Here is a 144,179-nt window from a genome sequence, read left to right as displayed (position 1 = left end):
GCGAGTCAAAAGGAATTTACTGAGTAATAAAGGCTTTTCCCCCCACTCTGAGTTAAAATAATGTTGTTCTGGCTATAATTATCCAATTAAAGTGAGAGGCTGCTCTTGGAAAGGCTGAGAATCGCATTTCAAAGGGTGCTCTCTGGCAGCTTCTACACTGATCGTAAGATAGCCAATCGTGTGGCGACTGGGTCCTGTGTGTGTGTGTGTGGAGAAGGAAGCATTCCTGTATGCCTGTGTAGGGTTGCGTGAGACTGTGTCTCAGTTGCTCCACAAATAGTATGGAGGCTATCGTGCATGCCTAGCCCTTATCAATAGTTCATCTTAAACATTTCTGCCTTATTTCTCTTCATGCTAGTTTCAGCTTCTCTTCAAACCTTAGGCATAGCACTTTGGCATGGCCTTACCAGATGAGGGAACACCATTGGCTCAGCATGCTTAGATGCTATGATTAGTCCGGTTCATTTTGCAGGCCGTTCCGATTTGGGTATTGATGGGGTCACTGAGGTTTGCCTAGGATGCATGGAAACCTTCAAAAGAATGGTGACCTGTCATGGAGTTTATGTGGCAAGGAGATGGGGTTGAGTCAGGTTTCTTGTTTATGAATTACACACAAACCTTCCTTCAAGACTGTCAGCAGTAACACCCTGCCACTGGGAACTTTAGAAGCTGAGAGAAAAAGAGGGAGGGAGGGAAGGATAGAGTGTGAGGAGGAACCTGAGTTGGGTGGAAAGAGACTGGGAAAGAGCTATAAAGAGAGAGAGAGTGAAAGGGGAGAGGGACTACCTGAGGTAAGTAGGTGAATTGGGAGAAAATCTATAGGAAAATGGGAGAAAATATGAGGTGCCTGGAAAGAGCAAAGTTGAGTGAGAGAGAGAATGAGAGCTTTGCATGGCAAACAGGGTGGGGCCTGGTCCCTGAGCTTTATTCTGGATAATTACAGACTCCTGTCTGGATATTACTAAGGTCCCAGCCTAGCGGAGGCAATGCATGGCCACTTTTCCACTGCATTTAAGGAGAAAATACAGAGAAGATGAAAAATCAGTATAGGTAAACAGAGAAGAAAAGCACAATAGAGAGACGTTTTTTAATCGAACAATTCCAGCTTTGCATATCTAATGTGTTCAGCTTACAAATGCATTTTCCTACATAGACCCTGTTTTATTATCCATTAGGGTTTTAAAAATCAGGTAGGTTCCATTTATTATGAAAGGTCTCTTCATTTCAGGTCTTTTTGAGAGGGGGGGTGAAGAAGCTCACTGATGTGGACCAGCTCTCATGACTGATCCTGGTGCAGGGTTACTGGAATGAGCTGCTTAAAGTTCTTTGTAGGAGATGTGAGTTATGATTGCAGTACTGTGATAATTAGCACTTTAAAGTGGTCAGCTATACCCTCCCTGGCCTTGACCCCTGTATCTTAACAGTCATAAAGAGGACTGGCATTAAGACGCAAACAGTTTTGAGCACATTTCTGCTTCTCCCATTTCTTTGTATATATTCATTAATTAGACAAACTATTGCACAAAAACTTGTCAATGAGTGGGGGCCAAATTGTGGGCCTGCAGGAAGTGACTAAACATACAGAGAGTCGTATGATTCCTGGTATATGGTATTGTATTAACTTTTCCAATACCATGTCCAGAGGCTTATTTGCATGATGTCACAGTGTTAACTGATAATTAGTGCAGTCTGTGAAATGGTATCATCTCAGATATCCACAGTTATAACCACTTACTATGCATCACAGCTTTCCCGTGTTAATGCAGGAGTATGTATAGAATTGCAGCTGAGGCTGTATTTTTAGTCTACTGAGCAGGTGCAATAAATCTTTCTCTCTTTTTTGTGGATATGCCAGCGGCAGAGGGAAGTAAGGATACATGTATGCGGAAGCTCTGTCACTTCAAAGTACTGACTGTTCCAGGCATAATGACTGACATCTTTATTTTCAGGCTGAGGGCTGCTTGTTTCAGCCCTACATACTCTGATCAGTGATCAAAAAAGGAAAACAGCATAGCAGCTTATGCTCATGCACAGTCAGGCTCACAAGCAATGGAGATTTCTTTCATCAAACTTTCTTTTGAGAAGTTTCCTTTGAGAAGTGTTTGTGTAACGCAAACATGATGTAAGTTCATTCTAAACTTCAAAGCTCTTGTAATACACAGACATTTTAAATGGTTAACGTGTTCTCATCACACTCATTAAAAAATACAACCAAAAACACAAATAAGTTAAATGAATCAAAACCTGATTATGCTCTGATCTGTACTGTATGTCCACAAACACTCAGTAATGTTGCCTGTGTGTCCTAGTACTTTTATAACTGATACTTCCTGATTATGAAGAGTAACAGAGACCATCTGAGGATTGCCTACTCGGGTTGGTTCATGCTGTTGTAAGAATTTGAGGCATGACTGCATTGAAACTGTCTCGTGTAATATTACATTGTGGTTACTTTCTAAATGTGGCGTTAGCTTTGAACTTCGTGTTCTTCTTTTCAATATTGTAAGACTGCAGAACCAAAACCAATGTCTGGTTTCCATTTCGGGTTTCAGAAAACAAATGCACTTCATTTCATCTCAGTAGAATGTCTGTCCACTGAAACAAACAAGGGTTAGGCAATTGTTTTCTGTACCTTTCTGTCTATTGTGGCTTTTGTATGAATGTTATACAGTAGAACCTGTACAGTAATGACCCATTAAAATTCAAATGCAAACATGTCTAACAATTCAAAACAACAACATTTTTTCCACCGAGCGGGATTGATCTACTTGGTATGGCTACCAAATCATAAACGTTTTTAATCTGTTTTTATGTCAAGAACAGTAAAAAAAAAAAAAGCATTTCACTGTATGATGTACTGTGCATGTTTGTGTATGAGATAAAACTTTACCTGTATATCTGTTGTACATAGTGAATATAATATTTCTTTCAATGAACAGAAGACAATTTCCTGCAATATACAATGCACAAGATTTAATTTTACATGCACATTAAAGTTGACATGTTTTTCTTAGCCTCCATATTCTGATTGAAATCTGAATTATTTTTAAAACAGATTCTATTCAAAAAAACTGTTTAGTTCACGATACAAATAGTGCAGCTCACATATACTTATATACATACACAGATTAAGTAACTGGTAATGTGGTTTATATGTGTTTTTTCAACCCATATACTCATATATGTGAGGAACGTGGTATTAATTAAAAAGAATGTTTCTTCATTTTTTAAAAACAATCCTTCATTGATTATATTGCCCAACAGCGTGCTTTATGAGTAGCTTGATGAATTGTTTGCTGTTGCCAAGGTAAACTCTGGCTTGGGTTGTTGGAGTCTGCCCCCCATCTGTGCCTCGAGTGTTTGGGTTGCAGCTCATCCCCGGAGGCGTCTGCCGCCCCTCAGTGCTTCCTTATCTTAATGACTAGTAACCATCCCTGCTTTATGTCAAAGAAGGGGAAGCCAAACTAAAAGGGAGAGAAAAAAGGGAGAGGGAGGGAGAGAAAAAAGAGAGAGGGGGGCCTCAGATAGAGAATTCCTGACAGCCGATAAGAGGAAGTAGGAGATGCAGTTTACTGCACAGATAGGGCAGGAATGCATAGCCAGATGATGACTCTGGCCATGACTACATCCTGACCCGTATCTGAGCCAGCTTGGACCCATCACTGTAATTCTCCCTCTCCTTTTCTTTCTCTCTCTCTCTAAAATGACTTCTTAGTTCTGCACATTTTTGCATTCTCAGCCTGCTCTGATGTATCGTAAAACCCATTCAGTTCATGATCTCAGACTCAATCCATCAGAGACCACAGGGTTGTACTTTTTCAGGAGCGCTGCTGTTTTTAGGACCATGGTCGATTTCATGCGCAGTGCAGGATATGAATTTGCAGCCTGTTAAATTGCGATGGAATCGCCAGCGACTGGGTGACCTGCCAACCGATCCCCTTTGTTGAGGCTGCATTAGCCGTGCACTGGCATGATTCATCTGTTAAGGGCACAATGGTCGTGTATGGGGAGAGAAACAGAATCCGTGAAAGACACTGTGGAAGAGAGCCAGCTAGACAGAGAGCATTTGAGCAGCACAGACTGCACCTCCAAGCATCTAAGCCTTCCAAAACTCACTATAAATCACAGTAGACTGAGGCATGGGGAGCAAGGAGCGGCACAGAAAGCATTGGGGGTGGTTACCTCCATACATGCTGTCTGGCCAAAGTTAGGCTCAGAGAAAGTCGAATTGTAGTGTGGAGCTGGCCTTAAGCTTTCTCTCTGATCCTCTACAGAGTAAGTCAAACAATTCGGGGCATTTCATTGTTGTTACTAAAGGGGGGAAGGATGTTGATGGCTACAATGCTACAATGCTTACCCTACCATCCATGTGTTTAGTTTTCCTGCTAAATAAAAATAATGAAATGATGAACTTTGTCCATCCTGCCCTCCCATCTATTAAAAATACATAAATATTTAAAAAAAAAAAAAATAAAACAATAATAATAATAATAATAATAATAATAATAATAATAATAATAATAATAATAATAGACAATAATGATTATTTTTAATAGTATTGCCATGTTTAATAAAAAGCTAGGTGCCAGTAGCATCTTGTACTAGCTCTAGGCTAAGAACAAAACACACATTCCTATCTCACACCACAGTATTTCTGCCTCAAGCCAAGTGTTCCTGGTTTGGGCTCTTGATCCCAAGCAACCCAGATCAAAGCAGCAATAAATGTGAGTAAGTGAACATAGTTAGCATCTCATTCAAAATCTTTTCCTTTTAATTTAATTTACGGTTTCAGATTCTCGGTTTCAGAATGTCTGTTTGTCAACCAGCATTGGCTGCTTTTCCTGCATTGTAAACTGTCCTGTTTGAAAACACAGCCAGTTTAAGTATTATGTAATACATCTATATTTATATGAAGCCTAAAGTCTTACCTCAGTTACCTTGAGTTCAGTTAAGGAATAATTGTATAATGGAGTGACTTCCCCTGTGGTGCTGTGAACGTGAGCTTGGTCACTGCTGTGGCAAGACGGGAAGGAGTCTGTGTGTGTGTGTGTGTGTGTGTGTGTAGTCTCAGTACAAAGCCCTCACTTCTGACCTGTAGACCTCCACTACCCCAGACAGCAACAGGAAACAGAAGTGCACACAACACCATGAGGACACCCACCTACTGAGCCACAGAACCTCAACAAGTCACACTTGGGAATACTTTTCTTATTCCATAGAATTCTTGTTTCATTAGCTAATATGTGATAGATTAGCAACTTTGCTACCAATGCTAGTGTCTGTTTGTGTGCGACTGAACAGACAAATGTAGTTGGTGTGATTAAATCTCAGTGTTTTGTTTTCCTCTGCTTGTTCATTTCTGACTATCTCCGAACAATTGTGCATCATTGCTGATCCCTCCCAACGCTATCTGCCTCATCGGCCAGTGATGATAGTGTGGAGACTGGCGTCTGAGCCAGTGATAACTGTTGGGGACAGTGGCTATCTTTCTATCTTTCTTTTATTCTCTCAGTCTTTCTCTGTGCACTAGAGCGTGCTATTACAGAGGCAGCCTGTCCGGGGGTGTAGGGTCAGCCGCTGTCGTGAGAAAAAGCAACCAGTCAGTCACCAGTCTGTGTGTGTGTGTGTTAGAGAGAGCGAGTGAAGACAGGATGGCACCAGTGTAGGCCAGTTTGTATCAGAAGCAGCCTGGAGCCACCAGGGAGAGGCTAGCACTATTATCGCAGTGCTCTGGGTGCCCTGGTGACGCGATGCCCCTCTTATCTTCACCGCCATCGGCATTTCTGCTGCTGAGTCATCCACTGTCTGTGCACTAGCGGGAATCTCCTGATTCTTCAGCTCTGCTGGGTAGAGATTGAAGGCACCTTATATGCACCTTTTTGATTAACCTTTTTTTAAACAGCAGAGTTTAAATGTCTGCAAGGGAGCTTTGATGGAATGGATCATCTTGGGCACAAAAAGCGCAGCACATTTTTCATGCTTTCCTTCTCTCTCCTTCTTCCTCACCTTTCCTGTCTTCTCTTTTTATCAGAGAGCTGATCTGTATCTTCTCACTTCCCATCTGAGTCTGCCCATCAGGTTGGAGAGCGTGGCAGGGCCATTAATGAGGAATGAGGAAGGTGTAAAGGTTTTCAGTCTGCTCCATCAAATTTTATCGTTTTGTTTGCTGTTAATCACGGTTAACAGATGTAGTCTCACATACTTGGCCTAGAGGGATTGCCTTTTTAAACACTTTTTCTACCTATTCTACTCATTCATTTTCTATATAAATAACTTTATATTATAAAAGTTATTTACATACCTCACAATATAGCATATGATAGATTTAAAACAAAATAATGCATAAAAAATAGAGGACATAACAGTTGTTTCTCCTTAATCGCAGAAGTGGCCAATGAACATAGATTTTGGTGGGGCAAGATGCCATTAAAACACATGAAAATGATAAGATAAAAGATTACTATCTGGTGAATGTTTAACATTCAGTCATTTAGTCAACAACTACTGTGGTTTGTAGACACAAACCTCTAATTCCGGATTTATAACTTCTTTTGCTAGTAACATAACTTTTACTCTTCAGTGAAGAGGAAAACAAATATTTCCTAGAACTAGAACTGTGTATTCTGAATTTAGTGGCAGCAGTTTGGGGAAGACCCACATATGGATATTATGTTTAGGTGTCCACATACTTTTTATTATTCAGGTACACTTTCAAGCTTTGGTCTAGCACATCCAAAAATTGTTCTACCAGATTCAGATCTGGTGAGTGGGATGGACACTGAAGAATATGAAGTTCATGAAACCAGTTTGAGACAACTTTTACTTTGTTCATGGTGCACATGGTGCATTATGATGCTGGAAGTAGCAATTAGAAGATTGTAAATTGTGAAAAGGAAGCACATGTTCAGCAGCAATACTCACTTGAATGTCTCAGCCATTCAAGTGATTATTGGTTAATGATTGGTATTAACGTACCAATGTGTGCCAAAAAGCATTCCCAACACAGTTACACCAACTCTAGCAGCCTGGATTGATGACACAAGGCAGGTTTGGGTCATGAATTAATGCTGTTGGCACCAAATTCAGACCCTACCATCTGTGTGCTTCAACAAAAATCAAGATTCATCACACCATGCTATGTATTCCAGTCTTCAGCAATCCAGTTTTGGTGAGTCTCTGCCAACTGCAGCCTTAGCTTTCTGTTTTTGGTTAACAAAATTGGAACCTGACATGGTCTTTTTCTGTTGTAGCTCAACCTCCTCACGTTTAGACCTGTTAGACCTCATCTATTCTGAGATGCATTTTGATTCAACATAGTTGTGCAGAGTGGTTATTGAGCTCTGTCGTCAACAAGGTGTTTCTCTGTGCAAGACTGCTGCTTGGTTTGTTTTTTTTTTTCTTTATTGCAACATTCTGAGTAAAGAGATTGTTGGTGTGTGGAAAGTCCCAGTAGATAAGCAGTTATAGAAATACTCAAACTAGCCTGTCTGGCACCAACAAAGCATCAGCATCCATTCTGATGGTTGATGTGAACATTTCCCAAAGATGTATCTGCATGATTTTGTGCATTGCATTACTGTTACACGATTGGCTGATTAGATAATTACATGAAAGTGTAGGTGTGCAGGCACATTCTCACTGAGTTTATCTTACAATTGAAATGTCTTTGTACATTATGGACACACAGCCTACACTTTGCCATTGTTTGCAGAAATCTATTATACATAACATCATTTTTTGCTATAAAACTAATTAAAATAACATCAGTTTATAGCTATCAAAGGTCTCTTAAAAAAGTGGGAATTAATATTTCACCAGAATTCTGAATATATGGGGTTGTGAATGAGGACTTTATGTAGATCAACATTTGATGAATGGCAGCTATATATGGTGCGGCTCTGTCTCATCTGGCCCTATGGACGTGCCACCACTACTCAATATCATCACAGATAGTTATCAGGTAAAAGTTTTTACAAAGAGTAAATATTTAAAGTTAATATGCAATTTAAAACAACAGCAAACTGCCTAGAAATAGTGCATAATGGATGTATGGATAACATGCAAAATTGATAAAACTAGTCGTAGCGGGTTGGTGTGCTGTTATTTTGCCAGATAAAGACAGTTTTGGAATTCCATAATAAAATTCCTTTTCCTCCTTCTAACACTCACTCACTCTCACTCATCTTCTACCGCTTATCCGAACTACCTCGTGTCACGGGGAGCCTGTGCCTATCTCAGGCGTCATTGGGCATCAAGGCAGGATACACCCTGGACGGGGTGCCAACCCATCGCAGGGCACACACACTCTCATTCACTCACGCAATCACACACTACACCCCCCGCAGCATGGGGAGAACATGCAAACTCCACACACACAAGGCGGTGGCGGGAATTGAACTCCCAACCCTGGAGGTGTGAGGCGAACGTGCTAACCACTAAGCCACCGTGCCCCCCTCCTTCTAACACAATAAAGTTTATCAACATGCCATCAAAGTACTGAATGTACTGTGCTTCCTCGCTTTCCTAAATTGTTTGGGTCATTGGTGTTTGGCAGATTTACTTGTATTTTACCATTAACAATAGCAGTTGCAACATCTTGACAGAAACAGTCACTTTAAATTGCATTCATTTTTGCTGGTTAAGCATTTGAATACATGTGGCAGACAAAATTATGTATGTCTCAATGCATTTTTTGATGACCAAGACAACCACGCATTTATTGTGTGGTGTCTTGGGTTTCAGCGGTAGTCATTTGAAAATGCTTCTTCTCCCTCTTCTGCTGTAGGCCACCCCTGAGAATAAAGAATAAACAATCTGTAACCTCTTTATATTAAATGCACCATTGGGTAGCTACTTCACAATGACCCCTTTCTGCATTTGACTGCTTGGTTTAGGGCCATCAATGTGGGAGAGAATTGGACTGAACAATGTGGAATGGATAAGAGATGAGTAAAGTAGGTTGCTTGACCAGCAGGTTTAAAACCACTAATGCCTGTTTCCCCATGGACCAATGCATGCATGTTTATACTGCAATCTTTCATAGATGGATTATACTGTATATAGATACTGAAAAATTAATAGTTGATCTATTTTTTTTTTTTCTTGACTGTATAAGCTTAAAGTTAGGAAATACAATTAGTATACACTGAAGCTAAGAGCATGTGCCGTTCAGTTCCCACTGCTATGTAAGTATCCAACTTAGTTTTTTGGAGAATATGACATGAAGTTAATCGGTGTGAGAGTAGAGGATGGTGAGGATAGAGTTAGGTGGAAACGGGAAAAGCAGAAAGTGGAACAAAAAGAAGAAGACCAACAAATGATGAAATGATAATGGTTGTAACACTTTATTTTGCTTGGGCAGTGCATGTATGCCCATCCTGTACCTTCTCAGCCCTGTAAAATAATAAGGCATAATCAGCATGGCCTATCACATAACTGAACTTTCTTGTCCTTCTCAGTTTGCTATTTGCTTGGGTCAGTGGTGGTTGGCAGATTTATTTATCTTGATCTGTACTGGGTCATGTTTCTTTGTTGAGTTCCTTCGTCTACCCTGAATGTACTTCCACTGTACCTGTGCTGTCTGGGTGGGTGACACCCGAGAGCCCTGATGGCATTACAGTGATCTGTATTTCAGGAGGTCCCCCCTGTTGACTGGATTCTTCTGCGTGTCCGTATGACTCTTCCAGCTTAGCAAACAATATGCAGAAGCACTGAAGGTCCTTAAGGATCATCATTTGTAATTTTACACTCTGAGTGGGACAGACATGTACTGTAAGTAAGTGTGTGTGTGTGTGTATGTGTGTGTGTGTGTGTGTGTGTGTGTCTGATGAGAGAGAGAGAGAGAGAGAGAGAGAGAGAGAGAGCCACAGGGAACCTACCATGCCTGGCAAGGATCACCCAATGTCATCTGTATCAGTGTCCAGTGCTTTGCCATGTAGTTAATGTTACCCTTCAGAATGCACACTCTCAAATCTCTTCCAAGAACTCATTTGGTTGTCACAGTTACCACTCCTGGATTTGACTTGGCTAACACAAAGTAAAGTTAGAACTTGAGTTTGACAACCTGGTTGAGAATCTAGTGATTTTAAAAGTCACACATCTCCCATTAATTGCTGGTTCACATTTGATTTAAACAAAATAAAATATTTCACTCATTTTCGTTTCCATGAATCCGAATATGTAAAAACTACCCACTATAGTACAGTACATTTCAGCATGAGCTAAGTTGACCTGGAAGTACAAGTTCTTTGGTTATAAGAAGTACTCTGGAAATTGTTCTCAAGCTAGATCCTTTTTGTTTGCATATAATTATTTCAAACTAAACCACAACAGACACGTACAGTGACGTCTTGTTTCTCATTCCACTAGTGGTGTGTTACAGGCATTAGTGTATCAGGCATTAGTGCGTAGGGGCGTTTGGGTCACTTGTATGTGATCGTGTATGTGTGCTGTCTGGAAGCAGGAATATTGGAAGCAGATGTGTGTATTCAGAACCAGGAGGAGAGGACCTGAGTAAACGTATTCCTCCAAGTTTATTGATTGCTGATCCTCTGGCAGGTTTGAGTCTGCAAGACTTTGACAGCATGATGATAAACCCAGGTAGAATTCAGCTTGAAAGAGGACTTGGCACATAATGCTTTGCTGGCTTATATACACAACAAGAGTGATGCCTTATTATTTAGCTTTAGGGGTGTAACAATTATTCCACTAACACAACGCTCATTCTGTAATCTGAGTGACATCTAGATATTTAAGTGGTTTATTCATCCTTTTTAATTATGACATTGGAATGTATACATCCGACGCCTATGTCAAAGCGAATCAACATTACTGCTGCTACATAATTAAAGTAATGCATAGTTGAATAAATACTAGTTTATCCACTATTATATATAATGACAGAAAAAGCTACAGTTTGTGGTCATCCACGACTTTAGTTTATATCTAAACCTGCTGAAAATGAGTTATTATTCCAACTACACATTTTGTCTCTTCTTGATTATAACCAGAATGAAGCCTTTGTCTCACTTAACTTTATCTCAGGCTGGTGCTGGGATTCTGCGGCAGAGGCAAATGTTATTAGTCACAGCAGGAATGTAAAGCATGTGTGTCAATGCCACACTAGTGTAATCACCCCTGCCTCCTGCACACCCCTGCACAATGAAGCCAAGCTGAGTGCTACCAGTGAAGGAGATAGCACACACTACTAACATCCTCCCATGCCTATATCTCATGCAACTTTTTTAAAAATACAAAATTATGTAAATCTGGATTACCCTTCCTTAGACAGATGTATGATATTAACCCTACAAATCTACAAATGTCGAATAAATTTGTCCTGTTAACAGGAATTATATAATGTGTGTTTTACTGGGGAGTTTGCATGTTCTCCCCGTGCCCCGGGGGTTTCCTCCGGGTACTCCGGTTTCCTCCCCCGGTCCAAAGACATGCATGGTAGGTTGATTGGCATCTCTGGAAAATTGTCCCTAGTGTGTGAGTGAATGAGAGTGTGTGTGTGTGCCCTGCGATGGGTTGGCACTCCGTCCAGGGTGTATCCTGCCTCGATGCCTGATGACGCCTGAGATAGGCACAGGCTCCCCGTGACCCGAGGTAGTTCGGATAAGCGGTAGCAAATGAGTGAATGAGTGAGATTACTGATTCTTCAGTGTTTTATTGATTGAAATATTGCCAGTATCACAAATTCTCACCAACATCAATAAGCAACCTGGCTAAAAAGGAAATAAATCAAGCAAACCGATCACCATTATGAAATCCAATCCTTTAATTGTTAGACCAAAAAGCTAATAAGGAAAATAGTTGAAATAATAGTATTTAAACTACTGGTATGGAACCCAGCAAAGGCCTACACCCTGGAGTCATCTAGTTTGAGTTGTGTATGTGTGTGTGTGTGTGTATGTGTGTGTGTGTGTGTGTGTGTGTGTGTGTGTGTGTGTGTGTGTGTGTGTGTGTGTTCTTTTACTGTATGTAACTGTATTCGTATATGTCTGTCCACTAACTTGTAATGCAGTGATGCATGTACCCACAGTCACCATATTGGTCTCTGTTCCCAGGTCTGACCCCACTGTGTGCGTCTGCATCCCTTCCCCTATGGCCTGCTGATAGTTTTCACTCTAGCCCCAGCAATTAGACGGCTCCGGCCTTTTCTGTGAAAAGAACGAAGGAGAGAAAAGGGGAGAGATTAGCAGGAGCCAAGAGAACAGTAGAGGCGGTCAGAAGAGGGAGGGGGAGCAGTGAGCAGCCAGAGAGTCTGCTTCCCCAGGCACCACTCCGCTCCTGTGGCTGACAAGGCCTGACGCCGCTGACTGCTGCGCTTATCAGCCAGCTCTGCTCCACTCCACTCAACTCACCACTCACTGGCTTAAACAAGAAGCTGTTTATCTGAGCGCAGCCCTGCACCCACACTCCGGCTCCACTCAAATCCGCCCCACCAGACCGATTCCCAACAACACAGTCTGCACAGACAGAGAGAGACAGAGAGATTATAGAAAGATAAATCAATAAAGAAGCACCCACTGTCTGACCTAAACTGTCCCACCCTCCACTGGACCCTCCATCTTCATCCTTTAACAGTCCACATTTCACTATTCACTCATTTTCTCTAGGACTGTTGATTTCTTGGAGTCTTTTTCAGTTTGGTCAAAGTTACTGTCCAAGATTTCACAATTTGCACCAAAGCGACTCAGACATTCACATGAGGTCCTCAGACATTCACATGAGGTCCTCAAACATGTTGCCTGTTCTTAAAATTACTTTTGAAAACATATCAATTTTGAGAATGTTCCCTTTCAAGAATATTTTGGTCTAATAAGGAAAAGACTCATTCTAATGATCTCTTTGGCTTATTAGTGATGCAGCAATCTAAGGCCTGAGTTATGATTCCTTTCAAACAGGCAGTTTGTTATTTATTTCTGGTGGATTTTAAACAGAGTAGACTATCCAAAGAGAATGAAACGATGACTGGTGTTTTTAACTTCTCCATGAAAGCCAATAAAAAAAGTCATGTAATTCTTGTCAGTTCGATGGAAACCTTTTTCTCTTTTTAGTCAATGCCTAAGAAGCTGCTTCTTATGGAAGTTGTGGTTAGGGACTTTTTCTAAAGCAAATTGTAGCGTAGCTAACTACCATTAACTTGACCATTCAGCTTTAATAAGACATAGGTTAGCCTCAAAATGATATAATAGCTTGTAATTTTTCATTAGACGGTGTGTCTAGTCACAGGAATCGAGAAGCAAATGTAAGATAAGTTGCTTTATTTGCTTACACACACAAATACCAGGCAGAGAAATTCTTGTAAGGAACATTCAGCTAAAAAGAATATAAGTGGGAAATAAAAAGCAACTAAATCCTAAAGCACATAATAAAACAATATAAAATATAAAGCACCATTGCCATAACATTTGCAAAAAGCACATATACTGTGGAACAGTATTTTCACAGTGTTGTTTGCAGTGTGAAGTGAAGCGGCCTGTTGTGTTTTAGAGTGAAGGACGACTTGGGATTTGTTATCCCTGTTTCTTTGGGGATTCTTCCCTCAAGGACAGAATGATGGCTGCTGCATTATCCACCTTTTTGGCTGTAAGCAAACTGCAAGGGGTTGGTTATAATTGACTGTGCACCCCATTATTATGTTAATGATGTATCTGAGCACTAGTGCAACACACTGCATGCCTCAACACGTGCCAACAGTAGTGGAACCTCCATCTGGAGGGTCAGCAAACATATACGCAGATACACACTTATGTGCTCTGGCACAGAAGAGGGCAGTAAGCATCTCCTCCACACACAAAGCTGCAATCTCACTTCATGATCAGCAGATCCAAATGATGGAGTGGCTTTCTTGACTTATCACAGAGGGAGAAAGTGTAGTCTTTAGACTCCAAACTGAGTAGCTGTCTTACAGGGGAACTAACTGGTGGATGGGAAATGAGAAAAATTGGGTTATAAAAAGAGATCTCTCTAGGTAATACAGTATTGCTATCCTGTGATGTCTGTCCAGAATCAAGCAGCCTCCAGGCTACAGGCTTTATCGTGAAGATCTAGACCTCATTCCTAAGTAGTCAAGTGAAAAAAAAAAATCTCCTTTTATCTCAGAGGATAGGCATCCTAATGAAAAAAATAGACATTGGACACATGGACTGAGCTGTTTCTACACTGCTACATTGCTCTTTGTACTTTTAAAAACCCAATTAAGGGAGAAGAACCAGAGAAAATGCAAAGGATGCTTGCCTGAAAAGCTTAAAACCAGGACAGATAGAACAGTTACTGACCCACTCTGAAAACAATATAAGCACCCTTGGCTTTAAGTATTAGACAAATCCTTCTTCTTCCTTAAAGCATGTTAAAGGCATGGACAATATCTTTGTTTTGGCTTATGCTCTCTTGGCTACAGGCCCAGCACATTTATTTAAGAGGCATGACAGGCAGTTGCTGTTCATTCATTCAGTTCCCTTAGCAGATTTGCTTGACTGCAGTGCCAATGCCCCTCTAGGTGTTAGGGATGAAAGTCTGCCTGGAATGTATCCATATCACACCCTCCAAATACCTTACAGTGGAAGTGAGATAATAGTAACGTTGTAGGCTACTTCAAGAATTTATAGTCAACACATTGTTGGCAGTTATGAACTCATTATATTTTAGGCACTTATTATTATCACATGGCCTACATGGCCTTCATGCCCAGTAAACATATGCTCCTATCATTTTAATAAATAAACTGTCTGTAAATTTGCTTCACTGTGTGTTTAAATATACAGTTTTACATAAATGAATTGATGCATTTATTTCTAGCAGAATGCGTTTGAGGGTGTTTGTACATATGCTAACTAAATGCGAAAATGTTCAGGGTATTAACTAAGGGTTTAGGGTGTATGGGGTATCTGCTGACCCCCTAACAGGAGTTTCCACTGCCATGTTATGTTGACTTTGCATTTCTGGGCTTCCACAAATCTGTTTCACACATAACTCAGCTCATCAAGACATTCTAGGCTCACATGACTCTAGCATTATCACAGTGTCTAAAAAACGTCAGCATGCATCCAACTGAAACTGAATATTAGCACTTTCCTGGATCAGTGCTGATAAGTTAAAGTGAAAATTGCAGCTTGGGGCATTTTAAAAAGCTCTTAAGTTTTCTCACTGTGCACCGGACCTTGACAGTGTTTACTGAGTAACGTCCAAGAGCTGCCTGCTTCTGTTAAAGACTGGACAGGATGAAGACGGGGTGATTGTCTCCCAGCTGAGGATCATGATAATAAGATGATTCAGTTTATGTTTATCAAGCCACCATAACAAGTCTGAGAGATTGGATGTATGATTGATGATTATATATATATATATATATATATATATATATATATATATATATATATATATATATATATATATATATATATATAAATGACGACTTTCTAGCAGTTAGATGAATACTAACAGTTTTCTTTTGTTATGGTGAATCATTTTGGTCTTCAAGCCAAATTGGAAGATTAACAATATAACATAATGTTATAATATTATATTATTATAACATTACCCAGATCCCTCATGTAAGAGGAGGGAAGCTGTATAATTGAAAACTGGGTCAAGATGCTGACCACAAAGAGGCTGACAAAGGTTTGTACTTATTCTTATTCAATTCATAGGGCAGAAAGGGAAAAAGGGAATGTATCAAAAATGGAAGGTGTTATACCTTGGGGTTATGTGGCAGCCAAGGTCACAGGATTACCCCGGGAAATAAAAGAATGGATTCCAGTAGATATCAGGAAATTCTGGAAGCAAGTGTAACAGTCAGTCATGAAACTGAAGCTGTAGAGGCTTCTACAACAGGAAGATGATCAAAAATATACAGTACTTCAAAAAACACCACAAACTAATTCATGAAATGCATGCTGAAGCTTTTGGAAATGCCCTTACTGCCCAATAATATCATGGGAAATATGTAGGTAGATATTACATACTGTATGCTGTGCATGCAAGAAGAACATCTCTGAGCTAGAAGCATTCTGCAAAGTGGTGTGGATGAAAATCAATTAAATAAGAAATTAAAATCTTCTAGCAGACTTCAAAATGCATTTGCAAGCTATGACATTTAGCAAAATGGGGTATAGCTAGGTACTTACTGACTATAGAGTATTTCCAAATGATTGCAAATGCTGCAGTTACTTTGTATGTTAATTCTGAAGTAAATGTGTATTATTATTATTATTATTATTATTATTATTATTATTATTATTATTATTATTATTATTATTATTATTATTATTATTATTATGCGGGCACGGTGGCTTAGTGGTTAGCACGTTCGCCTCACACCTCCAGGGTCGGGGTTCGATTCCCGCCTCCACCTTGTGTGTGTGGAGTTTGCATGTTCTCCCCGTGCCTCGGGGGTTTCCTCCGGGTACTCCGGTTTCCTCCCCCGGTCCAAAGACATGCATGGTAGGTTGATTGGCATCTCTGGAAAATTGTCCCTAGTGTGTGATTGTGTGAGTGAATGAGTGTGTGTGTGTGCCCTGCGATAGGTTGGCACTCCGTCCAGGGTGTATCCTGCCTTGATGCCCGATGACGCCTGAGATAGGCACAGGCTCCCTGTGACCTGAGGTAGTTTGGATAAGCAGTAGAAAATGAATGAATGAATATTATTATTATTATTATTATTATTATTATTATTATTGTTGTTGTTGTTGTTTTTGTTTTTGTTCGTTGCAATTTTTTTGCAGCCTGAGCATTAACATAAAGTGTAAAGTATCTGGGAAACAGGGTGTAAAAGAAGACTTCAGTCATCAGGTCTGAATAAGGGCGATGTTTTTAAGCTTTTATGTCCCAACTATTTAAGTTAAATTGATTATCAATATTCATAGCATGCTCATCTAACTGGGTTATAAGCATGAATTCAAGGAAAACTAAAGTATAAAGTCTACTTCTATGTTTTCCCAGAACGTCCCCATGCTCAGAAAAAGTTTAATCATGTTCTACAGTATTTTCTATACTGTAGAACCAGCCCAGAGGGTAGATCTGCCTCCAGCCCACCAGATTCAGCCTTATTTTTACCACCGGTTTGGGAAACGCAGGCCTGCAATCACAGAGATGAGAATGGCTGTAATTACAGTCCTTTAGACTAAAACCCTGCTGAAGTCATTCTCCTCATCTCTCTCTTTCTCCATATACACTACAGGATCTCTGTATTGTACAGCTGTCCCTCTTTCACATTCCTCTTTTTTTCTTCCATTTTCCTGTCACTTTTTCACTGGTTTCTTTAATGTCAGATGTTACCTGTTTGATTTCTTTTACGGTACATTCATCAATAGGCCCTTGTGGTTTCTCTCATAGCAGTAGCAGAGCTGTTGGATTAGATACAGCTGTGGTTTCCTTAGAACAGATAATGATGAAATACTGTAGGCAGAAATTGATACAGCTTTTGTACTTGGACAGAGATTTCCAACCACAATCACAAGCATCTCTCTTACCAGTTAATTGTGTTAAGGGCATCATTTAACATTAACACGAAAAACTATAGGAGCAAAGAAAATGGTCCTATAGAATTACTAGCTTGAATTTATGGACAGCATGAAAATCATGAATTGAATCATGTACACAGTTTACATGTGGGTTTATGTGCATTTTTATGTGTTTACACAGATTACACATAAAGAAGGCCTGTTTAAATTCATGTTCAGCCATCAGAGAGAGACAGAGGGTGGAAAAATAACACCCTGTGGACTGCTTTTATTAAAGTGTCTAAGAATCTACTGCATCCTTCAGCATGTGCCAAAACTCTCCCTTATCATCACCAGCCCGCTCTCTAAATCCCCCATGTTTTGCTGACTTCCATACAGTAATATTCTGTTTGTTGCTGTGTCTTTTGTGCTTACAAAGCCACACATTTTGGAGAAAAATATTTAACCGGGTTAACCAGAAGGTAATTTGGCAACAGTGATAGGATTTTATCCCATTTTAACTACTGACTGAGATCATACATTTTTTGGAGTGCTGCTTTCTTTTCCCCTCTGTGGTGGAGGATGGTTGGCAGAAACAATGACATTAATTCTGTGTACATGTGAAAAAGATAGAGATAGAAAGAGAGGTGGGACTCTAAGACGGTACAGAGATTGCTTTGTTGGTATTCCAGGCTCATGTTTCTTCCCTTTAAAAAATTTTACAGTCTGAATAATCAGCTTCTCTAACAAAACATTATAATACACTAGCGGACAAAAGTTTGTAAGCAAATTGAGTTTGAACAAATGTCAATGGTGTAGAACTGATTCTTACTTTGTTTTTGTATTTTGGCTGGAACCCTAATCATGCCCATCCTGATTCTTACATTCAGGTGTAAATGAGTGCTTGATTCAGTAAACCAGGGGTGTGTTAAGCAGAGGTCTGATAGGTATCTGTGGATGAGAGTATAAGAGAGCATAATCAGAGGCCGTGCTCTTTACATTACAGTCAGAGCTTTCAATCAGAGCTCATGAATGCTGAAGAGTTGTTTCCTCTGAGTGCGTTCAGCTGGCCTGGCTGTCATCTGAGCAATAGTTCAAATAGATGAAGCATTTGCTTGCCTTCACCATCCCTGGTTGGTAGCTATCATGTGATATGGTAGAGCTAGCTAGTGTGTGAATTATGACCAAATTGAGAGAAAATTGTTGGTAATAAAAACTTGATAGCAGACAGTTATAGTAATACCTTTTTTAATTATTATTAAAGAACATGAAAGTTTTTTCCATATAAAGCGTATATAGTCATATATCTCTTTAAACCAGTGGGATAGGTTCCAGAAAACTATATAAACATTCTGGCCACTTGCTGGATTCCAATATATAACTCTATTACTGCCATTATAATAATATATACTATGCAGTATTTATCATTAATATTACAAGTTAGCTTTCGAATGTGTAACACCATATCAGTCATATTTTCCCTCACTGACGTGTTTGTATCAGCTACATGATTCACATACTCAAATAACTAAATGCATTTATTTCTGGTCAATTAGCAGAAACCTGATCTCATGGGAACTGCATAAAAAACTTTACTTCCCTTTTAATCAGCAGGTAACATATGAATAACTGTAAATACATATAGTATACTATTTCTGTGTTTGTGTTTATCTGTCCAGCTTTGTTTCCACTATAGCAGTGGTTCAGTTTTAGGTTGTTTGACTAATCAAATGAACTCAATAAATATAATCCTCAAAAATTGAAAAATGAATCTAGGCCTATGAATAACAATGTCTATGGCCTAATGTGTGCTGTTGTTTAAAAAAAAAAGAAATTAATAGAGACAAATAACTAAGATATTATTGCATTCCTTTTAATACTAGGCCTAATATCTGTGCTGAAATATGGAAAGTATTTTTAAGTTAAAGTACAAAATGTTTGAAGATCTTTGTTGTATGGGAACATGTTTAGTTTAATACTTGCTCCTTGTCATGCAGTATCAGGTTTATGAGGACTAAAGTGGTCAGTGGTACCTGGTGACATGGTCTGCTAGGTTAGATGCCACTAAACAGGCCAGTATCCAGTCCAAACATTTTTTTTCTATAATTAAAAAATATATCACCAATGTTCGTATATGTGTGGGTGTTAGTGTTAGAGTGTGTGTGTGTGTGTGTGTGTGTGTGTGTGTGTGTGTGTGTGTGGAGCTAAACACTCAGAAACCTAGGGGCAAATATGTGTGTTGGATGGGGGTTAGAGGGCAGCAGGGGTCTAAGGTATTGGGTATGGGTGTGGTTTGGATCAGCAGACTGTGGTACAGGACCCAGTCTGGGTGGGAGACAGAGCTACTGCAGGGGCGCCTGTAGATGTGGGAGCCACTGAGTCCTGTGTTTGTGTATGGAGCACAGCCCTCTTATCTCCAGCCTGTACTGACGCCACACTCTTCCTGTTTCAAATCATTACTGCTGATTTTTCTCTTCAGTCCTGCCACAGTCGCCGCCTGGCTCGACAGATTTCTAGTCTTCTCTATTTTCTTTGAATAAGTTGTGTGCCTGTTTGTGCTCTTTTTGTATCTCTGTATGACATAAAATCAGCGATTCAGCTAAGAGCAAAATTTTAAACTTCACACAAGGATGTGTTTTCCACTACTAGGTGCTAAGAAGTTAACAGAAGTAATTAATTTACATGGTCATTTGCATAATTGACTGTGCTGAGATAACAAGAGTCTCTTGTTAGTCTGGCAGTCAGGAAATACACACTTTTAACTCACATAAACACGTTATTACACACTCCTCCAGTTCATAATTATACTCATGAGCACACAAGCAAAAAAACGTGCATTACATTAAATTTAGACTTAAATAGAGTTGAAAATTAAAAGTCAGATTTTCATTATTTGCTATATTTATTTCATACTGAGTTTTCAGTGTTGTGTGATTAAGTTGAATATTTATCATTTGTGTCACTAAATAAAGAGACTTGTATTGTAGTCACAATTTCAGTATTACATTGTGCTTCATTTAAAAATACTTTGGTGACACAATAACAGTGCATAAATATTCATGCAGTAATACCCACATTAATACTTGTACTAATTATGACCTAGTAAAGATCTAAAATTAACTATGACATGAATCTTATGAATTCATGCGTGAATAACAACCACTTTAAATACATGTTTGTTATTGGTATTAATAAATGTAACTCAAAATCAACCATGATCTAAAACAAAGAATATGAATTAAACATGCATCATTTCAGATTGTTTACAGAATTCGCCATACGCTTCTGTGTATACAAACATCGATGTTTGTCGCTGGATTACTTTCATAATTTATACTGATCCTTCCGATCAAACAGAGAGATGCACTAAAAATCCCACTGTAGTACTAATGCATGCTCTGGTGGCTCGAGCCGTATTTAAGTAGTTATTAGGTATTCTTACATGTATTAGGATTATACATGTTCTGTTGTTGTAAAGTGTTATAAATATAAATATCAATTCATCTATAAATCTATTAGTGTACATTTATACTGTGTTATTTCTTTAAAGCACTACATTGTTCACTGCTATACAGTTTGGAAAAACTATAGAATGCATCTAAATGGCTAAAACTACAATGCAATCTGCAAATACATCTGTTTTTCTACGCAATATACGTGCAGTTTACATTACAATACTGAAGCTATCTTTTAGTCAAGCAGTTTCAAAGTTTTATTATTATCAAGACCCTCTCCAGGGCTTCTTTGCCCTCAGGCTCAAAGCATGATCCCAGAGTGTTTACTTCAGTTTTTTATTAGAAAGGCACTCACAATGTATTAAAAACATGCTAGTGCACAGATAACCTGTAGCCTGAATCATAATCATAAGATACTGTGTCCTGATAAAGTGAGACAAAGTGAGAAGAAGAAAGGGAAAGATGGCTTGCAGGACAACATTGTTTATTAAAGGTACAGCACACACCTAGAGCACATTAAGCATAGATAGCTCACCTACTGGCATGTTTTATCGGGAGGTGACAGAAACCTCACATGGTTACTTGAAATTTAGATTTTTATCACTGTGTCGCAAAAACCTCACATGTTAGGAGTCTCTCTTAACCTACCTAATTTCATTCAGAATCTCTTTATGAATGCTAAATGTGTCATATAAGATTTTGGCTGTGTCATATAAGATTTTCACTTAATGTGCTGTGTTGTTGGAATCACTTTTATCAAAACTGTTTCAATCATTAGGGTAATTTTACCTTTCAAGGCAATAAATGTCATTTATGTTGAAAAAGTATATAAGATGCAATCAATTACATAATTGACCTATATGATGGCTTATCAAGCAAATGTGTGCATTAAGAGGCCACCAGTGAGCAGGCCATCAGTGATGAAAATAGGGACACACATGTAAATGCTGATATTTTAGCTAGAGTGGAACGAGTCATAAACTACTTCTTTACTGCTCATATGTGCAGATACATGATTTTTTTCAAGATAGCATTATTCCTACTGACTAAATTATCTGAAAGCCAGGTAGCCTATCTAGCTTTTGAGAACAGGCTTTGAGAATTTGGAATAATTTTGAATAAGGAATATGTAGGAATATGAACACAATCACACAACAGAATGGCAAAAGTCGCCATGACAGGGAACTTTTAAGAGCATGCTTTTGTTCATCTTTGAAATTACTTTTAGGCACAGCTTTTATTTTTCTAAGTGATGTATAATGGTCTTCACTGGATGTTTAAAAAGTGAACAGTGCCTGCTTATACTTCCATTACATTCATTGTAAATGTTTAAAAGTAGATCTACTCAGTTTTGTACTGTATTCTGTGTGACCCACAATACTGTAGTCATTCACATCATCGTATTTTTAAGTTGCATAATGTTTCTAGTGAGTTTTGGGAGGGGCTGCCTCTGTGTTTTTCTAACAGAATGCAAATCACCTCCATCTTAAATACATAAACATCATGTTGAGACTGCCTGACTGGCCCTTCCAGTTGGTATTTAGCAAACGTCACCCGCTTGTCTCTCTCCACCTGTCTGCCCCTAGCCGCCAGGACGGCCAGTTGTGATGGCGCCAAGTGCTGCTTTGCTCTCGCTGTAAGCAGAAACAGTGCAGGTTCAGTCTGCTATCGCTCATGGTTTCTTTCCCTTTCCTTTGTTTTCCACAAAATTTCCTTCCTTGGTTTCTTAGATACTCTCTTCCTACTGATGTAGGTCCAAACAGTGGTTTATTGAGAAAGTAAACAGCTGAATGGAGGGAGGAGCCATTCTGACTCTGGGGATTATAAAGATAACACAAAAGAGTGCAGACATTTCGCTTAGCCAAACCTACATTTGTACTACTTCAAATTGTACCACAGATATAGTGAATCATGGCCAGGGGATGAAGGTAGGTTCCTTGAATTCTTTGGATACAATGAGGTCACCACCGATAACTGGGCAGTGTGACATGTAGCTATGTAAAATATGGTTAGACGCCTGCTCATTTTTATAAGAGGCTCTGCATACTTTTGAACATTGTATCAGGAATAACAGTAGAATTCATAATGCCATCTATCATTTCTGTGGTCTATTCTTTCCCTGAGTCTCTCACATCCTATGTTATTATGCTAGGTTATTTATGCCAGTGTTCTGCTTTTCCACATCAGTGGGAGGCCACGTTTCCTTATTCTTCTAGCTTCTGCTGAGAGGAGCTTATAAAACACAGTAAGTAGGACCTTTATCACTGTTCTTCTGGTAGACCTGTTGGGCCTCATACAAGCAACACAATGGCCACAGCCTGCCCTCCAGCACACACTTTTTAAAGTGGTGATGTACACAGTGAGAGGCTGCATGTGGATAATTTAATCTTTGCTCCCCAGAGAGTGGTCTCACAAACAGGGGCTCTGGGACTTTTTACAACGCCCCATGCATCATATGTATCATCTTCAGAATTCTTGGTGCAGCTCTGAAATTGGGTTTTATCTATATAACTAGCACATTAACTTGCCCTAAACTCAAATCCAATGCCCAAGCACTCCCCACAAGACACCCACATTCTAGGTTATAGTACACCAGCATCAACCTCACTGTAAAATTTACAGCATTTGCTCACATCTTACATAATTTCATCAAGAATCAATAAGAATAAATAATAAATAATTAATAAATAATAAATAATAAATAATAAATAATAAATAATAAATAAATAATTAAATAATAATAAATAACAAGAATAAATTCAGAGATGCTCCATTCTATGAACAAATAATGTTTGACCAATCATTTTCAAAAATACAGTTTCTTACACTTTAGTGTTAGAAACTGACAATCTACAACATCTGGCAAATAAACCCTTTCTATGGTTATTAATAAACAACATCTGTCAAAAATGTAAATCCATTTGTCAGTGTGTAAACAATAAAAGTTATCATACAGTAGATTTACACTGTAATTTTTCTAAGGCAAGAGGAAGATATACTAAAAGCTAAAAAGAGGCAATTCACAGCTATGTCTCTGACCCAAGAAGGCTTTTCCGGGTACATTCCCTCCACAAGGATATCCTCCCTCTACCAGTGACTGCATGTTACCCATGAGGCTGTGGGAGCTGCTGTTGTTGGCTGCCTATTGTAAGCAAGCCTACGTGCTGAGGTCATGAAGGGAGCCAGACTGGCAGGCAGTATGCAGCTTCCTCTCAGATACCAGATCAAGTAAATCAGAATTAGAAGTCGTTAGTCCTCCAGGAGCCCTGATGACGGCGACTCCTTGACAAGCACTCTGTGTTGCCGAGATAGGCACCCGCTGTGCTATTTGGAGTCTCCTAAGGTCCAAGCATTTCTTTCATTTCTTACACGTGTCTTCCTCTGGTATGGTTAACCTGACTCTTGTAAAGAAAGTGTTTGTAGAACTGCCACAGCAAAGCTCTATTAGGTTTCTGGGATCCAACGTGCCATGTGCAGTTCTGTTACTCTATCACCCTATAAACAGATCCATTTTTCATAGGCTGCCTCAGGCTATAAAGATGAGAGACAAACTAATTGATTTTAACATGGCTGCCCTGTCAGGGGAGTACAAGAGAATGGACATATGGAGATTAATCACACTAGCACCAGTATTGATAACTTGTCTGATTCATGCCTTGATATGCTCAGAAAGACAGGTATGTGAAAGTCATTTATGTAATGCTCCTCCCTTTGCCTACTTTTTTCTGTTCTCTATTTTTTTCTGTTTCTAGTCATTTAAATAGCTACATATGAAGTCATAATCACCAACATTATTGACTTTATTTTTTTCATGTTTAAAAACCATGACTTTTTTTTTGCTATTGTCAGCTATGGCATTTAGCTGACTGTTTCTGCACATTGTCTTTAATTCTAATAAATGTGGACAATGATATTTCCAGGTTGTTAAGTTTTTATAGGCAGATGCTCTTGGATAAGTAAGTAACATAATAAATGTGAACTGAATAAATTACTTAGATGTAGATGTAGTTTACTGGATTTAGAAATACATTGACACTGATTGGTTGAGAACACATTAACGGCCTCAGAGGGGACAAGGCCCTAGTAGCCACTCATCTGTCCATTTTTTCAACTGCTCTCCCAGGCCCTATAGCCATCAGAGCTTTGCTAGGTCTCCCTTAGGCTTTCTGTGTTTTCCGGCTCATAAGCCAAAGCTTTCTGCTGGTCTTCCCTCTTTCCCAGCTCCAGTCTTGCTGTGTTATATTCCCACTACTTGGGGAAAAAAGGCTTTATACCAGCATTACCACCTATTATCTCTGTTCTACCAAACAAGTAGCTCTTCTGGGAAAACCAAGCCTGAGCAGAGTCAGAGGTCATAGTGGAAGTGTGCCCGCTGTGGTGGAGTAAATCATGTCCTGGGGACGAGTGGGTTACTTGTTTGACCCAAGCTGCTCAAGAAGGACTTAAATCACCAATGGTAGAGAGAGGAAGCCAAGGCTTCATAATGAAAATAACATGTTCCAGAGACCAGACACTTACTCAAGCAAAAGGTCAACTTTCTTTGATGGACTGTTGACAGTATCAAAAGCAAGAGGTGTATATTATTAGTAAAAAACGGACCTTGCTGTATTGGTCAGCTTGCAATTTTTAAAATTGTATGTTGCACTTATAGTGTGTGAACTGCTTATCCTGCAGTGAGATATTGAGTGTCTCTATCTCTATGACGTGACTAACTGACAGATTGGTGCATGATAGTGCAATTGACTATATTCTACTGGTCATTATAAGGGAGTGCATAACAACATCAACACTGCCTGTTGCAGACGTTTCTAATCTAAACATACCAGTAGTGTGACCAGATTCTACAGGCTTCTTGTGTAAATGAATAGGGTTGAAACAAGGTGAAAGGTTATGAAGAGCTGGTTAATGGTTATGTTTGTTGCCACCCTAGTAGCAGTGCTGTCTCCCATTAGAAGAAATGAACCTGATGACATGCTCTTCCTGTGTTGGCCCCAGCGTGGGTCCGTCTCCATTGGATGAGATGTTGGGAACCTTGTTCTTTGCAGGCCACTCTATTTTAGGAGGTCATGTAAAGCCGGACACCATGTCTCCCCTGTACAGACTGTCTCCTGATAGCCTATCAAACTGCCGGCTTTTAGAAGGGGAGCCACTGCTTACTTACCAGGCTGACGCCAGACTAACTGGTTATCACTATCAGTACCGCCAACATCCTAGTCACTGAGCTAATGAGCATCCGATGCATGACTGTCGGTGAGAAAATGCACACACGCACACACCCTTACACACACGCACACAGATACATTCCGAGAGTAGAACAGGACTGATATGATTTTTAGAAAACTTGAACATTATCTGCACATTCAAGGCAGCCAAGTTAAAATAAACAGGCTTGTAAACTTATAAATGTAGTGTCATTTGCTTTCTTTAAGGCTTCTTGAATGTAATGCTTCTTGAGTTTCTGCTGCTCTAGCTATCTCTGTCAGAAACACTGAATTCGTTAAAAAAAACAGGGCTAAAATCCATGCACATCCGGGCAAGAAATGGTGAATTAGGTTTCATCACATCACCATCCCAAACTTTCAGTTGACTACAATCTGACAGATGTTTTGTATTTGTACAATAAAGAGTGGAGCCAAATGGCTACCGATTCTTAGTTTTGTTGACTTTCTCTTTAGCAACATCTTCTAAAAGGACTCGATGGCTTAGTGCTGGCTTGTGTGGTGGTACACAGTAAGTGGATATATGCTATGTTTGGTGGCCACAGCAGCCCTTCAGCATTTTTCTAAAAAAGTAGTTTGTGAAAAATGAATGAAAAAAAAAATCCGTGCTGTAGATGATGTCATGCTTGGCATTAGGTTTCAGCATGGATTTTTTTTAAGAGAGCTAGATTTACTAGCATTCGGGAAACATTAAAAAAGTACAGCGGTTCACACTGGGAGTGTTTGTACTTTCTCCAGCAACCCTTCCCTCTCCTCTCCTCCTTCATCTATGTCCATGAAACTCAGCCACCATGCCATGTCGGCTCAGGCCTCCACATAACAAACACACTTTCATTAAAACTCTCAACACTCTGATTCTCTCATTTGACCCTTTGGGGAACTTTTACAAGACCCCTTATTTCAACAACCTCCCTTACTGAGAGCCATTCTGGTGTACCTTATTTACCGTGCACTGTTTTTGTGCCAAGTCAGTAATTTGTTATTGATGGAGGCTATGTTAAGTGTGTTTAGGGCCTACATGTGAATGTTTTTGCCCTGGTGTGAGGACTGGGTCTTTCCAATGTGTGAAAATCTGCTCAGTGCCAGTTTACTTTGGCCCTGATTCTGTGCTTTCTGTGTGTGTTGGCATCTCTTTCTTGTGCAGTATTTTCGTCTCTCACTGTAATGTATCCCTGTTTCTTCTACAGGCAATCCAGAATAAAACTTAATGAATGTATAACTCTTCTCATACAGAAATTCGCTTTATCCCTGCAGTGATTTATCCCTTCAGTCCTTTAATACATGCAATTATGCATGCAGTTGTAAATTGTGCTGTTTTGTCAATGAGCCTTGGAGGGTCTGTAGTTCAGGATATTGTACAGCTCAGACAGTTCGTTTTAATCCTGATTTTAATCAATTCTAAGATACAAATATATCCTTGCATAGCCTTAAAGTAACAGTACAGAGAGGTTTAGGTTGGTTTATGGTGAGAATTATAATCCAACTAAAATTAATTTGGGTTGTTATGAATGTTTCTATGTGTGTGTTTGTGTGTATGTGTGTGTTTGTGTGTGTGTGTGCGTGAAAGCACATGATTGTGTTTAAATCAGTCTGGCAGAGACAGTGCAATTAGGGGCTTTCACTTGGTTATCTGGCTCTCAAAGACAGACTGTCTCCATGACCCACTGAACAAATGCTGATAAAAAGCTGGAAAATATTATTCTTTACACAAGTGTGTCTCTGGCTAGGGCTTGGCTGATCTGCTTACATGGGCCTCAGTCTCTGTTGGTAAGGAAGACAGGAGAAAAACACAAAACACTGAGATAACCATGCTATTGATTAGCCATCTCTAACAGCAGCCTTTTAAGAAAAATCATATTTTGATTGAGATAAACTTCTGGCTGCAGTTTCAGTTCCCTGGGAGCAGCACAGGTGTCTCATTCACCTCATTCACCAACATTGATTGCTTGGCTGCTTGGGCACTGTGATTTGTTTATGTATAGAGTGGGCAGTGGTACTGCTAATGTGCTTGACTCATTTGAGACCGTTCCAGTGTGTATATTCAAACTGACCCTCATGCTGGGACTGTGAGGCCCAACAGCACATAAATAAAAGGTGATGAAGGTGCAGTAGGTGGAATATAGAGAATCAACTAACAACAGTTTAATGTGCTTTGGCCTTCAAGCACAACATCATTAAGCAATACGTTTTCCGTCACCCAAACAACCCAGGCTTGAGTCTGGGTTGAAAAAGAAACATCTAATTTCAATATATATATTTTATTGCAGCACTTCTAATAGACACAATTAATAGTTTTAGACAGCATAGGAGTACCAGGAAGTAATAAAACTGTACCACAAAGTCACTTAAAATCTATGTTCTTAAAGCTCCAGTACCTATAATGACATAAGCCTCTCGTGAGAAATACATATAGAAAAACATATAGCCCAAGACGTTTTACCTGGCCTAAGGAAAACAGAGCTGAGGTGAATGCCTTGATAGAAAGAAGAGAATGGGACCATGAAGCCTGGCCACTGACAGAATGCCCCAGGGGCATGAATTACCCTGACAGATACATAGAGAAGATGACACACACTCTGCCTCAGGCCTCGTCTGCCTGGACTGCTTGTCTCCAACACAACCAAATGAATCAAATTGCCTCCAATTAAAGATTTAACCATCTCTCTCTCTCTCTCTCTCTCTCTCTCTCTCTCTCTTCCCTTATCTCAATCTCAACTCTTCTCAGTGTTCTTGCTCAGTGTTCTCAGTGTTCACAAACATGCCTGGATAGTTGTAGTATTTGAGGGAAAGTAATAGATTATGCTTTTCTGTAACACAAGTCTGGATCTATAAATTGAACAAAACACTATTTTTTTTGAAAATTGCACATTATTTATCTATTCAGCCTTAGCTTTTAACAGTTTCAATTAAAAACAATGTATTGCTAATGATTCTTTCTTAGATAAGACAGAGGGGCAAAAGATGAGGTCAAGGACAAGTGTAAGGTATTAATTAATTGTTTGATGAAGGGTGTTTCCCTTGACCATGAGCCATAGTACATGGAAGACTGTGAATATAGCTGTAGAATCTTGGCCAACCTAGTGTCCTCCACCCCATGATGTCCACAAGGCTAAGTGTATGTGCCTGGTTCTCATTAGTTTCTCACTACACAATACCCACTGCTTATGCACCCACACTTCCAATTTCCTTATAAAAAATTAATGCCTACTGTCCTGTGAACATATGGCTGCTGTCACAGGCTGGTGCATTTTATTGGTGTGTTGCCATTTTCTCCCTCCATTGACTTGCAAGTTAATTTTCCATATCCATTCTTTAGGAATACATGTGAATAATTATTTGTCTTACATTACATGTAAACCGTGTTTGATATGTATTTTTTAAAACAAAATAACATCTAGTAGTAATCTAGTGCTTACTACTGTGAGTAATCTAGTGGTTACAAACTGACCTTGGACTGGACTTCCATTGGACAGATTATTGTGAGCAACTCATGAGTGACTGGCTGGTTCAATTTGCAACCTTTGCACTCTTCTGCTTGTCTTCAGTCTGAAAGAAATCTTTGGAAGAAAGACCAATCGAAGCACACACTTCTGTGTCTGCAGTGATGTAAAAGCAGAAAATAAATATATCTGCAGATCCCACACATATCACCTGATCCTATCTGTTCCTGTGGCAGGTCTCAACACTTATCTCGATATTGTGTTTAATTAAAAACTCTGTAATCCTTACCTACAATGTTGGGTTGACACTGAGCTAACTTAACTGTCCGGTTATTACCGGTGGTTTTCCAGGGGGAGTTCAAGGAGTGTTGATGGTCTGCCCTAGCAATCATAAGGAAAAAGCTGGGATCTGTATTCAGCCCTCAGAGCTCTTTCCTAGCATACTTTGCACATACAAGACATATGAGGGTCAGCTGAGTGAAGGGAGAACTAGAAGATGTGGGAACAAATCCTAGATATTTGGAGCAACTTGGATGATCTGTGTTTATTTTTCCTACCTACACACACCTGAAACAGGTCATCAAGACCATAATGTCCATGATTACAAGATTCCAATTAACTGCAAGTTAAAAGACACCAAACCCTAAACGATAAACTGCTATTTGTCAGTATTATATGAAAATGAATAGTATTATGACAGGAACTTGCTTGTTATTGTTTATTGAAATTGTAATAACCGTTTTACTTTTCTCTTCCTGACTTATGTTTGAGTTATTAAAGACTGTGCATCATGCAACAGGTGCCTAAAACACAGAGTAGGCAGGACCTTCATGGTCTCAATCCTTCTCACTATAACCTCCATTAACCTGGCACATAAACCTGATTCCACCTCACAAACTGGCAAACACCACTCACAACCTCACAACCTGGCAAACACCACTCACAACCTCACACATGGCAAACACCACTCACAACCTCACAAACTGGCAAACACCACTCACAACCTCCACAACCTCACAAACTGGCAAACACCACTCACAACCTCCACAACCTCACAAACTGGCAAACACCACTCACAACCTCCACAACCTCACAACCTGGCAAACACCACTAACAAACTCACAACTTGGCAAACACCACTCACAACCTCACAACCTGACAAACACCACTTACAAACTCACAACCTGACAAACACCACTCACAACCTCACAACCTGACAAACACCACTCACAACCTCACAAACCGGCAAACACCACTCACAAACTCACAACCTCACAACCTGTTAAACACCACTCACAACCTCACAACCTGGCAAACACCACTCACAACCTCACAACCTGACAAACACCACTCACAACCTCACAACCTGTCAAACACCACTCACAACCTTACAACCTGGCAAACACCACTCACAACCTCACAACCTGATAAACACCACTCACAACCTCACAACCTGGCAAACACCACTCACAACCTCACAACCTGGCAAACACCACTCACAAACTCACGACCTGACAAACACCACTCACAACCTCACAACCTGGCAAACACCACTCACAACCTGGCAAACACCACTCACAACCTCACAACCTGACAAACACCACTCACAGCCTGGCAAACACCACTCACAACCTCACAACCTGACAAACACCACTCACAAACTCACAACCTGACAAACACTACTCACAACCTCACAAACCGGCAAACACCACTCACAGACTCACAACCTCACAACCTGACAAACACCACTCACAACCTCACAACCTGACAAACACCACTCACAACCTGGCAAACACCACTCACAACCTCACAACCTGACAAACACCACTCACAACCTCACAACCTGGCAAACACCACTCACAACCTCACAACCTGGCAAACACCACTCACAACCTCACAACCTGACAAACACCACTCACAACCTCACAACCTGACAAACACCACTCACAACCTCACAACCTGACAAACACCACTCTGGCCATTCGTAATGATTGCTTTTAAAATAATTCCTTGTGGGATCTACTCCAACATATGACTTTTAATTAAGGCCAATTGGTAGTGATCTGAGCATTTGGTTAATAGCCCAGTGTGGTACAAAATTCAGTACAATGTTGATTACAAATGATAATGATGCATCTAATATTACAAAGTTTTTTTTATTCCTAGACAGTGGGTTATCTACTTATCCCACTCCTATCATTCACCTCTCCATTTCATAATGTGCTCCCTTAATAAATAAGACTGTCAACACAGCTAGTGCTGAGACCGTATTTACATAGTTTCTTGCCGAATACGCGTGTCAGATGTTGTGCACCGCTTTTTGGCAACCTGCCAGCAAATGGAGAATTTATTTCATTCACTGTCAATTGTAAGAACAGCGCTGCTGTTTTTTTTTCTCCTCGACCAATCAGTGTATCCGGGAGGAGAGTCGTAAAGACAGGAGAGCCAATCAGAGGCGCCTCATGCCGAACTTTTGCTTCTTTGAGTAAGTTAACAGAGAGGGGGCGTGGCCTCGCCTGGCAGACTCCACTGAGAAGCTTTAACTCTTTACATAACTCGGCTTGGTAGAGCACTGTGGCAAGAGTCCAACAAAAACACTCTACTCCTGTCATTCAGCACCAATGGGGAAATAGTTACAATACTTCTTTACTGTAATTAATGATATAACTTGATCTCCAACACAGATGCCACTTTTATTCTGTTTCTTTTTTTTTCTTTCCAGAGAATGTGGCAACTGCTGTATACATGTAACTGACTTGTAACATGCAACAGAGTAACTACTAAACTTTTATCATTATGTCCAAGTCATCATGGGTGGCATATATAATGTGTGTGTGTGTGAGTGTGAATTTTATATATAATTATATATAAGGGTATATATTATATAAAATGTATCATTTTATATAATCCTTGTCTATAAATCCATTTATATATATATGCATACGTATGCACACACACACACACACACATATATATATATATAAATATAATATATATGCATACATATATATATGTATACACACACACACACACACACACACACACACATATACGTTCTTTAAGACAAGCTCACTGTTACATTCAGTTACCCATAAATGTGTGTAAAACATCATATTTGCTTTTAAACTAGTTATCTCAAATGCTTGGAGTAAAGAGCAGACTATGTCCCACAGCGTTAAGTTGAAGCACAGGACGGACGGTGCGCCTTTAAGAGTTAAGAAACTTGAAACCTTGTTTGCGCAACAATCAGTGCAGCTCAGAGCCGCCAAAGTGTCTAGACTAGCACATGATGGTAGTCAGCCAATGGCTCCACCGCTCTCCTCAGGGGCCCCGTGCGTGCGTGCGTGTGTGTGTGTGCGTGTGTGTGTGCGCGCGCGCGCGTGTGTGTGTGTGAGAGAGAGAGAGGGGGGAGAGAGAAAAAAAGCAGAGAAACGAAGAAAGCGAGAGCTGTGAGCTGCAGTGTTTGACCAGGTCTGAACACGGAATCAGGAGCACACCTTTAGACAAGGATTGCTGCTTTTCTGGCTTCCTTAAACAAGGGATATTTGTGGATGACTGGACCGGATCGTGCTGAAGCAGTGAGGAGATCAGCAGGGATCAGATCCGACAAGGAATGTTCTCTATGGAATTAACCCGCCGAGGAGCTTCATTCATGTGGCCGTAGAGTCGGAATTGGTTTCAAAGTCCGAAACGCGCGAGAACGTTCGCTTAACTTCATGATCCTATGATTCCAATAGGTTTTTTATTAGTTTGAGGTTGAACCTGTTTTTGTCTCGGGTCAGTGTAAATTCTGCGCGCTGTTTACTTATTGTCTAACAACATGAACTAGTGCATTTAAACACATGAACTCAAGTAGTTCTGTTTTACATGTGCGTGTCTGCGCACGACTGACGGCATTCGCTTTTGAATGTATTGGATTTTCAGTGTAGCATTGCACTTAATTTACACTTTGTATATTTTAATGCTACATAATAACGTGCCTTTAAAGCCCATGTTGTGGTTTTGTTCCCGACCCACGGTGCTCTGCTGTGCGCGCGCTGCACCGCGCTCGGCCAACCTTAATGTTGCACAAGCTGATAAACAGTTGTGAAACCCTGCGATTGGAACAGAATTAAAAAACAAAACACACAATCACATTTTTAAATTGTCGTATGTTCAGGACGAAACACTCAGGTCTCGTGCGGCGACTCTGGAGAAGCCGTTTGGTTCCAGATAACGAGGAGGGTGACGGCAATGGCAAGAGCGGGGACTGCTGTCGGGACGATGTCGGCGAACATCCAAAAAAAATCGGCAAAACCGAGTTCGGAGCGATGACCCCAAGCGGCGCGGCCGGTGCGGAGCTCGGTGTGGGAGTGTGTTCCAGCGCCGGCTGGGGGGTGACTTTGGATCAGCGCGGCGGCGCCGTGGTGTGTGTTCCGGAGCGGGGAAGCCCCAGGTCGGCGCAGGACATCGACAGCAGGACGGTGACGTGCTGCTTGTTCAAAGACCGGGACTCTTCCGGGCCCGGAGGTTCGGAAGCGGCGACTGTGGCTCGTGTGAAAGACCCGACCTCGGGTCAGTGGGCGCCTCGGAGCCCCGGCAGCTCCTCGGTCGAGAGTCCTGAGGCGAAACGGCGCTCCTTGGCAGAGCAGGAGCTAAAGGCCGCCACGTACTCGTTGCTTAAACGGCTGAAAGAGAAGACGCTGGATGCGCTGGTCGAAGCTGTGGAGTCCCGAGGCGGAGTGCCAAGCGAGTGTGTGATGGTGGCACGGGGAGAGCTGCGTCTGGGCGCTCACGCAGCTCCGCCGCAGCTTCTCGTGTGTAAGCTGTACCGATGGACCGACCTGCAGCACACGGCGCAGCTCAAAGCGCTCTACGAGTGCAAGTGTTTCGGCGGACGCGATGGACCGCTAGTCTGCTGCAACCCCTATCATTACAGCCGCCTGTGTGGGCCAGGTAAGCGCACCTGAACAAGCCTGAAGGATGCTGTTCAAAGTACATATATGAATACGGGCTGTGCACAAGTTTAACTTCAAACCATGCTACTTGGCTGCCTAAAGTGTTTTAGTGCGTTTAAATTCCAATATGATGTAGTATGCACGATGCTGGCGGATACAAAATGTACAATTAAATACCTGTCTCCTGTCATGCATGTCTAACGTGTTGAGTTTAGAAAAGCACAAGCTTTTTTTTTTAAGCTTAAACAATTCAGGTGCCCTGCTATTAAGAGCGTGTGGTGCGACTCCAAGCCTGATTTTTCTCCAGATTTTCATGCCATGAAGTGCTGGATATTTACCCTGAGCTGCACTTTTACAAAAACAATTATACAGATGTTCTCTAAGGGTTCTGTGCTTTATATACGTGGGATGTTTTCTGGCAGGGTGTAGAGTTCTACCTAGTACCTTGAAGCGTTTCCTAAGAGGGAAAACCACAGAACCCTTAAGAGTTTGAACTTTTCTAATGGGTGTGACAGTCTGATAAACATGTTATAGATGCTGCTGATAAATTATGCTCTGGTGCAGGCCTCAGTGAGACTAAAATGGTTCCCAGCTTTAAGCTAAACTGGCATACAATCCTGCCAGTCAGCATGGAAAGCCTGTTTATGACACTGAGAAAGAAAGCCTTGAAGTCTTAAACAAATCTGTATGCATTCAGAACGATTTTCCACTCAATTTATGTTCTAACGTGGCTGCATTTCTACATACTCAACTGAACTCTTTCCATTACATGTGGCCTCTTAACATTTAAGTCATTCCAGCAGACAAATGGCCTACTAACTAATTAACCTCTTTCTCCTGACCTCTGCAAACAAGTATGAAATGGCCTACATATGCATTCCAGTGGACTGTGTTAACTAATTAACTACACTGAACTGCAATTTTTTAATGTTTATGAGCAATGCAGTGACTTCTGTTATTTGATAAGACGTGGCCTATAGAGCTAAAACTAATGAGCCTTTGTGTAAACATCTGCTAAATGATAAAAGTAAGATAGTAACATGCTGGTGAGCTATAGGGGTGTGTGGCGGAAGGTTGTGAGTTCAATCCCCTGACTCATGGGCCCCTGAGCAAGGCCCTTAACCCTCAATCGCTCAGTTGTACGTAGAAAAAAAAATGAGATAACGTAAGTCGTTCTGGATAAGGGCGTCTGCCAAATGCTGTAAATGTCACTAATTTTTGAGTATTAAATGCTTTTAGGAAGATGGAGGTCTAGTATCCTGACCATAACGACCCAACACAAATATTGCCTTCACTAATTTGTAAAATCAACCCTTATTTCAGATGACTAATCACCATTACTTTGGTGTGGAGGTGAGAAGACCCCTGCTGCTTTGTTCCACATTGACATAACTCCTGCGTGTTCATGCATGTCCCGATAAAGCCGGGTTTCTGGACCCGTTAATGTTCACACACCGCGCGCGTAAACGAGCGTTCTGAGGTCCAAGTTATAATCGGTCCTTTTCTGCTTTAATTTAACCCGGCGTTTCAATGTATCTCACATGAACATCACTGAAAAAAAACGTTACAGTTCACATAATCGCAACATATAAGCAGAGGCAAATCTATACTGAACGGAACTCAGTTTTCTCCTTTTCTTTTTATTTTATTTAGTTAGGCATAATCCCTTTTGAAATGAGATCAGTTTCAAGTTGCGTTTTAAAAGCCCTTTTTGCCTAAGAAGGTCCCCCTCATGCTATTTAGGCGAAGGAGTGGTGATAATATACAGTTTGCATACTGCTGGCGCCAGACTGACTAGCTGTGTGTATGTGAGTGACTGAGTTTAGGATCCTGGCAATTACCGCCGCCGCTCTTAAAGAGACAGACGCTATTATGCTCTTCGCCCCCCTTCTTCTTATGCTGCTCCCTCTAGGCGAGGTCACGCGCTCACAAACTTTTCTATGGAACGCCAAACGGCCCGTAAATATGGCGAATTTTACACGCTGAGATTGCACTAGGCTGGTTGAGGCGATTAAGGTTAATGTCATCTGGTGTGGTTGAGCCGTTATTTTAGCCATTTGCTGGTTTTCTTTCAGAAGCCGTTATCTGTTTGCGTTGATATCGGAAAGATCGAGACACTTTCCAACAATGTTCCAATATATCTTGATCCAATCCCATATATGGAACATATGCCACTTGGGGCTGAACGATAGGACGATGTAATTGGATATTGCTGATGTCTAACTTGTTGAAATACAAGACACTGATCACTTTGGATATGAATGAAGACGTGCAAAGAAGTAAATGTTGAAACGAGCTAAAATTGCCCAATGCAGACATTAACTTACCCTCTTACTTTTTCTTGCCACTGGAGTGTTACCAAGGGGATCTATGTCGTGCCTTCAGTGTGTACCTTTCGCCTGAACACACGAATATTTTGCACCATTAAAAACAACTTTTGATGCATAATTGGACTTCATGGACCGCAGATATACCTCTAACTCTTTTATTTTTCCAGAGGACAAAATATGGAATTTCCAATTGTTTTGTGTGTGCATGTATTCATCATAGAATTTATTTGTAAAAAAAAAAAAGTCCACAGTAAGGGTTAATGGTTCATATGATAGAAGTAATTGCAGTTTTCATAAGCATTTCTTTTTCAGTCTACAGCTCTGGCGGTTGTATATGGCATTTTTACTCTTAAAAAAAACTCGAGTTGTGCAGCCTTCTTTATATCTGTACCAGTGTCATTGTGGAGAGCTGTGAATTGTTTGCCTAGTAGGAGCGATCACACCCCTCCCCATTAACATCACCCTGTTCACCAGCAGCTACACACCATCACCATACTCTACACACAGAAACCCAACGTTGTCCTGACTAATATTTTAACAGACTTGCAGCAATAAATATTTCATTTGTTTGTGCTGATTGAAAATGTCTGATAAGATTTCATTCCAGTGTACTGTTAGAAAGGGTTAAAGATCTATTCTAAAAGCTATTTAAGGCTACTCCACATGCAGCTTCCCAGGTAAAATATACATACTATGGCAAAAAGAATTACACAGTTATGTACTTTTATTTTTGAGCTTACCAAAAAATATTTTATGTATTATGAATTATGTATGTAGTATTGGGATGTACATATGTATGTATGTATGTATTGAGTATTTAGGCTAGAGATGAATTAGCAAAGAAAGCAGCTAGCTTAAATAAATCACTTGTATGAGAAATCAAAACAAGAAAAGGGTATATTATAAAAGCAGCTGCCCAATAACAGCGGTCTCTCCTGTGGATGTCCGGGCTTTGTAGTTGACAGGTTTATAAATATCTAAAAAATATTTGGTAAAAGCTCAGATATGAATGGGGTTAAGAATGGTAAAAATAGCAAGCCAAAGTGATTGAAGAGAAACAATTTACCTTGACAACCCTGCTGTAAACTGTCTTGTGAGGCACAAGTTTAAAATTGAAACTAATTTCTTTTTAAAAGGATTGTTTTAATTAATTCTGAATATTTCCCAGTTCAAAAGCTGCTCAGCCTGCTTAATCAGATAAAGTGTTGGCGCCATCAGTAAAAGAAAATAAACAAAAACTGCTTGGTTTACATTACTCGTCACCCCTTCACACATTGTGGGAGATATGCGTAGTGTTTCCTGTCGCAGATTTATTTTAGGGTCTATAAAATATTTATTGCATCATATACTTTTTTTCAGCATTATTAGTTAAAAGCAATACTAGTTAAAATTTCTTTTTAAATGCATAACTGCAACTTGGTTTAGGAAGTTTTTGAAATATATAACATTTCTTTGCTTGCTGATGTGTTAATCTTAATATACTGCAGAAGCACCAAGAGATATAAGAGCATGCACAGTGAACGCTTAATTTTTTCTCTGCCATATTTAGCAATGCATAATAAACACTTCAGTAATTGTAGGATAAGACTTGTATGTAATTCTGTACTGTTCTGCAGAGTCGCCGCCTCCTCCTTACTCAAGGCTTTCCCCTAGTGACGAACACAAGCCACTGGGTAAGTGTGTCCACACAAATATCTGAAAATGTGCCATAATTTTTCATGTGTAAAAACTGTAGTGTCTTTAAATGTATATCTAATAGTTGCAATAGGCTTCTTGTTAGGAGAAACTGTTTTTAAGTAGCAACAAGGCCACAGATGACCTATGCATAAATTTTAATACACCTAAAAAAAAATATATAATAACCTGCCCTTTGCAGTGATGCCACCAATTGTCACCTGTTAGTTGAATCCCTGGCTATAGAGTGGGATGGACAGGAAGCAAGAGTTCAACAATGTGAAGAATTTTAATGGTGGCAATTAGACACAGTGGCCAGGAATCTGTGGCTGTAACTGCGAGTGTGAGCAGTGGCTGCAGCCAGCATCCGACAGGCCCATTTCCAACATGCCAGTGTGGAGGCGGACAGCCCGGGTCTAAAGCCTGGCTGTGCGGTGAGAACCAGTGGAGCCTGGCTCAGAGTTGGGGTTTAGGCTGGGATATCCCCCACTACCACGATGAACTCTTTGGGATTGGTGGCATTTTAGAAGATGGCTGGCTGCTGTTGCTGTGTTTGGTCATTTTTGTTGGTCATGGCTGCTTTACTAGACACCTCATAGCCTCCTGGTCACTATCATACACATAGTCCAGACAAAGCACTGACACGTTGTTATGTAGTATATATGATGAGATACAGTAAATTCAAGTGTAATGCTGGTAAATAGCAGAAAGAGCTGCAATTGTTTGACAAGAGTTTACATGCTAATGTTGTCTTGTCCTCAGATCTGTCAGATTCCACACTGTCTTACACTGAAATGGAGGCTGTCAGCTCACCAAACATCACGCAAGGGGAATTCTCAGGTGAGTCCAGGTTACGTTTGGAATGTGCAGGCCTTGGATAAATATGTAGTTGTTTAACTGAGAACGTTTGTACCGATGTGTCGATGCTTTGCAGTTTAAATACTATCACAGGTTTTGCTGTATGCGTGTGCAGATTTTCTTGCTGTTTTTCAAGTCACATGATGTGATGTCACTGTTCAAACAAGAGCTATGTGACTTTTTTGGAGGAATAGTTTGGGAAATGAATCATTATATAACTCGTTTTATTATACATACTTTATATAATACTTGTTTGAACAATTTGTTTTGAAATCAGTCAAGGCACATGAGTCAGTGGATTGAAGTGGATGAATCTGGAACTTCTCTATGCTTTAAATGGTTTCTGGTGTTTTAATCCAATGGTAATTTGCAGATGTGGTAGAGATGTAGATGGAGGTCGAAAATGTTAGATTTTTTTTGGGAGGGAGGGCTTGGTGTTTGAGGCTACGAGTTCTCATTCAGTAAAGCTAAATGTGCAAACTTTGCAGGTAATTTGGTTTTTATGTTGTGCTTTACTCCTCCTCATTAAAGGGCATTAGGAGTAGGGAAAGCACCGCAGATAAAGCTCTCATTGTAAGGCTGTCCGAGGCGCAGTGGGCCGTGCTGGCTGGCCACAGAGCTGGCCTCCTCTCCTGTTTTTCTTTCAGAAATATTTGAGTGGGATCAAATTGTAATAAGATCCAAGCTAGCTGGGACACACACTAGCTCTCTCTCTCACACACACACACACACACATACACACACGCACATCGGCACACACAAATTCACAGCAGGCATTCTCACATTCAAATAGCACATGTTTGACCCCCTACACACACGCATACACACACACACGCTCACACAGTTACAGCTCTATCTAGGCATACTGAAAGAAGGAAGGGGGGTTGGACAGGTTTCTGCTCCTGTGAACAGGGCCACACTAAGAGAAAAGAGGAGAACCAGCCCTGTCCTGTCTGCTGATTTGAGATGAAACACTCCCCTCTCATGGCATGAACTCAACATGCCTGTCTCATAAAACTGGAAGCATATTGTGCATGCGTAGGATCATAGCCACGGTGGAGAGAGACACTAAGACCTCACCTCGTTTCTTTCCCAGGCTGGGAATAGCATTGCTCATATTTAAACTGCACACGTGAATGGAGCGCTTGGCCAGATGAAGGCTCGCACTTCACATTCACCATATCCCATCACCACTACTGCTCGGCCTTGGCGGCACTCCCTGTGTCAACAAAAAATGCTGCTTCAAACACTAATTCTGATTCTGGTTCACTGTATTTCATACGGCACAGAGCTGTGGGACCCGCTGCAGTGCTCCACGTTACTGAGGTGTGCATAGGGGACCTTTTTTGCCCAACCGAACAGAGGAGAATTTTTCCCTTACGGGAAACAAACTTCAGCTGACCCACGTCTGCATTTTAGAAATGTAAGCTCTTCTTATACTTAAATCATGTTTCAGTATATCACAGCCTAGCACTGAGGTGATTTTCTCCTTCACTCTGCTATTATGTCTGCGTTGTGTAACTTATTATTTTGCTCTTGATCAAAAAACTTCCTCGATAAGTCAGAGCTGAAGAATTCCCTCAGCACTCAAGACATGAGGAGTAACCTTCTCCTCCCCCCAAGCACTTATAAGCACACCTCCACATCCGTCTCCAACACCCCACCCTTCTGGCATGCAGAGGGGAGATCAATGAGCAGCACTCGACCGTGTGGTCCCCCACCCACACGCAGGAACTAGTAAAGCTCTTAAAAGTGGGGCCTGGGGGCAGATTGTGTGTTTTGTAGGGGTAAAAGCCTGCTGCAGATTGTAGCCCATGGGCTACTGTAATACCTGCTCCTAACACTTATCCCTCGCTGTTTGACAATCATTGTGAAGCATGTCTGAGCTGGATAGGTAGGAGAAGTGATTCTTAACTTTTTTTTCTTTTTTTTGGAAATGTTTTGTTCGACTGTCAAAAATCCAGACGTTTGCCTGTTTGAAAACCAATTGCTGCATACTGGATTTACTTTTTTCTTTCTGCAATATAGCCTTTGGCTTTGCATCTCATGTCCTTTGCTCGGGATTCGTCCGCTTCTTTTGAGAGGTTTTCCTGTCTGATAGCCGTAGTGCGGACTGAAGAATAATTAAATGAATACTTGTCTAAGAGCCTATTAGTCTATAAGCTTGTTAGATTTTTTTTCTAACTGTATTTTTCTTTCTAATACTTCTAAACGTTTCCGATATGTCATAGTATTCTGGTGAAAGTGGGTCATTTGTTCTAATTGCCAATCATCATCATAGCTGTTATTAGTAGCAGGCTGGAGAGGTTGGTGAAGTTTAGCAAAATGGTAGAAAATCGTTTTCTGCCGTTTATTAGAAAGGCTGTGTATAGAGATCAAATCAAACGAGTGACTTTTAAAGCATAAACTTTGCATTTCAGAAGCAGCTACCGTGCAACATGATGTACTGTAAACAACCGTCTGGCTACTTTGAACGATTTCTCAGTTGTTTTCTGTAACAGTAGAAGGTTCTAGTTATTTATTTAGTTGACGAAGAGAGCTGCTTGTGATAGTTATTCAAGGTCCGTGTACTGCGTCAACACTTCCCTTAGAAAGACGTCAGACCAGTGTGAGCTGGACATGTCCCCGAGCCACAGGGCTTCCTTTAGACTGATTAATTGACGAGTTGTTCACACAACCCCTTGACTAATAGATTTTGAAAAGACGTACATTCGCATAGCTTTAGCGTTTGCCTCTTGATTTGCAGAAGAACTCTCACATGTAATGAAAGTGTCTGGAATTAAACAATGAACTTTTTTTATACAATTCATAAAGGAATATTGAGGCCCGTGCTATAGCTATTATTATTTATTATGCTTTTGTAAAGGGCATGTCATCTAAATTTAAGATGTGCCTGATTTGTATTTAATTCTTTTGGTACAATTTAACTAAATGCTTAGAAAGCTTAACAGAAGCTTAAAGCTTAGCAGAGAAGGTCAGCAAATGAGTTGTGGTAAGCTGTCTGAGGTCCCGTGGGCAAATCCTTCAATTTATGGTAGTATTTGACATTAAGCTTATATCCTACGTGTGTTCCTGATCTGTTCAGTGTTTCTGTTGTTTCATTTTAAATCCAATGTTCTGCAAATCAGCAGTGAAACTACAAAATGTTGTCATGCATGAAGCACAACCCCAGTGGTTATTCTGCGTCTGATTGTTGTGTATGATTTAAGCATGCTACTGTTCAGGTCACACGCTGCTTCCATTTGTATTTGTTCGTTTCTTGGGATTTGTATGCCTGTGACATCTGTTTTTCTATACCTAAATGTGACCAGTGACATCTTGGTGCAGAAAGCGTTTGTTTGTCCGCTTGTGTTTAGTCTACATGAGTGAGCAGTTATTAAGTCTTCATTTCTCATAGAACGGCCACTGAACATATGGTCCTGCTGTGGTATATCTGTATCTGTGTGTGTGTGTGTGTGTGTGTGTGTGTGTGTGTGTGTGTGTGTGCCAAATCCTCGACTGGGTAGTCATGCAGAACACCTGTTTCCTCACTCCCCACTTATGGTCGTGTGGACATTAGAACGATGCCCTTTGAAGTTTTTTCTCATTGCTTCCTGTATAACTGTGTGCATGAGTCTCTGTGTTTCCCCACAAGTTGAGTTATTTTTTTTTTTGTGATCTATGTGTTTCACTCGTTCAAACCTCCGGATCAGTAACAGCGCGAAGTTGTTGCCTCTTCACTGCCAATCTTCCTGCTGTTTCCTGAACCTTTCAGGCCTTTGGATCATTTGCAAGTCTATGAATACAAGCCATGCAGAGTATTTTGCAGTTGTGTGGAATTATCTTATAAAATAGTGATAAACAGACCAGGTGTGGAGGTTTGAGTGTCCAAGGAAGATGGCCCGGAGTGATCGCTGCAGCTACGGCATAGCCACTGACGTCACAAACCATCACAAGCTCCCTTAACAAGCACAGTGGAGTTTAACTGCCAGATGTCAAAAAGGAAGCTAATCCAAACTGTTTACAAGTGTACATCTGTACTAGTAGATTTTTGTGTGGCATTACACCGCCATGATGTGCATCAACTGAGTGAATAGGAAGTGAGCTGTTGTTTTTAGACGTTAGACGCATTGTCAAGTATGCATTTAGTCCTCTTTTCTTGGCTCGACAGGATTGTCTTATCTGGGAAAGTACAAACACTGAAAAAAGTATTTACATCTCTCTCTCTCTCTCTCTCTCTCTCTCTCTCTCTCTCTCTCTCTCTCCCCTTCTCTGAGGTAAAGATGTATCTGAATAGTTTAATAGTTATTAGCTATAATAGCTAAGGCTAGGATCTGCTTTGCATTTTCTGATCCCAGATCCAAAAAGTCATGGACTGGATAATAGACAGATTGAGATTCAGCATCATACAGTTCTCTTGTGTTATTTAATACAAAAGCTCCTATCTACTAGTCTTAATGCCATCATGGCAAATATGTGAGTGGGTGATGGTACACAGCCCGGTATTTAATTGTGTGCCTCATAGTGTAATAGAGTGTTAGTCTGAGTACCGCAGCAAAACAGTTGGAGTTACTGCTAGCCTTGTGTTTTTGCATGATATAAGCAGGGGTTTTCTGTTCCAGACTGATACGCACACACACAAACACACAGGGTTGTTTTCTGTTGTTCATCCCCGATGTACAGGCTGTATAAACTCACATGCCTGTCTGTGTAGGTCAGTCTGAACCACCTCTGAAGTTCAGCTTACCCTTGGGCTGTGCATGTGTGTGTGTGTGTGTGTTAGGATGACAGAGCGGAAATGCATGGCACATTTAAACAATCTAAACACACGACACTGTACGGATGCAGCACTGATTAGATTGCATGCATAGATTTTGTACAGATAGATTTTGTTTATGTGTGTGTGTGTGTGTGTTTTCCCTAAAATTGACATCATTTGTATTATTCGGTGGATAGAAATAGCCACAAATTTTCAAAAATCATTCTTTTTTTTTTTTTATTACACATGCTTTGTTTTGACAGACCTCAGCTAGCCAAGATGGCCATGTTAGGAGCCTTTGATTCTGAGTCTGTTGTGGAGATGACTGGCTTTTGTCCTTTGAATGGACTTAACATCATTTATTTGACTGGATTGTTTACAACTCATCATGATGTACTGTGTGTTATTTACACCATAGCGCTGCATCTTGTGAGACCTTGCCACATTTTCCACTAGTCATGCCAACCTGTGTAGGACGTTAGTCATCACTCCTGTTACCTGCTCATGCAAGATCTCCTTTTCACAGTTGATCGGACTAAAGGGCCACTGTGGGCTGCTGCCCCCTTTTTCTCTGTCTCCGTGTTTCTCTCTCTCCTTCTCCTTTCTGCCTGGCATGAGGCCTCGGATTTCCACCGCAGCCCCCGAGCCTGGCTGCGCTCCCCCAGGGCCTTGAGAGCTCCAGGATACGGGATGTGGAAATAATGTGACTCGAGTACTTCCACCCTGGCTCCAGAAAATCAGGTTCTGCAGATTGTTTATTTGAGGGGAAGGAGGCCTCGGCCAAACATCCTGTTTTAAAAAGCTTGCCTGGGTTTTGTAGCGCCGGGGCTTAGGGCCCCGCTCAATCGCCCCTTTGACGGTAGGGGGAGGCTCAGGAATGTTGAAGAGAAGGCCAGTGGCCTGGAGGTGATGTGATAAAGAGTAAGTGTGGATGTATAAGCGTTTATACATCAGTGCTCATTAACAGACCTTTCCTGACATGGTTTGTTTTGAGTTTTACATATGGAGTGTGTGATGTTAGACTTCCTGAGTAAACATGTTTTTGCAAACACACAAATAGCCAAACAGAACTGTGCTGTCAGTGAGGCCACGGGCTCTCCTACAGTGTGTGTTCCGGTCCGGAGAGACTGATTTCCTCTTCCCCTTACATAATGCACGTAAAGCCGACAAACACACACAGAGTTATCAGTCATTAGAAGACAGCTGTATGGGAGTCACTCTAACGTGATACAGTAACACTACCGAGCTCATGTAGTTTCTTTCAGATCATGTCAGGATGTTTTTTTTAGCAGATTATTTAGTTTATTTATTTATTTATTCATTTCAGGGGTTTTTTGTCACGTCTATATATTTAGGCCAATCTTATCTGTAACTATTTTAAAAGAGTAATAAAATGGATAATCGAGTCTTGTCTTCTGCGTAAGCATTTATTTGTAATCACAATGTGTATGTTTTTCTGGGTGCATATTGTGTGTGTATGCGTGTGTGTTTGTGTAGTTGTGTACTCCACTTGACCCCTGGATGTGGGATTGGAATGAGATCTTGTGGATATTAGATTAGAATCTTTTGTTTGCTCTCCAGGTTGTTTGAGTGTTATAAGGATTTCAAGATGTGAAACATTTACAGAGCGCGAGAAAGAGACGAGAGGGAGCGAGCGAAAGAGATTGGAAGTGAGACACAAATTGTTTGGATCTTTTCCTTTTTTCCTTTTTTTTTTTTGTTTTGTTTTGACTTGCATATTTCTATAACAGCACAGCAGTGCAACGTGTGTAGCCTTCAAGCCCGACTGCAACATTATTCACGCCAGTGTTTTTGAACATTATGCATCATAGTCAGGCATCTTCACGCTGTTTCAGGGCCCAAGCGTAAATGTTCATCAGTCATTCATCCTAGTCAAGTACCCTGGCCTTTATATGACTGATAGGCTACAGCTAATCTAGTGTGCAGTGTGGAAATAATAGGCTTCCAGATCAGTTAAAAGTAAACAGAAACTGCTGCCACATGCTGTATTTATTTACCGTGCATGGCAACACTATCAGGAGCCGGGCAGAACCTCACCTATCTGATCTGATGTGGCTTTTCATTACGAGACATTTCAACTTAGAGTTAGCATGGTGTTTCTGCCTGACGTCATTGTTTTCCCGGCCTAACCTTGAAATGAGCCTTACGTAAGTATAACATCCATCGTGACCCATTAGAACTGGTATCAACAGCAATCGTTCTTTGCACAGCTGCTAATGTGTGTATATGCATTCCCTAATACACACGAGCGCCTTTGCTTTTCGGACAGCTGCGTGCGGCCCACTCGCGTTCCGCGAACCGAAAATATGACCCATTTGCCCAGGTTATCGTTTTCACCAGGAGATTTCCTCCTATGCACAGCAGTGCCAGTGAGCTTATCCTCCAGCGTGCTGTGGGAAGGTTGGTGATGCTTGTCTCTCTGCGCTCCCTCCTTCTCACAGCGCTCCCGCACTCCTCCAATAGAGCCATTCATCCAGGCCAGGCCACGGGGTTAGGACAACAAATAAAGACCCAGCCATGCCATTAAAAATGTATGGAATGTCCAACTGTTGGTTTAGTATTTTAGCCAGCCTTCTCTCAAAGCTGCAGAGACGCCTAACAATGCTGCGTTTGAGTGCTGGCCGCGCTGAAAGTACCCGCTTGGCCCAGGCTCAGGGGAGTGGACGGAAAGAGGTGGCAGTTGTGGATGCTGACGTTGTGTTTTCTCTGCATTTTGTCTCCTGGCTGGTTTTTCAGGACCGGCAATTCTAAATTGGTATGAACGAGAAGGGCTGGGTTGTTGTGTAAACTTCAGTGTGATCAGATGACTAAAATAAATGAATATTATTGCTTTTGGAACTTTGACAGTTGTTCCGAGGCTGATGATGGCCAGTATTTTTAAAACTTAAAAAAAAAATATTACTAGCACATTTTTCTGCGGCTGATGAATACTCAGTGAGCCCACCTTCTCTACACTCGCTCCCTACTGACAGAGAGAGAGACACAGTGAGGTAGAGAGACTATGTGTGTATTAGAGAGGGAATTTTAATGTCTTCATATGCTTTTGCCTATTTGCTTGGCTTGTGATTTGCTAACGTGTAATCCGAGCAGAGCGCATATATTTGCCACGGAATTGGATTTGAATTTCCTGTTGTGGTTGTTCCCACTTTCATACACTCTTTTCCACTGCTCGAGCCAAGCTAAGATGATGTAGCCCCCTGTCCTAAAAACGGGTGCTGTAATCAAAAGGCTTGAAAGCAGCTCAGACCCGTCAGCCTAACTCATATTGGCACATGTGTACTTTTCGATTTTTCCAGAGCCTCACAGCCGATGAGGAGACTTGTTTGTTTTCGTGCTTGAAAATGCGGGAATATTATTCAGTTGAATCAAATAGGATCCATCGTCAGAGGTGTTCAGCTGGGATTTGAAGCTCTCCTGAACTGCACCGTGACCTGTGCGGTGGAAAGTAGACAGGTAGGGATCATTCAGAAATCAGGTTTTGAATAAAGTGATTAAAGTGAAGAAGATTAGAGTGAATGTTAGCGTCAGGCAGCGATCTTATCTATAGAAAGAAAAAAAATATAACAATGTGTTTTTATAACAACGGGTTTATAAGCCACCGGTACAGCTTTGACACAGAGTCTACAAATCATTAGAACTATACTGAAGGCATGAACGTCATTCTTTTTGAAGACATTCCCTCAAATATGTGTTTTGATCATACTGCATCTGGTGACTCAAAACATAGTAACATATAATTTGCATCATTTTCATACTCATCCATCCGTTCAGTGAACCTTCGTGCCTCGTTGACAGGGAAACGTTTTATCTTGGAAGAGACCACTTTCATACCCTTTGTAAATCCAAACCAAGCTACCTTAACAGAGCCATTTTCCCATATTGTAATTTCTCCAGTCATTTTTTTTTTGCTCACACTTTCTGATCTCGTTGCGTATCATAACCATGTTATTCCCTCAATGCCATTTGACCAGTTTACATTGTAGGAGGTGTGGAAAACAGAGGCCTTCTGGGCCACAGCAGCCAGCGCATCATCTCTCGGTCCAGAGCCTGGTTAGCTCTCCAAATGTAATTACAGTGCTCAATAGAGAGTTTGTGCTGCCATTCAGTGCCTTTTACTGAGGCCTTTCTGAACTCATTTGTACACAGGCTATTTATGAACAGAGATCTGGTTATCCTCACAGGGCTGACAATGTTGTCTAATGCATGCTTTTAGTTTAAATGTAGATTGTGTGTATAGTGTGATAGAAGGGCATTATTCAATTTGTTCCCCTCTGGCGTCGCCTTGTTGACATGCCTGATAACTTGTGAATGATCAGAAATGCTGCCTTCCACATTTTCATTATGCTTTAATGCTCTCGCACTGGCTGCCCAAAACTGTGCGGCCCTGAGTTGTTGTAATTGAAACGGAGTACTCGAATGGCGGCGTCCTGACAGAACCCATTTTCCCGGCGCTTATGCAATCCAGTCAGTTGATCAATAGTCAGGCATCCACCCTGCCAAGTGCGTGTCTATCACCTCACAGACGCATCATATCCAAATACACAGCTTTCATTTTAAATGGACTCAGTTTTACACAGGCCTGAAAGCAAATCTGCACTGTTATATTCAGCTGTCAGAACTCATCGCCTGCTAACACGTCAGATGTGTTTGGATCCTAAGCACAGATATATGGTTTACAGTGCTCACTGAACTCATTTATAGTCTCACTTCAAAAGCCTAACATCTAATCAGTCCTCTATTAGCTATGCTTTATTGTTCTTAACTCTTGTGGAAATTTAGCAAAAAAAAAATACTAAAACCGATGACATATGACCTCATGTCGGTTGAGTCATTTATTACAAACCAAAACAAGGAAGTTGTGTACTAGCCTTTTCTCAGTCTGAGACACAATAGAGGTAATAGGGGTAGAATGTTATGGGCAATTTTCTGTATCATAAGTATATAAATGACATTTGTTTGATATGTCTTGGTGTTTTCTTATTACCTTCCATATTCTGAGACCAAAGCTGCTGTTGTTTTTTTTTGTTGTTTGTTATGGTTTGTTGAAAGAATTTATAAGATTTTCGGTAAAGTTTAATTCGTGTGCTTTTTTCTAGTAAACCAGTAGCTTAGCACATTTCCAGAGGCATTGCACAAATACTGTGGTTTGAATTGTGGCTATGTATTATATTAAATAGTTACCATTTCATACATTAAGTCGCACTTCTAGTGTACACTGTACACTGTACCCTTCCAGAGGAGCTGAGTCGCTAGTTTGGTGCGCTCAGTTACCTTGTGTGTCGAAGTGTGAACACACAATGGCCGCAACACAGCTTTCTGCACGACAGCAGCCAAGTTCTGAGCTTTACATGTGGCTGAGGTGTGAATCTTGTGGTCATCTGACTGTGTATCCAGGTCCGTCGTTAACGCCACAGAGTCTTTTAAGAAGGATTACAGGAGGGTGATGGCACTGGCTGAGTTATACAGTCATATCCTTAAGGGATTCCCTGTTCTTCTTCTTGATTATGTTCATGGGTTAGGCATTATATTAGCGCAACCCTATCTGAATAAGTGGGTGACTGGTGTTAGTATGGAGCTCTTTGTGAGCTTCTGTTGTGTTGGCCTTTTGTCTCTGGCCCGAGCTCAATCTCAGACTTGCAAGAGAAAGCCGTGAGAGAGAAAGAATGAGAGCAAAAAAAAAAAAAAAAGAACAAAAAACAGAAATCTATCTGAGTGAGGGCACAGGACCGGTTAGTGCGTCTGGCTGATAGAGCAGTCTTTGATGGCAGAGATAGCACAGACGCCAGCCTAAATGTAGCCGTAGCCAGTTGTAAGTTGCTTTGTAGCGATAGCGAGTCTAAAAAACATCAGAGCCGTACCACATAGCTGGAACGGGAGAGTTGAGGGAGAGGCTTGGGGTTGTTTGGGGTAGTTTTTCCCCCCACACGGAGCAAACCCCATACCCCTGTACCTCCCACCCCACCCCAAAATACAGCCAGAGAAGGAAGAAGAAATCTCCATCAGTCTGGATTGACGTCAAAAAACCAATGCCGTCCATCATAAATTGCACTCTGTCTGTTCCTCTGCCTTATTATTCTATTCGCTTTTGCCCCTTTTCATCTCTTTCTCTGGTACACACATAGAAATGCACTTCTGAGGCTGTCTCCCCCTCTGCCTGTCAGCCTAGTGGTACAGCCTAATAGCTGGAGGGGAATCTAATCCTTGGCACAGGATAAGAGACTCCAACAGTCCTTTCTTTCCCTGTCTCTCGCTCTCTCTCTCTCTCTCTCTCTCTCGCTCTCTCTCTCTCTCCCCTCCCCTCGCTCTTTCTGAGCAGCAGAGGAATGAGTTCATCTTTTCAGAATTCCCTGGATTAGAGAGGGATGAAAAAGAGAGCAACGTGGGTCTGCAGTTCGGCGGGAAGAGAAGACACGCTCTCTAAACCAAACTGCTCTTCTCCTGTCTGCTCGTTTTCTCTCTGGATGTGAGTTTAGCCCAGGGCTCTTCTTCTTCTTCTTCTTCTTCTTCTTCTTCTTCTTCTTCTTCTTCTTTTTCTTCTTCTTTTTCTACTCTTCTTCTTTCATTTTCTTTTCTTCTCCGTATGGTGCTTTTAAAAGCATTACCGGATAATAAGAGAGGATTGCCATTGAAACTCTCAAGACCTTTTTGTGTACTTAGTTGTACTTAGTAGTAATTACTCCCAGATTGGGGGAGACTACACCTTTTGTCTGCATCCTTTTCAGCTTCTCTTCATATTGTCCCACTGCATGCAAGGTCTCGGGTGCATCAGTACAAGTGAGGATTATAGTTAGAACCCATCTAGCTAACATCCCACTATTGTCATTATTTTATTAGATTATTTTACACACCACATCTATTCACAGCTGAATGGAGAACATGTTTCTGCAGTATGAATAGACTATATTATTCCCAACCGGAGTCACGTCTTAAGTATAACGACAGCATTAGGCTGACCTGAAGCGCGTACAGGATAATTCGTGTACAGATTGTCAGGTTATTATGAACTGTGGCATCTGAGGAAGTGGCATGACCCTGCTTTGATACTCACACTCCTCAATGAGTGTATAAAGGAGATAAAGCAGCTGTAAAGGTCTGGAGTGGTTTCCATGGAGCATTTTGCTTGTTGGGGGAACAAATCTCGCTCTTTGCCCTGCAAAGCAGGGGATGAGAAAAGAGCCATGAAATGCATTTGTTTACTCAAGTGATTGCACTGGTAGTTTTAACAGGGCATTATGTGCAAGTGTAGACATTCAAAGGGAACGCCTTTGTGCAGTTGTGCGTGCACGCATGTGTATGCACTTTACTTTTTGAAGTTTGAACAATGAAGCAAAAAACAAAAAGGCTGGACAGAAAGAAAAGGCAGCTTTAAAGGTGCCTGTGCACTTGCTTTGAAAGTAACTAGCGTCATTCTCTCATTTTTATTTCCGAAGACTAAAAATCACTCATGCTGTTGACTGACCTGTATTATTTACTCTCAACTGTTAACACCCTTGATCCACTGTTTGAGTGTGCAGTTTACCATTAAATCATCCTAAAAGCCCTTGGCTTTAATGTCATTCAGTTTTGCAGAGCAGCGTTGCAGAACACTTTAACAAATGATTACCAGCCTGCATTCATGTCGAGTATAAAGAGTGCGATTTGTTTCAAGTCCTTTTCCTGTTTTTCTGAAGGTCAGCTTTTCTTGGTGAGCTGATTTCCATTATTGAATTCCAAATTGCCGGCTGCTGACAACGTGTGTCTTTTAGGAGACTGATGCTGAGAGGAGACAGTTCTGAGAATATAATGGTGATAATAATGACCGCTACTTTCCTAATGGGTAAACGGAGCTGTTCCAAGGTGGCAAGGTTAAACAGATGCAAAGTGGTGTAATTGCTTCCAGCTCTCTCACTGTGTGTGTGTGTGTGTGTGTGTGTGTGTGTGTGTGTGTGGCTGAGTGTCTATGGCAGGGAACGCGATTGTAGATCTTATATAGCAAAGAAATGGAATCCCGAATGTTTTTAATTACCACTAGCTGTGTCTTCCACTTGAATGCAAGTTTCTGAGGAGAAGCAGAAATTGGTCTTGTCTTCAACTATATACCGTTCTTCAGGGGGTTTTTTTTCTCGGAGTTTGTCCCCGATCGAGTATCTGTATGACTAATGGAAAACTGCTTGCCTTAGTGCTGGAGAGCTCTGGAAAGATATAGGACAGGAGTTCTGCATCCTCTGTGTCTCTGTGTTCTGTGCCAGCATGCTGAGATACATCTAACAGCCCAACATGACCTCAGTTTAACCGAATCCTCAGTCTGAATGTGTCGTCTTTAAGACACTGCTTCATGAGGTGTGACAGACAAAATAGTGGCAAATTGATGAATACTGAAAAAGACAGGGAGAGAAAATGTAACTAAGTGACACAGAGACCACTATTTCCAAACAGGACTGTGTATGTTTTGGATGAGGGAGAATGTAAATGAGAGAGAGAGAGAGAGAGAGAGATACAGAGAAGAGAGAGAAAGACAGAGAAGAGAGAGAGACAGAGAAGAGAGAGAGAGACAGAGAAGTGAGAGAGAGACAGAGAAGAGAGAGAGAGACAGAGAAGTGAGAGACACAGAGAAGAGAGAGAGACGGAGAGAAAACACTTTTATTAAGGAGATTCTAATAACCTTTCCCAACCAAGGAAGATTTATTCTCTCTCTCTCTCTCTCTCTCTCTCTCTCTCTCTCTCTCTCTCTCTCTCTCTCTCTCCGTGTCTCTCTCTTCTCTGTCTCTCTCCATGCTGACATAATCACAGAGCGGCACAGCCAACACACACACTTCCCTCCAAAACAAAAACACTGCCTGAAATAATTCCCTTCAACTCTCACATACTTAACGTGCATGGATCAGCAGTGCATTTGTACACATACACACATGATACAATTAGGAAAAGTCCTGGCCTCCTGGGATTTTTTTTACACCGCTAAACATTAAATCCTCTATTAAAACCTTAATTGTGCCGTACAACTCTACAACTCTTGAGTTGGACTACAAATCATTCTGTAGTCCAACTCAATCTCTGTGGCATGTTTTCAAGAATAAAGTCTTTGTTAAAATCTCATGTCTTTGAGATTTCCATAGATTCAGCAGGAGGCGTATTGGCATGTATCACAGCTCCTCTAAAGCCTTTGCATTTTGCTTATGTTAAGCTAGAACGTGTGTTGTGTGCTCGTAAAACAGTGCTTATGTTCAAAGCCTCTGAAATGATAGCAGACAGAAGGCTGTAAAGATACCTTGCAGGCTTGTGCAGGATCTGAGGAATTCACTAATGGTAACGTTCTGGGGCCCAGTGAAAAGGGGCCATTTACATGTGCTCTGAGAATGTGTGTATGTGTGTGAGAGAGAGAGACTATATATACTCACCCAGCTACAGAATTCTCCAAATTAGTGCAGGAGATTAAACTGAGCCCAGAATGTGTGCTTTATATTTTTACTACATGTGTGTTGCTGGTCCTGCTGTCTGTGTTTGCTCTATGGCTCTGCGTAATAGGCTGGTCATTTATTAGGGCCAGAGCGTAGCCCAGAAATGAAAGGGGCCGGAGAGCGGGCCCTTTAAATCCGCTCTGACAACAGACTCTCTGAAGCAAAATAATGGCATCACTGGCCGTGTAAGTTAATGGGAGCTGATAGGGCGAAGCCTGGGGGTCAGGGGGTCGCGAGCTTGGGCTAAGTCGTCAGGGAGCTGAATGCCATTCCACCAGCCCACAGCAGGAGCAAGGAGGGAGGGAGAGAGAGAGGGAAGGGACCTCCATCCCCCATGCTTGCCTAGCCACCTTAATCTACCCACCGGAATGAACAGAGAGAGAGAGATAGGAGAAAAAAGAGATAGAAAAAGAGAGATGAGTTGTGGGGGAGGGGGAGACTGGATATGAGCTTATAATTCACAACTGCAGAAGAAGAATAAACCAGAGGTAGAAATGTCCACAGTTTCATGGAATATGGATGTGTGTGCGTGCGTGTGTGCGTGCGTGTGTGTGTGTGCGTGTGTGTGTGTGTGTGTGTGTGTGCATGTGTCCAGGGACTTATAACTCAATGTGAAAGCAGAGGGCTTTGGCACTGCACACAGTCCACAGACTCCTCCACCATGAAAAGTGAATTAGTGAGCTGATTTACAGTGATTTACAGTGCTGGGTCTCTTTCTTGCATTTTTAAAGCTCTCTGCAGGTATTTCACAACTAGACATTCAATCACACCAGGGAAAGATCTGTTAATAGATTCAATCAGTATCAGATTGTGCCATTTAAAGGGTGAGACAGGTGAAAATATTTTTTCTTGGTTATTATCCAATTATCCTGATTTCATGGGTTCTAGATATAATAAGGACAAGGTCTTTCACAGAGAGTAGTCAGATGTAGTCTTGTGCCAATTACTAATCAGATCGGATACTTAAGATTGATGCCCCCTTGAGGTAATGCAAAAAAGTGCATGCATCTAGTGAGGCATGGATGCAGATTTCAATATAATTCACAGGGATTTCAATATAACATCTTTACCTTTCTGCATAAAAGACATAACTTCATAATGTGAAAATAACAATAATAATAAAATATCTGTGCATGGAGTTTGTCTGTGAAATTATGTGCAATTAAATGAAAATAGATGGATAATAGTAATAACAATATTTGATATGTTATGTTAATCCTTTTTTCTCTCTCTGACAGATGCCAGCTTGTCTCCGGACGCCCCTAAGCAGAGCCACTGGTGCAGCGTGGCATACTGGGAACACCGGACACGAGTGGGTCGCCTCTACCCAGTGTATGAGCCCTCAGTGAGCATCTTCTATGACCTACCTCAGGGCACGGGCCTGTGCCTGGGCCAGCTGGGCGGTGAGCATCGTGGTGGCACTGCCCAGCGCACACGCAGCAAAATCGGTTATGGCCTGCTGCTCAGCAAAGAGCCAGACGGTGTGTGGGCTTACAATCGTAGCCAGCACCCCATCTTCGTTAACTCACCAACGCTGGAGGCACCAGGAGGTCGTGGCCTGCTCGTACGCAAGGTCATGCCCGGATACTCGATCAAGGTGTTTGACTACGAGCGCTCAGCTCGGCTGCTGCTGCGCCACGAGGCCGAGCTAGCGCTACCAGACGGCCCATACGACCCCAACAGCGTGCGCATCAGCTTTGCCAAGGGCTGGGGACCATGCTACTCACGCCAGTTCATCACCTCTTGCCCCTGCTGGCTCGAAATCCTCCTCAACAATCATAGATAACACACAAACAAATAGACACTGAGAGCCAGTCACAGACTCAGAGCCAAAAGATGCACCCAGAGACTGGACACAACCCACAAACTATCCCAAATATCATCTACTTAGATTTAATATAAAGTTTTATATATTATATGAAATATATATTATACTTGTAAATACTGGAGTCATTTTTACAATGTAATTATTTATGTATGGTGCAATGTGTACATGGACAAGTGGAAAAGAAACAGAAATGCACTTTGGCTTATATATATTATATATATATATTAAAAAATATCTATAAAGATAAAGAATTTTTCAATACCATTTTGAAAAATTATACAGCAAAATTAGATAAACCTGATTTTGGTGTATAGTTTTTACATATTACTAATATCCAGACAAAAAGCTAACACCGTTCACACATTGATAATAAAGTATTCGCATAATATTTGTCTGGAACTGCTCACTTCTTTCCTAAATGAAAGTCAAGAATTTTCATTCATATCACCATCACTATTCTATAGTGCTTTCAGTGGGTGTGTGCAATGTACTACCTGTGTGAATATGCTTCAGAAGGTGTGTACTGTGGGCGGAGTGGCCCTCAGGCACTGCCACAGGCACCAAAGAGTCTGGCAAATAAAAGAGGCCAGTGTGAAAGTATCCCTTGGAGGATGGCTTGTTTTACTCACCAATGGCTGCTTTGTGGTCCTTGTGAATACTAGTGAGGACAAGAGGGAGTGTTTGCGTACTCTATTGCTGAACACTGTTACTGGAACGGTAACTGTATTGTACATCGCTTCTTTTTAAGTAAGCTCTTTGGCATCACAGGCACAGGAACTCTTATCGAGTCAACATTATAACTAACTCTCTCTCTCTTTCTCTCACTCACACACACTCACATTCTCTGTCAGCTTCAATTTTATGGAAGAACTAAAAATATAAGTTTCTTTACGTTCTGAAAATGGAGACATGATTAAACAAAAATGTTAGCCATTCAGCATCTTTACACTGGCAGGTCAATAGATTTTTGTTTTATATTTTAATCACTACTAGTGCTGCAGCCTAAACAAAAATATTAACCAAACTTTTGAACAGAGTCCTGTGTATTTGTAGCCGTGGACTTAACTGGCAAGTCCTCAGATCGTATTGAAACTATACTGCCTTATTAAATAATGGAAGATAAATAATTTACACTTATAGGTAAAACACTCAGGAAATGCTTATATATATATATATATATATATATATATATATATATATATATATATATATATATATATATATATACGCAGTTATATATATATATATATATATATATATATATATATATACGCAGTTATATATATATATATATATATATATATATATATATATATATATATATATATATATATATATATACACACACACACACAATATAATACTAGTGTCTTTTTAAGTTTGGACTTGATTTTATTTCTCAATTTACTTGTAACCATTTGTTCCATTCCTAACCTCATAATTCTTAATTCTAAATGCTTATATAGGGTATACTACTACCTTTAACTGTCAGTGCATTTTGAGTCTGAATTCTTTCTTATAAACAGGCCAGACCAACATCTACCTCCTGTTTCACTCCTGAGTTCAGAGAACACCACCACACAGCTCTCACCATTAATCATATGGCCTTGTAGCTTTAGATAGAAAGCTGCAGCCTTAATTTCCTTCAGGTCCTTGAGAGCCTAACTGGTTGTTTCTGAGGATCAGGGAGGAGTTCAGTGGAGAGGGACGAGGCCTGGCCCGTTTTCCTCATCTGTGGTGCGGCTCAAGCTAAATCCAGCATTCATGCCTTCCGAGCACTGAATATCTGCAGCGGGTGGTTTATGGACCCGGCTGTCCTTCTCACAGTAACTGACCAGAAAGGCGGCTTCACACTTGTGTGCACTGAATAGATGGCCTGAATGTGCACATGCTGAAAAAGTCCAGTAAGATGTAGGTAAAAAAAAGTTCATAAGGAGAAAGAAGGAGGTTGAGGTTTAGAAGAAGGGGACTGGCCACGACTTCTCCTTCCAGCATCCAGATCGTGTTAAAGCAACAATTCGATTCCAGTGCCAAACATTGCTTTCCCTCAGCTGACTTTTGTATTCAACAATAAAAGTGCCAGCACCTCTGGTGAGTCCTGGCTGGACCTTGTGCTACTCTGACAAGTTCAAAGAGACTTACTGTAAGTACTGAAATCGGTGGGGGAAAGACGGATCATGTCGTGCAGAGAGTGTGACTGGGCCGCTTAATTGAAACATGTTGAGAAAACAAGGTCCGCGCCTTGTGGTCCGTTAATTCGGCCCATCCTCAAAGGTGCAGGGAGTGTGGTGAAGAGGGCAATGCCTCTGTTCTGTCTCACGCAAAGCCATAGGCTCCATAGCCTGCCGTTCCTCCCTTGGCGCAACGTCTGCCGCCAACCCCGTGCCGAGTTCAAACATCCAAGAGCCAGAGGAGTGGCTCTTTTGCCTACAAGTCAGGGCCATTATCCTGTGCTTTTGTGTTTGCCTTATGGGAAGGGGGCCTGGATCAACACTGGGGGAAAGAGCTGGCTGGTCACTCTGCCAGACAAACAGAGCGTGATACGCACTGTACTCAAGGACCTGTTCAGGGTACGAGAAGGAAACCTAATTAGAGTGGGCATATCAAAATCTGGGCAGGGGATAGAGAGGCAGAGGTACAGAGAAAGTGCCCTGCTCCTCATAGTTGTGGCAGAGCTGCAGCTTTTAGCGAGGGAATAAGGGAGGGAGCATGTGAGGGAGGGATGAGAACGGAAAAGCCATGTAAGCAGCTTTGTGAATGCACTGCTACCTCAGGGATGGTATTGATTAAGGGCCCTTGTAGAGCTCACACTCACACTCACAGACCCAGACGCCAACACAGTTCACTTTGCTTATTTGGCTATCAGATCTCAAGATCCCAGCTCACAAAGACTGGAATAGTATTTAGAATGCAATAAAAATTGTTTATATATCAATTAACATACAATACAACAAAAGTCTTATAAATGTATTAGAATTTTGCAAACATTCTGCAGAGCTTTTGTGTACACTGTTGCCGGTGAGGGCACTGAGGGCACTGCAACTTTTTAAAGCACATTTTGGAAACCTTATGATTATTGCCTTTGTCCTGCAAAAGCTTTCTTGCATGTCACAGTCTTTAGATGCCAAGGCTTTAGTCCTGCTTCTACATGCTGTTCTTGGATATACACAAATACAGCATAGAACATTTACAGCTCAGACGTTTAAACAATAGTATTAAACAAAGCCAAACCACTTAATGTCTTCTGCAAAACCATAGTAAAGGAGGGTAAAAATGGGCTCTGAGTAGACATCAGTGGAATGGTATGATACAGAGTGTACTGTTGAAGTCTTTGCACTGAACTCTGCTAAAGACTTTGGCAAACTGGGATGCTAGGATACTGAAACTGACAAAACAACCGAATAGAACCGTAATTCAGAAATTTGTTACTTTTTGATCATTTTACCTTTTTTTTCAGTCCATAATGCAATTTAGATTAATCTATAAGCTCTCAGAATCCAGATATAGGCAATATCCTCTTCAAGAACACATCTAAGACCAAGGCTAAGATTTCACATGAGCTTTTTATTTGAACGTTATGACAGTCAGCCCATATTGTAAAAAAACATCCTTCCAAAATGAGTAACACTGCTCATCACTTTCTACTAGTCTGTGACCTTGCGCAGTACAGACCCACAAGTCTCCATGCTAGACCTGAATATGTTAGACCATTTCCTAACCTTAGGTATGGAGTGTCACTAAAGTGCTCAACACTTTGTGACAGCAGAACTAGAATAGTTAGAAGTTATTAAATAGTTGACAATTGACACAATTTTTTATGGAGAAAATACATTAGATGTTTTAAGCAAAGGGAAGGTGGAAAGGCAGGAATTAACTTATTTTTACCTCATTTCATCTAATTCTCACTGACCTACTCTGTAATCACTGGGGTTAAAGAATCAATACAGAAAATACCGTATATCAAAAACCTTAATTACAATCATTTTGTTCTTCATAAATATAAAAGCATGCCAAAACACCTAGAAAATATCTATACAGAGTATTGCTTGTTTTAACCATATGCTCCTCCATGTTTTAAATCTCAGTTGTAATCAATCCAGGTTGTATTCACCTTAACATCTCCACCCACATTGGAATGCTGCTTGTAAACAGCACATTAATGACTTACATCCTGTCACATTGTAGGTCACATAATTAGTCACTCCATCAGAATCTGTCATAAAGATTTCAAGATTTTTGCCCTATTTAAGGACACTAGCTAACCGCAGGGGCAGTTTATTTACCATATATGAATATTATACAGAGGAATGTATAATATGTAGAGCTTATAGTGAATTTGTAACAGTATTACAATCACACATTTCTATAACATTGTCTAGGTCAGATTTTATTACTGCAAAAGGTTTTCACAACAAGGTTCCTAAATTTTGCTAAATTTGCAGTGCTGTTTAAAGACATTAGTTCAAATTATTTTGTTTCTTTGGAGGCTTTGTGAACTACAGAATACTGCGGTTTATATTCACAATTATATATAATAAGCCAAGTTTCTGAATCCTGACTTTAAAGCATGAAGAAGAATCAGTACAGAGTAGAGAAAGGATTCTGACTTGTGTATGTTCATGACTGAGCACAGTTAAAGAAGTGAGGAAGTGCATCCTCATCATTGTCCCACACATTAGCTGCAGCCCTAATCCAACCCCTGCACATCTGGATTCAACACACAGACAACAGAGTAATAGTACATTTGACACTGGGAGAAAGAGAGAGATTACACAGAGTGGCTGGAAGACTTCCTGCTCCCTCTCTCTCATGAGGCTGACTTCGGAAATCTTTTCACCTAGGCTTAGAGCTGCCTAATTATAGGCAACGTCCTGACACCCGCTCGCAGTTATGCTTCAATGCAGGTCGATGCACAGTTATTAAAACAAGCACTCACACGTTCACCCATAATGTGTTTTTCAGGAGAATAAGGGGATCCACAGGGAGGGAAGGAAAGAGGGAGCGAGGGATATGATGCCCTAGGTACGAGTAGGACTGGTTTCTCTGAACTTCAGTACATTTCATGTACTTTCCCTCAGTGACTGGACAAAATGCTTTGATCTTGAAAGCATTATAGATGTGAAAATATAAATGTTAAAGGTGTAGAAGCAAAGACCTACTACAAATACAAGCCATATGTTTGTTTTACCCTGTAAAGCCAATTTCATAATACATGCATGGTTATTTTCTTAATTGACAGGCAACATGACGGACAGTTCGGTAAAGATATCTCCTTGTATTGATTGGTTAGATGTTGGGTCCACATCACATGTTTTCCTTTTACAAAGCCTGGAGCACCACAGAGACCAAAGCAGATATTTATGGAAGCTGCTGAATGTAAAGAAAACTTCCAACCTTGACTAAATCCATTTCAGGATACTTCTAGGCCTACTAGGATTAGGATACTACTCAAAAAGATGTCTGTTAATAATTTTGTACCATGATAGTATTACACAAACAATTTTTTTATGCATTTACATTTACATTTGCTGCATTTGGCAGATGCCCTTATCCAGAGTAATGTACAAAAGTGCTTTTAAATATCTATCGATGAATTCATTAACACTGGTTTGCTAGTATTACAGACTTAGGATACCATCAACATAAAACTCTGTTCAGTGCTAGTTGAAGTATTTCATGAAGAGGTAAGTCTTCACTCGTAAAATTAAAGATGGTCAGTGACTCAGCTGTTCTGACATCTATGGAAAGTTCATTCCACCACCTTGGTGCCAGAACAGAAAAGAGTGTTGGTGCATACCTACCTGGGAGATGGTGGGACCAGTGGAGCAGTGCTGCTAGCTCTGAGGGAACGAGGTGCAGTGCAAGGAGAGATAAGAGCTCTGAGGTAACAGGGAGCTGGTCCATTTTTGGCTTCGTAGGCAAGCATCAGTGTTTTGAATCTGAAGCGTGCAGCTAACAGACCCCAGTGAAGGGAGCGGAGCAGCAGGGTGTTAAGTTATTGTTTACTACTGTTATGTTATTGTTTACTACTGTAAACTTTTATGGAGCACTTTTCAAAATTTATCTCAAATATTTCTCAATAATTATCTCAAAATAGATTAGATTAGATTAGATTCAACTTTATTGTCATTACACATATACAATACAAATTTGGTGCATAACTACTAGTGATAGGTTGTTTAGTGACAAGACATATTGAAAAATGTTCCTATGCAACACATGCCTATGAACGTGTGTAACTTTACAGAGAACATTTAAAGTATAAGAAGAATAACATACATAATTTATGTAAACTTTAATCGAATGTACATTTTATGCTGCCATATTTGAGCAGCTTGTGTATTTCAATTGCAAATCACTTTTACAAAACTAAACTTATTTCACATATTAAAAAAGGAAGAAATTAAACAACAAGCAAAAAGTCCATTAATAAACACAAATAAAAGTGGACAAAAATTCATAATAAAAAAGTTCACTTTATAATCGGCGGACAGACTGCAATGGCTTACGCACCTACATGTAATGCCGTGTAATACTAGCCAATACTAAGTAACCAATAAGTGAACAATCTGGTCTGTTCACAGGGCCATGTTTGTACCATAGAAGTCATGAAAGATTTCTTTTTTCTTACCAAACAATTGTAATTGTGTCACAACTGTACGACAAACAAGCACATCACTTGTCCAGGAAAAACATCCCTTTCAAGCTCAACACGGCACCTTTACCAAGTCTGACAGGATGGCTATTAGTGTAAGGAGGACAGTATAAGGACATTGGATTAGCTCTGTCCTAACTCAAGTTTACCTCATGTAGTTGCTGCTGCTGTAAAAGTCGATAACCACATGGCAGTGAAAAGGCTGCTGCAGAGCCTGAGGTGCTTTCAGAGGCAGTTTCAGGCCTTCAACCGTTGCCCCCACCCCCCAGCAGTAATTACAGGGTAAAGAGCGGCCTCGCTGACGTACACACAAGATTTATTTTAGAGAGTTTCCACAAAAGTTAAAAGAATGCCACAGCACTCCCTCTGCACACACACACACACACACACCGGAGCCAAAGGCAGGATTCTGACAGCATTAATCAACATATACTTTTGCCCTCCCTCTGCTATGCTCTTAGCTTTAATAAGTGATAGGCTTATGAGCACTGACACACAATAGGCCTTGTTTTTATTTTGCGGTTTCAGGTAGACTTTTCCTCCATGCTTATAAAACCTTTATTTGACATAGTCTTGAGTTGAGGCTTGTGTTATCATGCACAACTATTAATTCACTTTGTACCACTGGTTTATAGTCTATGAATGCTTTGTAGTACCATGTTAAATCTTAAAAGGTTGCAAGGTTTGAATCATCTATTTATCCATCTATCTTTCCATCTCTCTTTTCTATCTTCTCGTTCAGCAGCGTGCAGCGATGATACTGCTTGAAGTTTGTGTTCCTGAAACCTGGCCAAGATTCTCTTCTTTTCCCAGTAGAATTAGAAAGTCATTCAGCCTTCAATTAACCCTACCATGGGACAAGACTCTATTCACATGGCTTTGGACTAGAATTACTTCCATGCTACTACTGTTTGTCTTGGACAAAAGTCAGCTTTTTTGTGTGTATGGTGTCTGATAAGTGTCTCATAAGGCTTGGTTCCATTGTAGAACAATGGAATTAATCATATAATGTAATGGATTCTTCCAGTGCAAAGCTTTTTGGGAAATCGAAAACTAGGCTTCATTTCTGGCATGCAGAACAAATGTTATAAAATTATAATATAACAATACATAAAATATGATACTAGCAATTATTAGATATAGAACTATGTGCAAAAGTTAGCATCACCTTTGATCTCATAGATTTAATCCAAACAATTTCTACCGATTATAATATACTTCAGATATAAGTGCACTGCATCAAAGTGGACCAAAACACCAGAAAAAATGAGATAGTCCTTGCTGAAAGGATCTAGTACAACTCCTCCTATAAGTCTAATACTAAACCCTAACCCTAACCCTAAGCCACAAGATGCTGTACTACAAGGAACAACAAAGACACTTATCTAGTCTGAAACACAATGATTTGTCTTCACCCTTGGGATTTTTGGTTTGACTCCATTCCAGTAGGAGGAGCAGGATCAGCTCCATGCAACCCCTGGAGCTTTGGTTCTGCAGCAAGAACACAAAACTCATATTAAATGTATTTAGTCTAAACAGTGCCTGTAAGCAGAAAAAACACAGTTAGAACATATAATGAATACATTTATTTGAACATTCAAATACATTTTACCTTTTAAAAAATTATGTATGTTTTGAGAGACAAGGGTTAACTGTCTTTTTTCTTCCCACCAGTCTGTCCCTTCAGCAGGAAGGACCCTTTTTCCAAGGGGGGCTGTTAAAAAGAAAATGTAGAGACTCTTTCCCTCCTAATATGTTCCATATTGTAACTTTAAATGGGGTGGACTCAGGAAATGCAGTCACACTGACGTGCTTTCCAAGCTTCCAGGCTGAGGTTTGGCCCGCTGTGCTGGTGGTTCTGTGGGCTTGGGCTCAGAGATCAGTCCGTGTTGGGTTTCCTCCTCCTGAGAGACTTGATGTCCAAATTACCAGGCCATGATTTGTTTTTTTTGGTACATAGGGACTTTACATTCAAAATAATTCCGTTTATTGCGGCAAGGTCAAGTTCTTTTATAAACAGCATTGTTTTTGCAACTTTGCTACACACCTAAAACACGCAAACAGTCTTTTTGTGTGTCACAGGCACAGCAGTAATAGAGATGGAGTGGACCAGGGTGTGTTTATGGGTTGGAGGCTTGAACAGATTCTCTGTGCTCAATGAGAATACATTGCAGCAAGAAAGAGACGGGGAAATCATAGATGCATAAAACTACTCCTCTCTCTCTCTGTCTGTCTCTCTCACTCTTTCTGTCCTTCTGCTGTCACTAATCTAACCCAGAGCTCAGTATGTCCATGCCAAAAGGTGAAGCACATCATGCAGGGAATTATATTGTGCAGCTTTGCCAGCTCCCGTTTATAATGTCTTTATCTCACGCTGCATCCCCTACTGAAGGAGACATAAAGAAAACACCATTTTAAATAGTAATGCATTGTGCTCAGTGTGAGTTTATGATCTGTTTAGTGTGTATGTATGTTTTCGGCAGCGTATGTGCTCAGGGATTTTTGGACGTTCTCTCTTGAAGAAAAGTTCATGGAAGAAATTCTGCTTTGGCGCAGAGGTCAGGTTACACATTCCAGGGGCGCAACACCACCACCCTCTGACTTCACTGACATACCTGAATGTGGGATTGAAAGCGTTTGTGCATCGTACGTGTGTATCTGTGTGTAAGGACTGCGCACCTATCTGTAATACTTACCCTGAAGGATGATTTTTCCTCATATGTGACCAACACATTATTTCAGTATCGTATGTTACATGTAATTATTGTTTTGTAAGAGACAGATTTATGGGGATGTTTCTGGAGGTCATTTTGTGTGAAGGCTGACATGACTGTAAAGAAATTAGACACACGTAAGGCATTAGCCATGGTTGAAGTAATGAATGAGACATAACCTTACATTCATGAAATGTAGCCCCAACTATTTCTTCCGGATTGCACTACGGTTAAGTTCTTTTTTGTGTCCTATAACATTTATAAACATTACAACAACATTGCTGTAATGATTTTAATTGTAAGAACATTAACGCTAAACTTAGTAGCACTCAAATCAGCAAAGCATTCTTACAGCAGATGTTCTTAGAGCATTGAAACTTACATTCATCAGTACATCAGTGCATTAGTGATAAACATACACACCCACTCCAAATGAATTTCATTTAATGGGACACTGTTTAGGTAATAAACCATCTGAAAACCAGTCATGTGAGGAGAAAAATATGTACAAAGTAAATCTAATTTACTTTATTACCCACAAAAGAAAGTGATTCTTGTATTGTAGCTTCAAATGACTGCTTTAAAATGTAGCAAGAATTATATACTATAGAGGGTAAAACTCCAGTGACAAAGAAATGTACGCTGAGACTGTATGGATCCATAAACAATTATATTTGCCTGTGTTTTTAAATGAATGGAAGAATGAACAAAAAGTAGCAAAGTTGGAAAAAAGAATGTAGTTTGTCTATTTTGTGGGAAAGTTTGTGCCTTAAGACTTTCTGGAATCCAGTAGGGGAAACCACAGAGCAAGCTTTAAGAGCTGCCAGTGCCTACTGGACTGTACAGAGACAGAAGGCGAGACAGAGAGAGAGCGAGAGAGAGAGAGAGAGAGAGAGAGAGAGAGAGAGAGAGAGAGAGAGAAAGGAGAGAGTGAGTGCTTGATGAACTAAGCTGTTTTCACGAGTAATTAAGCCAACAACTTGTGTTTGAAGTCAGCAAAAACAATGAATAACATATAAGGATGCATTTTGTTATATGTATTTTGCCTGTGCGGGTTGTTTTGGAGTCATCCAGCCATGCTAGATATTTTTACTTATTGATAAAATGCCTCTTTAGGACCTAGAAATCTTCTGTTCTATTTGCATTGGCATTTACATGTATGTCATTTGGCAGAGGTCCTTATACAGAGAGACTTAAAAAGTGCTTTGAAGTACAATGAATACATCGATACTGGCTCACTAAGTCATGGACTAAAAATACCATTATATCAAAATATATTGGTAAGAGAACCATCCATAACTATGGCTGCAACAATCACCTGATCAAAATCAGTAATAGAAGTAGTTGCTAAGGAATAGAAACCTCTAAAGCATGGTGTAACTTTTGTTTCTATCATTTGTTCATGAGAATGTGAGGAAAAGTGCAAGCGCAATGTACCAGTGAAGCATGATCGTTCTGATTTGTTCTGTTTTTCAAACCTTATCTGGTTTTCTGGCTGTATCATACATTTATAGCCACATTTATTTATCATTCCTGTCATATCAGAAAAGATTCTTTCATGCTACTTAGTAAATGAATAAATATATATATAAATAAAAATCATTGTTTTTATGACTCGGGTTGGTTGAAAATGATGGGACACATTGTCTGCACACCTGAACAGCATTCATCACCTGTATATTCTTTTTGAACATTTCATTCCAGACTTAAGCTCCTCTTTGCTGTTTGCTTTTTGTTTCTCTTGTACGAGGAAGGCTTTCCGCTAAATTTCAGAACTCAGCTGAGGAGATTTGCTCATTCGGTCATAAGAGCTGTAATGGGTTCAGTTAGTGTTTTAGCACATCCCAAAGGTGTTCAGTGGGGTTGAGGTCAGGGCTCTGTGGCGATATAGTGTATTTGATTCAATTAGCTTGTAAGCATCTAAACTATTTATTCGACCAAGTAATATTTATAAATGCTACATTATTTAATTTCCATAGCATACACAATATATATCTTAAATTGTATTAAGTGATCAAGTTGCCTTCCTGCTTTCAGTTCTGATTCAAATTGATTCTAAAAAAAAGATTCACTGATTCCAGTCATTGAAAACTGGTCATTTCCACACAGAAAATACGAGTTGGTTGTTAAACAGTTCATCTATATAAATCTTATTTATTTAAACCTGATTAAGTGATCCATAGTAGTATTAGTTAAATAAAATGCAGCTTAAAAAATACTTTTTAAATATTTTTTTATTTAATATATTTAATTAATAATCAGTTAATCAAAGAAACAAATTGATATATAAATTAATATTCAAACTAATTGTTATAGTCAAATTATAAGTCATAGTTTTAATGTTGCTGTGCATAAGGAATGCCGTTAATTCATCTTTAGCACTTAAAGATTTTTGGACTTTATTCATTTTAATCCAAACCTGATAATCAACTTTAATGACAGTAACATCCTGGCAGTATTTATATATTTATTTATCTAATATTTATCTAATATTTATCTAATTATATATATATTTATCTAATATTCAGCATATCAGAGGGACCTCTCTTCTAAACAGAAACAGTGCTGCATGCTCTGAAAGGCCACAGTAGCAGCCCTACCTTAATAACCTCCCTGGGCTTCTCTGTAACCCAAGCCCTAGTTTGCATTCCTCTCCCCTTTTGTTCGGCAGCATTTGGAACTACGGTGAGTGCCGGAGAACCTGAGGGTCTCACTTGTCTTGTGCCATTCTACAAGAGGCTGTTTGAGAGCTCTAATCTGGCCATGTCTTTCAGCTCAGCCCTGTTAAGACCCTAACTGACTGACTGTGAATGCTGGCTTCTGTCATCACCTGAGTGTAAGAACCTGAGGAGAAAAGGGGTAGAGGGGATGGGGGACTGGAGGGATATACCAAAGAGGGTTCATGAGGAGATAGGACAAGTATTTTGACCTGGCTGGAAAGCAGGAGTCTTGATAAAGGTATCCAGCATCTGGAGATTATGATCAGGACCAGGGTTGATGTTGTAAAAGTGAGCTATTGCTAGAATATATTTCATGTCATATCTAGATCAAAATATCTGAGAATTCATTCAAAAAGTTCACATTATAGTAAAATAAAATAACACCACCTGTTGTAAGGTACCTTTAGAGCCTCAATTACCATAACAACAAGTAGCTAGCTAACTACATTCTAAAGAAGTATTAAAGGAAGTAAAAACTAAAACAGGAGACCATAATGGATGTATGTCATCTTCATCTCTTTCGTCCATAAGCCCTATCACCCAGAATCCTCTACAACAAAACACTTCTGCATTCAATTCCATTTCCCATCAGCCTCGAGGATTACCAACACTGCAAATGGCACCAAAATCCACATTCAAGTTCATGTCTAATTAGTCACACCTGTTCACCATCTCACACACACATAAGTTCCAGTCTTTACAATGTCCTACTCCTGGTGCATACGTATTACTATGACTTCATTATCTCGATTGCTCGGTTTTAATTGATGTTTCTTTGCCATTTTGAATCTGTTTTTGTCCCATTACATTAACAGCAGTCAGCAGACACCTTTATCCAGGGTGACTTACATCTCATTTTTAAACAACTGAGCAATTGTGGGTTAAGGGCCTTGCTCAGGGGCCCGGCATTGGCAGCTTGTTGGACTTAAATTAAATTGGACTTAAATTCACAACCTTTTGATTGGTAGCCCAACACATTAACCACTAGGCTACCACATGTCCCTGTTGAGTCTCTTTACAGAACGCCATTCCCATTTCTGATATAGCCCACATTTTGATCTGATTTGTTGGCCTATATTCATTCATTCATCTTCTACCGCTTATCCGAACTACCAAGGGTCACGGGGAGCCTGTGCCTATCTCAGGCGTCATCGGGCATCAAGGCAGGATACACCCTGGACGGAGTGGCCTATATTCAATAGTATCTAATTCTATTCAATGTATCTAACCCAAATTTCTTTCATGACAATATGCCATGTTGATGTCTATTTACTCAGTTGTGTTTTTGTGTACTTTGAGTACGGTCATTTAAAAAGCCACTAGAACACTTCATTTTACAGCTTAGTTATTAAAATAATATCATAGATCATACCTAAGCTTTTAGTATACGAAAAGTAAAAGTAATATCATGTCATGTTTTCTTCACATCTCACTGTTTCAGATGTATATAACTTACTAAGAAGAACAGATTTACCTGTTAAATCGAAATGTATATTTGTATAGAAATCTGGCTGCACTAACAGTCAGTTTTACCTGTCCTATTTGCTCATTTATGTATTCATCCACCTTCAGCACACAGTTTATTCAGGTCTAGGTAGATGGAATTCTTGCCTGTCATTGGGCACCATGTACACACTCATTTACACGTAGGGACAATATGCAAAACTCTACATTGTGATTTTTCCCTTTTGCTCTTCTGGTAATGTTCTTGCAAGATCTCACTGGGAGGTGATTTATGGCCACACCCTTGCTTTAGCCTGTGGTTGAAGGCTTGAGTGGCAGGAGTTTGGCAGTGCTGATGCTCACAATGTTCAAACAGTCATTAACAAGGACGAGGATCCCCATTAGGAATTAGCCTGGAGCAAGGGGAGCGAGATAAATGCTAACGCTAAACAGGTGTGGCACGTACCAATGTGCCAAACCCAAAAACTCACACAAGTGCTCAGAGTTTAATGATTAGTGAGGAAAAAATATTGCAATTCATAAATTACTTTACTTCACTATCTACTTGGCTAGCCAGAGAAGCATTAAGGTATTTTTTAAGTATTTTACTAGTTTTAGCTATTGTGTTCTTATTTAGCACATCTGTTTTCCAGTGCTACATCACACAGTGCTGTCGACATTCCCCTCAAATTGTCTGTCGTCTCCTGCTTGTACGAACAAAAGTCAGAGTTGATATAAATGCCCAGAAGGGATCAGAGAATCAGTGTAATAGCAAGCGCCTAGGAATACGAGAAGAGAGACAGGCAAGAGAAAAGAAAAAAAGAAAAGAAAAATGTCAGCCTCATTACACTCACTTCTGCGTTCTTCTGCAAAGGTCGACATGTCAAGGCTTGTTCTTCCTTTCATGACCGATTCCCAAATGTCTCTATACAAATGAATGTACTACATTTGACATGACAATTAAATGTAATGTTTCTACACCCCAGCTGTCACCATGTATACATACACACACTATCTATTGCATTACTATCCCTGCATGTTTTGGTTAAGAATAGGCCAATGGTATTATTCTTTGGCATTTTTACTTAACTATTTTGAGCTACAAACTGTCAACTCTAAAACATACAATGTAAATTAATCATAATTCAAAAATCAACATAGTTACCCTACCTAGCCCTACCCTTTAACTAGCATTAAATACGGGCCATACAGCTCCTGCTGATCAAATGTGGCATAAATCAGCAGTTTATTGCTCCCTAAAATACCTTAATATTAGGCCTAAAATATATTCAGTATTAATAATTTCAGACTTTTGGCAGGTTGCAGCTTCATCGTTGGCACACTTTGAGAAGTACAGTGTTTGCTTGTTTCAGGGGATTTTCTAGTGTCTCAGCCAGAGAGGTAGACTTACCTCAGGGGAATTTTCAGCTTTGGCTACATGTGATGAGGTAAGATGGCTGTCCAGAATTTCTGTTAGAAAAGCAGGTACTGTACATGTCAATGCCATCACTGTTAACTGTAAACGACTGGAGACTGCACTGTTTGTTGTGAGGACGCAAGCAAGAGACGCCTGGATTGCAACTGACTGTACCCACTATATAACACGTCAAAGAGGCGTTTTATTTTGTTTTGACTAGACAAATATTTGTGAGTCCATTATGGGGCTACACCTAGAGAAATAAGGCTTAGGAGACAGTAGGAGTTTGTTTTCTTCCTTTTCATCTTTTTGCTCCCTCCTTCACCTTATCCCTTCCACCCTCATTCTCTCCCTTCCTCACTCCGGAGTTTTTAATATCAAAGTGCGCTGTCTGACAACGCTAAAAGAGGAACAAGGGGGCTTTTGTTGGATCTTTCTAGAACTGGCCAGGAACGACAAGAACTTGTCAACCCTTGTTCAGCAAGAACGGAAGATGTACGTTAAAAAAAAAAGCTGTGGAGACAGGATGGAGAGAGACCAGTCTGTGGCACACAAAAGAGATTTTTTTTTTCTCTCTCCATCTGCTTGGGGCACAGGTTTGAAACTGAATAACTTAATTTCACCTCATCGGGCCAGACAACAGAAGGCTAACAAAGGTCTCCTTTTTTACTGCAACTATCCCGCCACTTTGTCATTTTCAAGATCCTAACTTCTAATAGCTGGAAAATAGCTCCTATAAGCCATTTGTTGAAGGAGAGCAGGGTTCTCTCCGGTGGTTAACTCATTAACTCATTCATTCCAGATGAAAAGCGTAATCATGACTAGATTAAAAGACTTAGGTCCGTATAGTAGAAAAAAACAACACCAAGCCTACTTCACTGATGTGCCTTGCCTCAGGATGTGGTTTGTATTGTTCTATAGTTTGCTCAGTAATGCTCAGTAAGGAAAATTGGGATCTGGGTTTGAAGTTGTCAGAAGCAAAAAGAGAGAGTAAGTAAAATAAAACATGTTCTGTTTTCTAAAGATATCTCCTCAGGCCATGTTTCATATGTGGGTAAAGACCAGATGAAATGAAAACCACAAAGTGAAATGGAAGCTCACTTTCCTTCACAAAATGGTATTTAGAGTTTTGTCTGTGCACAAAAATCATACGGCTTTTTTTTTTTTTGGACAAATAATTTATGTCTCTGTATAATTTAGAAAAAATGTTATATTTCTTCGTGAAACTAAAAAATAATTCACGATAAATTATGACCTGTGTTTATGAAGCTCAGCGTTATTTTTAATTACTCTCACATCTCCATAGCTAATTTAAATCCAAGGTTTGCATTCATTTCTCTCCATTGTTGCAAACATGCATTATGTAAAGATCAAGAAAGATCAAGAACGCCTGAGACAGGGTGTAGCTCCATCAGCTCATCTGCACAGGTGAAGAGGAGTCATCGTAGGAATGCTGACTAGATCATTTCCCAATATTACCTAATCCTACGCAGACAAATTGAAAATTCTGCCATGTAACGGATAAATAATATATGCTTAAAAAACACCCAGTGATAATTCTTCTTTGCCCTAAAGACCTTTAGATGTACATTACAAGACCATTTCAGCTAAACAGGATTTCCTTTCTTCTCCTGTAGAGGGAAATGCGTCAGATTGATTGTAATCATACAGACGCAGCAGATAGAGATTAGATTTAGGCAAAGAGGAAAAAAGCTGAATTGCTAATTTAACTGGATAATATGACCCTTGTAAATTCTGGATTTTCTTAACACTGGAGTCTCAGTGCCAAAAAAAAAATGATGTGCAAAAAAAAGTAGAAGAAGAAGAAGGCTGCTCAAAGGATCCAGTTATATGATTCTCAAGAAGTGCTTATGTGGTGCTGCACGTTTGAACAATGTCTTATTTTCCTTGTTTTTCTTTACTTTAGGTAAAATTATCAATGGTTTACACTGATACTGTGTGTTAGTGCAAGGAGAAAACCACAAGAGTGGTCTTACTGAATTTCACCCAAATGTAGCCAGAGGATACAAGATACAATTTAATGTATAATTATGTTTTTTAAAGCATTGAAATCAATTTCTGTGGGAAGCCAAAATATTATGCAAGAGCCTTGTGTATTCAGAATTACTTATTTGTCTTTCCTCTGTGGCTTATTGTAATAGCTTTTCGGTTCATTAATTCAAAACATATTCTCAAACGTACTTCTTTTTTTTTCTTTCTTTCTTTAAATAAGAAAAGCTTTCACACAGCTTCATATCAAAATAAACAGAGTCTGAAAATAAGCTGCTGTGCCCAAGGCTTGTTTGTGACCGAGTTCATGTCAGGTCATGTTGTTTCTTACAAATACCCCAACCCCTTTGAGTTCTCACCTTTCCTCTCTTCACCACTTATTTTTCTCCACTTCCTTCTGTCTCTTATTGCTCCTCTTTTACATTTGTCTTCTCTTTTGTTCCATTTTCTTCCAGATTGATATTCATGTCCTCTTGGCTACAGTGTTTTCCATGCACTCATCGTAGAGAATCACTGAAACTCTCTGTCCCCTAAGTGGACACTTGGAATAACTCATTGGGTAACATGCACATACTGTGCATGTTTGTATATGAGATGTGGCTTCCTTTCATTTGCACCACTTCCTGATATAACTACCTTATAGCATTCTCCCAGAGCCAGCGTTTGCTATTATAATAATATATAGCTGGAAAAACTTGGCCACTTCCTTTGATGGTTATGAAATTTCGACACACACACACACACACAGAGAGAGAGAGAGAGAGAGAGAGACAGAGAGAGAGAGAGAGAGAGAGAGAGAGAGAGAGAGAGAGAGTATCATCTATATTTTCTGCTTTAGGTATTATAGATTTGTAGCCCTTTCTGCACTAAAGCTTACAATTTTGGATGTCTTTAATAAAGTGGTTGTGTTTTTATGGGTACTGAGCCAGCATGCGATTAAAAAGGGCTCCTCAAATGTTTGTAGAATTAACTGAAAAGGTTAAGAATTCCCCTAGGGTGAAAAAAAAAAGGTTCCAAAATTAAAGCTCTTTACTGTCCTGAAGGGTCTCAGACACATCTAAAGCTAAGGGTCTCTAAGAGTGCAGGGCTGCTTTTCTTTTCTAATAGACAAACTTCTGTTACTATGTAAGTGAAGTGTGGTGGTGGAGAGGGCCCTCTCTCTGATGACAAGCTATATACTGACGAAACGATGAACTGTGAGTCTCCCATTTCCAGTGGAGACTACAGGACTGCCTCCAAGCAGTGCACTTAAGCAAATGAGAGGAGTCTGGCGACTGTAAGTGGCTTCGGCCTAAGGCAAAGCAACCTGATTGGTTTTTAGTTGAATTACCTGTTTTTTATAGGTTGAACTGTTCAACTCAGCATATAATGACAGCAGGTAAAATTACAAGGATATTCTTTTTAATGAATCATTTTCTTTTTTTTTCTGTATTTCCTCTGTAGCTTTCAACCCTTTCAGTTCTATTCTTCTTTTATAGCTGTGTCTTTTCCTGGCCCTATAATACATTCACAAATAAACACTGCTGCTGAAGGAGGTTTTACAAACAGAAAAGATAAAGGCTAAGAACAACCCCACCCCTCCCCCCCATCCTTCACCACCTCCCACAACCACTAACAACCACAACTATCTCACTACATTCTCTTCCTCTGTCTTTTCCTATTCCATTTCTTCTTGCCCTCACTTTCTCAGTGCACCATCACCCCTTCCCCCAACCCCCTAGCAAAGCAATCCCCCACCCCACCCCACCCCTTCAGGCCAACTCCCTCCTTGGCCTCCCCAAGGGGATCGGATGTTCTCAGCAGTTATAAGCAAGCAAAGCTGGCGGCCGGCAGACGGGCTGGCTCCACAGCAGCCTGGGCACACAGACAATGCCAGACCTTCTGTCATGAGGCTCGCTTTCACAGAGGTCAGCTAAAGCAGCCCATAGGCCATAGCACAGACACACACATTTAATAACTGTCTGTTAGATATTTTATTGTTTATTACAAATTTCAGTCACAAAAATTCACACACCCAAAAATAAAAATAAATAATCAATCTGTCTAGCCAGTCTATTTACTGTATACGCACGCACACACACACACGCGCGCGCACACACACACACACACACACACACACACATACATACACACATTTACTAACTGTCTGTTAGATATTTTATTGTTTCTTACATAGTTCAGTCACAAAAATTCACAACCCAAAATAAATAAATAAATAATCAATCATTCAAAATTATACACTTAGACTGACACATCAGTCCAGGCAGCCTCTTGTGGGATGGGGTAGCTCAGTGGTTAAGGTGTTTGACTAGTGACTGGAAGGTCATGGGTTCAAATCCCAGGTCAACCAAGTTGCCACTGCAGGGCACCTGAGCAAGGCCCTTAACCCTCAATTGCTCAGGTGTATAAACTGAAATAAAAATGTAAGTCACTCTGGATGAGGGTGTCTGCTAAATGCTGTAAATGTAAATATTTACACCAGCATACACACATTCTGACCTCTTGTTAATACAGATAAGCACATAATGTTTAGATCAGCTAAAGCCTGGACACGAATACAAACAAGCGTGAGCTTCCTCACAGATGCGTGTCCGACAGAAAGTGGGTCTGAGTGATGAACTGGGAGGCCTGTTCAACTTTGATGAAGGGCCAATCTGCTTATGGCTCTAGAGAGAAAGAGTAACAATTTGCTGGCTAACTGTTCCAACAGAGGTTTTCCAAAAGGCTGGCTGAGGCCTGGTTCTGATTTCACACCCGAACCCCCACCTACATTGCAAAACTTTTTACTACTCACTCTCACAAGCTCATGTTTGAATCCTGACACACAGCACAACAGGTGTTTACACTTGCCTGTCTGCTCACACAAGTCTATTGGTGAATTACGAAGCATTAATAGAAATTAACCATGAAAGGCAATGTTGTGGTTAAGGTCCTGGCACAGGCAGCTGGGGCTGTGCTGCTAGTGTTGTGCAGTAGAGAGTGTCTTCTCTGTGTCTATAGGTATTGCAGATCGACCGAATCGATTGAAATTTATTTAAAGTAAGCCACTGTATTGATTCCACTATGCTTAAACGTGATCAACGTTGCTGAGGTAAAGCACACATGAATTTATTACTAATTTGTATATCAAATATTAAATATAGATTATTTTTGAGAGTTTTAGAGTTCCAGGGTTCTGGGTTGGATCCTGAGCTCAGGTTACTCTCTGTGTTGAGATTCACATGTTCTCAATGTGTCTGTGGGTTTCTTCCAGGTTCTACGCTTTCCTTCCAATCTCCCAAAAACTTCCCCCATGATCTAGATCCTGATATGATGGTGAATGAATGCATTAAACATTTGATGTTGTAGAAGATAAAGCTATATGAAATTTAACTGAATAGATTATAGTACAAGACTCTGTATTTTATAGGCAATAATTAACTTGGAAAAATGTGTTTATCATTATACAACATGAATAACACTATGATTTCTAGTGATATATTGATTTAATCGGATCTACTAGTATCTCATTAAAAAAAAGTCATGCAAATTTACAGCCTCTGTAAATTCCTAATGCTTGCACATCACTTCTATTGTACTGCTGCACAAAGGCTTTCAAGTAACAGACCCACAAACAGCATACAATATGTATGTCTACCATCCTCAGAGCAAATCACGGCGCCACAGTGGCGCTGTATCAGCTCTGCTTTATTGGCTTTAAAGCTAAAGCTCAGAATGTTGATAGCAGGCATTATGTTTATGCAAATGTGACAACAAACCTTGCCTCGTTCGTTTGCATGGTGCCAAAAATAGTGCATTATATTTCTGAGAGGGGAGTCAAATGTGGATTGGTTTGAAGGAGAATTAAATCATCCATTTTTGTTTTTGGGTGTAGACAATGCAACAGAGTGTGATTAAGCAATCTTTTAAACATGCCCTAAAGAAAGATGCAGCAAAGGGAAAATAAACTGCTTCAATTTCCACTGGAAACTTTTTTCTCCATTCTCATTCTCTTTCTCTCTCTCTCTTTTCCGCTCTTTCTGAATGAGAGACTGAGGAGTGCTATGAACCTCTATCAGAAACATGTGTGCAAAGTTTAAAGCCATTGAAGGGGGAAAAGCATGCAAGGGTCCCTCAAAATGGCCTGTGTTTAGTTATGCTCTGAAACCTTCATCTGGGACCAGGTGCTCTGAATAAACCTCCCAACCAAACACCAATACAGGGAAGATCATGAAACAGCTCTAAAGCTCTGTTTTGTCCAGCACCATGACAAAAAATGACTAAGAGTGAAAAGCTCTAGTTGCACGGCACCAAAATGTTCATGAGGAATTCTGGCTCAGATTCATTCTCCATAAAAACAAATAGAACTTTGAATCGAATACAAGAAGGAATTGCTTTTCTTTTCCACTCCTCGCTTCCTTTCTGAGTTCTCTGGCATTTGTGTCTGTCGTTTCTTCTAGCTCTTTGCTCCTTTCTTACCCATTTTTGGGGCCAAGTTCTCAGACATGGCACGTTGAGAGTGTGGAATGTAAAGGGACCGAGTAGAGGAGGCTGCCTAGAAAAGAGCACACATCCATTACCAGCACATGACATCATGCAGGAACAAAACGGACAGTAACATTTCCTCTGTAATTATGAGAGCCAATATTCCACTGTAGTCCTCACTGTTTTCTTTTCTTTTCTTTTCAGCTCCCTTGTGTTTGCTCTCGAACTTTCAGCTCCCTTGTGTCTGCTTGAGAACCTACAGGAAGGTCCATATGAAATCTCTCTCTCTCTCTCTCTCTCTCTCTCTCACACACACACACACACACACACACACACACACACACACACACACACACACACACACATACTCTCTCTCTCCCTATCTATCTCTATCTATCTATCTTGTTATATTATTTGTACTTTACAGGTCTCTTGCTTAAAAAAGCCAAATGGGGAACTTTTTATTGTTGCTGGTTTGTCCAAGCTGAGGAGAATTTTTTTTTTGCAAGAGCACGGTGGAAAAGCACACATACAAAAATATTCTACCACCACCTTGTGGTAGCCAGAATATATTTCTTCATGTGTATGAGGAGGTACTGTGGGAACATTGAGCCTGTTCTTTTAGGTTTTGCCAGAGCCTCACAAAGCAGACATGTGAAACCACATCAAAAGCTTCTGTATGAGAAATGTGTAGATGTGATTTTTACCCATATATTTCATATCATTTCTATTTCAGTTGGACAAAACTAGAAAAGCAAATAGACTCCAGCGAGATGTCTCTGTTCAAATTGAATTGTATGTAAATGTACAAGTAAATATTTACTTTATCCTGTTCATGGTCACAGTGAATCGGGGGTCTATACAAGGATCACTGGGCACAAGGTGGAAATACATCCTGGATACGACTCACAGGACAATATGTACGCAAGGACATATGCATACACACATTTACATTTAGGGGCAGGACCCGAAGGAAACCCACAGGACACAGGGAGAACATACTCAGAAACTCAGAACCCAATACAGTAACCCAAGGTCAAGATCAATCCAGGAGTCCTAGAGCAGTGAGGAGACAGCAGGAGGACAACCTAAAATAAAAAAATATGATTTATTTAAATTTTCTGTGCCATGCTTATTGGTTTAATAACCTGGAAATATATGGAATCATGAAAAATCTATGGAGGCCTCAATTTTCTTCTGTTAACTTTAAGTTTGTTTTGTTCTACAGCTGGAACATATGAAAATAAATTGCTGTAATGTAAAAAAAAAAGACTGTGAAGTAGTAATGAATTGATGCTTGATATGTACACTGAGATGACTAGTGTGAGTTGGGTTCTGAGCATTGGTCAGAACCGTGCATTCTTTAAGCTTTTGTTTATGTGTTAGGATCTCGTCTCCTCCTCTTGTGGCCATGATTGCTTTTGTGTAGCAAATGTGGTGAGTTTGTGTTTGGCAACGGCTGCAGCACAAGCCGGGAAGGGGAATGGAAAAATCTGTGGCATTTAGGTAGAGCTCTGTCATAAAGCTAGCACTAATGAGGCCAGGCTTTGGGGAAAGTGAGGGAAATGGTTTACATATGGATTTGAGAACATGCAGTGAATGTAATGAGACAGAGCAGCACATGCACATATGTACAAACAGACTGACAGACAAACAGACAGACAGAATTTGTGTGAATTGTGTCAGTTACTGCTGATGAAGGCACAAACACTTTTAGCAAAGTTGTTTTTAAGAGTTAGCTGAATGATTATGTTTTATCGGCTTCCTAAAATGCTTGCAACCCTCCCTTTAGGAGAGAAAAAGGTAAAGTAAAAGTATGTGTGTGTGTGTGTGTGTGTGTGTGTGTGTGTGTGTGTGTGTGTGTGTGTGTGTGTGTGTGTGTGTGTGTGTGTGTGTGTGTGTGTATGTGTGTGTATGTGTGTGTGTGTGTGCTTAAAAATTTTAAAAGTTTAAAAAGGACTATATCCAAAACCACATAAAAAGGAGGTATTAATTTCTGTGTTTTCTTATATTGTTTAAGGCTGCTTTAGTGACAAATCTGCAAGATCTTTACTATGAATATATATCATACATCTATACTATGTGATTTGGAATTTAATGGACAAGCAGCATAAAAGAAGTACAACAGGAGTTCCATCAATGCAAAACAGTTTATATCCATTATGTTTACTAAACCATAAAAAATAACATCAGTTTGTGGCAGTGGTATTTACAATTTTATTGCATTGCTTGGAGCATCAGTCCAGAATTGCATCAAATTAATGAAACGATATATGAGTAAGTGGCAATTCTGTTGTGAACTAATTAAGCATTATATAGCTGGCTTCATGTGGCTCACCAATTTGTAAGATAATAAAGTTCTATAAAAAAAGGAGTCTTAGTTATTAATGTGATATTGCAATTGCATCAATTTAGCACATCATAAGCCAGATCATATTATACTTAAGACTCTATGTTAGTATTTAATACAGTGTTTCTAGTATGTAACTATATGACTCTTGTTATTGTATTCCTTCCACAGTCTAATACGTTCTGTCAAATATTCTATTAATTACTACTAAGTATGTTATGTGAGTTCTTTGTACAATCTTTGTGCCTCTATTACTTCATTCACCACAAGAGAGGACATGTCCCCGAGCCAGTGGCTCTCCAAAATAAGCATGTTTTAATGTTCATGAGTAATGCTTAATTACCCAATACATGGCAATTTACAGGCAGAGTGCTGTAGGGCTGTTCAGTAAAAAGACAAGCCCCAATTTCATGGAAAATAACATTAGTGTGAGTGCAGGAATTATCCACAGCATTAGCCCCATTTCATAACCCATATTAACTTAGGCAATTTTACGCGTGCGGTCACAGGGGCTCATAGCAGGGGGGTCTCTGATTGCACTTAAAGTAATTTCATAATAATTAGTTTGGTAGGGAGGAGTGCTCCTGATATTTCAGCTAAAGCCCTCAAGTAAGTGTGTGTCTGTGTGTGACTGTGTGCATGTGTAAATGTAAGAATATATGTTTATAGCCATTAATTCCTCTGATTCTCTCTTTACTACAGCCCAAGGCCCCATGCAGTGTACTCTCATAGCCTCACTCATCATGTAGCACATAAATACCCAGCCCACTCATTTACTCCAAGTCTCTCTGTGGATCTGCATCTCCTGGGACCCGAGAGAAGGACTGGATGAAGGGAAAGGCTGTGCTGGGGATGGATCGACTCGATCAGCACAGCAGTTAGAATATGTGGCCTGCGGTTGGCTTAAAGTGTCCCCAGAGACACACACACACACACACACACACGCTGGGCCTGCTTTGTGGAGCAAATGGGGGTTTCACCCTCTGGGCCTTGGAGTATTAAATAGACTGGAGCGTGGTTGCTTCTTCTGTACTCCTCTGTACTGCACTAGTCGGAGACACAGCTCAGTGCTGCTATCAAACTAAATAAACATGTTGAACCCTGGACTTCTCCCTCATGTTTGAAGAAGACATGTATATGTACACATGTAGCATTCTTGATTTTTCTTTACTTGTTCATGGTCCATAATAAGTGAATAAATTTACCTCTATAAAAAGTATATCCATGTGTACATTCACAAGAAAGGTTAAATTTGTGAGAAGCATTTTTCTGTTGTTTTTTAGCCATTTTTTTCTCTCATCATTGGATGGGGCCTCACTGGTCCTTCATTAGTAATGATAATAGTGATGAGAGATTAGTAAAATGGAGATTAAAAAAAAATGGCTTAGAAACACACACACACATATATACATATACGTGTATATATATATATATATATATATATATATATATATATATATATATATATATATATATAGTATATATATATATTTTTTTTTACGTACGTGTGTATATTTTGTGATGCAATTCTACAACTGAACACTAGATGGTAACACACAATTACTTAAAATGAAACGAGCTGCTATTAAACATACCCTTATTGTTCTTTATATAGCCTACTTCTGGTTGGAGTTCCCATCACTCAGGGTCGGCTTGCTGCTGGTGGGCATGGCCCTGCATGCACAGCCTAGAGATATATGGCATTGCTGTGGAAAGTTTCACTTTAAAACCAAGATGGATTTAAAAGTCTCCATCAGAAAAGCACTGATAACATCAGCAAGACAGACTTCATGTTAAAACTACAATGAATTTCCTGGTTACACATTTGCACTTTCTGATCATATAGTACACAATTATAGAAGGGAAATTATTTATAATTGGTGTCATTGAAATAATCTGGTGTCATTCAGATGACAATGTTCCCTTGTGAGTCGGTTTCTCTAAGGGTTTCTTTATTCGTTATGTATCTTTATTAGCTACCATCACCTCTGGCTTTCTCATAAGGGATGCATATATTTCTGTAAAGCTTTGTGACAAAGCCCCTTACTAAAAGTTATACAGAAATAAAATTTAATTAAATCGAAACTTTACTTGAACAGCCATAATAGGTGTTTAGTTACTGACAATTTGACTATTTTAAGGTTCTTGAAACACCACAGTTGAGCCATTGCTGAGCTCTAAAACATGTCACTACCATTTCATTGCTGCATTAAGAACTGTCCACCAACCAAAAGGTTATTTAGTCAGTGGTGGTCCTATGATGGTCCCTGTCTTTTGATGGACACACACATACACACACACACACACACACACACACACACACACACACACACACACACACACACACACACAAACACACACACACTTGTTCACACCTGGGGTAATTTCAGCCAAGCCACCTATGTGTTTGTTTTTACAGAGATGGGAAGCACCCAGAGAACCAAAAGCAAACCCACACTGGCATGGGAATAAAATAAGAAACTCTAAAATCTTGTTCAGCTTAAGTCTCATTATCTTCAGTTCTATTTTGTCCCTCAGTACCAGAATTTACCTCTCAGTACCATTTAAAAGCACAAAAAATAACAATCAATCAAGAAGTCAGCTTTCAGACTATTACTGAATACACACTCTGATTGAGGTTTCCATTGCTGTAATTAAAAATCATTATGGCTATACAAAGCCTTATAATCCTCACACCCTGCTCTTTGCATTATTGTGTAGTCCAGCTGATCCTCCTGCACCCCTACAAAACTTAAGCAGTGTGCTGTCTGGCACAATGCCTTTGTTATTTGTCAGACTATTGTCATTCACCATTCAGACTGCTGTCTTGCCTTTTGTCCACTGCAATCCCTTCCTCTAGCTGTGTATGAAAAGTTTGCCCTTTTCCTGCACTGCTGTTCCATAGCCCATCTGCCCCCCACATGCTCTGTCCACACTCCACACCAGCTGTCCTCCTTAGTCCCTGGGGTGTAAACAGGTGCTGGGCTTGTGCAGGCTGGAGTGCAGGCACATGTCAACACATGCTGATTCCCCAGTCTCCGCTCAACACTAGTTTCGTCCTAGTGCTGTTTTCTGCTGATAAACAGAAATCAGTTGGTACTTTATATTTGATCCCTATATGTAGTGCATTGGAAATCACATGAAACAATTATTATGATGGAGCAGCACCATCTACACATCCGGTTGCACAGAATTTAGTTCATTCAAACTTTCTGTGACAGGAAACCTATTCCTCCGTCTCAAGAGCTTACTCAGAACCTCTCGCCGAGCTAGAGAAGCTGAGGATATGCCAAAAGCTCAAAATATATAGTGGTGTCATTGATGGTGTGATATAAAAAGATAAAAGGGAAAGGGATCATAGGGATGGGCCTCATGGCATCGCTATATTTAGCATTGGCCTGGTTTTGTCCATATAAAAGGGGCAGGGTCAATGCTTAATAATCAATAACTTCAGATAACTAAACCAAAATAATCACGTTCACAGGATGATAAAACAGTACAAATAAAATCAGGTCTAGTGTGAGGGTTTGCTTAAATGGGGCCCTTCATTTTCAGAGCCAACGCAGTGGGGGTGTGAAGCAGGAATGTGTCGACATTTCACATGCTGAGGGCAGCCAGTGAGGCGCTTCCTTTTACAATGTCTGGCTCTACATTTCACTTGGAAGGCACTGATTTGGAATGACTCAGGATAATATGTTTCTGGATTCACTAACATGATATCACAGAATCTCATTTGATTTACATGGCTTTTACTTTTAACCAGGTTTCTACACATTGGGTAGCTTTGTGTCTAGGATCGTGTATAATTGTGTGTTATGTTGTGTGTATAATTGTATCAAGCTGATTTATTTCAACAAGATCTAGATATTTGGCTTCATTGAAACACAATGTGATACGAGCTCATGGCTGGCAGTTAAATTTAAATTCTGATCTCAATTAGAAACAGATAGCTGATAAGCAAATGTAATGATTTAACATGTGATACAGTGAGTTAAGGGTGTCAAGGTTCCATCTCACAGCCCTTAGATCTCTGGTTTGTTTCATAGCAGTAGGTGGATTGTGTAACCTCAATTGACCCAGGTCTGAATGAGTGTGTGAATGTGTATGTCCAGTGCCCTATGATAATCCAACATCCTATCCAGTGTGAAATCTCTGTTTTACATCAAGTCTTTAAATTCAAATTTTTTGAATAAATTATCAGAAAACATTACCAGATTCTTTCTTTCTTTTTTTTTTTTTAGATTTACTACTTCAAATTGCATGACATGATTTTTTTTTTTTTTTTTTTTTTTTTTTAAAAAATATAATTTATATTAAAAAAAGAAGACCTTACCAAACGTAGAAATACCAATTTCATGCGCAAAATATCATTTGTAATAAAAATAAATGGCCTTCAATTGAGTCTGGTGTTTAAATGTTCAATTTGGCTGATATTAATGGATTTGGAGAGGATTTATAGATTCTATTTTCTGAAAAACAACCTTAAATTGACTGTAGTGTGGACATAATGTGTGAAAGTGTTTTTACTGAAGATGAATGCACAGTGACTTAGAAATGCCTGGATCATCATATTTATTGTCTGCACCTTCATACTTGTGATACTGTTGACATTCAAAACAACAAACACAAAACTCACAGGGAAACCCCCCTACCCCCTACCACCCTACACACCCTTCACATTTGTAATAACAACTCTTTGTAATTCATGCAACCTGTCCATCTTCTAGCTATTTTGAAAGGACAGACTTCTCTTGTACAGATTCATTAGATCCCCGAGTGTTTGCATGGGAGTGTTTGCATGGGAAGGACATGCAGAAACAGGCCTGCATTTGAGACGACTGCGGGCCACTGCTGCCTCCACCCCTCCCTATTTGTCCCTGACTGCTGGACACGCGGACACCTCATTTGACATTGACATTCCCAGCATTTGGCAGACACCATTATCCAGAGCGACTTACATTATCATTTTTTATTTTTTTTTTTATACAACTGAGCAATTAAGGGTTAAGGGCCTTACTCAGGGGCCTAACATTTGCGGCCTGGTGGACATGGGATGGAACCAACAACGTCTCAATTTATACCCCAAACCTTTCAAAGTTTTTTCAATATGAATATGAAATTTTAGCAGTTTATTGCTTTTACATAGCATAACCAATATTCCATAGTAAATTATTAGATGTGGTTTAAAACATGTGGGAGGGTTTTCAAGGAATAATATATGTATATAAAATATATATATATATAAACTGTATACTGTTTCAAACGTGTAATTATTTGCTCTTATAAATGACCTTACAGACTAAATGAGAAATTCTAATATACATTTCTTCACATAAATACCCCAAAAGGAAACGAAACACTTGTCAGGATGTGCTGCGTACGAGTTAACCGGCCTAAAGCTTTAAACCGTGGGCTGAATCACAAATGGATGCGTACTTGGGATATAACTGCGCTACGTAGGGTGGAATATGAGCAGTCCTTTTGTCTTATGTAGTGCACTAGATTTCTAATATGAAGGCATTTGGGACAGAGCCACGGTCTGAGCACGCGTCTATAGGGGCGGGGCGAGGCGACATTACTGTGTTCTGTGCTCGGTGCTCTACAGAGTTGGTGTTTGTAGACGTCGGCTAAATGTCTGTTGCAGGAACTAAAGTTTCATTAACTCATATTCGGCGGATATTTTGGTGAAATCTCACTGGATTACGAACATGTCTATACTGCCGTTCACACCTCCGATTGTGAAGAAGCTGCTTGGATGGAAAAAAGGAGAGCAGAACGGACAAGAAGAGAAATGGTGTGAAAAGGCGGTGAAGAGTCTCGTGAAAAAGCTCAAGAAGACGGGGCAACTTGACGAACTGGAAAAGGCCATTACTACCCAGAATATAAACACCAAGTGTATAACCATACCGAGGTATTTATTTACCCACGACTGCACGAGCCGAGTTTTGTTTTGCTAACTTGTAACCTAGCAATGTTGCAAGTCCTCCAGCTAGCTAATATAGTACCTGTTTCTATGGTAACCTTTATAGACCTGTATAAGCCCTTATATACCCTTATATACTCTTATATGTCCGTTTATCAACACTTCCACCGATTACACGTACACTGTAGTTAATGTGTAAAGTGATATTATGTTCAAGTTTCACAAGGTTTATATCAAAGTGGGCAGGTTACTTAGCTAGTGAGTTGTGACCTTTCTCCAAAGTAAATAACACTAGCAGAGTTTATAAAACATCTCCGTGTTGTACGTGTATATTTAATGAACTGTTCATAACTGATCTTACTGCGTAGTAAACGTGGTATAAGCAGCAGTACGTGTTAAGCTATAAAGTAGAAGATGATGATAAGCCTGCGTCGGCTAATTTTAGCATGGTTTGTCTAACCTGGTTAATTTTAATGCTTTAATGCCTGTCGTTTGAAGTTAATAGATAAACAGCTGATTTGGTTTCTAGTTAGATTGGACACGACTCTGACTTATTTTAGCCTGATTTTTTTTGTTACATGACTAGAAGTCTAACTTCTATTAGCTCTCTCTCTCTCTCTCTCTCTCTCTCTCTCTCTCTCTCTCACTCTCTCACACACACACACACACACACACACACACACACACACACACACTCACTCTCACTCTCACTCTCTCTCTGTCTGTCTCTCTCTGTCACTCTGTCTGTCACTCTGTCTGTCACTCTGTCTGTCTCTCTCTCTCTCTCTCTCTCTCTCTCTCTCTCTCTCTCTCTCTCTCTCTGTGTGTGTGTTTTAAGGGCATTAGGTAATGAAAATGGCTAGCTCGGTTATCTGAAAGGTTTTAATCAACTCATCCCCCACAGCACTTTCAGCTCAGGCAGCTGTTATGCAACATGTTTAACTTGAACAGGAGCTTTGTGTTCCGACCCTTCACACTAGACGAGTGTGTGAATGTGCAACTCTAATACTAAAACAAGCCAAATCATGTATAATGACAAATAACTTAGCTAGCTAACAATATCCAAAATGGTTTGCCTCAAATCCCTGCAGCTATTATGTTCTGCACTTTTAAAAGGAATGTGTCGTGAGAATGATTTCTGGTTCAATGTACTGGTGGAGGCTTGGTGAACTTCCTGGAGGTGTTGAATAGTTTCTGCTTTATTTTAGGGTTTTATACAAGTACCTTTTACACTACTGCACAATATGGCTCAAAGTATTGAAAATATATGTGTATCAGGTTCTAATGATTTCTAGAACCTATATGCGGTATGTCCTGGCCATGGGATGGGTCTGGCGCTTCAGTAGCAGCTGGAATTTGGGACAGATTTTTAATTGGTGCGTTTTTATTTCTTCTTGTAGACCATTTATTTATTTATTTATTTATTTATTCATTTATTCATTCATTCATTCATTCATTCATTCATTGAATAGTTGAAGAAAAGATGTGAAGTTTTGGGTTGTAGGACAAACATTTTCTGGGGATCTTTTTCTCTGAGATGTTCAGTGCTGGAATTCGTGCCATGTCAGACTGATAGAGAATGTGAAAAGCACATACAACTATAAACTCAGATGACGCCTGGTGATGGCGTCCACGAAACTCTGTATCTCATCGCTGATATAGTTAAAATCATCAAGCGTGGATTAAAGTGGCAGTGAGAAATTCTCCACAGCTGAAAAACAGATCTCTTGATAAACTTTGGTTTACAAATTACACACAAGCACACAATTCAACAAATAACTGGTTGTTCTGTAAATCAGTCAGGAACTCCAACATGCTGTCAGTCATGTGTCAATAAATGGAATCAAATGAACAGAGCTTTAATGAACCAGTCAACTATGAATATATTCAGGCATGCTTACTCAGCAAAAAGTCAGCAAAAAATATTGGCTTTGGGATGAAAGCTTATTCTGGCAGGTGTCTTTGTTTAAAACCATGCGGTGACCATATGTGCTAGCAGGAGAATTATAGGAACACTTTCTGCTAGACTTTATATTTAACAGAGTTTCATCAGTATTATATCTGCATGTTCCTGTTCCTTGAACATCAAAAGCATGAGGGCTAGTTAATGCTCGCCTAGTAAATTATCACCATGAAGTTTTGCCTGCATGTATAGCACATCGTAGAAGTTACAGCAGTGAGCAGGTTACAGCAGGTTTGTCACAGCACCATGAAGTGTGGTACGTTTAAACATATATACCAGATGCCAAGTTTTGTAGAAGTCAGTAAGATTGTTTGTTTCTTTTGTTGAAGTGAATAATTAAAAAAAAACTGTAGACAGAACATAAGTCTTCTTGTTTCAGGCCTTGTGACAAGTGATTTGTCCATCTCTGCTACAGTCCCCTTCAAAAGTGTTGGACAGAAAAGCCGGTATCTTTTTTTTTTTTTTTTTTAAAAGACATTTAGGTTTGAGATTAGAGGACTAATATTAGATGATGGATCAGAATTTCAGATGTTATTTTCTGATATTTACGTCTGAATCTGTTGAACGTGAACTAAATTGTGGCACCTTTGATGGCAAAACACCAAATCTTTATATAAGAAGAAGGAAGTATTTGTACAGACAGTGATGTGAATAATGCTTTATATTTGGGTTTATACTGACCATGGCTGTCACCAGCTCTAACCCAATCGAGCATGCATTGAAAAGCAGACAGGAAGGAGAAACCTAGGGACTAATGGGAGAAGCTCTGATACAAGCCTGGAAAAGCATCACAAATTATTTACTCACCTAAAATTGGGTTGTTCTCTGTCTTCTATGTTGTCAAAGACGTTGAAATGTTAATATGAGGAAGTGAAAGCTGTATTGACTTTGCCATTTCAGAACTGTTGGGTGGGAATGTATGTACATTGCTTCTTTATAGGATAACTGAGCTGTATATTTTTGACTACTTCTTAGATTGTTGAATGATCTCGCAACGCAATTAAAAAGACTGAAGTTTGTAAATTTCATGTTTTTGCGATATTAGTGTTCTGTTTCATACTGAAATATAAATGCAAACAATGAGCAAATATTGGACCTGTGGACAGGAATCTCTGACCATACAAGAGGGCCAGACATGTTAGAACAAAAAATTATCATAGAGGCTATCATTTTTGTTTTTTTAGTTAGAACCAGAATATAAATCTTGATTGCCTCCACTCCCATGGACTGGTGTCCAGTTAAAGCTTGTTACTCATACTCTACAATCACATGCATTTATGTACAGATTGACCTGGGTTTTCTGTCAGAAGCTATTAGTTTGAGAGGCACAGATTATCTGCCTTGGTAAACAGGAGTAAATCACACTAGCGCTAATGATTTATTCATAATTGATTACTCAGTTCTTTTTTTTTCTTCAGTTAATCAATCAGTTGAATTATTAAAAAACCTAGACTAAATATATGAAATTACAGATATTTCTTTGCAGCATTGCTATTTAATACTATTACTACTACTACTACTACTACTACTACTATAATTATAGCTATAGCTTAATTAAATCAGGTCACTAACTGTAATACAGTGGGAAAATTATCAGGGACATCACACTCCACTGTTTCTCACATTCCCAAAAATGAATGATTGCAATTTTAAACATTACTCACATGAAAATGTATGATATGAGGCCAGAAGCGTAGTTTCACTGTCACATTACATGCTCCATCATTTCCAGCAAATGTCTCTCAGGCTACGTTCACACAGCAGGCAAAAGCGTTTCTTTAAATATGACACAGATTTGTTGCTTGCATGACAGTGTAAACAGAAAAGCAGGAAAAAACCACACAAAATGATGCATTTGACATTTACAGTTCTGATCTGGGCCACTTTCATATGTGGTACGAAAATCTGTTAACCTCTGTCTGAACAGGCAGAACAGAATCTATTTGACTTTAACGGCAATTCAAGTCCAAATTAATGCGTTTAGGAGGAAAAACACATTATTTTAATGGTAGGATAGTAATGGACTTGAAAATTAGAAGGCACATATAACAAATACTTTGTTTGAAGACATCTCAAAAGACATGGTTGAACATGGACAGCTGCAAAGACGTATTTGCAGCTGAATTATGATCCCTCCTTACTACAGCACGCTTCCACGTTACATCACACGTTGTTCCTTTGCACATGCAGGTCACTGTAGAGTAGGGCTGGGCGATATGGCTGAAAACTGTATCACGATATCAGTGTTTCATATCGGTCGATATCAATAATTATTGATATTTTTATGACCCATTTAAAATAAGGACCAGGAGAAAAATATATCACATTTAAACATTTTTATTTTAAACTTAACCTTCCTCTGATCATAATCCCCTCAGTTATTAAGACAGAAATGTCAACAACCAGGAAAACTCAAATAATTATAATGTAAACATAAGTCTAAAGTCACAATGAACACTTAATAATTATCTCTTAACATTTAAGGTGCAAAATGAAAGAAAATGTAAGAAATGCTTAATAAAGTGTAATAAAATAGTGTAAAGTGTTAAATATAAACATAGAGAAACCTGAGAATTTAGTGCTAGGAAGATTACTAGCTGTTCACCTTCTGGTGAGGCCATCCTTAAAAATATTCTTGTTTGCCGTAACCCGACCGACCCTGTCAATTTAGGACTGACTCAAATACATTTTTTTATTTTTTTTTTTTGCTATAAGTCTGACCGACTTGCCGGTTGTAAATTTGCGTTAAGACCGACCACTTTTTTTTTTTACTCTTCAAACAACTAATACAAAAGCAATAAAATAATATTAATTATTTATATTTATATTAATTATTAAGTATTGTAAATATATAAATTGCCTAGGCCTACATACAAACGAAGGCTCTTTCTTTTAAATAAAAACCCGTGACGTCATCTATGTTTACACTATTGGTTAACGGATGTCACACTATGGCCTGTGCGTTCGCTTCGTCTCATACTCTCATTCATAGTCAGAGTCAATGGTTCACGCTTGGTAATGATGGCTGCGGCTGCAGTAAACAAAATGTTTGCGGTCACCGTTCAAACAAATTTGTTTGTGGTCTATATAGCCTGTATCAAAATGAGGCTTGCAATGATGCGCCCGAAGGCACAGGTTGAAGACCCAGTCAGTGACGATATGCTAATTTGTTTAAATTCATACCTACGTAATCACCGTCACCAAAATTGTACTTTTTTTTTTTACATTGAAACTTGAAAAAAAAATAAATAGACCTACCTAGCGACCCCGCCTTTTTTTTTTTTTTTTTTTACTGTTACTGCAAACCAAAATATTTTTAAGGATGGCCTGAATAAAGTGTTTTAAAATAAATAAAACTGAGGTAGACTGAGATACATACATTCATTCATTCATTCATCTTCTACCGCTTATCCGAACTACCTCGGGTCACAGGGAGCCTGTGCCTATCTCAGGCGTCATCGGGCATCAAGGCAGGATACACCCTGGACGGAGTGCCAACCCATCGCAGTGCACACACACTCATTCACTCACGCAGTCACACACTACAGACAATTTTTCCAGAGATGCCAATCAACCTACCATGCATGTCTTTGTACCGGGGGAGGAAACCGGAGTACCCGGAGGAAACCCCCGAGGCACGGGGAGAACATGCAAACTCCACACACACAAGGCGGAGGCAGGAATCGAACCCCCAACCCTGGAGGTGTGAGGCGAACGTGCTAAACACTAAGCCACCGTGCCCCCCTGACTGAGATACATCTGTAATATAAAAAACAAACCTAATACAGTACAGTAACATTGTTTGAAATATAAAACCTGCAGAATATGAAAAAGTAGCGGACATTTCCTCTTTTATTTACAATTTCCTCGCTCGCTGCGGCATATTTTCTGCTTATCAGTCGCCAGTTACTGAAGAGGAATCCAGCAGACAAGCATGAGACAACGATATGGCGCAACCAAACATGATACTGTTACATGATTGGCTGTTAGCGTGTCACTCCCTACGTTGCTAGGTTACCTGAGAGTGAGTGCCTTTGTTAATGGAACCAAACTTGCTTCGCAACCTCTATTTTCTTCCGACGAAGAATAAAAAATATCAAACGTTTTATCAAACACATTTTTTATTGATATCGATCATGTGTCTATCGCGATACATATCGTTATCGTTTTATCGCCCAGCCCTACTATAGGGCCTGATCTGTTTAGACTAATATCAGATGTTAGGCCATAAAAAACATATGAATGAACAGCCTGACACAAAAATCTGGGCTATTTGGTCAAAGTTATTTATCCTAAACATTTGACTGGTTTTGTTGGTTAGTTGCTGCAGTCCAGGTTTAAGCAATTTCATTCTGTTTGTTGTACTGAACCGTAATCATTTCCACTCTAAAATTACACCAGGTCTAGATCTCAGATCATTACAAGAGCCTTGCCATGTTTTACCTTGGCTCATCTCCTAAGATGCACTAAATGGGTCATATGAATGCATTTTATATATTTTCATGAAGGTTCTGATTGAGCTGATGATGATGGAATGTAGGAAAATGTTCTTTTAGTCATCATATATTTTTGTCAAGCTGCTTTGTGGCAATGCCTATTGTATATATTAATATAGTATTATTGAATATAGTAATGTGGTTCAGAAACAGACAGAGAATACAGCAGTACATGTATTTCATTACTGTATTAGTACATTTCTACACATAATCTGTATAACACTGTGCAGTTGTTCATCGTTTGTTGATACTCCATTTTCACTAGAACCATTATCTGTGTTTTTTTTTTCCAGTTGGCAGGGAGTTGTGTTTATCAGCGTGGTAAACAAACTGGTGCTCCACCTGCTTGTTTCATAACTCTGTACTGCACGATTTAACGACGCATGTGATTTATGATCAGACTTGTTTTATAACCATGTACAAGCGTCATGAATCTAAGTAGGATTTATTGGACCGGATGGCACATAAAGGCCATTCGGTTCAATCTCTTTAGAAACCTACTCTTCAGCTTTGTCTTAACAAAGAATGGTATTACGGGGTTATATTACAGTCATAAAATGATGCATGGGTGGAGATTCAATACAAAAACACCACAGTCACACAAATACAATCACAACAAACAAGAGAAGGAATTGCTTCAATCTAGAATAACAGTTTCCCAAATTCTGTAGTATAATACATTTAGATTGGAATTTGTATTTTATATAATTTCATTGAAATTGAAGCATATCTTAGCACTCAGATAAGCTTCTTATTGTGCGTGTGTGTGTGTGTGTGTGTGTGGGGGGGGGCAGGCAGACTGTTTAGGCTAAAGAAAGGGTGAGAAAGTAGGTAGAGAAAGCTTACTGGGAATCCCCAATAATGACTCATGCTGCGTTATTAAATTGAGCTCACTGAGACATCTTGGTGCCTAAAGTCACATATTTATGTGAGTGTGAGAGAAGCGTGCTGACTTCTTGTGTTCTTGTCTATATGGCTGCAACAGAAAGTGCTAAATTGGACAATAAAATTAGTTGGCAACAAATGTTGTATTTAATTAGTTGGGCTGTTATGTAGGACCTATAAGGTATTAGAAATGCAGTTGGTGGAACTGGATTCACATGTTAGAACAGAGAAAACTGTACAACCAAAGCTTTCTGAAGTGTGAGATCTAGACATCAGTATGCAACATGCCATCATGCCATTGTCCTAACATGTCAACTAATTACCGCTGATTGACTATCGCCTGTGGCTTCGATGGGGAAAAGAAGGTGGGCCGGTCAAACATGCGTAATGTGTCATGTACGCATGTCATTTCATGTACATGGAAACAGAAGAATAAATGCTAAAACCAAGCCAGCTGTAGCTTAAATCGCAAAAATACTTTTAGATTTTTTAATCATTATTATTATTACTACTACCACCTGTTAACAAGGCAAGGAATGCTGCCAACTGAAACCCTGCAAATAAACATAAGTATGTTTCCATGTCACTTAGTGAATTATTGTTCAGTGAAGTCGGCCTGATAAACAACGTTGAATCATTGTGTCAATTCTCAATTCTCAATTAAAATTCTCAAGTCTTAAGAGATAAAATAGTCACGTCTTGGACGGAGAAGTAATTATATAATGCATCAAAGAAACATGTATACTCCAAATTAAGATTTATATAGGTTGTATAGGAACTGATGGACATCACAACAGTTATCCTGTTACTATATACACAATTTATAAAAGCAGCCTTATTTGCAGGGTTATATATGTTTAATTTTTTATGACTGTTTTTCTTCTCTTTGAAAATGTAATATTAAAGCTTTGGAACGGTTTTGACCACACATCCTGCTAATGTAAGCTCTGCATCTAGTGGAACGCAACAGTTGCTTGCTTACAAACTGCTCTTGATGCTTATTAACTGCTCAGTAAGTGCCCCAGACATCATCATGCTCTTTCTCCAGACACGTGTGTGTGCTATGTGAATGTGGGTGTTTACTTTAGAAACTTAGTGTTGTTGTGATGTAGTTTTTGAATCCATGGTGATTATCTCCAAAGGGATACAAGCAGGAAAATCACCGGCACTTTTCAAAACTCAACTAATAGTTTAATATTTGAATTTTTTTTTGTCCCCAGCAAAGCAATCCAAGACCAAAGCTATCACTTATAAAATGCATTTGGATGTAGCTAAACTCATAACAAAGCTGACCCAGAAACTACTGGAAGCAAAATAGCCAAGTTCAACTTCAGGTTGTGGCTGAAGACTGTTTAAAATAAGGTTTTAAATTGTAAACCAATAACAGCACAGTAGCCTTTTATATTCCTACTCAGCAGTTTAAAATGATTGCTTTATTTAATATTTCAAAGTAAGTTTTTTTCAGCACGTATTTGAAAAGCAAGTATGAATCTCTTCAAGAATGTAGGCGGCTTTTGATACTAAAGTGGGTGTACATTTAACTCAGCAACACACACACACACAGTTTTACACTCCACCAAACTTTGTGTTTGCGTGCTGTGTGGCATGGTTGCTCAGAGGCCAGGAATGTGGGCCCTGGGGAGGGCGTGGGTCACTGTTTGCTTCGTGGTTTAGCCTGTGAGCTGGGGTTTAGGGAGGGGGAGAAAGAGGGTACAACCCATGAACAGTAGTGCATCTGCAACAACAGACATGCAGCATGGCAGAATCTCAGGCTGTGTATGTGCAAGTCAGAGAGAGAAGAATGGCTACTTGCTGTAAGGTGGCTGTGAAAGACCAGGAAATGACCGGCTGCTCTGAGTTTACTGAGGTCAGGCATCCTCCGGGCGCCTCTTAGGCACTGTTTTTCCTCTTGATGCCTTATTTAAATTTCCAGCAGCTCTTCAACTCTTTTGGACGACAGAAGCATGCATGGTCAGTGGTTAGTGAATTTGAGCACCACAGCACAGATGAAGAAGTGTGACTTGGATAGCTGTGGATAGAAACTTCATTGGCTGCGGAGAGCAGTGAGGTTACCGGTCAAACATACACTTCCCAATTTTTTTTCTCTACTAGCTTTCAGTTCTGCCCTTATTAACCACAGCATCCAGCTATTTATGTATGTATCTACTTAGGCTTGCTGTTGGTCCCAACAGTGACTTGTCTGAAAAAGTGACACATGCAGTTGGTAGGCTTTACTTCATTAAACGTATTTGTTTAAAAATAGGTGCTTTTGTGTAGCACTTAAACAGTTTCATCAGGTCAGAGCTGTAGGTGAAGCTGTGAGTTGGTAGACAAGGAGGCAGGGTTGATGCTCTTGGTTTTGACTTTGAGCTGAGTGGGGGTATGCTGTGTGGCGGGGCAGGCTGGGGGTTACTGAACCTGCCCCACTCAGAACAGAAAATGAATTGTAGACTGCTGAGTGACTCGAAGACCTGAGACTTGGCCTTTGTCTTACACAATAGAGGCCGCTGGCCTTCTCTTTCAGTCCACATTCTCGTAGATGGGCTAGTCAACAGCTCTTTGTGTTCCTTTTCATGGTGAATGAATTGTGTGCCTTAAAATACATAGATGGGCCAAGAGCAATGCAGTTTGAGTTTTAAAGTTTTTTATTGGCTTCTGCAGTTCTTGTCTTATGAACTGTCCTATTAACTGCTTTTTGTAGGTTGGTGTTCTTGTGCACTTGCTTTATTTTTTGTTATGAAATGTTTATTTAACATTTATGCAAGGCGTTTTGGTTGTAAGTGCTCTAACGCACAGGAAGGAACCCCCACCCCCATCCCCCGGGGGTGTATTATTTTTGTAGGATTGCACGGACTGTTGCGCGTTATTCCTTACAAAATTCACTGCAGTAACTTCACTGTAAGATTTAATGGCTTTTATTATATCTGAATGTTGTGCTGAAAATGAGAAAGTGAGAAACAGGTTCAGTATTCAAATAACTGTCCTTATTTACTACGAGCAAATGTGGAAGTTTGTCCAAATAAGCTCTGAAGTGGCTCAGTTATTACACAGTAATGTGGTACCTTGTGTCGTGGCCCATGGGGCTTGAAGTTGCTAGAACAAAAGCCTGACACTTTTCCAGGAGTGTTATCATGCCCACACAAATTTGTTCTTTGGCAGGCACATTGTTCCCAAAAACCCATGTTGATATGATTTTTGTGCAGAAAAAGGGACGATAAAAGTTTTGTTGATATTGAGAAACCTGTATGGTCTATGCTTTTCTGGTTTTTAACTCTCTTTATGTTTGGCAACCTTTGGATTATGAAAGTCTCTGAATTTTGGGTGTGGGGGAGTTTTGATATGCCCATCCAACACACACACACACACACACACACACACACACACACACACACACACACACACTCTCACACGCACTCACTCACTCTCCTCACTCACCCACTTCTTTTCTCACACACGCACATACACACCCCTTATCCCCGAGGCCCTTGAGAAGTGAGAAAATCCTGATCTGTAGTGAGAAATGCATTAAGATAATTGAGCTCTTTTGTAGGGCCTGTCGTTGGTGACAAACTAGCAGCACTCCACTCTCACACTAAGTGACCTTTTAGCGAGCAGCTGTTTGTTCCACTCAATTCGTCTAACTGAAAGAAGGGTGAGATAAAGCCTTCTGCTCTTCAGCTTTGAGTATGTTCACGTCAGGAAATAGAAAAAGACACAAAATCATTAAAAGCAGAAATTATCATGAAATGATTGTATATTTTGTATTTGACACGTTCGCTGCTTCTGCCACCGGATAACATTATATTAAGAAGTAAGAAGTCAGACGCCATGTCTCGGATTTACTGTTATTTGATATTGAGAAGATTTTAATTTATCATAAATAAATTTCATCTATTAGCTTTGGTGAGTGGTGTTAAAGGCTGTGGTATCAGAGGCTTTTTTTCACATTGTCCGCATCATTGGCTGACCTGACGTTATCCCTGGCGAGGGTGTGTCACCCACAGAAATTTGCCCTGTTATTTATTTGGCAGTAGGAGCTATATAGAGCTGGGCATTCTGCTCATTTTCCCAGCTGAAATATGCAACAATTGACAAGTCAAAATTTATAAAGCCTGTTTTGTCAAATACTCAAATAGGCAAGTCTGTAAATTTCCAGGAGCTTTTTAAAGGCTGTTATTTGGCTGTTCTGTATAGCATAGCCTTGTCAGTTTCTGCTCAAACTCTGTGTTTAAATTTCCAGTTCAGCCTAATATGAAGTGAAGGAAGGAGTCACAGGCAGCGTGAACTGAAAATTGATTGAATCGTTCAGTCGGGTTCCATTTCTTTTTGTTTTTTGTTTGACACTGGACTTTGGTGGAGGATACATTAGTTGGAAAGACTTTTATTTGATACTCACTGCTGAATCATTCACAATGCAAGCTTCTCACAATAAATCACGAAAGTGAAACAAAAAAGCAACGTGTTAAGAAAACCCTAAAAACATCCATGCTGAGGAAATCATAGCTTCATGTGCAAAGCAGCTTGCAAGAAAGAGGTGACAAGCTGTCAGGGAGATGCGGTAAGCTTCACACAGCAAATAAGGTTCAGAATCACTTTGGAAACAATATGAAGGACTGCTTACAGTGGATTAAATTTTTTTTACCCCTCATCTCTCCTAACGTTTCTCCATGTGATGTTTCTTAGGTTTATATCCTTGTGTTCAGCATGTTTTAGAACAGAGCTTCAGACAAAAGACAACATAAGAGCACGTATCTTGTGGCATTTAACACCCCAGCTGTCATAAATAACATCTGACCCTTTGATGCAGTGAGCTTCAGCTTTAACGGTGCCTCACCACTGACTCACAAAAGAGCCATTTAAAACAAAATCGAATCCCTGTTCATTCAGGTATTTTTAAAAAGGTATTTTTTTGTGTCTGTCATCATACGGGGTGGACGAGTCATTGGTCCAGCACCTCGGAACACAAGCGGATTATCTGCCTAGACTGTTTTAAATTTAGATTTGCCTAATAGTAGGTTAAATAGGGTGCTCTGAATTTCATTTAATTTGATGTAGACGTTTAAGCAGGTTTATTAGTGTGCACTACCCGTTCCTGTATCTTGCTACCTACTGAATTACAGATATGATCTGTAACTCTGTATGTCTGTCAGTAGCTATTGTTACCATACAGATAATGAACTTGCATAGATTATGGACAGGAAGGATGTGGAAATCTTCACAAAATTCCGTGCAATGCAACTTTCAGTCAGTTTGTTGTAAAGCGCATGGAAATAAAGACACATCCAGACTTGAACATGTTTTGAATGCTTTGCGAGGCAACATTACCACAGCTCTTAACCAAAATGTTAGACAAAGAATTTCTACAGTGCAAACACTATGCACTCCATCTAAGACATTATTAGGTGAGGTTAGAGACCATGGCCACAGTCATGCCTTCATAAATTCCTCTTTATTCGTGCTCCTAACTTTAACTAGCCTGTCTTTGTTTTGGGGTAAATTGCATACGGTGCAATTTTTATTTAGATTTTAAAACTACTGTTTTGGCTGTGTGCGAGGCTAATTATTGCTCAAAACTATAACACCAGTATGGGTATGGAGTAAAGCTGAGTTCATCTCTCTTAGGTCTCTGGATGGGCGTCTGCAGGTATCTCACAGAAAAGGTCTCCCTCATGTAATCTACTGCCGACTATGGCGCTGGCCTGACCTGCAGTCACACCATGAGCTGCGTGCTATAGACCAGTGCGAGTTCGCCTTTCACATGAAGAAGGATGAGGTGTGCGTTAACCCCTACCATTACCAGCGTGTGGAGACGCCAGGTGAGCTCCCAGCGGAACTGTGTGTATGTCAAAGTGCTGCACATTAGTTATTCTCTGAAGCTTCACATTTAATTATCATTATCAAATTGCACAGAACACTATAATTAGTCTTGCATTGATCTGTCCTTGATGATTTTGTGTGTGTCTGTGTGTCTGTGTGTGTGCAGTCCTTCCTCCAGTGCTGGTTCCCCGACACACTGATATCCCTGCAGAGTTTCCGCCGCTGGACGACTACAGCCATTCTATCCCTGAGAACACCAACTTTCCTGCAGGCATAGAGCCTCTGATCAACTACATACCCGGTGAGTACACAGTGGGGACAAAACTCTCAATCACACAGACATGCACTCTAGGTTGTGTCTCCTCATATACACTTTACGTACTCTTGTCTCAAATCAGTCTTCAATGACATTTGAGTATTCTGCTTATATATCTGCTTAATACGATGAACTGAAATTAGATGATGCTCGGGTTGCTAGGTTACGTGTAAACAAAATTGTCAGTGGCTGGTAGCCTAATATTAGCTTGTAGAATTACCGATCAGTACAGCAGAACACTTTGTATGGTAGCTGTATGTCTTAGTCAGGAGAAGGTGCTGTAAATAATATTAAAAATTAACAACAGCATTAAATACAGTGGCATGCAATTTACCAGAGGGCCCAATTGTCTTGTGCCCAGCAAATATATATACAGGGCTTCATTTGTTAATATTGCCTAAAAAGTTAAAAAAATGAATTAGAATTCATTGATGTGTGTAAAGAAGTCATTCAAGTGTGAGTTATGAAGATTAATAAACACCATTTGCTAAAACATGTCAGTGAGATTATTATACTATTATTATTTGTCTTCATTTTTAAGTGGGAGATTAAGTTAATTATCAACAAAAATACTTTTTATATCCTTTTTCTTCATTACCCATCTTTAATAGGGATGCAAGTAATTGTTTAGTTTAATATCTCTTTGAATTAGATTAAAAACAAGACTCTGTGGGCTCCCATATGTCTTTCATCAAGAGACTGCCACAGTCATCCATGTTATCTGGCAGGGAGGAATAGCATACTTTCTAGTGCTGCACGATTAATCATATCGCCATCGCGATATCAAGCCTGTGCGATTATATGACGCAAAATGCAGCGATTATATGAAATAAATAAATAATAAATAAATGCATGTGTGGACATGACAACCCATTCTCTCTGAAAGCTGTTTGCCTATTTCATATACTACACTGCTATCCGCTAACGCCATCCTTAAAAATATTCTTGTTTGCCGTAACCTGACCGACCCTGTAAATTTAGGACCGACTCAATTTTTATTTTTTTTGCTTTAAGTCTGACCAACTTGCCGCTTGTAAGTTTGCGTTAAGACCGACCTTTTTTTTTTACTCTTCAAACAACTAATACAAAAGCAATAAAATAATATTGACGGGTTCGGGCACCATGATACATCTAAAATAAGCATCAAAATGAGGTTTGCAATGATGCGCCCGAAGGCACGGGTTGAAGACCCAGTCAGTGACGTCACAATATGCTAATTTGTTTAAAGTCATACCTACGTAATCACCATCACCAAAATTGTACTTTTTTTTTTACATTGAAATTTTGGAAAAAAAATATATACACCTACCTACCGACCATTTTTTAAATTTATTTATTTATTTATTTATTTTTATTTTACTGTTACTGCAAGCCAAAATATTTTTAATGATGGCCTTATAAAAAAAAGACCAGTGAGTTTCAGTTTAGGCAGTGGCACGTGTGGCGCATATGGTCATGTCGTGACTTTTTCCGGTGTGCAGCGCGGAACGGGTGAAGATGGATGCTGAGCAGACGGACACTGAACTGGTGGCCAGAACAAAATGCTACCTCTGTTATACGGCGATATTTTGGCTATATGATATCCGACACCGAGCAGAGAGAGGTTCTGTGTAGAATTTGTAAAAATAAAGTTGCTACATCACATGGCAACACGACAAACTTATATCAGCACCTGAAACAGCACAGAGAAAACTATTATGAATGCATGAAGGTAAAAGCCCAGATTAGTAAAGAAACAACTGAACAATCTGTAAGACAAAAAAAAAAAACACACACACAATTACAGATGTGTTTCAGAGTGTTGTGCCATATGAAAGCTCTTCACAGAAATATCTGTGCATACAAGCAACAAGCTCTGCAGAGAGAGCTTTTAGCACTAGTGGTAATGTTTTGAATCATCGCTCCTGTCTGAAACCAGACAAGGTGGATATGCTTGTTTTTTTGGCAAAGAACCTTTCAAGTGATAAGTAGAGCTTTTTAGAAAGAGGATTTGGAAGTACCAGTTTGTTGCTTTGTTTTTGTTTTTGTAAATGACCAACAACAGTTTTAGTGGTTTGAACCACACATTTATATCCAAATTCCTTTTTGAACGTTTATACAAAAATGTTACGTCCAGGTAAAATATCCCTGTTTGGATAGAATGTTCAAAATATCTTATTTTCATGAACATAGAAATTACTTTGTTCTATTTATTATATTTAGCTGTACTATTGAGACAATAACAAGTTTGTTTGCAGTAATGCAAAGATGTTATTTTGTAAAAATATTTTAATTTGAAAACGTTTTGCATTTGTTTGTTGTTGTTGCTAATTTGAGTTGAGAAATACAAATTTCAGCATTATCAGTAATCTGTGTGTGCATTTTCCTTGAGAACCAAGCAAGTTGACTCATGATACCATTTGCTTATTATATCGCTATCGCAATCGCAATATTGACCTCAATAATCGCAATATGACATTTTCCCTAAATCGTGCAGCCCTAATACTTTCTATCCCCTTTTACTTGGAGTGACCGTCATTAACTATAGGTGTTTAAGAGCTCATGTATGTAGTAGAGGGCAGATAGCGCTTTCTTGTGAGTATGTTACACTGCCCTGTGATACAGCAGGAGCAGCAGTTGAAAAAGACGAGCTTCAATGGAGAAAAATAAAAGGAGAAAGCAAAGAAAACTGAAAATCAAAAAATCAAAAATTGCCAGCTGATTTCATATATTTTTATTTTTGCAAGAATTTACTGTAATCACTAAAGTGTTTAATTCTTGAATAATTAAGATTATTATTAAGATTATAATTGTACATTGCAGAAATGTGTGCTGGACACTGGTCTGTTGCCTGTGATTGACAGATGTTCAAAGAACGACAGAATCTTCGTACAGTGACTAAGCTGAAATGGAATTTTGACTGTGGGAAAACCAGCAGTTGCATTAAAGTCCCATGTTTCACGTGTAAAGAGGAACTATATATTGGTATTGTACAATCCTAATCAGTGCTAGTAAGATACCCACTATATACCGAATTTCTGAAATGCCTGCTGTCTAAAACCTGATAGAAATAACAGATTTAAACAAGTATTGCATTTGTGCATTCGGTCCTACATGACTGCACAAAGTAACAGTTTTGAGCTCAGGTAGAGAGCACTGTGCGCTTTCATCTGAGAAATCAGTCCAGTTCACAAAAGCACTTTCCTCAAATTTCACAATGTGTGAAAGCCTGAGAAAAACAAATCCCATTTCATATGTCAATTCTGTGAAATCCTCTGTTTGTGAAAAACAAATACCCAGGACCATAATAACATTGTTTTCCCAGACCTAGTGAGAAGCAGATCAGTTGCATCATGAGCATGCGTATTTTGTTTATTGAACCAAATAATTATTTACATTTTTCATGATTTTATAATGGTTTATTATAGTGAAGACATTTGTTGTTAGATGTGTATAATGGTTTTAAGCATGCATTCGGTTTGCCTTTATTTCAGAAACGCCCCCTCCAGGGTATCTCAGTGAAGACGGTGAAAGCAATGATCAGCAGAATCGCAGCATGGACACAGGTCAGAGGTTTTCCTCTATATGTCATTCCGATGAGAATAGGTTTATTATTGTATTATATCACTCATTTTAGCATGTTTCTGTTGCAGGTTCACCAAACTTGTCACCTAACCCTGTTTCCCCTGCAAGTAGCAACCCTGGTAAGAATCGTGTGCAGTTCCTTCTTATCTTCACCCCACACACACACAAACACACACACACACACACACACACCACCATACATTGTCTAAAAACCCTAAATTGGGTAAGGCATTAAAGAAGTAAAGATTCGTCTAATTCTAATATGGTGAAGTCTTTTAAAAAAAATGCAGGCTTGACATCCCTGTAGAGAAAGTTTCTTTCTTTCCACCCACAGAAAACTAGTGTAATCTGTTCTCTCCACAACCGCGGTGCGTGCCAGGTCGTTTATGATTAGTGAGGACAGAATTGTGCGTCTGCATTGCTTAGGGCTTGCCACTGTTACTGAACAACAACTGACTCAATCCAGTGATTCCCTTTGAGGTGTATTAGAAAGCTGATGGCAGGCTGATGTTCTAGCGGTTTCAGTAATGTTTTTTATTATTACAATTGGATAACCCTTGTTTAAAGCCTAATCCTGGAACAGCATAGGATTACACAAAACTTTGGCAATAAGTAAGAGAACAAGCTGGACAGAAAATATCCTTATTAGCTCAGGCTGACTTTAAAAACTTTGTGATGCCAGTTTATACACAAGCACAAATCAGACTGACCAATGCCCTAAGTAGCACTCCATTAGACTCCATTTTATCACATATAATGTGACAAATAATAATCTAATAAAAATAAAAACACAGTAAATAAAAGGGCCTAATCGTATTGGCTGGAAAGTATAGGATTTTGATGTATTATCTAGTCAGGATGTGCCTAGCTATCTGTGGTACAACCCAAATTCTACACGTTGTTAGGTTTGAACCAGCTTCTCTCAGTGTATACTTTTGGACTTTACACCCTGACTTACACTGGAACTTGCATTTAGCTGGTGTAACAATCTGCAGATGCACAACAGTGTAACGTGTACTCGAACACAGCCAGAGCTGACCTCTGGGTTGGAAGCCACAGCTCATAGTAAGTGTTTCTGGGTCATAGTTGACCTATCATTTGTGCTGTCAGTTTATTTGAACATGGCGTGGTAACTAAGAAGAATGTTTGTTTTGCTGCTCAGTTTTTTGCTACTTGTTTAAGATGACATCAGAACAGGATGGTTTCTAGAAAAGTGGAACACTGTGAGCCAAGGGTTTGCATAAGGCAGTATTAGTGCATGTCGCATGTTGTGTGGGTGGTTAAAGAGCTCATAGAGGTCAGTGCTCATGAGGTCATACTCTACAAGGCTTTGCTTCTTTGCTCTAAGTGAAAACCTCATATGAAAGAAGTGTTTGTTTCTATCCCTTCTGTGTTGTGAGACAGCCCAAGGTAATTAGATGATATCCTGTCATTGCATTATTCAACCTCTGTAGTGAGCCATTGTCCCAATTTCTTTACACATCACTGCTCATAGAACCTACAGTATATTGCATTGTGTGTAAATATTCACTTTAAAGTATATCCTTGGGTGTACATTTGTGTTTTTTGTTGTTTTCTTTTTCTTTTTCTTCTTATTTTCATTTTGTGTTGATGTACACATGTGTTTTAGACCTGCAACCGGTAACGTATTGTGAGTCAGCGTTCTGGTGCTCCATCTCATACTACGAGCTAAACCAGCGGGTAGGGGAGATATTCCATGCCTCACAGCCCTCTCTCACTGTGGATGGGTTCACGGATCCGTCCAACGCTGAGAGATTCTGTTTGGGTTTGCTGTCCAATGTGAACCGTAACACTGCTGTGGAACTCACACGCAGACATATTGGTACGACACCTGTCCATTTGTCATCCGCTCTGGAATTGTTTAATGTAATCTAAGCTAAAGTGAGATGTAACCTCTTTTACATACTTATTTACTTGGTTATCCTCTCTTCTCTCTTCCGCTAAGGTCGGGGAGTGCGGCTGTACTACATAGGCGGTGAAGTGTTTGCAGAGTGTCTGAGTGACAGTGCCATCTTTGTCCAAAGTCCTAATTGCAACCAGCGCTATGGCTGGCACCCTGCCACCGTGTGTAAGATTCCTCCAGGTGAGTCAAGCACACAACACACACAGCATGCCTTGTGTCTGCAAGCTGTGATTGATGGCGTACACTTTTGAGTGCATGCCCTTGATGAATCATTCATGCATGCTCAGACGTGTGTGTGTGTGTGTGTGTGTGTATGTGTTTACCTTTTTCCTTTCAGGCTGTAATCTAAAGATCTTCAATAACCAGGAATTTGCGGCTCTGTTGGCTCAGTCTGTAAATCAGGGATTTGAGGCTGTGTACCAGTTGACCCGCATGTGCACAATCCGCATGAGCTTTGTCAAAGGCTGGGGAGCAGAATACAGGTAAACACACACACACACACATGCACACCAACACAGGCATTAAAGACTGTCAGCTGCAAGGGAGTCTAAAATCGGGTTATAATGGCTGTAGGTTTTGCCCTTGTTTGCTACTGATGGTCAGCAGAGATCCCAACAACAAGGAGAAACTTGTAAGAATCTCTTGTGAATGCATCCCAGCTGAGGTCACTGAGGTTATAGCTGAGGGGATTGTGTAAGGTGTGACTCACAAAATGCGTGTGGTCTTTGCCGGAGATTAGCACTGAGCTTTTAATTGAAACCATTCATCATTAAGAATCATGTTCATCTCTCTCTCTCCCTCTCTAGCTCTCTCGCGCTCTCTTTTCACATATAACACAATCAGTACTCATAGACTTTGATTACAGTATCCTCAACTTTACCACACACTTCGTCTTAATCTCTTTATCTCTCACCATGTAACCAGCGGAGTTTGAAGCTCCTTTACACATTTGTGGCTTGTTAATGGGAAAGTGGACTGTTTATGTGGACCAGTGATGTGGATGAAGAGTCAAGTTTGTTACATTTGGTATAATTTAAATTGCTATTGTGGTTCACTGATGGAACTTCTAAGTATATTAAGGGAATGAGGCATCAGGAGAGTCTTGACTTACAGGGGAGGAATGCAGTATGTGGGTGTGAGAGCATAGGAGATATTAACAGAGATTCAGGCTAAGATAGAGAGAAAGCTGGTAGTTGTTAGTCACAAACAGTTTGAACATGACCTTGCAGAATTTGCCTTAAGTTCCTGTCAAGGGCTTGTTTATTGCTGTTTTTCAATAAAAAATTTGCTTACACAGGGACTCCACATAACCCTCCACTATGGTAAACAAATAGATTTAGAGTTTGTTTAACAAAGAAAAAAACATAATCATTATTGTTGTGAAGGTTTCTGTTAGCACACATTTATGTACCATTTATGGAAGGAGTCTCAGGTGTCGGTGCTTTGTAACAGTCATCAAGTCCATGCATTTTAAAAGGTTGCCAAGTACAACACAGGACAGTCTTCAGATTTTTTTTCAATGATTTTTTCAGTTTTTTTCAGTTTCTTTTCAATATGACAAGATGCGTTTTTATTTTGTCTTGTTAACATCGAGAGAGAGAGAGAGCGAGAGCGCAGAACAGACAAGTGAGTGGCTGTTGTAATTGTTGGCAAATCACTGTTGTACAGGCTTCAGTCAGTGCTGTTATTGTAGAAATAATTCACTTCCAGATTGTGTTATTCCTTAATTTAATCAAACATTTTGCACAACTATAAAAAGCTTGTTATTGCTCATTCTGATTCCTTTTATCTGTAGGCGCCAAACTGTAACCAGCACCCCCTGTTGGATAGAACTACACTTAAACGGCCCCCTGCAATGGCTAGACAAGGTGCTCACTCAAATGGGCTCACCTAGCATCCGCTGCTCCAGCGTGTCATAGGAGGCACATCACCACTGGATTTGCAACCAGGAAACAACCAACCACCTGCATACTGAATGAGAAAACACGAGAAGGCTGGGCAGAGACAGACAGACAGACATGATCTCAAGTGTTTCCTTATAGTGTCACTCCACTGCTTGCCGGTCCAGTCATTTCCACACACAGAGTTTTGAGCACTTTTTATTATTGATATCTTTACAGCATGGCTTGTATAGCTGTGCATGATATGTAGATTTGTTTTGGCCATACAAAGAAAGATATATATATTTTGGCTTCTTTTTATTTTATTTTATTTTATTTTATTTTTTTTATTTTAAGCCTGGCTTAAAACATGAACTTACAGAGTTTAAACACTTTATATTCATTGAAGGTGGATATGGATAAATAACTGATGAAGTAGATTTTTATCATTCATCACATACATAAAGCTTGCAGTACATGAAAAGCTGCAACACTGTAATTTAGAAAGTGAATTTCTCTCAGGCCCAGCAGTTTGCTGTGCACACGTTTAGGTGCGTGAGAGTTTAAGCCTAGCTGTCGGCTGTTTGAAAGTGAACAGTAGCTGGATACTGCTCTTATGGTGTGCTGGTGCTCACATGCCACATTGATTAAACATGCACTGAGCAGTTCAGCACAGTTTATAGGATGGTTCACTGCTGTTAACCTGGTTAATGTTCTTTTTTTCTTTGGTTAGAAATCTAGACATCTCTTTTCAAGATGAGACAAAATGCATCTTGATACAACATGCAATGTCTGAGATATATACACAATATCTATATCTATATCTATATATATATATATATATATATATATATATATATATATATATATATATGCGTGTACATATACATACACATAAGATTTATGTTGTGACTTGGAGCTGTATTTAGGTGGTACCATGTAATTCAGATGCTACTAAATTTTTTGTCACTGGTTCCAGGAACAATTTCCAGCAGGTATAAATCAGTGTAAGACTCAAACCCCCCCTACCCCAAATTTTACCTGAAAAAGATTTTACATTTACAATTTACTGCTGTGCTAGCTGGGAAACAACAAATTGTGTTTGTAGTGCCCAGCATCATGTTTGTTATTTGGTATGAAGCTTCTCAAATATTCTCTAGAGAGGCAGATGTCTTGCAGCTGCAGTTGAGTCTTGTGTGGTAAATCATGTTTAAAACGATCCACTGTTGTATTGCATCCACAAAATAGTCGGCACATGCTTAGGCATAGATCCTGTGTTCCACTTTGTTCATGTTCAGAGCATGTGAACAGTTTCTGATTTTCATTTATTTATTTTTTTCCCCTTCGGCTTCTCCCTGTTCAGGGTTGCCACTTTGGTCCACATTAGATTTGGCACAGGGTTCTGACAACCCTCCCAGATTTATCCAGGCTCAGGAACGGCACTAGAGATTTAACTCTTCAGTGTCTGGGTTTGTGCCCTGCCCAGAAATCGACCCTGGGCCGCGGCAATGAGATCGAAGGATCCTTTCCGCTGGACCACCTGGGGGCCAGTTTCTGATCTTCATCAATACAAAATTAAGCTCAAAGTAAATAAAGTTATACACCCAGGACTGATAGACTGCATTTGAGTGATAAGCTACAGCTTTCTCAGTCGTTCTTCATAGCAAGTTGCAGTGCAGTTTACCTGGAAAAATTTACACGTGGCTCAGAGGAGTGAATATCATTAACTGTGTTCATTCGGACAACTTTTGGTTATGATGATTTGTATCATAAATACTGAAAATGGTGCATTTTTTATGGTACTTAGTCCAGTGTAGCACAACCATTACCATATGAAGCACTTGTTTTTCTTACTTTATCAGTGGCAACAAAGCATTTAATTCGACGTGACTGTATTCATTGTTTCCAAAAAAAAAATGGGGGGGGGAAGGAGATCTTGAGTGTAATTTTTTCTTTCTGCATCCTGAGTGCAGTGGTGTATTTTTGTTGCCCCTTACAGTATATTATGGCAGAGCCTTATAAGAATGGCAATGAGGGTGGCACAGACCCAGTCACATGACATTTATTTTTTATTTCTTTTGATCTGCTCCTTTTTTTTCTGCAGCCTAAGCTTTACTAAAGTCTTTAGTGACTGAAAGCCTGATGAATCAAGAAACATTGCATGCAACAGCTACAGCTATTCAAGGCAGTATATGTAATATCAGAGAACCAGGAAAAACAGTATGATATAAATAGATCGTTGATGGAAGGGTTTTTTTTGTTTGTTTTCAAATTTCTCAACCTTGAATTTTAAACCCAGGCAGCCTGTGGGTGTGCCGACCCAAGATCATCGTCCGTTACTGCTTTTATCCTTGCACTTGTGTATATACGTAGATATGAGAGAGTCCCAATCTTACCTGCAGGATTGTTCACTCACATAGCAGATAAAACTAGCCCAAGAGAAACATGCAGATGGAAAAAAAACCCAAAACAACACTTTTATACTCACTATACAACTATACATAGGCCTTCACATCCTATGGGTGCACTGCAGTTATTCGTGGAGTTAATTCACTCACCATATACCAGTCTGTATGGCAGAAAACAAACAGCAAATTCAAACTCAGGACCATCTGGCCATGTGAAAGAAAACTGCTTCATGCACACATTTATATATAGTCAATTTTGTGTCACTGCCAGTTATTATTGTGTCAAAGAAAATGGGCGATCTGTTGTATATTGAAGACTACAAAGATATTTTTGGAACGAATGTTAGTGTGAGGAGAACACTGCTGGCAGCTCCTGGTGGGTGCTCACTTTTTTTTACACAGAGGTTGAAATTGTTTTTTTGAGCCAGGTCCTACGGTGTATTTCCTTGTATGTAGTTATAAGGTTATGATTATATAATTACACTGACTTGGTCCTTTTTGATTAATTGCATTGTCTTGCAATTCTTGGGTCACCAGTAAAGCTCAGCAGTTGTGCTTGGTTTGAGAGCAGGTACACTGCAGACCCTGGCTGCCTCCTGCTGATAGCTTAGGCAATCACATGTTGAAATATTGCTCACTCGATTCCTCTCAAAGCTCTTACAGCTGACTTATGGAAAATGAGCCTGTGTCATCAATGAAGTCATAAGGAACTGCATTTACAGAATTGTTGATCCCTGTGGTTTGATCTTCTCTTACCGAGCCCTAAACTGTGCATCCAGTGCTGAGGACGCTGCTGGACCTGTAGTGTCAGCAGTGTCCGTTTAGGGTCATGATTCTTGTCGATTTTTTTTTTCAAATTGAAATACCGCTTTGTAGTATCATGTTCTTATCCATACATAAGCTCATTATGTGATGCAAATGTAAATCTCTTGTTTCTGTCTTATGGTTTCAATGCTTAATAATTACCCCTATATATTTTTCAGATGTTGCTTCGTTTCCGTTTGCTTTAAATGCATTTTTTTTCTCCACTACTGTTCCTGCATAGATTTTCCTTACATTAACTGTTTAGCTATTATATTGCTTAATTTTGTTATTCAAAAGATTTGTAATAAAATGTGTATTTTAAACTGAATTTATGGTGTTTGTGCAGCTTGTGTGAGGGGATTGTAAAGATTTTGTTTTACATATTTTCAATTCCACATCAATTTTTATACACAAAGACAATTTAATGAATCGTATGTCAGAAATGTTCATTATTAAAAGTGAAGCTTGGTCAGATTGAGACTATAAAAATTGCAAGATTATTTGAATGGCCAATCAACCAACCACACTGAATTATCCATAATTTTGATCTTTTATATTCTGAACAAAATTATGGACAAGTTCTGCCCTCACAACAAGAGAGAGCTTATACACACATGCACACACTCCTAGGGCAACAATGCAACACAAGGATGGACTTAAAGATTTTGGTGAGGTCCTCTCTGGTGTAGTTTTTAGTCTGCCTGCCGCACCCTCTCCCGTTCAGCTTAGATTACAGTGTTTAAAAGCCAGCAGCCCATAATGGCTGTGCACTCGGTGACAAAGGTGCTGGTGTTGGAGAGAGTAATAACCAGAATATCATGAGGAGCCTGTCTGCCATGCCCACATATTTCTTGATGCCACAGCCCGGTGCCCAGGAGACAAGCTGCGAATCACACGGCAGTGCTGGAGGATTATGGGCAACAGATGCTGGGGAGAGGGTTTCTGCTTTAGCTCTCCTCCCCTGATGACAGACCCTCAATCTCGTCCTGATCTCCACCGATTGCCATCCAAAATGCTTTGGCTACCTAATAGATGAGAATTACAACACCCAATTCAATTTACCACTTTTCATGGTTTTATCATTTTGTTGGTTGTGAAGGATATCTATGTGCACACCTCACCTTTTCTGCATGCACCTTCCTTTGCTCATGTGGCATTGAAGACGCTTTGTCTATAGTGAAAAAAAAAAAGAGAAATGTGATCTAAGCTTAAACGGTAGCGAAGCAACAATGAACAAGAAAAAAAGTGTTGCTTCACCTTTCATCTCTTTCAGTTTAGTAAAGAGACGCTCGAAGTTGTCCACATCTGCATCTCCAGCAGTGAGGTTGGCCAACTCCTGAATGTCCATGTCAGTCATCGGGTCTACGTGACAAAAAAAGCCATGAATATCCCTCGCCACTGTAACTGTGATACTTTCATTCAGTAATATAAACTGCACATGCTCTCACCTACTATTGAGTCCACTTCCTGTGTACTGTTCTCACAGCTTCCTGTCTTCTGTCCTTCTGTGTTCTCATCTGCATGGTTTGACTGGCACTGAAGCAAATGACAGCATGAAACACATGACTCTGTTACTCTCTATTAATATTCATACAATATATTTACAAGTTAAGCAAAATCTCAGCCCCAACTACTGAGCACCCGTGACAGTAGAATTGGTAATCAGAAAACAAGTCACACGCATGTGCAGCAGTAAAGTTAAAGCCCTAATATACTCTGACTAATAATGCAAATTTATTTTGTTTAATTGACTTTATTAATGTTTTTCAAATTCATATTTATTTGTATAGCACTTTTAACAATGGACATTGTCTCAAAGTAGCTTTACAGAACGTAAACATAAAACAACATATAATATAATACAAATATAATACAAAAATTCAAGATTAATATGAGAGATTTAAATGTGTTTGTATTTATCCCCAATGAGCAAGTCTGAGGTGACTCAGGCGACTGTGGTGAGAAAAAACTCCCTTAGATGGTAAAGGAAGAAACCTTGAGAGGAACCAGACTCAAAGGGGAACCTCATCCTCATACGGGTGACACTGGAGGATGTGATTATAACTTATTATTTTGTCTCTCGTTACTGACAGAACTGTTAGAAAAATGTTTCGTGTCACAAATAACACAGTGCACACAAGCTTTTTAAACTTTTGGTTGTTTAAGAGGTATAAAATTCAGGAGTCTGACCTGTGTTTCTGCTACAGATCGTGGGTTGTTGTGACGAGATGCAACCAAGCTGCTCATCAGACCAAATCCCTGATTGTGTTCTAGGAAGCAAAAACATGATCAGATGTTAACATGAAGTGTCATGTACAGGTTTTTACATTATATTATTGAATTACCATCTAAACCTCACCGTCCTTCATCTCCACACTGGACCACACATTAGCATTGAGAGCCTGAATGATCCTCTTTACTCCTGTGGACTCTGGAAAGTCATCTGAAGTATAAATGACACACAAATGTCAAACAATTTCCCTCCAGAAAGAATTCACAGAACTGCTTTTTGCCTCCAGGTGTCCGGCGCTGTATGGGTTAAAGTCAGTCTAGACTGCCATTCTGTTCAGTGGAATTCTATCTTCTATCATCACAGAGCACCATGTGAAGCTCTACGCAGACATACAGCCCAAGCTTCTATATAAATAAACTGCTAAAAAAAAACTAAGGGAAGACAATCATCACAGCATAACACCATGAGTTAAACTTTTTTTTAAACAATCTGTCCAGTTATTGTCAATCAGTTTCACCTGCTTTGGTGGAAATGAAAGTGACAGCAGTGACACTGGAGAGGCAACAGACAAGTGTCTCCTTATCCTTCCTGACTGAACTGTTTCTAGTTTTAAGCTCCTTGTCACTACTTGGATCATGAGGCAGTACCTACAACCCGATCAGGTTGTAACTGTAAGTCCAGCTCCTTAAGGATGCCACGTCCATACATGCCATTGCAAGATGTTTGTGGTGCTCCCTGCGCATGGAAGGAATACCGGTAGAAGTGCCGTTACACATGAAAAGCTGTACAGGTTTGTAGAATGGCAACAACCCAGCAGCAGGACCGGCATCTGCTCCTTTGTGCAAGGACAACTCCCGGAGCCTTACAAAATGACCTCCAGACCTACTGGTGTGCATGTTTCTGACCAAATGTGAGAATGCCATGAGGGCCCGACATCCTCTAGTGGGTCCTCTGCTCACAGCCCAGTACTGTGCAGCTTGAGTGACATTTGCCAGAGAGCACCAGAATTGGCAGGTCCACCATTGGCGCCCCGTTCTCTTCACGGATGAGAGCAGTTTCACACTGAGCACACGTGACAGACATAAGTGGGTCTGGAGTTGACACGGGGAACATTATGCTGCCTACATCACCATCTAACATGACCGGTTTGGCTGAGGGTCATTGATGGTCTGGGCAAGAATATTCTTGAAGGGACTCACAGACCTCCACATGCTTGCCAATAATAACAGCAATAAGGTTAGGTGCCCTGGATACCTCCTGATGCATGGCAATGCCTGACCTCATGTGGCCAGAGTATGTAGGCTATGCGTTTGTGGATGGCAAAGACATTGATACCATCGACTGGCCCTCACGTTCTCTAGACCTTAATCCAATTGAGCACCTCTGGGACGTTATGTATTAGAGCATCCAAATCCACCAATTAGCACTACACACTACCCAGGAGCTCACTGATGCCCTGATTTCAGTCAGGGAGGAGAGCCCCCATGATTTTTTGTGTAATTTTGAATCCAGCCTTCAGTGGGTTGACAATATTGGTTATCATTGGCCATTGTCACACAGTTTTATTCTCAACAAATTACACAGTGTACATTTATTTGAGCAGTATATTTTTGATAAATAATATTTCCTAAATTACATTTAAACAATTTCTTAATTTCCATCTCAGCAATTGAATGATATCACAGACTGTTTACTTTGCAGATGAAATACTGCAACATCATATTTAAACCATATTTGCCACCATTACTACTGCTACAAAAAAAAATCATGGCAGAACATATTTATAAATGCATACCGTACACAATGTACATATTTCATGTGTCTCACCATCCTCATCAGGCAGCTCCTCAGGACTGAGCTCCACCAGTTCAAATGCATGAGCCAGGCACCACTGCTGAGCTTCTTGTCTGCTTACACCTGCGACAAGTCACAGAAAGCCAGCAGCATGATAAATAACATGGATAAAACCACCACTTTCTAGATATTCCTAGTATCATTGACCATTTTATACAATTAATGTCTGGAGCACATGCACCCCTAAAACCACTGATGACCAGATATAATAGATGTAGTGGTGTTCAAGTTTCCAAATCAGTTATTAGACACCATCTGCATCAGAAAGACAGCCTACAAAACGATAAGATCAAATATCACTCATTGCAATATATTCATTTTAACCATTTTCATTGTGTGTCTTAATATTTATGGATTTGTTTTATTTACAGACACTGCAATTCCCAAATTAAACACAAAGGCAAAAAACTAGCTAGAGTATTTTAAAAACTCTGCTGAAGCTAACAGCATTGCATTAAGTGTGTTTAATGTCAATAAGCTACTGGATAGTAAAAAATAATGTGAGATCCATTTGAGACAATTCCAACCTTTTAAAGTTGTACACTTGACAGTAGAGTATACAGTGCATAGCGCAAATGCATAGTGTTTAGTAAACCATTGGGAAAGCAGCTAAACTTTTATTTGATTTTTTACAAAATATTTATGCACTTCAATGAACTAATTAAAAACTTGAACAGCTATCTGATGTGGACAAAATAAGGGACCAGTGACAGCACTCACCGTTTTCACGCACATGTTCACACACCAAGATGAGCACCTCAGGAGCCATTTCCTCCACCAGTGCAACCCACGGCGTGACAGCTGTAAGACCATCTTTCTGTAACATGGACAGATTCAGAGGGTACAAAAATCCACAAAAGCTAAATGACAACTGAATATTAGTGTTGATCACTCACAGTTTTACTGTCAAAGTAGACAATGAAAGCCTGTGTGGATCTGGCGACTTCTAAATTCATGCTGAACGGACTTGGCACGACACAAAGGTTTATATTTGCAGTGTAGTATTTGTTGTTGATTGTCCATGGATGCCAAACCACATCATCCTCTTTTTTAGTGGGTTCTGGTAATGCTGATGCTCCCAAGATCTCTAGAAACAATAAATTAAAAAGCCTGGATTAATTAAAATTTAACATACAATTTCAGAATAACCAAAGAATATGACAATCTGTAGTTATGACACTGATACTCAGTCTGTAATCAATAGATAAACACTGCCTACTGCTGGCCATTAAGCTGCACTTCATATAGTCTAAATGGTTCCTAATGAATCCATATTGAGCCTTAATGAACTGTAAAAATGTTCAGTGTGTTCATCTTCAACGCAGGACAACAATAACACATCTAATGTGTCTAAAAGGCTCACACAAAAACGCATATCTAACGTTACAACAACATTGTGTCCTCTTATATGACACCAGTATTACAAACATTACTTTAACGTTGTTCTACATCCAGTCTGGAGACACACAGTACAGGCGAACATCAAGGAATCATAGCACTGAACTTAAAGTGTTGTTTTTAAAGTGTGTTTCATTTTAATAGCATACAAGCTATCAGTGATGCTAGCTAACCACCAAGCAACGCTGCTTAGCCGGGATGTCTATGTTTACTTACGCACGACAAGCTCCTCTTCTTTAAACCCAGGATCACAGCTTGTTATTAGAACACATGGTAGTGCAGTTTCTCCCTCATCGTTCTTCCCGGACATGTTTCAGTCGAGTTAGCAGCTAATAAGCTACTATTAGTGTTGACCGACGGTGTCTCAGAACCTCTCAAGTCCAACCAGAACTTCCGCGTTGACGCGTTAAGACGTCATGACGTACACTACGTCCAGGTACTAAATACTACGCACGTATACAAGTAGAAACAAGTAATTAGGAAATTTATATTTTCCTAAATATTAACCAAATACCAAATATGTATATAATAAAAATAATAAAAAACAAATATAAAATAACAATTACAACGTAATATAAAATATCTGAAGTATATCATTTTGTTAACGTTTTCCTAATTAAAAAACGAATCATGTTCATAAACTTTTATTTTGTACAAAATGATCATTTTCTATTTAATAAGCACATTTTACATGGTTACGAAGATCACAAATTGCCCTAGCAAGTAAACAAATAGCTAACTTAAACTGCACAACGGAGCAAACGGCTAATATGCTAAAAACATTTAGTTTCCATAGAAACCACGGTCACGTGACTTTGTTGCGCTTAACAACAGGGACGCTTATGAGTCTGGTGCTAGCAAAGCATCAAAAACGATTAGAGTGTCGTTTACTAATTTGAAGTGATTAGAGAGGGATTTTTTTTGTGTAAATACAAAACCAAATGGCTGGAATCATTCAAAAAAGAGACGAGCTTGGACGTATTCTAGTGCAGGTAAAGTCACAGAGTATAAACTTGACTGAGATTTTAGACTGAGACAAGCTGTATTATCTGAGGAGACATTGCAGCTGTCTACTAGACTCTAAACGTTGTTAGACATGTGTTACTGACTGTATTAATATAAGCTGCCATTTTCATTTAGTTTATTTTTATTGTGTCTCTGTTTATTGACCAGGTGCAGAATGATTTAACTCAGCTGAGGAAGAGGTTGGGTCGAATAGACCAGGATGGGACTTTGGATGTTCAGGCTCTTGAAGCGGTGATCCGCAGGACAGAAGACAGTATCAAGGTCACTGACACCCTCTTAAGACCATGTGTGAAGTTCACAGTCCCCCAGTATCACTCTGAGTTTATGAGTTCAATTTTAATCAGTTTAATTAGTCACTTTAAGTAAAGATATTTATTTTATCCAGTCCTAAGTAATCAAAACAAAGTTTAGAAATCTATTTACATTTTTTATACTTTTATACTTTTTATACTATATACCATATAGAGTTCTTTGAGTAATATGATGGTTTAAAAAAGGTCAACATACAGTACATTTATATAATGTGACCAAATTATCTATTGTTCATAAAATGAATCTGTACTGAGGGGAACCACAGCATATTTGTTATTGTTGTTGTTGTTTTTACGGTAAAACCTGACCATGACTGGCTTAGTGGTTAGCACGTTCGCCTCACACCTCCAGGGTTGGGGGTTCGATTCCCGCCTCCACCTTGTGTGTGTGGAGTTTGCATGTTCTCCCCGTGCCTCGGGGGTTTCCTCCGGGTACTCCGGTTTCCTGGTAGACATGATGAAGATATGCATGGTAGGTTGATTGGCATGAGAGTGTGTGTGTGTGTGCCCTGCGATCGGTTGGCACTCCGTCCAGGGTGTATCCTGCCTTGATGCCCGATGACGCCTGAGATAGGCACAGGCTCCCTGTGACCCGAGATAGTTCGGATAAGCGGTAGAAAATGAATGAATGAATGAACCTGACCCTGATCACATAAGATTTGAGAGTACTTAGTGTAAATGAAAACAGAACTGCGGTGATATGGAGTGATCTATTTTCTTCTTTCATTTAAACTTTCCTGTTGTTTCAAAAGGCATTTGTTGTTTCAAAAGACATTTGCGCTAACTGACTGAAAGAGCCTCAGCATTCAAAAGGCAACTCCAGGGGAAATTCATGATAAGTGGAATGACCTTAAACTGTATTTTCTCTTATTATGTTTGGTTTAAATAATAGAACATTAATAGAAAACTTAACAAAAAATATATTTGGGTTGGCCTTAGATGGGACTTTTTCAATTTATAACCTTCATTCTTTCTTTGAGCTTCATTTCTGTATTTTCTCTTTATAAGTAAATTAATTATGCAGTGTTTATATTACTGGTAGACGAGTAGAGGTGGGCTGACAGACTGGGTATAGTAAGTAAGCGGCTAGAAATGATAAAAGGGGCACTTTTATTATTGTTTACCTGATAAAATGACCAATATTTAGAAAGTAGTTGTACCTATTAAAGTAACCTTTGAATATGTGTTGAATTGTGTGTTTGTGTGTATTACTTGTTCTTGTGATGTTTATACAGAGCCATACAGAGGAATATCTAAAGATGGCAAATAAGCAAGTACTGATTCTTCCAGTCATTGAACATGTTGAGAAGAAAATTGTGAAGGTCGCCAAATGGTATAATGGACAAACATATCTAAATATGAAAATACACATGAACATACAAATGAAGTGTTCACACACTAAGTAAGTGAATATTACAATTCTGTTCTATAGGCAGCCACCCACTGATTCCATCCCATATATTCCTCCTAAAAAATATCTGTTTCCTGGAGCATCTCCTGGTGAGAAGGTTGCTGTCCTTTTTTTAATCACACACTAAACCAAACTATTGATTCCCTCTTCTATTACTATTGCCACACTAAAGCACACCTTTGTTTAGTCAGTGACCCTTATATTTATGTCATTCCACTAGCACAAGGCAGCTTTTACAATGCGGCTTCTATATAACCCTGACCACCCAAAACACAGAGCGGTGATGCACCAAAACTATGGCATTCAACTTCCTGATTTCTTCACGAAACCTGGGACTCATGTGAGTTTTAATGAAATTTAATGAATATTCTCTTATAGATGGTATGAGCCTTATGGCTCTATAACAGCATGTAAATATTAGGGTATTGCTTGACATCCCCTAGCAGCATATCTGAGGCATTCTCATATGACAAAACAAATGCTCTCTTTGCATCATTAATGGTTTTTTAAAATAATATTTGCTTTCAGGTATACTAAAATTGTTATACAAAATGCATGACCTGATTTCACTAAATTATTGCAGAACACAGCAGTTTGTTTTGTTTTGGTTTGTTTTGTTTTGTTTTGTTTTGTTTTGTTTTGTTTTGTTTTGTTTTGTTTTGTTTTGTTTTGTTTTGTTTTGTTTTGTTTTGTTTTGTTTTGTTTTGTTTTGTGTTGTTTTGTTTTGCAGGTTTATTGTTCTTTATCCAGACATCTCAAATAAAATTTCCCTGTTTATGAATTCAAGCAAAGTAAAGAGAAACAAATCTCAGATGAATTAGAGTTTAATGAGTGTTCTAATAAGTGATACAGTAAGCAGATATTTGTCCAGAAAAAGTGATGGTGTGGTAAAACAAGCCTTGTTGTTGTTACCTGCTAAGAGAAATACAGGTGACATTGGGTACTGTTGCTGCCCTGGCACCAGGGCCTGGGATTTTGATCTTTTGGCTTCACATCTCCTACCCAGTGTTCCTATAGTGGGTAGCAGCTCTGCTGTGACCCTGAGCAGTATGAAGCAGTTATGATGCATTCACACACACAGTAACTTTCAGTGACAAAGCAAGTGAAGACTCATTTTCATTGAAAGCTGGTGACTTCCAGTAACATGAGTGAGATGTTGACATGTCCAGAAACGCGATTGGTACAGTACTGAACAATGGGAGTGAAGGTAGTAGAGAACACAATGATTGTGAATGTTCTAAACAAATGCTTTCTCATTCCAGAATGTTTTGCTTTAGTGGCAAGAAAACTGATTTGCTGTCAAGTTGTGAATGCTCGTTGTGTTACCCACTGGTAACTGCTATTACTATGACAACCAGTAGGAGGAAGCTTACTAGAGTCTTCATAGAACCGTGACCTGCAACTTGGAGTAATAAAACTGCTGCTCAGATTGAATGAATGAGTGAATGATTGAAGGAAGATCTTAAATATATATCAAAAAATTGGAAGAACGACAGTGTCACATGTCATAATTTGAACCTATGGTTATGTGATTAAGCATCACATGATAAGCTTTATTCAGACTGCATATGCATTAAATTATTTTATTACATAAAAGAGTACCAAAAGCAGAAAATATTCTGCATAACTTGCTCATTGACTAGTGAGTAAAATTTGTTAAAGTGTTTACTCGATGATCAAAATGTTCTGAATTTTCCAAAAAAAAAAAAAAAAAAAAAATTAGATATTGGCATTCTCCATAAAAGTTTTTTTAAGCCAACAAGCTAATGAACAAAGTAAATGTGGTTCAGTTGGATTCAAGTTTTTATTTGATAGCTGCTTATCTGACTGCTACCTTAAACTCAACATATGTCAGATAAAAGTAAGTGATGGACAGGTGAGCATTAACAGAGGAGAGAGAGAGTCTAGTCACTATGCTTTCAGACATTTGTGAGTTGAAAGCCACTTGCTTTGACAGTTACTGCAGAAGCCTTCGTTGGTCAACAAATTGATCTTTTCAAAGGTCGCAGTTTGTTGTAGTGCTCAGTCTGCTTCATCCCTCTGTCTCTGGCATCCTGTGCCTGTCATGTGAAGAGAGATTCAGGGGGAGTTGAGGCTGTCAGGTTGCTGCAGTGGGTGATGGGAGACTTGGCTGGCGACAGCAAACAGACGCAGATTGCTGCACATCAGTATTCTTCTGAGAAGGTGCCCAGTTCCTGATTGCAGTTGTATGGACTGCTGCATTACAGCTGTCTCAGGACAGGTGCCGCTACCTGTTCCTGCATGCCAATAAGACAGGCGCATCTTACCCACCCGGCAGCTGCTGGCAGCATGCCAACTGTCTTCAACACCTCAACACCTCAGCAGCCGCTCACTTCAGTGCCTTTAGAGCTGTTCTTCCTGCTGTGGTCATTTTGATGTCCCGCTCATAAAACTTACGCAGCTGGCAGGCACTGCTGGTGTGTCACTTGGCTCAGTGGTGTGAGAACACACAGCTATGGAATCTGCTGGAGAAGGATGGCGTGACTCCATACATGCTTATTTTTAACCCTCTTCCAATTCCTACTTTGTGTATCTGTGTAATATCTCACAAGCTGGGACTAAAATGCTATTTTCTGTGCAGAGATTTTCGTAGATGCTACTTCCTTGCTACTTTTACAATGACAGCTGTGTTTTTTTTATTATTATTATTATTATTAAGCATCCTTTCATCCGTTGTTGGTTCTAATAGGCTGTAAAATTGCTGTAGATAACATGCTTTTATCTGGTTCGTTCTTTAATGACATCGCATCCTTAGAAAATATATCTGTGTACATAAATGAGCAGTTTGCCTGATTGATTGGTAATCATTAAAATGACCCTACTGGTAAGATTATCAGCGTGAGAATAAACATTGCCTTCTTGATAATCCAGACAGATTCATGATTGCTTATTTTGTTGATAAATAACTGTGGAGCACTTCTTGCCTTTTGATTCATGAGCTGTTTTATAGCTATGAGGAACTAGGAGCATTTTGGGCATTGCTCTGATGGCATTTAATTCTTGTAGATCTCAAACAGCTGTTCACTCAAGAGAAACCAGGAGAGAAATAAACATTTTGAACCATGCTCAAAGTCTCCCGAAAACACTGCCAGCTTGTGATTGATTGCTGGAGGGAAGAGAAGCTTATTGGCTAGTTTACAACGTCATTAACTGCCTGTAAGCTAGCTCCAACTTTCTTTTAATGAATGCAGAAAATCTGTTGGTTGTAATCACACAATGTTGCGTTCCTTTATGCACGTACATTTGTGAACTCCAGCAGCCGATGAAATAGTAAGAAGGACAAGGAAGGAAAGGAAGAAACCATATTTCTTGACATTTACAAGCTGCCACCAGTCTGATTAATGGATGGCCTTCTTGCAGCCTTTTAGAACAAAGTTTTGTTTGGAGGGAGAAATTTAGTCAGTGACCCAAAGCTAATAGTGTTCTTCTTGAACAAGCTATTGAGTGGGGTTTGTTCCTGTTTTGTTCTCTGAATAACCTTTTTGGCTGTGGAGCCTGTAGGCAGAGCTTTTTTGCCGTCTTCTACTACTATTGCTACTAAAGCACACCTATTTTTACCATCCCATAGTATATGTATGTTTAAACTGTTTCTGGCTGTGTAGATACATCATGTGCTAATCAGTTAATCGGTTGGAAAGAAATTGATGTGGCACAAGAAAAGTTGGAGTGTGTATTTCCCAAAAGGTCATAACCTTTCTCTCTCTCTAGGTGGGAACACAGAAATCCATGAGCTCTACAATGGCTGTTGTACCTATAGAACAAGACAGAACTATTCTCCCTGCATCCCATCTCTGTGATGAGGACAAGGGTGTAGGCAAGAATACATTTTCCCACCATTCACCATCTATCTATCTATCTATCTATCTATCTATCTATCTATCTATCTATCTATCTATCTATCTATCTATCTATCTATCTATCTATCTATCTATCTATCTATAATATCTATTATTAGTAATATCTATTATATTACTTATTACTACCCAGAGAACCAGAACTGTTGGCACTAAAATCTGGAACTGTACCTTTTTATTGGCCACCAGTCCAATACAGAATGTTGCAGTTATGTGGTATTTGGTGCCTGCACAAGATTGGCACAAGCAGGACCTTGAAGTTAAGCTAGCAGCATTGTTCATTACTGGCTGACTATGCATATGATGTAACCCTCCTGCAACACTGAACACACACAGATACAATTTGAAATGCTCTGGATGAAGGCTTAAAATGCAGCTCTGGAAAGAAAATACAGTATAGCCATGGCCAATCCGACAAAGGACATTGCGATGATGTCTTTGTTTAACAAAATGATAAGACAGTTTTTTTAATACAAAATGGTGGAAAATGAAACAAAATTGATTTGGGCTTGTTCTTGTTTCCAGCTGTGTAAAGAGTGTATGTTTGTATGTTTCCATATAGGGCTTGCCAGTCGCTTAGAGAAAAGACTTCCTCCTTCAGCAAGTGATTTCAAGTGGGTAAAAAATCTTTTATTACCCCAGCGCCAAAGAGAGGACAGAAGCACCAATAAAATGGGTCAGAAACATACCACTGTTTCTGTTTAAGCTAGCATATATATGGCTTTTATACTTTTGAAGTTGTCTTGAAATAAAATGATGTGTGCATGTAGATGTGTAATAGATGTTATATTTAAAGCTATATAGCAACCCTACAGTATAGATTTATTACCTAGCAAGAGAACAGTATGGTAGGAATTAAAAAAGATCAGGCTAAGAAGGAAAACCTTCGAAAATTGGGTAAAGTTTGGGGAAAGAAAAGTCCTTCTTGAAGCCTACTTCCAGCACAAAGGGTTTTATTAGGTTACATCTTGTGATCTGTGGACAGAAAAATATCAGAGGGACAGAACACAAAGTAAGGACGTCACCAGAGCTTCCAAAATAATTGGTGCAAAATTCCCATCCGTTTGGGCCACTCAGACTCCACCTCCCTCTGCTTCTTCCGAGAGCAGACTCCTTCCCCGTGGATCAGCACGACTCATGCCACTCAACTCTCAGGTAAATCAGCAAAAGTGTTATAGTAACACACTCAGTTTGTGTCACAGAACAGACAGCAACGTAGAGTTCATATTCATTTCCCATTTAGTTTTATACTTGAATTATTATTGTTCATCAGTGGCCTAATACATGTCAGTAAAATGCTGGTGGTTTAATCACTTTATTCTACTGTTATTGACATCTTATAATCACTAATGTTCACTGTGTCAGGAATAGCTTCAGGGTTTACAAGTAGTAAATTATGTAAAGGCTAACTTCTGCATAGATTTTCACAAATCAGTGACTTTCTTCCATTAGCCTTGCTTACTGCTAATACGTTTTTCTTTATTTACATTTTTCCAATTGATATGCAGTCCTGTGCAAAAGTAATAAGCAAGTTCTTTTTTCTGTACACTTAATTAGGTTAATTAGTTTAAATGCTAAAACAGCATTGATATATAAAATGCATTTTCACATTAAAACCAACAGGAACTGAGACATAACCATAACATCAGGGTTAATGAGTGTATATGTGAAAAATCCTTATGTGCCTAATTATTGTTATCATTCGCATGTACTCAGTGTGCCCTAGCATTACCACCAGCTCCCAGTAGCCAGCACGTCTTCAGTATAGTGGAGGGACGAATTGATCCGAGTGCAGCTGATTTCTGTGCTTTTAAAGAGTACTGCTGTCTACAGTGGAGCACTTTGCTAGAGGCACTGTGGCATCTGGAGCGGTTGCTGAGCCAGTTTGCTGTGCCTCATGCACTGGTGTGTGGCAATCGACTTGTGGCCCTGGCACAGAGTGGTGAGCTACACTGGGGCAGGCATGAGTGCCTTCTCTCTGCTCTGGAGAACAGGGAGGAGGTGCTGGAGCTGATGAAGAAGCCTGGGCAACGCTACAAAGGTGCGGGTGGTCGGCGGGCGGCTGCTGTGCGCATCCAGGCCTGCTGGAGGTGCTATCACACTCGCACTGCCTACCTGCACCAACAGAGTTGCAAGCGTGCAGCCAGAACCATTGCTATGTCCTGGCTATCTCATACCCATCTAAGCCACGTGAGGAAGAGCCTGCAGGCCACCCGACTACGCCACCTGGAGAACTACCACAGCAGAGCGAAGGTAGGAGTCACAATTGCACATTTCAGCCACACAATCATACTGAAGTAAACTTTGTAAAGTACACACATACAGTATGTAGACAGTTACAATTCTTAGTAATAAAATAACATCCAAAAAAATAAATGGAAATTAACTATATATATATATATATATATATATATATATATATATATATATATATATATATATATGATACCCACATTTTATCTAATATGCTCATCCAAAAGGTGTAAAGTAATCATATAAATAATGGCTTTAGAGGTATGATAAAAGTATAAATGTATAAATGTTGGCAGAGCAAGAAGGTGAAGTTTCAATTTGAATTGAAATAAATACAGATTGTTGATACAAAGAGTCCAGCTGTGTTTATTAAGCTTATTTTAGGAATTCCTGTATGTGAACGCCTGCCCAAGCTTGGTTTCTCTAGTCACTATAAATTCACCTTTTTTTGCTCTGCCACTGTTTAAACAAGACTGATATAAATCGGATTCCTGTGCAGACATACTCATGCTAGAAGCAATGGGATTTCAGGTGCCTCTCACACTCCTCTCACACAAGCATCAGCATATCCAGTTGTTAGAGCAGATGTTTTCCTGTGCCATCATCCCTGTAACATCTTTATTAATTAGGATACACACTTTCATTTGTTCATACCATCACTCTACCATCTTGTCTGTAAGAGCAGACAAGAGTGTGTGTGTTTCCACCCTTCAAGCAGTCAAATTGTGTTAATTATGTCTTAATCTACCCCTGGCAGAAAGCATCATGTAACCTGCTAATTGAATTAATAGTGGGAAGATGTTTTGAAGTATGCGCTTAGCAGATTTAATGAATGGGATTTATGCTTGGTTTGGCAACGCAAAGCCCAGAGAGAAAGATGACTCTAATTTGCTGTCTGCTTGCTGCTCATGATGGGCCAGCAATGTGTGTGCGTGAGTGTGTGCATGTGTGTGTGTGTGTGTGTGTGTGTGTGTGTGTGTATGTGTGTGTGTGTGTTTACTACATGTTACTGGTTTATCTTCTGTTATGTATTTTGCATCGGACAGCATTTGGCCACCAACTGGAACCACCTCATCACCACCAAGAGGACAATTATCCACGTACCTTCTTTAGGTACTGCTTTTTCTTCTGGAAATGTATATATCCTATATAAAAAATTCTATTTTTTTTGTCTCCCAACAGACAATTAAATCTGTTTATGCTGTGACCTGCAATCATTGAGCAGATACAAATAATAAAGGGAGCAATGCGAATAGTAATTAGCAGCAGATGGAGTGGTGTATTTACACTGGGGGTGGCTGAGGAGAGTGCTGTGTGAGCTGGGATAATTAAGAAGTTGAACCCTATTGTTTTTATTGCCACACTCTGATAGTTCAGCTGCATTTAATCATTTGATTACCTTTATGTGCTTTAAGTGGAGCAGTCTGTTTCCAAATCTGTGCATCTCATGTTAGACAGATTGATGTATTTACTATTTGTGTGTGTGTGTGTGTGTGCGTGCGTATGTGTGCGTCTATTTATGTGTATGCACACTAGGATACTCCCAGGAACAGCGTCACAGCCTAAGAAGGTTTGACATACTGCAAAACACTCAGATGGGTCGGCTGTGTGACATTAGAGGTAGAAGCTACAGTGCTAACCACATGTTTCTAAATGTTTAATGAAATGCACTATATGTAACTGTTTTAGTGCATTTAACTCACTCACATTGTTAATGTCAGATAAGAATGTGGAGGTGATCTATGTGTGTCCGGTGCATCTGGGAGAGGACTCGGTCAACTACTACACTCATCTTCTGGGCATGAATGAAGCTGTAGAGACAGGGAAGCCCACATCTTCCAGCTGTGCCAAAAGTTTCACCATCCTCACACCTGAGGCACATCAGCACTTTTCAGTATGGGTCATAGCACATACACACACTCAATACCGGTCCATATGCTAACTCCATATGCTAATTTTGGCCTTTGGTCACACATTATCAATGTTCTGAATTTCAAAATGTTTCACTTCATGTCAAATTAGGGATGCAGACCAAGAATCGAGTCTGGCAATTTTGTTTTTGGCCTCTAGGAGGTGTCTGTGAGGCATAATATTTTGGTGTAGTGCTTAGAGTACTGGAATACTTTAGTTGTTGCCCCCCTCTCTGTTATGCACGCTTGATGATGAAAAGTTTGTTTTCCTCATATTTATCTGAGCAGAATGTTTTACATGCATCTATCCTTTTATTATCATTTTATAGGTGCTTATGAAATGTGTATAAATAAATAAGGACATTAGATTAAAATGTAAATTATTAATGAACTGCAACTATGGCTTTTACTCAGGTTAAAGGTTACCTCTTGTTGTTTTAATTGCGCCTGCAAATCACTGTAATCGCGTGCAATAGCCTGTATTATAATGTACAACACAATCCAATATCTAATACCAGTGGGCTCAAAACGTGATTAAACAAAAGGCTGCTTAGCCGGCCAGGTCCTGTGTACATTCGATCCAACTCTACACGTTTACTGCATATCAATACAGCGTAAGTGACCCTGCCCACTTCTACACAGAAGCCAGCGTTATAGCCTTACTTACTGTCTGCCATTAACTTGCAGCTAAACTCGGGCACCAGGTTGTCCTCTTCACTTTTCCCTATCGATTGCCCAGCTTGGCGGCATGTGTAAACTCTGCCAGACCTGTCAGTGGGATGAATCGCTGTTCGTGCCAGTGACAGAAGGGAGAACTCCGTATGGATCAAATAAATACAGATGTTGAGTAATTAGTGCAAGTCCCAAGGAACCTATCGCTTAGCATGCAGAAAAGATGGGCTGGAGGAAGTGCACAAGTCAGTACCTCCCCTTTGCTGTCTTTTGTCAATTTAACCTGCTGTTGAGTACAGGAGAGGTCACGACCCCTCCGGCTGCTCCTAATGGGCCCTCTGCATGTATATACACTAATAAATTATAGCTGCAGACAAAAGGGAGACCTCAGAGGCAGGAAAAGAAAGGACAGTTATTTATGTACAAAAAGCAATGTAGGCGAATTTTGTGTACAAAGAAAATGAGATAAAAGCTACACAGTATTAATTGACTTGATGTTTTATGAGGACATAAATATTTTTTGTGTTTTATAATTTTTTTAAATGACCACAGTAAACATGAGGTTGTAAATTGTCAGTGTTTATAATTTATCAGTTCTATGTTGTTTTCTCTATAACATGAAATTTATTATTGTCTTTCAATTTAATGACCATTTCTTGAAATACTAAACACCCAGTTATATGCTATTTCCTTTCTAACAGAGTCACTGCATGTGTGTGTCCACACTGCTGAAGTACAGCCCACACACTCTGCGTCGTATTAAGAACCTGATCCAAGGGAAGCAAGCCTATTTAGTCAGTGGTGTTACTCACATGGATGATCTGGCTGTGGCGGATGAGTTAGGAGTGCCAGTCCTAGGCCCCGAGCCTGCGGTGGCACAGCTCTATGGAACAAAGTCTGGAATCAGGAGGATCTTCCGCAGCAGTGATGTTAGCATGCCCCCAGGACAAGATGACATATACACACTGCAGCAGGTCTGCCTGACAAGTGCACATATACAAACTGTTCATATCTAGCATCTTAATCATTGTAATATAACTTCTGGTTAATTGTTATGTTGTGTATTTTAGAGTAATCAACAACTCAGGAATAAGTATGCTGTTAGGCCAGAGATTTTAAATGTTGATAATATTGTGCAGTGAAAATTTGAAATTTATTATGAGTTTATTGTAATGAAATTTATTCTTACAAAAATTCTTAACATTCTTTATTATAGTTTAAGCCTTTTATGATTTGGAAACCTACTTTGCACATCGTGTTTTCTTTTCTCAGTTGCATGAATGTTTTGCCCAGCTGATGACAGATCATTTAGAGGTGCAGCGTTGGCTGTTTAAGATGGATGATGGGTTGGGTGGCCATGGTACAGCCTACTGTGATGTCTGTCAGGTGAGCTTCCGGCGTTGGGCTTTGCAGGAGTATCATCGTCACGGACCACAGATATGGAGGCTGGCTTGGGCTCAGGTGAGGGCCTCACACTCTCCCATGCTTCAGACTTATACACTGGCCCTCTGTTAGGCTTCCTTTCTGCATTACATTATTGCTTTACAGCTGTAATAGTGTTTCAGTTGTAATGGCAGTTGTTCATTGGAGCACTTTGCTGGGAATTAATTTTCTAGTTTTGTATGTAGAACATGCTCTTATGTCACTATTGTCTTTGTTGCTGATTATGGTTACAAAATACTGTGTATATAACACAGTATATATAAGAATGTATATAGACTGTTTAATGGAAATTTGTCAACAATAAGTGAGCTGAGGAAAGAGTTGTTTGGAATGGTTGGGTGTTAGCATATTGGATTGTATTCCAATTCCCATCAATATAAACACATTTGCTAAGCAGCTAAACATTGATTTGATATATCTCTAATGCTATGTGTAGCTCCCTTGGCTTATACTCCTTTATTCCTCATAGGCTGATAATGGGTCTTTTGATTTTCTGTCATGCATTAATTACTATTCTTTGCCATTAAACTGTAAGCATTGTGTAAACTAATTACAAGGTTATCATCATATAGGCATGCAAGACCTGGCTCAGGCTTTTTTTATTATAGACTTTTTCTATTTAAATGGAGGAGGCTTAAAGGCTGCCCTGCCTCTCAGCAATTAGCTCAGTCCTTAATTCATGTGAGGGCCGAGTGAGGGGATGTAATTGTGGCAGCATTGGCGCTGTTAATTACAGGGGTAAGCGGTTGAGATCCAGCCAAGCTTCATTATGGCAAAAGCAAGTAAAGGAGGTTTAAATGAAGAGGGGGGCACTTCACCAGCTGGGGTCCCTGAGAGAGGCGAGGGAGTTGGGGCCTGATGAGCTGGCCCTACACCCTTAGGGCTCTATGACCATATGGAAGCAAGCGTTGGCCTTTATTCCACCACTCCAGCCTTTTAATCAATGGCAAGCACCGCTAACAGCACGGAGAGCGTAGAGGTTACTCTGGCGTGTCATCCATTTTCTATAGATCTGTATTCATAAGTTGCTGTTAATTCACTTGTTCCAGTTTAAGTGCCTCTCATGCCGGGTACATAGATTTTGCCAAATTTGAACAGTTATGTTTACAGTAGGGTTGTTCGCATGCCGTTTATAATAGACTGCTTGCTCCTCTGCATTTTATCTTTATGACTGCATACCAATAAACTTTTAGCACGAATGCTGAAATATTCCGCTTCAGTTTTTATCCGTCTAAGTTTTTAATTGCAGGGGTGTTCTGAGCAATAATGGGTAAATATTGCCTTCTGTTCAAAGATTGATTGGATTAGTATATACACAGTCTTCTGCTCAAGCATTTGCCTACACCCAAATGTACTGAACTCAGAGAATGCAGACCATTTATGGTGAACTTTCTGCGATGCAATTACTAAATGTCAGTGACCCCACACTAACTTACTATTTGTTACATGCATTTATTAAATATAGTCTCTTAGTGAACATTTTAGTATTGTGGACCTAGTCATATTTTGTCTGACTTGCCAGTGATAAACCAAGTCTCCTGCTATTTTCCAGACTGTGCACATATTGTTTAATTATTGATTGTGCTTTAATGCATGGGCAATTAACAGACACAGAACTCATGTGGTCTTTTAGAAAAACAGTCAGCCTGAGACAAGTAAAAGAACATACTGTACCTGGAGGGTGTATAATGAAAGATTTGGTCATTTAAGTATGAATGGTATATGAGAGGCCCATGTCCCGAGGCACAGTATCACAGTCTCTCAGCTTTCACCCCATTCAGAAAAGAGGAGCTAAAGACGCATGGCTCTCATGCCACTGAATAGATGGGTGAGCCCATAAATGCTATATGATACACATTACACACTTTCTCATACTGCCAACACATAGGTCATTATACACAGTGTAAAATTATGTTTAATAGGATCAACAGATGGGCAGTCTGTTAATAGTTTGATTTGGGAAAAGGTCAGAAACACTTATATTGTAATCGGATTTGTGGAGTTTTTTTTCCATATTTTGATTTGTTTTAAACACTTTTTTAAAAATTATTTAACTACACATTTATGTCAAGATTAATACTTTTGACATTTCACAAATGACTGCTATTTTTGTATTGTAAATGTTATATTATTTGATTTTGAGAAATACTTCTAATTCTTCAGTGTCCTCCATGTCCCCACTGCTGCTGCTGAATATTTTATAAAACATGAAGTACTCCGAAAATGTTGCCCTTTATGATGAAGAGCTCAAACAGCAATCAGTGTACATCAGTGTATATCATTTTATTTTTCTATTGTCAGATTGCTTATCTTTATGTGAAAACCAGGCAAGACTAGACTCACACGGCACAGCCTGCAGTTTAAGTCCAAATAAAGGATGGCAGGAAATTCCTCCTTCGTTCTACCCTGTTTTCCGTGCAAATGTGCAGTGGCAAATTCATGTGCTCTTCTGGGGGGAACAGGGGGCTGCTTCTTTGTACGCGTTTTGACGCACCATTGTGTGCTTTATGACTTGTGACAGGGTGAAATCACTGTGCAGTGATTGACCCTGGTTCTTACAGTACTTGAATATGATGATGGCTGTTTCATGACTGGAATATCAAACTCCTCATCTCTCATCTTGCAACGCTGCTCACTGGAGTTAGTTGTAACACATTTGCTTTATAAACTATGTGCATAAAACAGAAATGTAAAAGAATTTATGACGGAAGATGTTTGCATTATGCTCAACGTCTCACGATATTATTCCAAAACTCCTGCTGCTACTTCATTTATCAGGCAGGATTTAATAAATAAGGTTATGACTTTAAAGTGAGCCAATGTCTTTTGGTACCCAGTAGGAACTTCTTTCTTATCCTTTTCTGTTTAAATTGATCTGAAATACAAAAGCTGAAATGCACTGTTCTCTGTTCATCTCAGTAGTTAGAGCATTACAGAACAATATGCTTTGTAATAATCAGGTTTTAACAACCACTCACAGAAATTCAAACTGTGCAGTTAACAACATAATCAAGTGCCACAGCCAATATGGCATTTTCTAGTTAGTGAAACAAGAGCTATATTGATCAGTGACTGTCCGTGATTGATCCGCTGATTGATCGGCTTGCTTAGGCATTTATCAGCTTGCTCGTGGCCTAAGTTCTTTGTGACAGGTGCAATCAGAGGCCAGGCAGTTAAAGGCATTATGTAACTCTGGTACTCTGACTAGCTGTCAATCACCACTTCCCCAATCACCCCATTATTTATTATCTGTTACACTACAATCTTTAGTGTTTGATTTACACTACGCTGAACTAAGGGAATTATTGTCACCTAAGTATTATATAACAACGTGTGTCTCCGTAGATTAGTCTTGAATATCTGTTTGTCATCATTTGTCTGCTCACACAGGAACGCGTGCTAAAAAGGTTTCTTGAGGCAGTGCCTGCTCTGTTGGCCGCTCATGCCAAGCCTTTTGACACGTCTTGCTATCCAACCTGGAGCTGCTTCCTTGAGCACTTTCTCAGAAAGGGTGAAAATTTAACTACACCTACTGGTATCATACTCAGATAACATTGTGCCTTCACCATATCTGTCTGTAAGGCCTTCTGTCATCTTTCAGGTGGCGTGATTGAGGCTTACCCTCCTTCAGATAGTGTGACCTGTATAACAGTGGATCTGCTGGTGGAGCCTGGTGGAGGAGTACGCATGCTCTCCTGTGGAGATCAGCTGCATGGGTCTGGTTTCCTGCAGGTATCAGGCTTCACTGTACCACAGAATTCTGTTTGCCCCGATGTCCTGTACGCCATCTGCATGAGGATAGGCAAAGCCTGCCAGGAACAGCAAATCCTGGGCCATTTTTCCCTCGACCTTATCACCTTTCTGGAGCCTGGCACGCTGAAACAGCAGGTCAGAGATCCCTATTCAGATCAGACATGTTCAGTACAGCTTAATTTGTTAATCTAAAGTCTTGTGATTAGTTCATATTAACTGATATGCAGTTAGCCCAGTTTAAATAGCATAAAATAGATAAATTAAACAAATTTTGTATTCAGTCAGAAGCTATTTTAATGCACAGAGCTGTCTATTCATTCTATTTTTCTGAAATAAGAGCACTGAGAGAGGCATTGATAAATCAATGTCAGCAGTAGATTTGTCTTGTTTCAGGCAGCTGAGATGAGGTCAGACATGTGGCTCTATTGAGTTAGTGCCTTTTTACTGCCGTTTTTGCTCTCACCTTTTTGCTATCAGTGCTCAGTCTACTGTGTTAAGAAAGAGATGCTACTGGGTAGATGGACGGCTCCTGGAGGGTTCCTTCCCATCTAATAAACTGTCAGGACTTATTGTGTCAATAAACTAATTCCCCGTTTAGGGCCTTGGCCTCTGACCTTGTAATGCCTCAACCATGTGATAGCTGTCTGGTCTTAGTCTCAAACTCAAGAGACATAGCATCCTCTGGCAGGATATCTCTATTATTAACAAAACAAATCATATGTTTTATTGTGGTGAATTGTCACTAATTAATTCAAGTGTTTGTTTTAGATTGTCATCAGTTATTAGTGCATAATATTATGGGTTAATACATAAGAATTTCACCAGCGGCAAATGCTGTATGTATGAACCAGGCCATGTGATGAAGCTTGTTTTACCAACAGTAAAGCTTGAGTTTAATTTCTATGAATTCTGTGGCACTGTTTTAAATTAATCTGTTTTTTCACAATATTACAATTTATCGCATAAAATAAAATCACATTTTTCAAATTTATCCCATAAAAAGAATTTTCCTTGCTGAAGTTAGTCTAACCACCTTGGCCACTAGAGGGCGAAGTATTGCACTCTCATTTAATTGTCTCCATTTAAAAACAGCCTCTAAAGCCTTCTGCTATTCCCTAAATGTTTGTAAGGCCTGTTGAGAGATGGAAAGGCTGGTGGCTTAGAACACCAAGGCAGTGGTGTGTGTACTGCCCTTGTGGTGCGCATGGGGCAGGGGGGAGCTCCCTGATCTGATCTCCTCCAGTTTTAAAGGCATTAGTGCTTGTAAAAAAAAAAAAAAAAGACATTTACTCAGTGCTGATGGATCCAAAAGCCCCCTGGAGAAGGCTTATACAGTCCAAAGCAACCTGCAGTGTTGGCTACCAAAATACACACATCCTTTAGAGGATTTTATTACAGAAATCTTGTGTTGTTCAAATATTTGATATTTTAACGTTGCCCTACACGATAGTGCAGTTCTATAGAGAATATTGCTGAAATGCAGCAGTAATTGTCTGACACATCAGTGATAATTCTCTGCTACATTATGTGGTATATTTTAAACCATTGGGCAAGAGAACCAACACATCTGCACGTAATAATGAAGCGTATATAGGAGTGAAATTCAACTATCAGAAAATGAGAGAATATTTTTATGATGTACTTGTCCAGTGAAATGCAATTATGAAGATAAAAAGGTGAATTTGATTCTTTGAGTGTTGATGAGAAGGCAAAAGGATTTCCGACAGAGAATTATGGGTGTTACGGTCCCATTTCTCTCAGTGTGCAAGCGGGTTGGGGGGGTTGAGAACCCGGACAGAGCAAACCTGTCTCTATTTGAACATCAATTTACATTCAAACCTGTTGCTAAAAGCTGGTGCATTTTTAAAGGGATTCAAAATGGTAGGGGGGGCACATGTGTTTGCCCTTGTAGGTCTGCCTCACATTGTGTGTAAGGGGAGGCTCAGCTGCAAGATTGCAGTTTTTAATGAAAGCAAAGAGGCTATAGAAAACAGGTACAATCTGGGCGTATATATCAGACGCCTTTGTGGAAGCTGACAATGAGGCAGGCCTGGGTGATTCTTACAGACTGGCTAAATAGCTCTCTGGAGCCTAGCCCATCACACAAACCCCCAGTATTAACTGTGGACAGGAGACATGCCTGGATCGATTCAGAACAAAACCTAGGTCTTTCTTTGAGCACTGCTAGACTCACAGCTGGACATGGATCTTAATCTTTTTATTTTTCTTCTTTGCATTAAAATTGTATTGAGATGCAGGAAGCTTTTCATACAGGAAGGACAAACATTTAAAATTTAATCAATTGAAATTATTAAACATATTGGTTCATTATAATTTTCTTCTCTGAAATATTGGGTGCTCAAAATATCTATGGCAAATTCTGAAATTTCTAGATTTAGAAAATGTATCCTTCAGATTGTATTCTTCTTTTTGTCTTTATTATAGACGTATAGTCTACATCCATGGACTGGCTTTAGTTTGGGGTTAAGTTTAAGAACTGAAGCGGTAAGCTGCGACCCAGCTCTAGTGAGCCCTGATTAAAAGCATTGGGGGCAGAGATCAGAAGCTGGGCTTCCATTTGCATTCCCTGGCAGGAGCGTTTAGCTTGACAAATAGAGATGACGGCAGAGGCTGCCAACTGCCACTTAGTTATTAACAACTCTTTCACTGGTGATTTATTTCCCACTGTTTGAAAAGGGGCATAGCTATTAGTTTATTATCAGAGAAAATTAGCCCTGTTTAAGAATAAGGCCACGATGGGGCTTGACCCCTTAATATCCTTATAATGACGCCATTAACCATACAGATGTGGAGAGAGTAGCCCATCAGGCGGTAGACACACTGTTATACAGACTCATGCCATGCTCTCTCTTGCTCTACCCCACACAGTGGGGGTATTTTAATGTTCTGCAGTGCACACGTAATCGTTTCACAACATTAATATAGGCCAGTGGTTGTCAAAGTGGAATCCTTGAAGCACAGCCAGGGTGCGTTTTTTTTTTAATATATTTTTTCTGATCATTATCAAAGTTATTACATTTATTATAGAGCTATTATAGTTGCCTTGTTGACTATCACTTAAGTTGAATGGCTTTAATACAAACCTCAAAAAAATCAATAAATTATTGTATAAAATAATATGAAATTGAACCTAATGTGTTCTGTCAGTGGAAAGTTCAGGAATCAAAAGTGCCATGACTATAATAATCAGGCAGAATATTATTTTACACATTTGAATAAATGTTTATCTGTACTGGGTGGGTTTATGGATTTTATTTTACGGGTGAAAAACTGAAAGCAAAACATTTGAGAACCCCAGATATAGACCGGTTATACCACTATGACATTTCCTTGTAGGTTCATCCAGTGTTAGGGAGTTAATAGAATTTATTGCACTCATTATGGCACTATATGATTAGAATGCTAATGTGCATGTGTGTATATGTGTATTTCTAGGTGTGGGCTGTTGATCTGGATCTGGGCTACAGTAACCAGCTGGCTATGACCCAGATCATGCTCCATATAACAGGAGGAACACTGAACTGCCATGCAGGTCGCCTGGAGGTTCCTTTTCCAGTCCGAAACAGCAAGCCCCCTTCATGCCACAGAGCTCCAACAGCTAACGCTGTACTGCTCAGATACACTTATCCTTCCTTTTTCTATTTAGCCTCCTGTTAGGAATAATCAACTGCATTTTAGAACGGTATTAAATGGTCAGGTACATGATGTTGTTATCAATTGGCTTTGGCACAAGGTCGCTATCCTTGCTGAAATGGGGAAGAGTTTATACATTATCTATTTGGGTTGTTAAACATGACCATATAGCAAAGGAATGTAATTATCCCACATCTGTTGCCAGTGAGTGGACTAGAGAGCAATAACAGTCCTCTCAACAGGATATTATCTCTATATATCACTGCATCTATAAAGAGTGATCAGCTGAAGGTTTGTTGTTTTATTTTTGTTAAATACAACTAAACACTGTAATTATGCTTTGGACCTGATTGGTGTTTAGATGTTAAATTCATTATCATTTTGATAGATGAGCCTAAATAATCAACCCATTAATAATTCATACAGCATTCATTATGCATGTGTATGCATGCCTGAGCACCTCATCAACCTGATGCCGGCCCCCTAAACAATAGACTTTCTTTATTAGCAGCAAGCCCAAGTTTACGCTTGTTAATCTGAGACTTGTATTATTTTATCAAACATTCATTTAGTTTGTGTATGCATGTGTGTGGCTGAGTGTATTTCCTGCCCTGCTCTTGGTTAATGGCTCTAGCTTTGGCCATCACTTGGGCCCTGAATATTACAAACACAATTAAATCCCGGCAGGAAAGTCTCTTTATTGTTGGATGAGGATAGTGCCTTTGACAGCTCAAAGCACAGTTCTATTGGAAAGAATTACATTGCCTCTCTAGAGTGTGCTGAGGCCACTGCTCGTGCCTTACCTCTGTCAAAGAGAATATGCTTCATGCCTGCACAGAGTCCTCAGAGTACTGCCACTCTCAACTGTTTAGCTTCTGTATCATGCTTTCCGAAACATCGTTTAGCTGCTCTTGCTGCGAGCATGGTTGTCTTTCCGAGGACGCCTCTCTGTCCTCTATTATCCGTTAAACTAACAATCCAGGAATTGCTTTCCTGAAATCCCTATTCAGCTTTATGAGCGATAAACGCTTTGATTAGATCGCATCTTTTAATTGCAGGCACTATGTCAGTCACATTTCAGAAATGGCTCCATGGCTCAAATTACGTCATCAAGCTAACATTCCTACAACAAATTGTCTTATTTACATACTACTGTAGTACACGATTAGTGATGTAGTGTTTTCTATGTGTCTTCTCAGCCAGCACCATCATCAAGTCGTTTTGCAGTGATGAGCAGCCGGCTCTATCACACCAACCTCTCTATGGTCCACTACAATGTGTTGTTCCAGATGTGCAGGGCACACGGCATCGGATTTGACATCAAGGTAAAAACCCCTGTGCTTTTTAAATTGCACATTAGAACCAGTAATTACTGACAATCAAACAGCTACTGCTGTAGCTAGTCACTTTGCTTTATAAATACACTGCATCCATTAACACCTTCCACATAAAGATTTCATTTCCACTGTATGATTGAAAAAGATGATGTTAAGTCATGCTCACTCGGTGCACCAAAATTGCAGGAAAGGCATGGCTCTGTGTTTGCACTTCATGACAGTGCAGAAAGAAGCAGCCTCGGCATGATGTAAGTTACCACAGATGTACTCTACGCCCTTAATCATCTATTAACCACTGCTCTGTATAGAGCCCGTGGAAGTATCTCCTTTTTGTTTCTCTTTTTTTCCTTCTGTGCTTATTCTCTCCTATCATTCACTGTATTTACAACTATCAGCTTCTCCAAGGACGTAATTTACCACCTACACATTTCTCTGCAAATACCTCAAATGAAAAGTATAGTCTCACAATATACTGCCAAGCACAATTAAACACATTCATCACTCCTGTTCTATGGCTAACCACTCAAGCCCTGCTTTCTTTCCCTGTCTCTCCCTGAAGAACAACAGCCCTCTTTAAGCCTGAGAGCTCTCATTAAGCTCTCAGCAGCCCCGGCAGTCAAACAAGGTGATTTTGTTTCTAGTTTTCCGTCTGATGGCAGTAGATGAGGATCATTAGTAAGCTCGTTTGTCTCTGCATCTCGTTAACAGAACAATCTCACCAGATCTCAAGGGAGCGCTGCTGACCTTTGCTCGCAACCTCACTGTCATTCATCAAGAAATATCAGCCCCGAATATGCAAGGAGAGACCAATTTTAAGGTGCGATGTTAATGAACTAATGATTGTGTGCTTTTTCCCTTGAATTGAACCTCTCTTCTAAACATGAAACCTGTTAATGGCATCCTTTACACACTTTAATCATCCATTAAACACTGTCCTGTCATCAGCTCAATGAAGTAAGTATCTTTGGTTGTTAGGAGAGGAAAGGAAACAAAAGTTTTGATTGGTACAGCCAAGCACCAATTACATTCACATATTTGAATTACATTTTATCCCTCTGGAAATGCTTTGCTTTTCAATTAGCTATTTAGAGTGATAAGCGCACTGTGAGATAATAACTAGACTCTCTCATAGCCTTGGGAACAATGAGTGGAGAACTTGAAGCTGTTCCATTTACAATATTGTTTCTTAGAGCCCAAGTGCAGGCATTTTGAGTTTTGAACATGTTATGTTAACCATTCAATTCAACATTATGGTTTTGTTGTATCATTTTTTCACTTGCAAAAACAATGACATAAACGAAATAAATGACATAATTACAGTGAAAGTATTATATTATTTGTGAAAGTAACAAATTATTTTTCTTTAAAAATAGACCTCCCTGTTTCAGAAATCTTGCAGTATATTTTGAGTGCAATGTTACTCTGGGAAATCTATTGTGACATTGCAGATGTCCTTATTATGTTATACTTTCATACCAATCTATAGACAAACAACTGGCAATTTCTCAAATTCTTTCAAATTTCTCATAGAATAATATAATTAGGATTAAGACAACCACTATTAGAGTCTCTGTCCACTTTATTAGGAACAAACTGCACATTCATGCAGTTATCTAATAAGCCAAGCAATGTGGCACGAGCACAACATAGTCATGGAGGTGCAAGCCATGAGCTTCAGTTAATGTCCACATCAAGCAGCTCAAAGAGGATATCTAAAAGTATCCCAGCAGTATCTAAAATACTCAAACCAGCCCATTTGGTACCAACCTCCATGCCACGATTAAAGTAACAGAGATCGCACATTTCATTCATTCTGATGTTTGATGTGAACAATAACATAAGCACTTGGTGTGTATCTACATGTTTCTTCTTCATTTCATTGTTGCTACCACATGATTGGCTGATTAGATAACTGCATGATTACATGATTATGCAGGTTTATAGCTTTATATATATATATTTATAGCTTTATATATATATATATTGTTATTTGAGGAATATTTGTGTGTGTGTGTGTGTGTGTGTGTGTGTGTGTGTGTGTGTGTGTGTGTGTGTGTGTGTGTGTGTGTGTTTTATAGGACCTGATTAAGAATATCAAGGAGGTGCTGGATTTAATAACCCAGAACACCAACAAGGAGCACAAAGAAAATGAGACATGTGCAGATGTTTAACTTTTCCTTTTACCAGTTAACCAACACATCTGCCATATGTATATACAAAGAGAGAAATATGTAGAGAGATTAATAAAATGAAGATAAAATTGCATATAGATCACATTAGTAAATACCATGTGATGAAATACTGAATGGAATGGAATATGACCAACGAGTATACTATAGTACAGTCGTGTAGAAATAGTAACAGTATACTGAACTGATACTACCTTAATCAGTTAGAAACACAAGTAATTACAGACCACTGATTATTAAAGAAAACGATCTTAATAGATATTTATCCGTTTATAATTTAAACGGAACCAAAGCTGCGCCGTTGTTTCTAATCGGACAGTATAGCGGCAGTACATATAGTACTATAGTTAGCCAGCTTTTATACAGAGCTTCTCGAGGTCAAGTTAAACTTCTTTAAGTTTTTTCTTTAACTTTCTATAAAGCAACGTATTGTTTTCATCGATGCTGTGATTGTTAAGCAGGTGAGCTGTCGAGCTGCTTAGCTAAGCTAACTGTTAGCACGACTTAGCTTTTCTAAGCTAATTAATGGTATGTGTAACATTACTGGTCCTGTGTCTCTGGTGCTCATCGTGTATGAGGCTTCGGTAACAGATCACGCCGTTTTGAGCCTTTCAGCTCCATATACACTGGGATATCTGTGTAATCAGAGATTGTCCTAGGGAGAAAATTTGGAAATTGTGCATTAGCAGAAAGTGTACATGCAATGAGGGGTGATGATTGGGGTTCTGAGAATGATCCATAGCTGTTTTTTGAAGCTTATGCTTTTCCCAAGTACATTTCGGAATAACAGTGTCCTTCCAGCTGCCTCTGAGGTTTTGACGTGTCATCTTTATCAGCGCAAACTGCCACCCTGGACATCCTTTTGTGTGCCCTACAGTGCTGTAATCAATGACCAGTTTGGCTTGTCCAACTTCAACTGGCACGTACAAGGTGCCAACTACCACATCCTCAGAACAGGAGCCTTTCCCTTCATCAAGTACCACTGTACCAAAGCACCTCCACAAAACCTTGACTTTGAAAACAAATTCTTTGGCATACTGAAAGTCATCAACTTGGGTTAGTTCAAATTCTTTGTAAACCTGGAGTGACCAGATTTATTATTTATATACTAACACTATTTATTATTTGGAATTAAAGAACAATGTGGTTACCTAAATTTCTAATCCTCCTCCTTTTTTGTTTTGTAGGTATTCCATGTCTGGCATATGGCCTAGGTTCATGGATGGTGGCCGGTGTAACAGAAACTGTGCACACTTCAACTGGCCCAGTCACTGTTTATTTTGCGTATAAAGAGGTAGACGGCGCCAAGTACTGATGCTCTTAAAGCTACGTGGATTATTGTGTCATTATGTCTTTGCTTCAAAAAATAATATTCGAAGACTGAAATGAAATCAGTATATTTTTGGATTTCAGGCAACAGTACTTATTCAATAAAGCAGCTTCTTTTCACCATATACTGTGTAACACATTGTGTACTGAATGTATAGAGAATGAGCTTACAGGTGCTGCAGTCTGCTTGCTCGTCACTTTGTGTCCTTCTCTGCTATTGCAGAATTTTAAATACCTCCAGTTCATTTATTTAAAGTCAAATTAGTGCTCACTCCCGTCTCGGCATATTGACAATAGGAAGCAAAAGGGGTTGTTGAGAGGACAGTCTTGATAAAATGCTTTTTAATTACCATAGAGTAAGTGTGGCCTTCATGTGGTCTCCCCTCCTCTTTCCCTCCCTCAGTCACGCTTGGGCCCTTTGATTTCTGATAATGTCCTCTGCTGACTTGATGCTGCTCTAGTTCTTTACTGCAAAATTTAAGCCCTCACTTTCCCCTGAGATTGAGTTTGACAAACTGATATATTGATTCTCTCTGCCCCTAAAGCATTCTGCTGAGCCCATTTATCAGAGGCCTTGACTTTTGCTTTTGCTCCCCTCTTTTAGTAACAATTAGGCTCAAGTAATAATTTCATGTATTACTTGCAAATCAATGGACCCTGTCACCTTTTCTTTTAGCATTGAGTAATTTTGAGGAAAAGACTTCTTCAAGGGTCAGTGCTTAATTGTGAACATTCTTTTACTGTACTGTCTCTTCTAATGTCATCTCTACTAATATTATGATATAAAATTTTTAGCATATTCAACCTTTTAGTTATTTGTTTGTTTATTTAAATTTGTTTTAATATAATCTTTTAAATTAGATGACATCGGCCCAAACTTGGAAGTTAAAATACAAAGAGGAGCTGAGTTTAAATTAAAAATTACATGCATATAGTTATAGAAAAATAGGAAATGACTGGAATGCTGGGGCCAAAGTTTATAAGTATTTTATTCCTCTATATCAGCAAATTGACAGGTTACAATTTTGTATTTATTTATCAATAATGTCACTTTTAGGCATTTATAATTATGTTTCATGTGGTAAGTTGAACAAACAAGTTAATTCCTGTAATCATTTATGTTCTAATAGTTATAAATAGTTCTCTAACAATACTTTTCTTTTTATGTCAAAAAAGTGCCACTTGTCACCTGTTAACAAGAAAGTGGTAAGTCTCTGTCCTGAAGACTCCAGTGACAGCAAAATCCCTGACAATTAAGACTCCTTCCATTAATGTTAAATAAAATTCTGTTAGAAAGCTTCACCATATCAAAGAATGTGTTTTAAAACGGAAAAAATAACAACAAAAGACATATCAGTTATTATTGGGCATAGATTATGTTGAGCATGCACAATACATCTTTCTGTGAACAAGTTACTATAGAAACAGTGACATTAGAGAACTCAGCACTTCACCAAGTCCCTGCTTCTCTCAGTTTGCACTGTGTAATATTTTCCTATGTTTAAACTGCATCACTGTTACAGTCCCATCTGAAAGTATTGGAACAACAAGACCAATTGTTTTTGGAATAAGCTGGGTTTATGTTCAAAAGATGAACATGAGACAGTAGATCAGCAGTTCAGCTAGATCTGTTAAACAACTTAGAACATTTACTGGCAGATCACACATTTTTAGATGAGCTCAAGTACTTAAAGTAAATTCATTTCAACTCTGTTGCTCAGAGTAACTGAAAAAACTAGTGACCTACTAACATTAACAAACTATTGCATTTTTCTTTTGTGATACTTTTCTAGGCTGTATCACAGCTTTTTTAATTGTTTGTCTCCGTCTCCTCTTCAGAATGCTGCTCAGTTGGGTTAAGGTCTAATTGAGTTGGCCAGTCTAAAACATTTAACAAATCTAGATGTAAATAACTGGAAATTAAACCTGAGATTTCTCTTGTCTCATAAATCTTATAATCTCCGACTTAAATGGCTTCAGTGTAGAGCAAAAACAATAATTGGTCTTCCCTTTCTACTACTTACAGAGGGAATGGTATAGCTGCATGTGTCGTCATTATATAGTGCTTGCATGTCAACTCCAGTAACTATGGCAGCTTGTGTTTAATCTGTTGATAGAAATTTGCACATTCACTCTATGACTACATTTGCACTCAGACTCAGTAGCAAATGTTATAACATGATGTTATACCATCTTGTCTTTTACTTAATTTAGTGTACTAGGTATTATTTTTTTCGTCACTGGTGGCACTTCTGTTATGTCAGAATCAACACCTGTCCAATCACTCTCTCACTCACTCATTTTCTACCGCTTACCTGAACTACCCCGGGTCACAGGGAGCCTGTGCCTATCTCAGGCGTCATCGGGCATCAAGGCAGGATACACCCTGGATGGAGTGCCAACCCATCGCAGGGCACACACACACACACACTCATTCACTCACGCGATCACACACTACAGACAATTTTCCAGAGATGCCAATCAACCTACCATGCATGTCTTTGGACCAGGGGAGGAAACCAGAGTACCCGGAGGAAACCCCCGAGGCACGGGGAAAACATGCAAACTCCACACACACAAGGCGGAGGCAGGAATCGAACCCCCAACCCTGGAGGTGTGAGGCGAACGTGCTAATCACTAAGCCACCGTCCAATCAGAATCAAGAATTTAAGCACATTTGTATAATGTACACTTTGTGGACAACTGACTATCACACCCATATGTGTGTCTTCCCAGAACTTTAGGACGATGCTGGAAGCCATCATTTGTGTAGAATGTCTTTGCAGTCTGTAAAATTTCTCTTCACTGGAACTAAGAGCCCCAAACAATACTCCTGTGTACAAAGAGGCTACATGAACACATGGTTTACCAAGGTAGATGTGTAAAATATTGAGTGGCCTAAGCCCTGATATCAACCCCACTGAACACGCATATGTTGGATGGAATAAGTGGAATGATGAATGCACCCCAGGGCTCCTCACCCAACATCAGTGACCTCTGTAATGTTCCTGTGGTTGAATGACCAAAACCCTATAGCCATGCTCCAAAATCCTAATGAAAAGCCTTTCCAGAACAGTGTTGTTATAAAAGCAAAGAATGGAACGTGTTAGCAGGTGACCACAAAATTTGGCCAAATAACCTATACTGAGCAGCTCTAGAGAGACAAAATTCCATTAAAGTTTAGTGATTTATTATTTATTAAGTTTGGTAGAAATGTTAGAGAAGGTAAATAAACAAACTGTGCTGGACTCTCTCCAGTCCTTTAAAACAGCCTTTGTGTTAATGCTCATACATTCAAACAGCATGCTTATTTCATCCTTAATGAGAGTAAAATACCTTAATGGAAAACATTTAGGCTTCCAGCCCTATCTGCTTAGCCCTTTATACGCTAGCTGATATCAGACCCTGATTAGATCTCTTCATGGAGAATGCTCAGGCCCCCATGTCTTAATTCCTCTTTGACCCTTTGATCCCAATCCTTGGCACTGATACTGTAGCTCTGTGGCAGGATGAGTTGCAGCTCATGGCAGTAACAGACCAGGCTTTTCTTTTCTATCCGGGCTTTGAAAGGGTGATTTGAGCCACGTGTAACCTAAGCTGAGACGGCTGTGTACCTGTGTTTCAGCCAGGCACCTGGAGGCCTGAGCCAAGCTTCTGGAGGCTGCCATAACCCAAGCAGGTGCTTACTGTTACACCTCACCTCGGTCAGCACTCTTGGATAACAAAGCAGCAAATTGGCTGCTTTAAATTAATGGGGAAAAAAATTAGCAGTGCCACATTGAAGGATCAATGCCTTGTTTTAAGGACAACGCAATCCAGACTTGTGTCTGTAATTGAGGGACCAAATTACCCCATCTAAATAAAAGGTACTAATCAACAAAGGATTAAACATTTGTATTAGCAAGTTCAATTACATGATAATGAAAGAGGGCAAGGTGAAATCTTTAAATACAAATGCTATTTACATTCTAGGTAACTAATTGAAACTACAGTAATTTAAATGCTGTGCTTGTTTTTAAAAGGGATAAAAATCTAATTTGCCCCTGAGACATATTATGATGTTCTCTCTGCACAGGACTTCAGGTTTCTGACAGTCTATTATTTAACAAGAAAAAAAAACATTCATTACTTTATGACATGAAGATATATGGATTTGGCGGAAACAATTACTGAATGACTAACCCCTGCAGTGAGCTCTTTGGAGGTTATCATTGAGTGCTGAGTCCATCCACAGACCTCTTGTTTCTCACGATGCTCTAGCAGCAGGAGGACATCAGTTGCATTGTGATCTGTGACATACTCTGATCAGCCATAACATGAAAACCACTGTCAGGTGACATGAATAACACTGATTATCTGGTTACATTGGAATTGGTCTAGGGCTGAGGTAT

General features: G+C 39.6%; 5 protein-coding genes across 5 annotated transcripts; 4 read left to right on the top strand and 1 right to left on the bottom strand.

Moving 5' to 3' along the window:
• The first annotated feature begins 32,907 nt into the window (after positions 1–32,907).
• On the top strand, positions 32,908–55,773 carry smad6b (SMAD family member 6b). The gene is made up of 4 exons (XM_060877945.1): positions 32,908–34,499; positions 38,448–38,504; positions 39,268–39,345; positions 54,798–55,773. The coding sequence occupies exons 1-4, from the start codon at positions 33,716–33,718 to the stop codon at positions 55,343–55,345; spliced, it is 1,467 nt and encodes a 488-aa protein (XP_060733928.1). The 5' UTR covers positions 32,908–33,715; the 3' UTR covers positions 55,346–55,773.
• Positions 55,774–84,737: 28,964 nt separating this feature from the next.
• On the top strand, positions 84,738–109,468 carry smad3b (SMAD family member 3b). Its single transcript, XM_060877941.1, has 9 exons — positions 84,738–85,071; positions 98,050–98,243; positions 98,411–98,545; positions 102,034–102,105; positions 102,193–102,243; positions 103,755–103,967; positions 104,091–104,228; positions 104,386–104,530; positions 105,844–109,468. The coding sequence occupies exons 1-9, from the start codon at positions 84,869–84,871 to the stop codon at positions 105,965–105,967; spliced, it is 1,275 nt and encodes a 424-aa protein (XP_060733924.1). The 5' UTR covers positions 84,738–84,868; the 3' UTR covers positions 105,968–109,468.
• A 73-nt stretch (positions 109,469–109,541) lies between these two features.
• aagab (alpha and gamma adaptin binding protein) lies at positions 109,542–115,035 on the bottom strand. The gene is made up of 10 exons (XM_060877942.1): positions 114,842–115,035; positions 114,124–114,314; positions 113,948–114,044; positions 113,201–113,290; positions 111,500–111,583; positions 111,331–111,410; positions 110,589–110,676; positions 110,398–110,502; positions 110,262–110,311; positions 109,542–110,165 (listed from the first exon to the last, which is right to left on the bottom strand). The coding sequence occupies exons 1-10, from the start codon at positions 114,933–114,935 to the stop codon at positions 110,088–110,090; spliced, it is 957 nt and encodes a 318-aa protein (XP_060733925.1). The 5' UTR covers positions 114,936–115,035; the 3' UTR covers positions 109,542–110,087.
• Positions 115,036–115,555: 520 nt separating this feature from the next.
• On the top strand, positions 115,556–138,635 carry iqch (IQ motif containing H). Its single transcript, XM_060877742.1, has 21 exons — positions 115,556–115,617; positions 115,799–115,912; positions 117,198–117,295; positions 117,395–117,470; positions 117,594–117,713; positions 121,103–121,219; positions 121,774–121,924; positions 122,234–122,403; positions 122,965–123,501; positions 124,548–124,614; positions 125,038–125,121; positions 125,223–125,395; positions 126,785–127,057; positions 127,356–127,544; positions 130,917–131,037; positions 131,128–131,414; positions 134,736–134,906; positions 136,133–136,258; positions 136,457–136,518; positions 136,979–137,087; positions 138,349–138,635. Exons 1-21 carry the CDS (start codon positions 115,567–115,569, stop codon positions 138,439–138,441), a joined length of 3,189 nt encoding a protein of 1,062 aa, XP_060733725.1. The 5' UTR covers positions 115,556–115,566; the 3' UTR covers positions 138,442–138,635.
• A 44-nt stretch (positions 138,636–138,679) lies between these two features.
• Positions 138,680–139,911, top strand: c9h15orf61 (chromosome 9 C15orf61 homolog). The gene is made up of 2 exons (XM_060877940.1): positions 138,680–139,515; positions 139,647–139,911. The coding sequence occupies exons 1-2, from the start codon at positions 139,173–139,175 to the stop codon at positions 139,772–139,774; spliced, it is 471 nt and encodes a 156-aa protein (XP_060733923.1). The 5' UTR covers positions 138,680–139,172; the 3' UTR covers positions 139,775–139,911.
• The last annotated feature ends 4,268 nt before the right edge of the window (positions 139,912–144,179 follow it).

The sequence above is a fragment of the Tachysurus vachellii genome, chromosome 9, assembly GCF_030014155.1.
Source record: "Tachysurus vachellii isolate PV-2020 chromosome 9, HZAU_Pvac_v1, whole genome shotgun sequence".
Taxonomy (NCBI): Eukaryota; Metazoa; Chordata; class Actinopteri; order Siluriformes; family Bagridae; genus Tachysurus; species Tachysurus vachellii.
This window is presented reverse-complemented; position numbering and strand designations above follow the sequence as displayed.

What these genes read in the sequence shown, in the direction of transcription:
- smad6b (XM_060877945.1), top strand. Translation starts at nt 33,716, where the DNA reads ATGTTCAGGACGAAACACTCAGGTCTCGTGCGGCGACTCTGGAGAAGC. An exon ending in CAGCCGCCTGTGTGGGCCAG is followed by an intron (nt 34,500 to 38,447) that starts GTAAGCGCACCT and finishes ACTGTTCTGCAG; the next exon opens with AGTCGCCGCCTCCTCCTTAC. An exon ending in TGACGAACACAAGCCACTGG is followed by an intron (nt 38,505 to 39,267) that starts GTAAGTGTGTCC and finishes TCTTGTCCTCAG; the next exon opens with ATCTGTCAGATTCCACACTG.
- smad3b (XM_060877941.1), top strand. Translation starts at nt 84,869, where the DNA reads ATGTCTATACTGCCGTTCACACCTCCGATTGTGAAGAAGCTGCTTGGA. An exon ending in CGTGTGTAAGATTCCTCCAG is followed by an intron (nt 104,229 to 104,385) that starts GTGAGTCAAGCA and finishes TTTTCCTTTCAG; the next exon opens with GCTGTAATCTAAAGATCTTC. An exon ending in GGCTGGGGAGCAGAATACAG is followed by an intron (nt 104,531 to 105,843) that starts GTAAACACACAC and finishes TTTTATCTGTAG; the next exon opens with GCGCCAAACTGTAACCAGCA.
- aagab (XM_060877942.1), bottom strand. Translation starts at nt 114,935, where the DNA reads ATGTCCGGGAAGAACGATGAGGGAGAAACTGCACTACCATGTGTTCTA. An exon ending in AGAAGAGGAGCTTGTCGTGC is followed by an intron (nt 114,315 to 114,841) that starts GTAAGTAAACAT and finishes TATTGTTTCTAG; the next exon opens with AGATCTTGGGAGCATCAGCA. An exon ending in TAAACTGAAAGAGATGAAAG is followed by an intron (nt 110,312 to 110,397) that starts GTGAAGCAACAC and finishes TTTTCACTATAG; the next exon opens with ACAAAGCGTCTTCAATGCCA.
- iqch (XM_060877742.1), top strand. Translation starts at nt 115,567, where the DNA reads ATGGCTGGAATCATTCAAAAAAGAGACGAGCTTGGACGTATTCTAGTG. An exon ending in GGAGGCTGGCTTGGGCTCAG is followed by an intron (nt 127,545 to 130,916) that starts GTGAGGGCCTCA and finishes CTGCTCACACAG; the next exon opens with GAACGCGTGCTAAAAAGGTT. An exon ending in AGAAGCAGCCTCGGCATGAT is followed by an intron (nt 136,519 to 136,978) that starts GTAAGTTACCAC and finishes TCTCGTTAACAG; the next exon opens with AACAATCTCACCAGATCTCA.
- c9h15orf61 (XM_060877940.1), top strand. Translation starts at nt 139,173, where the DNA reads ATGATTGGGGTTCTGAGAATGATCCATAGCTGTTTTTTGAAGCTTATG. An exon ending in ACTGAAAGTCATCAACTTGG is followed by an intron (nt 139,516 to 139,646) that starts GTTAGTTCAAAT and finishes TTTGTTTTGTAG; the next exon opens with GTATTCCATGTCTGGCATAT.